Below are 144,179 nucleotides of genomic sequence, written 5' to 3' on the forward strand. Positions count from 1 at the left end.
ACGTACTGCGACGATGTGCAATAAATGTACTAACTTTGATGGGCTTAACCCGAAAGCTCCTTCCAGGCGAGGTTGTCAAGTGTCCTTGCGGTATAATGCTTCTCCCTTTTGAGCTATAGAACCGAAGTTTTTCATGAATATGTATTCTAGTACAGTGACCATTATTCTTGGCGTTAGCATCTTTGCCATCTTTAACAAATTTCTCGCTAAAGCGAATGCAACAGCTCGCAACACAAGCCCTTCTTTTCCCGTGCCTCGCCGTAGCGTTAGATTGGCGACGCGGCCCAGTGCGTGCCTGCATTCGCCCCCCGAGAGACCAGGGGGATTTGTACGTGCCTTATTAGATTAGGGTGTGCACTCGAGTAGCAAAGGGGACGTGCGGGAGGGCGCGGCAGCGAAGACGACGACGACGACAGCGTCGTGAAGGCGACCATCCGCGAAGCCTCGTTGGCGTAGCCTGCTCGACACGCACGCGCACATAAAAAAACAAAAACAAATTATCAAGAGGCAACACACAAGTAACAGAGACCGGTAACATACAGCGTACAGCAACATGCAGATAGAGACGACTCAGCTCTACAAAGAGCGGAATGGGCGAAGGTAGGAGCGGAAGAAATCAGAAAGGGGGGAGGGTAGTGGGAGGACGGTTTTGGAACCGCCGTGCGAGGTTCAAGGTTTCAAACGCCATTTCGCCACGAGAGCCGCCTTTGAGCAGCTGGCAATTAAATCAACCAGTCTGGCCAACTACGATGCGCCAAGCAAAGTGGTGCTCGCTAATACGTGACATCTAAGGAAGTGTGGCCCGAAACGCTGACATGTGCTTGGATCGTCCTCTACAATGGTCGATTTTTCATTACTTTTTGGCTTTCTGTCTCTTTAGCTTTTGCTCTCTCTCTCTCTCTCTCTCTCTCTCTCTCGTTCGCCGAGACAGTGCGAAATGTCATTTCGGACTGCACGGATGCAACGTTGTATGTTAGGAGGCAAACACATATTGGCGTCATCCCCGCCACTCTCCCCTTGCGGACCTCGCGAGTCGCGCTCTCTTGACAGTGCGCGCAAGCCACTTCCGTTCTCATCTCGCTCGCATAGGGAATGAAAACTTATATGAAACTGCGGCCACGAGAGCAGCATGATTCTGAAGGGGGGTTCTGAGCACTTGCTACGTCTTATTTCTCCGCTCACTCTTGAAGGATTAGTAGAGGCGCAAAAAGGAGGCGTGCGGGAGAGAGCCATTGCAAACGACGACCCTCCCTCGAGAGAAGGGGTTGAGGAGGGAGCTCTTTTGGGGAACCAGGACGAGGGAAAGACGGAAAGGCCCAAGAGAAAATAAACGACGTGGGAAGTGCACAAGTAGTAAGGGGATATAGAGGGGAAAAAAAAGTGGGGATCTAAAAGCCGCGTGCTCCAGAGCTGCGACGCTTCCTCCCAGCGGTGCAATTAGAAGTCATCGCTCACGTGCCGGTCGCAGCACCAATTTGTACCCCGTACGCCACTCTTCCAACGACTGTCAGTTCGCTTACTACTTTCCTTTCGCCTCGGCTCCTGCCGCGTCTCACTTTGTTCATTTGGAAATTTAATTTTACCGGATGCAGCCATTTCCTTTTCCCTTTCGGCTTCTTCCTCGGGTATGCAAAACAGTATTGCTGAGTGCTCTATGTACCTGCCCGTGCTTTCTTTGGAGCAAGTTAGCTTTCCGTAAACCCAACGTATACCTTCACTTCTCATTTTGTTTGCGTAAATTTTATTTTATATTTAGTTTTTTTATTCCTTCCGCGCAGTTTCCAGCTACCGAGGTTCTTCTTTGTAAACAATCTTCTGTGGTTGTAACAGTCTTCTTAATGCTACATGATCTTTTTCTCTCTTTTTTTATCTAATTGATCTTGAAATTTCTTGTTAAAGAGCATTCTTTATTTCCGTCTTTTTTTTTTATTGCGAACTTTGTTTTCGTGCGTTCACTACAATCGTAGTCAAACGCGCAATTAAGACAATGGCAAGCGTCCCAATGGGCCCCATTGTTCAAGACCCTCGTTGGCTTCGTCGCAAAACCTTACGTGCGTGTGAAGTAATGGGGCTAACCTTGGCGGTGCTAATTGTTCGCCTAGCTAATGAGGGCCGTGAATAACCTTTCATTCGATTTTCTGAAAGCACGGTTTTTCTCGCTCTTTAACCTTTTGCTTCTTTTTATTTCTCAAATCACTTTTCCCTCTGCATTGCATCAAAATGCAGTTAAGCTCGTTAATTCACACTCTGTGTGATTAAATTTATGCCGCACATATTTTCAGTTAATCTTCCATACTATTTTTTTTTTTATTTCTCCCGCTTTGTTGCCATTTCTACAAAACTATTTACAACTTTATTGGGATTCGCTTGAGACTCTATCTTGATGCCATTAACGCATTGTTAGCTCCACAATGGGCAGTTCTGCTTTCAGTGGATCTCAAAGATATGAAAGCAGCTTCTATTTCCAACGGTTGCGAGGGAAGCAGAGAAAAGCAAAAGGGGGAAGAATCGATTACCACCACGCCTACCATTTTTACAAAAGAAAAGATTTCTTCAGTCGACATTCTGCTTACCATTACTTGGTTAGCTCAGATTTATAGACATTCAGTTGCTTATCACCTTATCACCTTTTTTGCATTCATAAAAGTTTTTGGGACTTTTCAACAAATATGTCTACAGTTTTCATAAAAAGCTGCGCGCTGGTTGGTAAAAAGAACTCCTGAAATGGGGACAATGTAGTACTGCTATTTTTCAGGCGGTGAGAAAAATGGGTCCTCCTGTTATTTATTCCGAGATTCCTTTCGACTGTGAACCATGACGCTCGCAGTATTTAAGCTAACGCTAGCAGCCCTCCCTTTGCCGCCTGTTTTTAGATTGTTCACTTAGTGGTAAGCGTTAGGTTCGGTTATTTCAGGACATTTCAGCCCTCGCGAGTGTTGCTGCCTCCACGATCGCAGGCATTCTGATAAGGGAACAACGGCTTGTTCAGAATCCTTCCTTTTTTATGTTGTTCTTGCTCGTCTATTTTTATTTTTTTTTTTTTTTTAGTGCTGTGATTTCCTCTTGCAGAATTTGGAAGTAGGCTCTGCGCTCAGTACTTTCACATTCCTCGTGGTTACTGCCGCTCTTGCCGTTTCTTTTTTTGCGGTTTCCTTTCACTCCGTATTCCGACAGCCAAAACAGTGCTTTTTAGTGTTGTCTGGTGGCATCCCCTTTAGCAAAGGTGCGCTCCCCCCCCCCCCTCTTTTTTTTCTACCTTCCTCGAAACTCAGTAGAGTGTGAAACAAGCATGGCGCAATTGCACGAGAAGAAAGCGGGGGTGATATTGCGAAGAGCCCAAGGAACTTTCAAATCATCGATTCTCTCCTCTTGAATCCTTCCCCTCTGGCTCTGTCGTCCGTTCTCCCTTATACACCTTTGGTTCGGGACTCCTCCGTCGTAGTTGCCTGTGCGTTTAGCCCAGGCCACCCCACATCTCTCTGTCCAGTCACTTTTGTTCCTCAATGTGACAGCCTAACGTCAGGGCCTTTGAACTTCTTCTCTTGCTTTATGTCCATTTGTTACTTCCACATATTCTCCTCAAGGAATTTTTCCAGCGGCTCTCAAGAGCCCCCATTTCGGTCACTAGTCCATCTAGAGAACTTTTTGCCAATGGTACTCCTTTATGTCGTGCTTCGCAAAAAACATCCCCCCCTCCTCCCCTAGCTTCTTTTCCTCCTCCCAGAAACTCATCTTCTGTTGTCCAGTCGACACGGTTTGCGGGCCCTCCTAGCTGCTGTGCCAGACATTTCCTTTATACGTTGTACATCAAGCCTTACACTGGCTCTGCACCCCCCCCCCCCCCTCCCGCTTTTCGTTTTCATTTTTCATTCTTCTTTAGCACACCCGCCCGTCCACTTCGTCTTCTAGCTTTACAGTCTACACATTGTCTCTGTCTAATTTACTCATCACTCTTTACTTTGGGACAAATTTTTCAAATTCTTCCTCGTAAGATGATTGCTGAAAAGATTTCTGCAAAATATGTGCGCTACATTTAAGGTAAATAAAATAATAACTGGTATGAGTTTATTCCACCGGACCTATGAAGCAATTTGCTGCATAAATATTAATGAAAAAGAATAAAAATTAAATAAGATAGCAAACAACGTTTCTATTTTGTTCAAGAACAAGCTGTATTAGCTCTGCATTTCTAGGACTTCCGAACATTGTCCCTAAGTGAGGCAGCCCTTACAAAGTTTGCTGAAACGCAGCCTTATTTTCTGGCAGACGCGCGTGGCTTAAGCGCATTGAAGCCTGCATTGACGGCGTAATAATCAAACACACTAAATACGTCTTTTTTCGATGCTCTTTGTTGATGGTCTTAAGTTACTGGAAACCGTCGTTCGTTCTGCCGCTTCATTTGCGAGAAACTTTCGAATCTATTCCGATAAATCGTAAGTATTGATATGTAGTAGCTCGAAGACAGTGCTTCAACGTCTACGCACTTACTCGGCGCCGCCCAAAGGTGCTTTTCTTTGTTTAAATTTTATGAGAGCGGGCCCCTGTCCTTCTAGCACTGGCGGCCGTTTCAGGCGATCTATTTCCTGGAAGTCAGCCGCCAGTGCCCCAATAGTAGTTCAGCATTGAGCCTGCTAATGCTTCCGTCATTGTGTAACCATGCGCTTGCTTCGGTCAATACGTGAATGCTGCAATTCAAAATGTAGGGGTTGCCTAAGACAGGCTTTTCCCAAAATTTCTTATTCCTTCCGCGCTGACGTAAAATAGTTAGCATATATTGATGGTCCACGGTTGATAAAAAACATCTACGTTCCTAAGCGACGACTTGACGCTAATTTTTTTTTTTTCGTTAAAGGTCATAAAAAAGACTTCTTCAGGGCTTAACAATAATACCGCATATTATACAGTTCATGAAGGCAACTACCTCTTCATTGTTCAGCATATATCTGGCCCCATTAAGTAGTACGTAGTCTGAACTAGCGGCAGTTTAGGATCTCTATCTGGGAGCGCACTTCGTCATTAATGAGGCATTCCGGTCACGGTTCGAAAGCAAATGAACTAGTGAGCTTATCTCTTTACGGTCAGCTCAAATAAAAACGGAAGTTGAGTGATGAGACAGTACAGGCTAACTTTAACCTTTATTTAGGGCTTTATCTCAGTGTTAAAAAACTTAATGTTAGGGTGTGTAATTAGCGGTATGTACTGTCAGCGTTTCACTTTATTAATTGATGTTTTGCATAAGTTGGACTGGATGTGTGGCGCTTCGTTGAGTGGCTCATTGAATACGTGTCCCTCCATGTTGTCGTCCCCGCAGACCAGGCTAAAGCGCAGATTGCGACTGTCGGTGCAGTGAATAGTAAGTGCAGCGAATTGGATATTTGCGAGTTCGTCAAGAGTTTATGCAAAGCAAAAGAAATTAAGGGCGAAGGACAAGACACTACAGACAAACTAAGCCAAACGCACATTAGTAATGGGTAATGGCCTGGAAGAATATTATGTAAGGCTCACTTGTCATTCGTACCTCTCTTTCTTTTCTTTTCTCTATGTTCCACCTCCCTATATAGGGTAGCAAACAGCATCGCGTAGCCAAGCTCCCTGCGTTTCCGTTTTATTTTTTTTTTTCGCTGCTCTCGCTCTCGTACTCTCTCTCTCTAGAAAGAAATAGGAAATTCAATGAGTTTATACGGGCGCTTGACGAGGACTCCGAAACCTTCACTAATTAACGCCCTTAATTATTAAGATCAAAGCAATGAGAGGCATTACAATTGAGTCAAATTTTGCACGCCATGAGGCGCCAACTAGGCTCACAACAACAAGCTGTCAAATGTCTACACTTCCGTCATGTCGGTCATTTTCGTTAATTTTATTCGCGACTGTGTATTTGTCGTTGTCACCATATCCAACAAAGCGAAATTCATCATATCCACTTTGTCCTTAACCATTCTTCTTCCACGCCACTTGTCACCCATGCCCTGATTGTAAATGTTTAAATGTTTCAGTGTGACATATTCCACCTTGTTGTCACTCATGCGTTTTATTTAACGAGAACAACTCAGTGCTAATAGGATGGTTCATATGCCTTGGCTCACTGATTCTTGTACTGTCCTCACCTCTTTGCTCTCCTGCCAGAAGTCTATCCTCATCGTGCTCACGGTACCGAGCTGAGGCCGCAGTTTTTGCATTTTGGTGGAACGGAAATTCGAAAGGCGCTCAGGCTCTTTGATGAGTGGTCGATGTAATGCAAAACTCACTTGCTGCGACGGAATGTCAAAGCTTAACTACCGCATGTCTACCTAAATTTTCCCCGCTTCTATGCCCCCTCACATTCAGTCGCTTTTTTTTTTTAATTATTTTTCGGCAAGCCCAAATTGATAAACCTGTTAATATGTTTCCTTCCTAGCCGGTCGACTACTATTATAGAATAGTCTTGCAAATATTTCAAAGTAGTCATTAGTGTGATTCTCTCCTTCCTTCATATTCTGGTGGAACAACGCTCGCAGCAAATAAAAGTAGAACAGGGGACATTACAAACACACATTTTCGTTTTTTTTTTCTTGTCTATTGCTTTGCATTACACTTCAGTACATTTCACAAGCAAGCCGTTGTTACTATCTTAACAATGCGCCGTTCTCCCTTTATTTATTTCTCCTGTTCAGAGCGAATGCCGTGACTCGGTGACGCCGTCGCCCCGTCCGGCCATGATGGTGGACGGGCAGACGAGACGACGCACTCCCTCTTCCGAGGGACCCCCGCGCGGGGTCGCGGGCGGCGGCATGGGCTCCCCAGACGGCTCGCCGACGGTCGCTGACCACCGGCATTACCACCATCACCACCACCAACAGCAGCAACACGAGCTGCCCAAGAGGGAGCCCTCCCCGACGCTTTCGTTGCCGCCTCTACCGGGCGGCGGCAGCCCGCAGCCACCGGCGTCGCCGGCACCCACGGACTCCGGCACACCCCCGCCTTCGAGCGTCGCAGCCGCTAGTGCCGGCCGCTCGCGCTGGCTCAAGCTGCGAACCACGGTCCAGCTGTCCGGGGCCATCAGCCACATACAGAAGAAGCCCCCACTCAAGAGGGAGGACTCGTTCCTCAAAAGGTGCGCTCTCCCTTATTCCCTACCTTCCTCTTCACGAGGGGCGTGCTTGCATCCATGCTTGTAGGATCTATTAAAAAAACCGCATCGTCCGACGTAAATCCTTTACGTTTGGTTTGGTTTGGTCAGTGGGGTTTAACGTCCCAAAGTGACTCAGGCTATGAGAGACGCCGTAGTGGAAGACTCCGGAAATTCCGACCACCTGGGGTTCTTTAACGTGCACTGACATCGCACAACACACGGACGCCACTTCGTTGCGCCTCCATCGAAACGCAGCCGCCGAGGCCGGGATTCGATCCCGCTTCCTTGGGCACAGTAGTCGAGCGCCTTCACCGCTACGCCACCCCAACGGGGCGTAAATTCTTTATAAGAACTAAACTGCGTTCAGTAAGGAAAAGGTGAAATGTAACTTAACATAAGAACTTTTCTAAGAGCTCTAATGGGTTATAAGATTCGGTATGAGGAAGAAAATGTTACCGCTAAAGTTAAGATGCAGGGAGATAGCAGAGTTGGTAATGTAAGGAACTTTTGGTAACAGTATCTCTGCTGAAACCTAGAATCGGGGACATTGGAAAGAAATGTAACGTGGAGGGACACAAAATCGGCGGCACTTTAGGCTAATACATTGGATTCTAAGAGGGTACAAACGTAGCGTGAGCTGGCTGATGGTAGGGACATATATGACGTCATGAAATTTGTGGAGCACCGAGGCCTCAACCGGTGCAGCAGAGGGTTAACTGAGGAGCTGGGCTGCAAAACATAAACAATTATGATGATGCCGACGGTGAGGCCGAGTTTCGTCTTTTTTTTTATTTATTTTTTTTTTTAGTTGGCTGCTCTCGTTTCTCTTGGCGTCTCAGTGAACGCTCTATCGGTGGGCGTCGCAGGTTCTCGACGCGCCACATCAACGAACCTCGCACAGCGGGCAGCGACTCGGCGACGTCGCCGGCCGCCGAGTCGCGGCCCCGCTTCTTCTCCAAGCCCAACTGCGAGCGCCTCCTGATGGGCGTGATCAATCCAGACGAGAACGCGCTCTTCGTATGGCTCTGGATCCTCACCTGGTGCGTGCTGTACAACGCCTGGGCGCTCATCCTCCGCCAGACGTTCACCGAGCTGCAGACCTCCTCCGTGCATCTCTGGTCAGTCGCTCTCTCTCTCTCTCTCTCTCTCTCTCTCTCTCTCTCTCTCTCTCTACGCGCATCACCCCTTTGTTTGTCTGCTCCCTTTCTTTGTCTTCCCGCACGTTTCTGGAAACGCTTGTAAAGTATTGGGTTTCTTGCGGCGTTACTCAAAGCTGCTTCCGCAAGACCCTCCGGATTCATTATATAAATTTTACATTAGTTTTCTTCTTGAATAGGAATTTACCTATGGGATCCACCAAAAAACGTTCATAAATACTTTACAAAGGGTCCAGTACTTGGCGACCCGTCATTTTTCTGGAAATTACAGTACATAAGCTAGTATGTCAAATATAAAACAGAAATCAGATTAGAAACGTTTTGAAGTGAGGAGGAAAACATCAAATGTTGAAATTTTCCCCAGTATCCATTACAGCAGAAATGTTATTCCAGGGACGAAAAATATATTTTTCCCCCACACTAAAGATTTGAGCGCGTTGGTCATAATAACAATGTGTGCAAATTCAGGACTCGAGCTAATCTGTTCAAATAATCATTTTTTCCGCACAATGAAATGCCTTATGTTCGCATACCGTTTTTATTGCTGACAACGAAGCGTTAGAAGTTGGCATCGTTGATATGGGTTATTTTTTGCATATTTTATTCAAATTATATAAAGGATTCGCCCCACTCTTCCTCCTCCTTCCCATTGTAATGCCAACCACAAGTGGGGATGTTCGCAGTTTAATAAATCAATGAATAAATAAATAAATAAATAACTTGTTTAGTCGGCAAGTGTGGATGGCTGGACACATCACTGTTGCATAACTGTAAGTTGTAGCGGCAATCATAAGACTCTTAGACAACGCCTTTGGTGCACTTCTTTCCGCTCCCTGTTCGGGACTTCTTCCTATAATAACTCTCCCATCTCTCCCACTCACTTGTTTATATGTGATAAAAGAGATGTTACGAACAAGAACTGAACAAGGGTAAATGGGGTACGCCTCAGTTCTTGTCATTCGTAGCTGGAGCTGCCCAATTCTTTCATTACATTTTGAAAGATCAAAGAAGAGAGCCAACACCCACTGACTGTATGGGAAGGAACGTTACAACGTTCATTCTTTCGCACCAGATACCTTCCGCTGCGAACTAAGTAGGACTGCTTTTTATACTTTTGAGTTGAGGGTGAACCTTCACGGTAGCGCTGGGACACAGATTTAAAACCCACGCCGAACTACAGCGTCTATTGTGGAGCAGAGCCTTCTAGATAGACGAACCAATCACGCGCTCACGGCGCTCGGTGGATTCAATGATCAGCGACTAGTTTCGTGTTTATTGTCGCACAGACAATATAAAAACGCCTTACGCAAGCTCAAAAATTGTACAAATAATAACTATATTTTTTCTACATAACAAGCAAGTACCCTGTGCTATGAATTATATTTCCAAATCTGTCTTAAGTTAAGCATTTTGCACAGCGCTAAAAACTAAGACCTGGGAAGAAACTGTGTCTGTGAGTGTTTCTTCCCCTGTCTTCCTTTTTCGCTCTGTGGAATATGCTTAACTTTTACCAACTCACCCAGCATTTAGTGTTGCTTTAGGTGCTTAATAAACACTTTTACTAATAAAAGTTCCAAGACAGTAATCTCTCTCCAAAAGATTCCGCCTGCGGCAGCTAGCAAGGTTGTGTTCTTCCCGCTGATTGACGCTGAAACCTGTCATAGCCGCCATATCTGTTCTTATACCAAACTTTAGGGAAACGGTAGGAACAGGCAGAAACAGTTGTCAAAGGAGTCTGAAGGACATGTGGACAATACTATGGCCAAAAAAAAAAAAAGAAAAAAACAAATCATCGACCGTTTTGTATCCCTTGAGGCATGCGAGTCCAATCAATGAGTTAGCGATTAAGCTTATAGTAAGTGCTGGTACAGTAACGAAAAACCGCATGAGAAGCCGCAGACGGGAACCATTTGCTGCAGATTCATGAAGGAATCTGCAAGAATGATGAGGAAGACGAGGTTTTGGGACGACGAGAGCGCGCCGTAGAGACTGGGCGCCGTACTGCCACATTGACAACAGTGGGGACAACCAGTGATAAAGATAGTCGGAGGTGGCCTGGAGTTTTTCCTCTTTCTTCTATATCATTAATGCTACTGTGTCCTGTCTTTAAAACTTTAAATGTCCCCCCCTAGTTTTTTTGTTCTTATCTTTTCATTTTGCTTCGTTTTCACCATGTTTTCAGCTTCCCCAACCTTGTTGCCTATATGAAGATCGTTTTCCAGCCCTTAGATAGCATAGCCATCTGGTAGCCACGTCACTTCCATAATGCTGGGACGATCACAGTCCGCAAATTATGACCAGTTCTCACTGAGCTAATCAAAGCTTGGAATTTATTTGCCAAGCGTTAGCACGACATTGAAACTAATGTTTCTTTCTTGTATTTGTTTGTTTGTTTGTTTTCTTTGTTTTTTTTTTTTTTTTTTTTTTTTTTTTTTCTTAAAAACAGCATCCTGTAGCTTGTTTATGATACTTTGCCGCATAATAGGTAATAGTGCAGAGAAGCAGATCTAACGAGGCTTGTTTTCATTGGTTGATGCAAAATCGCGTTTCAAATGCGAAAACCATTTATTGGCCCATGGGTGGCATGGACAGCATATGGGGACAAGGAGCTATGTACATGAAATAACGACGATTACTATCAATAACCAGGCAATTAACACAGGGTCATAAATGATAAAAATCATAACAACATTGTGTACCAATTCACGGTAACGATGAATTCAGAGAGCTGAGATAACGGTAACCTCATCATATTAGATATCGATAGTTAAGGAGGTCATTGGCCAATCACGTGACGAAGTGTGGTATAAACGATGTAGCATGTCATCATACAAACTTGTCTGGACAAGAAGTTGTGGACGCCGAAATAACATAGGACGTGAAAATAGAATGTTAACAACGAACTGGCAACATGTCTAGACAAGAAGCTGTGAACGTCGAAATAACATCGGACGTCGAAATAACTAGGTGCGTAACCTACAGTGCTTTCGCATTTGCACACGTACGGCAACTTAGGTGCACCCCTGTAATTTGTCCAGCTTATCTCGGTTCTTATTTAACTCTCTCTGGGTCGCTATTTTAAACACTGTGACAGATACATCGGTGCGGGGTAAGCAGGTGGATTCTACAGCACGGCGGACATAACGTCCGCCGTGCGGGAGAGATCATTCATGGAAGGATTAATTAACTAAATTTAACTAATAAAAATTTTACTTTTGGCTTCAAGGACCAACATGATATAAATAAATTGAAGGCCGTAAACATAAAACCTGAGTCCTGCTTCTAAAGTTTCTTTATCGGCAATGCGGTTCGAAATCTATAACGTCCAAAATACCCAATTTTAAGCTGGCAAAGTTGGCTCCCCGCAGTGCAGATTTTTTTTTTTTTTTTTTTTTTTTTTTGGTGGCCTCCTTGTGTGTAGTATTGTCGCAGAAACCACCATAGCTACTTTTACGGCATAAAATAGACTAACTACTTACGTGTTTGCTGTATTCGAAATACCAGAAACGTCCTTTCAAAACTGCTAATTGCGGGAAGGCAACCTTACGAGTTAAGAAATGCAATTTTTGACATTAAATATTTCGAACTGTATTGAAGATAAAGAAATATTTTAAGATGGATTTACCTTTTACGTTGACAACCTTCAATTTCTTTTTATAATATTGGCCCCTCAGATCAAAAGTAAAAAAAAAAAAAAAGGTTTATTAGTTCATTCTGTTAATTAATCGTTTAGACACCGGGTCCTATCAATAATGTTTGCTTTAACCTCCCTGCATTTCTATTCTACAATTTCTCTCTCTCTCTCTCTCTCTCTCTCTAGCTGTTCAATCTACCTGCACAGGCCGCACCAGCGTGTCTCTCGCAGGGTTTAAAATTGCGATCTCTAAGCAGTCAAAAAACACTTCGTATAGTGAGACAAAAGTACCCTCCTCATTGATTGATTTATTGATTGGTTGAATGAATAATTGATTGATTGATTGATTGATTGATTGACTGACTGACTGACTGACTGATTGATTGATTGATTGATTGATTGATTGATTGATTGATTGATTGATTGATTGATTGATTGATTGATTGATTGATTTCCTACAAACAGGTTCGTGGCTGACAGCTTCGCCGACTTGGTGTACCTGCTGGATATCGTGGTGCAATTCCGCACCGGCTACCTGGAGCAGGGGCTTATGGTGTGCGAGGCCCGCAAGCTGGCGGGTCACTACGTGCGCTCCAAGCCTTTCCTTATGGACCTGCTCGCGCTCACGCCGCTCGACCTGCTCCAGTTCCAGATCGGCATCGCACCGCTGCTGCGCTTTCCGCGCTTCATCAAGGTATTATAGGCGCTCGGTAATGCGTCGCCGCACGTGTCATTGGCCTATCTAGAGAACGACCGCGGCGGTCCTTCTTCTCCGCGCCCATGACAGGTGTACCGCTGCTACCGGTTCTACTACATGGTGGAGTCGCGGACCATCTACCCGAACCTGTGGCGCGTGGTGAACCTGATCCACATCCTGCTGCTGCTGTCCCACTGGTTCGGCTGCTTCTATTACATGCTGTCCGAGTTCGAGAACTACGACGGCGACTGGACGTACCACAAGCCGGACTCTCCCGAGTGGAAGGCACTGGGCCGGAAGTACCTCGCGTCTCTATATTGGTCCACGCTCACGCTCACCACCATCGGGGATCTGGTCACGCCCAGCTCCAATCTGCAGTGCGTACTTTCTGCCTCTTTTTGTTTACCCCGCCCTGCACATATTACGTGTTCGTTTGGTTCATGCGGCAATCAGACTCCATCCTACTGCCTTCTCCTACGCCATCTGCCCTCATCCTGGGAGAGCTAGGCCGTGGTAGCTGAAGCAGAGCATCACACGCAATGGCCGTTTTAGTAGCCCACGTAACCTGTTCTTGGGGTAACACCAGGCCGGCTGAAATTTTCCATAATACCGACTCATCTTGCGCGTCTAAGAAAACTCCCTCTATCTATCTATCTTTCTCTCCTGCGCACAAAATGGCTCAGTGTAGTTCACAACATGCGGTCCTACTGCGCTTTGTCTAGCTTTGAAAGTAGACTTAAAGGAAGAAAAAAGCACATGTTTTTTTTTTTTTTTTTAATATACTGCAGTTGACATTTTAGTGCTGCCTAGTATGGTTCCAGGGCCTTAAAAGTTCATTGTTAGTGGAAAATACAAGGGGGGGGGGGGGGGGGGCATGAACTTTTTTATTTTCGTCTCTTCGAAGAAAACAAGAGGAACATAATAAAACGCTCAAAGAATGAACTCAAGCTGAACAACGACCATGATGATGAAGCGGTTCTCAATATTATGAAGATAAAAGGGTCTGCAGCCCATCTCATAAGTTCTCTCAGTGGAGTAGAAGTTATGCACGTGATGCGAAAGCTTCCGGACGTGTGCGGTAGACTCGCAAACGCATGAACACTGTACGCTTGTGAAAGCTGCCACCTGGGTTTAGTAGCTCGCACTCCAGTGAAGAGACCTTTCGGGCGTAGTGTCGACGGCCGCAAATAAAATGATAAAGGCAAGCACTCGCCTATGCTCCTTCTCGTATCAGTGATGGTCGCTATGGCATCCTTCCTACATGTGATAATGAACGATTTCGATCGGCAAGAATGTCTCCTAGCATCTCTTCTGCGTGGAGGGCGCAAACCTAATTAAGATAATTATTGTCAAGTGAAATCCTTGCCCTACTGAGAGAAATTACCAAAGTATCTTTCCATGGGGTCATTATTCACTTAGTCACTACCGATGCGCAAAGGCGGAAATAAGGAGGAAAACATTTACGTCCCTTCGCCAGTGACAACCGACAGGGCTTAGCGTTGTTATTATTTGCGAGCTCCTTGTTTTCAGTAAATACGTAGGTTTGAGCTTGACACTGGCGTTTCCCTAAATGGAGGTTACTTTTATTTAAGCTTCTTCGCTGAGAAACATTTCTTTGTAACTCTTTCGCACATCATGAAAAAGTAGACAAACACCAGGCAGGACGCGTGCTTCGTGTGCCTAGTATTTGCGCTGTATAAACGCTAAGAAACAACTCAACAACGTGCCTTTTACGTTGCTTTATTCCGATGCCTTTATTACGGGCCGCTTAAAGAGTTCACCAACTTGACTTTGCTTTTTGGATGCTCAGTTGCGCGTTACCTCAGCATACAGCCACAAGTGGGAACTCTCTAAAGCTACAAATTCATTTCAAAATGCACCGCGTCCAACAGTTGACGCACTCCCTCTCTACATTCTCTCCTACCTACGCTCGCATTTTTTCTTTTTTGTCAATAGTGACAAAGCAAAAAAATTAAACCAATCGACTAATTTACTCTTTTTGCGAGTTGTCACGCACTGTTCGTGTTTTCTTCGCCAGACGTCTAATCTACTGTGTGTGTGCTGTGCGATGTCAGTGCACGTTAAAGAACCCCAGGTGGTCGAAATTTCCGGAGTCCTCCACTACGACGTCTCTCATAGCCTGAATCGCTTTGGACGTTAAACCCCACCCCAAACCAAACCGAACCAAACCATCTAATCTATCCTGTCAAAGATAGAAGAATGTAAACATGCGTCAGAACAATAGCTTCGCGCCAGGAAGCATTGCAGAAAGAAATGCAGCCTCAAGAAGAGCTTCCCGACATGAAAAAATTTATTGAAAAACGAAGTCAATTTTTGGGCGTCAGTGTACATGTCGCAATCTCGCCGTCCGAAGTCCATGCGCCGCCTCTCTGTCTCTTTTGCTCATAATTTATGACACGCGTCACAAAAATTTTTTTCATTCCGACATGACAAATTTCAAAGCAGGAACCAACTAGTAAGCAAATATACAAAAAAAAAGAAATATTTCCACATTAAAGAGAGACCACGCTTATTCGCTAACCTCAAGCCCCGGTTCAGTAGAGCAGGATGACGACACGCAAAGTTCGCTAACAAAAAAAAAAAAATAGAAACAAAAGCACGTAGAAAACAAAGCACCAACGCTGATGTTATGAGTGCGACTGGCGTGGTGGGGAATGTGGACAAAGGAGCCTGCACATGGCATGGTCGTTCATCAAACACGCACTATTTCTGACTCTTGAAAGACGAGGCTTGATAGTTGGCACACACACTCTATACACACGCATGGACGCCAGGCTGGAACGGTATACCTACTACTGGCTCCGTCAAAGCTGTACATGCTTTTGCCGCAGCAACAGCAGTAACAGATACGAGAAACTTTTAAATGTTGTATCAGATTCCGCAGTAAGTCTCATGGTTGCCGGTGGCCCAGTTCCCCCGGCTGTCTAAGCTGGAGCAAGAGCTTGTTTCGTAACCCCTTTAATCGTGGACTGCCTGCAATGGCTTGTCGGGTTACCATCTGACCTGATATTGATGCAACTGCTTCGTATAATCGCGGACAGAACACGTGATCATAGCGTCTATCTTTACTTTTGCCTTTGCTGTTACGTAAGACCTTATAACGAAGCCACCTTAGCAGTGAGAGCGTGTCGGTTAGCTTATGTGACGCGTTTTCAAGGATCCGGGCATTACAACTGCTATATCACCGTCCGGTCACAGCACGCTCGATTCATGTCCTTTTCTTTATTTTTTTGCTATTCATCTCTTTTATTATTGGCCCAGACCATAATGCAGTGTTGCATTATGTGGAGCTAGCGCCGTCTAACCAGGCTGCCTGATTATTAACTCCATCCTGGCACGCAGGTAGTTCGCGTTCAATTATTTCGTAAGCTGTTGCGTTTGGCTCCGTTTCCAGTACTGGCCAGCTGACAACCAATGGTCGGTCACGAACCGTCCGTAAAGGAGGACAGCTTTGCGTTGACCAACGCCGGCCTTGTATCTCAAAAGACTCCACGATTTTCGAAAGGCAGCGAGGCACCGCGTATATTTATTTCTGTAGCGTGCGGCTACGTAGTACTTTGTGCGCGGAGCGCTGCAACGCGCAATATATACTTTGGAGCATCTTTCCCGCGCAAAAGAAGGCAACTGGATAGAAGGAGACAGAATTTATAAAGAGCAAAATCACGTCCTAGAGAAAGAGGGCAACAACGTCACATTTCACGCTACATTACTTAATGCTCAGTGAAACTGCTCCCTCAATCCTCCACACCCGCCCTCGTTCCTCTCTTCTCCTCCTCCGCCTTTTTCTTTACCCCCTGGCGCGCAGCGTGTCCATCTAGCTATGAGTTATGCACCCCCTATCATCGTTCCCATCTCGTTTTCGGGAAATGCCATCGCGTGCGCTCCGCAAGTTCTCTGCGTGCGACACCACCAGACTGCAGCTGCTGGCGACTTGCGAAATATTTCGGAGTCACTACTCTCCCAACAGCTGGGACTCGCCGCTTGCGCGAGTGGAAGCAGCGTTCCTTCGGCGCGTCAACTGGACGACCCCGCACGTCGCAAACGAGAAAGCTAATAACGGTTCCTGCTTTTTGCGAGCAGGATTTTGAACGCGTGGGCTGCCTTGGCGGCTGTGGCTGTCTGCTTGCATTCGTTCACGCTTGTGCGCGTGTGTGCTCCAAACATTTTGATGGAAGAGTGACGTCGCGTGCTTACTAGCAAAAGCGGTAGTGGCAGCACTGCCTATGGGCTTTGGCGTTACGGCAATCCGTCATGGCAACGAGGGAGTGTCATGGCCATTTTACGTACTAGCATTGAAGCTTAAGGCGCATTTTCACCGCTTAAAGGTTACTAGGAGTCACTTTGGCGATGGAAGAATAAGTTTTATCTAGGGAAAAAAAGATATATCTAAAAAAAGCGACGCCATCTTAAAAAGTATGCTACCAATAAATTTCTTTAATGCATTCAAATAAAAAATTCGGGTGCCAGTGCTGCACCCTCACTATAAGACAGATCGCGATAGAGAACTAGAACTCTTTACTTTTCGGCCACTTGTGGTCCTTTAACGAACACCAGTTTATAAATCGGTACACAGTCTTTCTAGATTTCGTATATGGTTTCCAGGTACCCCTGCCGCGACTAAACATCGAAAAGTTCACCTTTGGCCCCAGGATGCGAAAGTTCGAGAGAGAGATAAGCAAAGACGACATGAAACAAAATGGTGCAGTAGAAAGACGAATAAAAAGAGCGGAGAGGATATCACGCAGGGACCTTCCGGTACTTTTCTCTGTGGCAGTCGCAAATTAATGTGGACTCATCTTACTGTAACAATACCAAACTGGAAGAATGCTTTACAGCTGACTTTAAGCATAAGGCTGGGTAACGTTAATGGCTCCGGTATGCGGGTCCTTGTGGGGAACCTTGTTTACGTACGTGAATTTTGTTACTGACGTAATTACTCACTAGTTAATTTTTGAATTTATTATCTCGAACATATCCCTTAGCACTTACTCGTAAGTTACCCACTTGCGTGAAAGACCACCAAACATAGACACCCACAAAGCTCCGCGTTAAACAAGCGGTGTGGACGGGCTTGCGGGTCGTAGGAGTAGCGTGTCTTAGAAAGTAAACGGTATGCTTGCAGGCAACAATGGTTCGGTACGCTGGTCAGTCGGTTTTTAGGAGGAATCATGGTGGCCAGCGTAAGCTTCACAGTGACCGTCAGGGCGTCGCTTCATTATGCATTACGGGGTTGCGATTCGGAGGTTGTTGGGAAGAAACTGAGCAGCATTTGGAGGTGTAGATCGACTGGTGGAATGCCAGCCACGTGACTGTCAAGACATCTTAGTGTGTGTCGGACTGTCGCGTGAGCTGATGTACGCGATAGAGACTGGAGAGGGACAAAGGGAGCCGTGTCGTAGAGGTGCTAGCTGGGCATACGAACGGGGAGTTGTTGAGAGGCTTTATTGCGAGCGTTAACAATAATAATTTATTTCCAATAAAGATATGTAAGAGACTGACGCTAAAGATTACGCTAAGAACGGCAGCTTGACAAGGCCCATAGCCCGTCCTATAAGGCGACAGACAGGATTTTAAAGAAAACTCACATAATACTCTTATTTGCTTTTCAAATTAGATATGCCAACATTTACTTGATGCGAAGCAACCGAAATCCAACAGATCGTGTAATGTAAAGGTGATCGAAAGTCTTCTAGCAAAATCGTAAATGTACTGCGAGACACTTCCTCGGAGTAAATGTACAGTTAACTGAACTGATTCTTTTTCGCCATAAAATCTAAAGAATATTTTTTTATTTTGTAACATCAATGAAAAGCGGGATGAGCACAGGCGAAATTTGTAAACTAATAAATGTCGTCGCTTTGGTGTAGGTTTCACTTGCAAAATACATTAGCGCCCATTGTCACATAAATTTACATACAGAGCTCATACGACACACTACTTACGTTGTTGAAAAGGACTCATTATTGCCTTCACTACAAGTTAGGCTATGGCAAATAAAAAGACTCCCCACTATTCCCAAAACTCCGTTCATGTAAAAATGTTTTGTAGCATGCACGCATAAGAAGAGAGAATTATAATAGGCAAAATTACCGTGGGTCATTTCTCCTGACCGTCAAGATATACGTCGAGAAATCGAGAAAATGATCAGCCTGAAGGAGATTTTGCCTATCTTGCTTGGGTTTTCTGGGCAAAATTACAAGTCTTCAAGAAACAAGCCGGGTGAAATACCTACGAAAACTGAGCAATACGTACCACTACTTTCGATCTCACGAATACTGAACACGTACGTTTTCACATACTTCTTGCCTGTCAGTAGTTGGGCAAGGACTCATACGCCACTCGCATAGCAGCGCTTCACTTTTACATCTGCTGTGCACTTCATTTTATTTCAATTGCATTTTACGCCTCTAAAAAAAATAGTGGGACACTTAGACCTCCTTAAGAATATAACGCGGTTACAGCATGTAGGCATTTCTTATTATGCACATACTCCTTAGCATGCAGTCCTAAATTGAAACTTTAATTGTTTAATTTCTTTTTTTAGCAAAAACAATTTGAATTATTTGAATTAAATGATTTGAGACATGCGGGACATTGTTTTTTTTCTATTTCGGTTTCTTTTTCAATTTCATTTCGAGCGCCGTGTTACATTTGACGTGATAGTGCGTGTTTGAAGTTCCCGCGGGAGCTTATGTTGCTATGACGTCGTGATACTCTCGACCTATCAGTATTTTGCGTCACGATGGCAACACCGACGTCGACTTATATGCAACACAGCGTAATACGTAGGCGATACCCGCAGCTAGGACCAATTTATCTTCAGCTACATCGTATTGATGAATGTTGTGTACTTTGCAGCCTTATAGCTGCGTGTTCAATACTACATCGCTTCTATGTTTACGAATTTGAGCTGCTGTTAATGAGGCAAGCTCTGCTGTACAGAGTTCTGCATAAGCATAGCACGAACCTGCAGAAGATTCCTCTTTTTCGTCTTTAAGGTTCCGCAACGAAATCAGTCTTCCCGTCAAAAAAAATGAAGCTGTAGCGTTCTTCAACGTGTGACAACGGTCCGACCGAAGACAACGAAGCGTTCAAAGATCTGGGTGGCATTGCGCAAACCAAAAGTCGTACGGAGCTTTCTCTCTTTCCACTTTCACTCCCACCTTCCTCCCTTCCCTCACGGCGCGGTTCATGTGTCCGCAGAAGCAAGTGTAACAGATACTGCGCCTTTCCCTTCCTGTGAACCAACCAACCAAGCACACAGGCAAGAAGAAGAAGAAAAATAAAAGGCATACGGCGATATTTGAACAATTCTAAGGGTGTTACAATGGTGATCTTAGGAATATCTGAGGGCTCCGCGGGAATCTCGGGGAATCCATCATCTCTCTTTCACCGTTACGACTGACGGTGGACGTCTGTTTGTCAACCTCTCTCGGTTCCTCGGCATGAATAATATTAAGACATCTTACCACGCAATATCAAATAATTTCAACGAATGTTCTCGCCTTCAACTGAAGGCTTCACTCGTGGCTTTTACTTCTCCTTCAACATGGATTGAGCGCCTTCCTTTCATCATGCTTGGCATCCGAACCGTTCTACGCAGCAATTCTTACTCCAGTGTCGACGAGCTTGCGTTTGGCAACACTCCTCGAGTACCGGGCGAATTCGTCGACCTCTCGCTAACCTCCCCTACTGACGTTTCTAACTAAGTCTCGCTGTCCAAGACAGTCTCCTCGTCGTGTCTACGTCAAACCCAACCTTCAAAGCGCGTCCACCCTTATGGCCTCCTTATTCGACGGGCCATGTAAGGTCCTCAAGTGGGCACCCACGTACCTTTCACTACTAAGCCTATGTTGTCGGCGCTTTACATCAGTCATGACGCCCGACATTCCTCAGGTTGCGCTTCGATAACCGAGCCTACACACCTGGCGAGGCACCTGCACAAAAATTTGCCTCGGCAGAGTCTTTCATACTAAAATATAAAGTAGAGAATGCCGAAGAGAATTCGACCGCCAGGCAGAAACCCTTCGTGGGCGTATTTCGCAAAATCTACACAGACGGTTTCGTTTATACATGTGCAGTTTTATCTTGGTTCGTCTCCGAACATTTCTGTGTCGCTTGTGTGCGTGGCATGTTTGTCCTCTGTCTGTGTCAATATCTTGAGCTCTCTTCTCTTCCCTTTTCCGTCAGAAGTGTGAACCGCCGATGAAGGCCTCGTTGTCACTACCTGCTGACGGTGCGGCGCCGTATAGAAAGGACCGGCGTGCCTCCGGTGTCCTGGATGGGACGTCGATGGGGCGCTGAAAACAATTGTGTCTTGCAATGCACACTGTCTCATTGTAGTTTGCAACATGTCACTATCACTGCGTAGTTTAAAATGGTTGGCTTGATTTTATTAGGTGCTAGATGATAGGCAATCTTTAAACCGCAATAATAAATGAAGCCCCATATCTCTTCAAGGAACCAGATACAAATTAAATCTAATTCAAATGGTCATGACATCAGTTTGCTCAATGACCGTAAGTTACTTAATTGATCAATCGGTCGATGAATGCTCTAGTACTATACAGTATATACACGAGAAAATAAAAAATAATAATTTGATTGAAATAAAGAAAATAAGCAAGGAATGAGAAAACGACTTCAATTCATGTGATATGTCTCGAAGTAAAATGCACGCTTAGGCAAAGTTAACGCCTTCAAAGGACTTTTTTAAATCTCACTTTTAAGCCTTGTGGTCTATGAATACGGGACTGTTAATACATGCTGCGTCGCGGCTCATATTTAACAAAAATTGTCATATAAAGTTATCATCTGAAATTTAGGGAGTCGCAGATACGACGTGAATGCACTTGAATTAAACCTTTAAAATTTATAAGTACTAAAAAGTTCAAATGTCGCCGCATTTTATTTGTTTTGTTGTTGTTGTTTTTGCTAAGTGCGTTGAAGATACAGCAGCAGTTTTGGGTAATATGTTTTTTTTTTTTCTTTTGTGTAAAGCTGACATAAGGCAGAGAAAGGTAGATAGTACGATATGTGTGGATTGATTTCTCAAAAATGCACGAGGGCTGTAAGAGACGTCGTAAGAAAGTAAACGTGAATAATTTCTACTGTTTTACTTTCTTTACCGAGCACACCTACACCACACATACAAAAATGTTTCCGCTTCTTCACAGGCCTAACCAGATTCAGTGCAGCGAAAATTCCTCTACCACATCCCTCAACCTAACCCTGCCAAGCGTCAACAGCAGCCGCTTTCTAACGCCCCCGACCACTCTTGCCTTCTGTTGGAATTCATTCATCTACATTACAGGAACATCGGTTATCTCGCCTTCCATTAGTGTCCTGCCTATGCCCATTTCTTCTTCACTTCGACCGGAACGGCATTAACCATCGCTTGTTCCCTGACCCACTTTGCTCCTCTCTTGTCTCTTAACGTTATATCTGTAAATTTCCTTTGCACAGCCTAGCCGCATTTTCCACAATTTAAGTTCAATTCTTTTAATTCTAGCCTTCACGTTCCTTCCTAATTTCTGATAGATCACCACCATGGTAAGATGCGTCTATTATTTACTTTCCTCTTCCAGGACACAGTTACGCCATCATTTATGATCCCAGGGTTCCTGCCAAATTCACTCCACGACAATTTCTTATGTCAAAATCAGCGGTCACTACCTCTCCTAAGCAGGTGCTTCCTCTAAGCATTTTCATCCCTTCGCTGGCTATCGTAAAGTGCTATTTGTTTCCGAGGCTGGGGGGAGGGGGGGGGGGGGGAGGGGGGGGGAACATTACTTTAGTCTTCGCCTTATTAATTTTTAAGTCCACTGTGGTCAATTAATTACCTGTCTAGATATTCGATCATGTTTCACATTCTCTCATTTACTCAGCATGACAAACGCGGCCGCCACAGCAAGGATTCGAACCCGCAACATAGGGCTCAGGAGCCAAAAACCGTAGCCGCAGAGCCGCCGTGGCCAGGAAACGCAACCTCCATCTGCAAATGTGAAACGCGTCATAAAACCTGAAGGTGAGACTTTGAACCTGCGCACATTTTCCAATGCCTCAAATAAACGACCCGCCACACTCAGCGTTGTGAGATCTAGCGATTCGGTCACAGTACTAGGTTACATGATATAACCGCCGCTGAAAACCGAGCATGAGCTAAAATTATGTATAAGGTCCTTAACGCGATTCTTGAATTGTGGGCTCTATTTCTCCCTTTTTATCCGTCATCAGCGTTAAATAACAAAAGGTCTTAGGCAGCGCCATGTAAGTTGACTGCAGATTAGAGGCAGTCTTCGATACTACATTGTGAATGCGGTCGCACTTCCGCGCCACGTGTAACAGAGTGGGCCCATACTTAGTCGCTCTCAAGAGACGGTCGCACATTGCTGCGTTCGCCGCTATCGAAATGGACGGGCGCCGCCTGAATCGTGCAAACAAAGCGAACACTTCGACACCGGTGGGCAAAGTTTTTTTTTTTTTTCTTTTTCTGCCTATCACGTTCTACCGTTTCGTTTTTCACCCTCCTCGTCTGCTGAAGATCTGCAAGTGGCAACGAACTAAACAACAGACAGGAACAGAACCGCTCAAATTCAACGGTAGACGTGAACAGAGGTAAAGAAACTCCGCTGGCCAGCTTATTGCTATAGACACTTATCCGCAAATCCAAACTTTTGATTTGATTTCGTTTTCAACCTCCCTTTTTCTCCGTCCTTACATATTTATTTGCTTGTCTTTTGTTCACTTTATTTTCCTTTTTCTAAATCGGCTTTCACCCAAGCAAATCTCAACACGGCGAACAAACTCGCAGTTTCGCGAGCGGGATCCGCGGAACGCACATCCCAGTGTCTTGGTTTTTCGAACCCGTTGTCGACAGGCTACGTTGGAGCTTTGGTTCCGTTATCGCTACCTCCTTCTCGCTGTGATTGCCGGTGTCTTTTTTTCGTTAGATACGTTACTATTTCTTGCGTGCTTACTGCTAGGCCATGCGACTAGACTCGCGTTTTTCTCGACAGGGAAGTAGAGAGCAAAAACTGAGACAACCTTCAAGCCGCGGCAGTCCAGAAATACTAAGAAAAGACGGCGTCTGTCGCGACACGCTTCTGCTAAACTGCAAATGTTTCGAAGTTGGAAAACCGCCCCATGAAAATGATTGGAATGCCTCCGGTCTTTTCGAAACATTCTCCTGAATGCATCTGCGAAAGCCAATGTCAACATCCATTTTCTATTGGGCGCTCGGCTTAGCCTGATGTCGGCACGACTTGAATCGTCGTCAAGGTTACGACCAGGGGTTATCTTTAGCGTTTGTGAATGTTTCCTTTCATGTCATCTTGTGTGTGTGTGTGTGTGTGTGTGTGTGTGTGTGTGTGTGTGTGTGTGTGTGTGTGTGTGTGTGTGTGTGTGTGTGTGTGTGTGTGTGTGTGTGTGTGTGTGTGTGCGTGTGCGTGTGCGTGTGCGCGTGCGCGTGCGCGTGCGCGTGCGCGTGTGCGTGTGCGTGTGCGTGTGCGTGTGTGTGTGTGTGTGTGTGTGTGTGTGTGTGTGTGTGTGTGTGTGTGTGTGTGTGTGTGTGTGTGTGTGTGTGTGTGTGTGTGTGTGTGTGTGTGTGTGTGTGTGTGTGTGTGTGTGTGTGTGTGTGTGTGTGTGTGCGTGTGCGTGTGCGTGTGCGTGTGCGCGCGCGAATATAGCCAAGCCATGAGCAGCGTAAGAGCGTGTCTGCAGTTCTCATTAAAGACTATAACGTTTACCTAAAAATACCTATACGTTGTGCAGGTTTCATTGACTTGAAGAGACATTTAGTCTCTAAGTGGCCCGTTAAGTCCTTAAGTGGCAAACAATATTCGCAAGAGCTGCATTAAAATATTTCCAAACGTACATGTACAGCAAGTATGTATGTACAACAAAACAAAGTGCAGTTCTTTAAACAAATTGCACAAAATTTAAAATAATCGGTCGAATTTATACACCCCTTGAGCAATTGAGAAAAGATAGCCGCAAAGAAATTACGGGAACAAAACTAATTATTATCTCAGAGAATGGGAAGATGGAAAAGTAAAAAAATATATGAACAGTAAAATTAATTTTCTTCCGAACACTTTAAAGACTTCCACAGCGTCGGCTACATGTCAAACAAGTAATAACACTAATATCTGCTCCAAATGTGCACTGCACAAGGCTCCGCCTTTATCGTCTTTCGCGGTTGAGTGGATGAGTACCAGATTCAGGAAATTCCTTAAGTGGATGATCCAAGAAAAGCAGGTCGAATAATATGCCTGCCATGTTTCTTAGAGCTATATCCTTTGGAAAAAAGAAAACCGATGTAAAAAAAAAAAAAAAAAAAAACGGTTAAGCACTGCCTTTATCCTTTTGACATTTAAAATCGGCTTATTATTTCGAAGATTTAAAACGCTGCTTTCATAACTTAATGCGGATTTTACTCTGCGCACGTCACGAGACTCGTCTCGTCTCGCTTGGCGGGAAGCTTAGGACGAAGATTGAGACGATATATTGTCAGCGAAGCAGAAAATGAGGGTTGTTTACCCCTACGGATGCGGAAGGATTCCCGCAGGGGCAATTTAGTGGTGTTATCACTTTGTCTGTTCGTGCGCGGACATGGCGGTCTATTGCGAGCAGATCCAGACACGGTCTGCCATCCGCTTAATGCTTCCTTGTTCCGACCGCTTCTTATAGGCTGTTATCTCGATAAGCTGGCCCCGATCGCGTTAGCAGCGTTAAATAACAGCACATAACGACTGACGTCGTTCCGACGATTTATATCAGTTCGCAACAAGCTTAAATGAACGGAAGCAGAGGCCCTTCCTTACATGGGGCCGGCCAACGCTTTAAGAAAATACTAAAAACTGAACAGATAACAATAGGAGTGGCTGAGGTTCTCAACTACTCTTCCTACGTCTATGCTGTTATTAGACGGCACGTTTCTACCGCGCAGCTCTACCATTAAAACTAGTGAAGATGAATTTGTTTTCATATTTACGGCAAGCACGTGCGCTCAATTTGTGCCAATGAGAAGGTATTTAAAAATTTAACGTAGATATAAAGCGACCGAACGCTTCAGCAGGTGAAAACATTGGACTATTATGAGCTCTTTTTTAGTCTAATCAATTTTCAAGAAAGGAGGTTTATTGATAAAGTATATAACACATGTATGCAATAAGGACAAAAAGACCCAAATTTAAAGGGAGGCAGTGATTGTCTCGATTAGTTGAAACTTTTATTTTCCGTAAAATGGGGGATTCGTGGTAGACAGCACTTTATTAGGATCTCACTTGTTTCAGCTCACCAACACAGCCGCTCATGCTCCCAATGGGTTCATGTCACGATTTTTAAAACTTGGAGGTTGCGATATGTTCGCCGACCAAGTTGAATTCGATCGGAGCACGCTAGAGGTCTGAAATAGTGTTCGCGTTTGGCCCTGCGGAACCTTAAGCGTACAGGGCACCACTGCATAACCATTCAATTCATACATATATGCCCGCCCATCGTCGAAAGAAAGCATTTGCCTTTCAGCTATTAAGTGAGGAGCTTCGGGCAGTCATGAAGCTCCTAATAAAATAAACAGAGATGAGAGGCCCCGTCCGAACCTTTGAAAAAGTGGGATGCACTACATAGCTCAGAAGCAAATCACACGGCCTTAAACCTTTGTCTTCGGCTGTGGCTGGTAACATTGCTCCGCGGAGTTCACGGCCATGTGTATGCTCTACTTGGGAGAATGTTTGGGACCCCCATGCAAAAAAAAAGACATAAGGTAATTATAAAAAATACAGAGACGCGCAGTACGTTATATGTTTAATGGGTACGATAGAAGTGATTCCCCGTCTTCGTTAAATTATATCAAACCTCTCCACGTCAGACGTAAGATAGCCCACCTATCCTCCCTTCACCAACTAATCCATGGCAAATAAGGTATCTCTCCAGCCCCTTATGTGCAGTTTTAAGAAACGCCTAAAACTCGTCATCATCATAATCACACTTTAGCACCATACTTCGCGTATAGTAACGCTTTTAAATTTTCTTTTTTTTTTTTTTCCGAGAACGATTGAGGAATGGAATGCCCTGCCTCTACAAGTGCTATCGGCTGTTGACATTGACAGTGCACTTTGTGAGCTATTTTAGATTGTATATTTACAACATTAAACAATTGTATCGTTCTCTTTGTTTTACGATGCAGCTGCTCTTGTAATGAGTGAATGTATTTTTCGGTCCTCCGACCCAAATGAGGGTCTGCAGTATTGGGGGAATAAAATAAATAAATAAATGTGTCGCCCTTTATTAACAACCTTCGCTTAGCCTGCAAATTCACTAAAAACCTGATCTGCAATGCAGTGGAGTGTTTCCGATTTCGTGCCTCAGCACACGAGATTCGGCTTTTAAATAATTCAAATTAAAATTAAAATTTTATTCTGCAAACAAAAGTTTACGTGGTTTACAAAAAGTTTAAAAGTTTACAAAAGTTTAATTACCCCCATCTGCAGCTCCCGTTGTGAATTCTCCTCCAAGTACATTCACTTTTACTCCCTTAATCACTGATTCCTCCATTGTCTCTGTTAATTATATCTATTATCGCACTCACACTCATTAGCACCCGACATGGGTATAATGTTCTGCTTTAACCAAGCCGTACGCTTCACCTTGTCTTGCTCTGGATAAAAGGGTCCCGGGTTCGAGTCTGATCCCACTTTTCGGTCTCAAAGGAGCTGCCTCAGTTGACAAATCCTGTCAACTCGGCTTTGTCACGTGGTCTTAGCAAGCACGCGAAAATAACCTCGCTTTGAACCGTGCCGCACTCCGAGAGACAGAGTTTAACGACGATGCGGTTTCTTCGCCGCGGTTACCATGGCGGAACCACTCACTACACGCACGGACCACTCGGCACGCTCTCTCTGCCATCTCGGCGGAAGTTCGTTAATTAAGGAGCCGCCGCGGCAAAGGTTGACAGTACAGTGAGCTGGCCGCACAGTCAACTTCTTCCTCGCTGCCACCGCCCAAATAGATGATATACCTGGCTGATAAATGAGGCGCACACAATGCTTTTCGCCCGTCAGTGATGGCTTCGCTACCCTGCATACCCTCGCTCTACAGCCCTTCATATCCTCGCATTTTGTCCATTGCATAGTTGTAAAGAGAGAGAGAGAGACAGGAGATGATAAACATCTCAGCGAAATGGAACGGCGCTGTTCTCAGAGTTTAGGATTAAACAAAGCCGCGCTTTGTATATCCCTCGCGAACGACGCAGCCGGCTGCCGCGCATATTGAGTTTTAACGATGTTAATCCGCGATGCCAGAAACTCGCGTTTGCGGACAGCAGTTGGACATTCCTGCGTTGGCTTCCACAATGACTCTCCTTTCCTTACCCCTCCTCTTCCGCACATTGTTCAACGTCGCCAAAAGACATCGGTATTATGTGCCGAGTACGTTTGGAGGTGCTTTTAACTGGCCTTCTCAGGGAAGTCGCAATGGTGTCCAATGTACATAGTTTTTCTCTGTTGGACTCACGCCCAAGCGAACACATAAATTTTTCGACTTGCATCCTATTTTCTCGCAAATAAAAAGACTAGCGCAAATAACACAGTCTGTGTTATTTGCGCTAGTCTTTTTATTTATGATGACACACTAACTAGCCCAGCTTTCTGCTTTGACTATTTTCTCGCATTGCTCTGTTCAGGTATTTATTATTTCTGAACAGTATTTTGTGCACATTGCTCGGAGAAACATTTGTGGGCAAAATAGCTAGGAACAGCGAAGTTTGACGTGTGCTTCATTTTGTATCGTCGAGCGAAGGGGGAATCGATGTTCGAGATCGTGTTTCTCTAACGTAGCACCCAGCGCAAGACGATTAATTACCGTGCGGAAGCGTCAAAGAAGCCTGAGCTAAACTTCTCGATTTTGTTCGTATACTACAACCTATTGTATTCTTCGTCCATAAAACTATTTTATACCAAAAGGCAACAACAGTCTTTGAAACCAAGAAAATATAGGGAGAATAACAGTTTTATGACGTTCTTGGTATTAATAGAGAGATTTAGCTTACCGTGATCCGCCACCGCGCGTTCCACTGTGCATGTCCGGATCCCCTTAATGCCGATAGATGGCGCCACTTACTGGATGTCGGCACATAGACCTGCCGCGTCGGGACCAATCAGATTGTGCGCCCCGCCTACGCGCGGTAGAGGGTCATGGTGGTGGATCGCAGTTCACAGTACGCTAAATCTCTCTATTAAAATATTAGTTCTGTAATTATTTTAGGTAGGCGGTGATCTTACAAGAAGTAGGTGAAACGTCAACCACAAGGCATAGCCTATGGGGGCGCACTGTTGCCTCAGAACTAATAGCTGCTGCGTGTACTACATATTAATTTATTGCTGATGATTCCCGATTTCCCTCTCCCTCACTTCCCCTTATTTTTGTTCTTTGCAGATACATTTTCACTATTTTGTGCTATCTCATCGGCGTCTTCATTTTTGCAACAATTGTAGGTGAGTCCTGTTCTAATACATTTCTTTGCTTTCAGAAGAAAGGATCAGGCATCCGCACTCGTTCTAGCAACTTTACCCAAACTTCTCAATGGCGGGCCTTACCTGCCACTCCTTTTCGATACCTATTGCTCGACTTTGCCCCTTTTTCAGTACTTACTTATGTCACAAGGCTGCAAAAAACAGCCCACGCGGCATCAGAAATGCCAGATCGCTATCTTCTGGGGTGCACCAGATCATGCTTCTAATTGTGTCCGTGCGCCTAATGTGTCCATGCGCGTAATCAAGAACTATTTTTTGCTCTTTATCTGTGGAGAGCAACACCGCTGCGTGAGCATGCTCTTGCAGCACTACAAGAATGGTTCAGAGGTGCTATCTGCCGCTGAGAGTATATTTCACCATATGCGAACAATAATCGGCATTGCCTCTCTCGGTGTAACGAATTTGTCTTTCGGTACTTTCTCCAATTCTTCCAGGTCAAGTAGGCAATGTAATTACAAACAGGAATGCAAGCCGCCTGGAGTTTGAAAGACTGCTGGTAAGTCGCCCGTCAGTTCATATCAAATAGTTACATTTAGCTAGAACAGATCGTCGCTAATGTCATATTGATTGCACGGGTATTGACCTCCGACGTTGATATCTGTGACCGATGATGAGCTTGCGGTAGGCTTTGTTTCCGAGCTGTACACAGTACACAGGCGTTGATAGCATGTCAAATTTACACAAACACCTCATCGCGAACATGTGGAGCACTGACGAGCTGAAAATGTAATTCACTGCCGATTAAAGCCTAATTTGCATCGGTGTGTCAAGCTCGCAAAAGCACTTGCGCGTGCTGCCCGCGCTGCGGTACACGTGTGGAAATTTTGTTCCAAGGATACTTGTCCTCCAGAGAAGCTTCTTGCACAACCTTTTCAGAACCCCGAAAATCATGACACCAGTACACCGATCTACACTGAGCGGCTGGATTCACCGATATTATATATTAAACAACAGTCAGCTCTGATATAAGTCTCTCAAGAATCCTACTTTCGCCGTATCTCGCCTCTAGCTACGTGCATGAGACAAAACAACACATTCAAGCACCTCGTCAGACAAAAAACAGCACTCAGATGTGTGCAAGCAACGCAGAAATTGTTGGCCACAGAAATTTCTTTTAAGAGCAAAACGCTTTTACTACCTCCCTGCGTAGCTTCTTGGCCGTGTGCGCGTGTTTGTCCTTGAACCGAGGAGAAACCACGAGTCACCAATGACGTCACTCAGCCACTTCTGAAACCGAGGTAACCGCGCGCTCGCCTCTACCTAGTCACGTGACAACCATGACGTCACTCAACTATAGCTACGCTGTAGCCGGGGCGCTAGCTGTCTTGACAGCCCCCACTGTCTCTTAGCCGGTGCCAACGAATCGCAACAGCTCTCGACAGTTTAACGGCAGCAGTCCTCGTGGATGATCCAGGCGAGATATCCTCGTGAACTGTCCGCGTCTCAGAGGTTACGAAGACGGCAGGCCGAATATGATCAACAAGCAACACCCAAGTCTAGCCAAGCTTTACCAGGCTTAAAATTCAAGCTTTCGCTTTGGTTACTTAGGCTTAGTAGGGTTGAACTTTTGCCTAAATTCTTTTGTTAAACTTTGGTTAAGTTGCAGCATATCTCCGTTGACAGCGTTCAACAATGTCAGGCTGCCCCTCCACTCGAACGTAAAGGGAGCGGCCACAAAGTGCTCCCCCAAGAGCATTACGTACCATTCCATTTCTATACGAACGCACGAAAAGCCATCGGGACGGCTGGCTTGCTGGCCAGATGAGCCGCGTCGCATCGGGGATACAGCGACAAACCGCATTTCGCGACAAATCGGATAAGCACGGTCCGGGAGTGGAGTGGCGTATGACCCTGGGGCGATTTCACGACGATCGAGCACCAGTTCCGGAACGTAGCTCTTTCGCTTCCATACTTTCCGCAGTCTTTCCTCGCGTGCTTTTGCTTTCTCGTCGTCTGTCAGAGATTAGAGGGGGAGGGGGGTTGGTTATAAGGCACATGAAGAACTGATTCCAGGTGGAAGCTGTCATTACCGCTTGCACGGTGACCCCCCTCTACCCAGCATGCCGGTCAGGACCAATGAGCTGTCGCCGATAGTCAGCGTTTCTGTCCGGCTCCATTCACCATTCAATTGAATAAACGCTGACATCAGGCGTACGGAGCCTTTCAACCGTGGCGCTGCAGTCGCCGCCTTCGCGAGGCGATCCCCGTCGCTGTGTGTATGTTATGGCCGGCCATGGCCGACTCTGTGTCATTGAGACGGGACACGTCTTCACGCGCCACTGATTTCCGCCGTTTTGTCCCGACGGCGTGTTTTTCTCGCTGGGGAAGTAGATAAGGAAGCAAGGAATAGGGTAACACGGGAGATAGAAATGGAGTAGGGAAGCAGGTCAAAGAAAAAAAACGTGACCTTGGTGATCGCTAGATTAGGTTTTTGCCGTGCGACTCTAGTTTGTTCGGGGAAGCGTGGCACTTTGTTAGCGGATATTGTAGAACGAAGGGGAAAAGGGGGGTGGGGGAGAGATCAAAGCACCTCCACGTCCTTGGAGACTCCTTAACAAATTGCTAGTCTCGAGTACAATTTAATTAAGTACATTGCGAAGGTTTGGCTTTTGGTGGAAAACAAGTGCTCAAAAAGCATTTCAAAGCCGATAATGAAATTAGGTTTCACATCTACAAAAAAAGGACCACATATAGAAAGGGAAGGAGCTGTGTGATGACAAAATATAAGCGTATAAGAACTTAGGTGTACTGTCAAACTTGATCAGGCTTTACATATAGAAGCAAACTTAATTGTACTACAGTTCAGAGGGTTTTCGTATTAGAAGCAGGAATACTCTAATTTTAACTGTGCTTGCAAAGACGCAGAAGCATAGCGGCTAAGAAGCAATTGAAGACATTAGTGAAACAAGGAAAATTTCCGCCCGCATGCGAGGACTCATTTTTCTTTGACGGCGCTTAAGTGGATATTAACGACCACTTATTTCCTTCTGCGTTCTAAAGTCAAAATGTAGACTTGCATTAACGAAATTGGCTGGTTGCGACACTCACGCATTAGCTTCTTCTTTAGGGAATGCACCCTGCCTTAGGAACTTCTCTGTAGGCATAGCTCAGCTATAAAATGATCATAAAACTGCGTACAAGCGAATAGTTGGCTTCGTTGGTTTTGCCATCGTTCTGGCTGGCTTCCACCATCCAAAGAAGGGTGCAATCTCCGCGTCATTCACACTGATTTGGGGGTTTCCTTGCCCGGATACTTGTTACACTTGCTTTGTTCTCGTCGCAGGACGGTGCCAAGTTGTACATGAGGCATCACAAAGTCCCTCACCAGATGCAGAGGAGAGTGCAGCGTTGGTACGACTACTCCTGGTCGAGGTGAGTAGTAGGCATTGAGAGCTGTGGGCTCTCACAGTCGTTTCCTCGCACACACCCTTGTTCCAGTGCAAAATTTTTCGAGGAAAAACAAATTTATTTATTTATTTATTTATATGAGATTATATCGGTCTGGCCAGGACCAAGATAGGAGTGGTAATTGTAATACAGACAAAAAAGGGTGAACAACATAAAGAAAGCACGAGCAATGCATGTCAACACACCCACCGTGAAATTTCGCGCCATCATGCATGCTTGTTACATAAACTTCGTTTAAACGCGACGTTCATGCGCAGGCACTTGCATTTAATTGGACAGGCAGACTCCCCGGGATGTTCAACTTGTGGCGTCATACAGACTGTGGACCAAATACTATTGGTGTGCCCAGTGTATGCGCGTGAACAAAAAGTGCTAACCGCCTTTTTTGAAATGTTTGGACAAGAGGCCTCTGTCGAAGAAGTTGGTGCTGGGCGCTTGGCAGGATAATGGGAAGGGTTTACGGGCTGTGCGGGCTCTTGGGCGTTTTTTTTTTTTCTTGCGCTGCACGGGACTATACTCGCGCTTGTAAGTTGACGTGCCTGTATATATTTTCACATGCCTTCTCCCACATCGTCACCAATTATGATCATCTTTCTTATCTCCTTCCCCTGCCGCAGTGCAGATTAGCAAGCCAGGTTTTAATCATTCCGGCCCAACTTCTCTGTGTTTAATACCAAAAATCACATCTATCTATCTATACACCGTCAAGTTTGTGAAAGGTTCAAACACTTCAAAAATATAACTGATCTATTCGCGGTAAACTAACCTGCGCGAAAATCTCGAAGCAACTAAACACAGAACAATATGCGAACAACGTGTTTAACACATGCAATAGCACGTTATATCTGGCACACGAATAACATTTAATTCACGAACACGAGCAGAGAACATAACTACACCTGAAGACAACACTACATGTTCTTTACATAGGCAACCTGTCAAGACGCCTTAGCAGCTGCTGCCATTTCTGCCCGCTACAACCGCGGCAGAAATCTGGGCGCTAAGCTAATCCGCTTATCGGCGCTTGCTTCGACGACCAATGTTGCAGAGATATGCTTAGCCCTCCGCTATTGCGCTTCTGACGTCACTCGCACACAGTCTATTTGCAGCAGGTTAAAAACAAAATAAGTATTGAATGTATTCCAGGGGCAACATTGAATCGTTAGAGCGATTCGGGGTCGCCTTAACCCACCGGGCGGCACATGGGGCCCTAGGCAGACGGTTCTACTTAGGAAGAAAAACTCAATGAAAGTTTTTCCTCCCCCTCCTCCTCTACGCTGACGCAGTTCGACTATACGTCGGCTGCAACTGAGTTGCACAAGCGTCGACTTCTTCCTTTCTCTTTTTTTTTTTTTTTTCCAATGCGCCAGTATCGTTATACAACCGGCCACCGACTTTTTCTGCAAGCGTTATTGGCAGTTCATGGCATCTTTTTTACTATATTAATAGCATTCACGAGCCCTAGCCTTAATTTCGAACCATTACATCACCGTTGCCTAAAAATAACTCAATATCATTGCACGAAAAGCCTTGCGCGTATTCGAGCTCAGCTTCAGCCTAGCGTGAAATAACTCTTTCTTGTAGACGTCATTTTAAGCCGCACCTCGTATCTAGACTAAGTTCAGAGCTGTCCGGGGAAATTTAAATATACAAATATGCACGGTACTCAGCACGTTTCTCGGGTAGGCCATGGCTCTGTAAGTCGGTTAGCAACGATGACGTCAGGAGATTTTTTTTTTTCTCCGTTGTTACGGACGGCTCTTATTTGCGCAACAAACTGTTAACCAACCTTGCTGACGGCGAAGTAGAGGAGTTGGAGAGTGTAATAGCTACACATGCCCCCCCCCCCCCCCTCACCTCCCTCGTGACCTCGTTGTCGGTGAGTGAATTGAGAGAGAAGAAGGGAAAAAGAATAAAGGGGCATTTCTGAAACAGCCGCAGCCGGCAGGCCGATCGCTCTCATGTTGCTAGGAGGACCAAGTGGTAGTATTGCAGTGAACTTCTTTATTTGTTGCTGTCTTTTGCTTACGTCATCTGTTTTCTTTCAATTGCTTCTTTATAGTTTTTATTTTATTCTCACGGTTTATTGTGCAATTCCTGAAAGAGAGATGAAACCCACGCTGACTTAGTTCCACATAGTGCAGAAAGAAAGGTGCGCCATTTCCAGCTTGTCCCTATACTCTAGCCCATATAGAACGGTGCAGCGTGCAGGACGCTTTCGAAGCGTGTTTTGAGGCAGTCAAGACCACGTTCACTGAGCTTCCTCAAGTTTAATAAAGATCTTCACTGCAGTACTTGACTACCGTGATGGCAGGCGTCGTCACTTGGCCGAGCCAGTAAGGGCTCGCTAATTCGCGAAAGGTTCACGCAAACGTTCCTGACCAGCTCGTAGTCAGTCTTAATTGTATACTGAGCGTAATAATCCGGAAAATTACGTTAATGATCTAAAAGCTCCCATAAACACGTAAGGGAATATGATATCGTTGTAATAATGGTGGCCGGTGTGATCGCGACCACTTCGGTCATTTCCATAAAAATTCTTGAAGTTGTATGAGCAGGTTCACGAGCAGGTAACCGTTGCGATTGTGATTCTCGGGGTGAGCGTAATAATCACGCTACTTACATTTGTGACTTTTCGTGCCCAGAATTAATACGTTTACAAACTGTTCGTAATCACGATTACAATCATAACAGCCGTAATGACCCTGATGACCTTGACAGTCGTGTTCGGGACCGTTTGTAAACTCCGGTGAACATGTTCTTGAGCACTTGTCGAGCTGTCCACGATCGCGATCAGTTCATGTTTGGCAGCGTGCCCCGCGGTGAGCTCGTGCAAGCATTGAGCGGTCCCTGTTTGTTTGTTTGTTTGCTTGCTTGCTTTTTTTTTTTTGCATTCTTTTGATAGCGCGCAGCGCCTGATTGCGGACTGCGCGCTTGCCTTCTGGAGGAGAAAAGAAAAGGAAAAGGGCAAGTGTCCGCAGCACCTGAACGCACAGGGGAAAAAATCAAAACAAAAATCAAAGAAGTAAAAAAATAAGCAGCGACATGGAGAATGGAAGAAATCGCGTTCACGCACCATTTCGTTCTTCCTGGGGAAAATAACGCGAACGTAGGCGAAGGAGCCCTGATTGTCATGCCGCAGTGGGCCTCCCTATTTTCTCCTCCGTCGGTTGTTCCTTCAGCGCAGCTATCTGCGGCAATTTTATTCGTTGTTGCCTGTTTTTGTGCAGTTCTTCCCTCCCCCTTTTGTGTCAGCGCACGTCCACGAACACGGTTCGTCCTGACTGTCTTTACTCGGCCGACGCGTTGCCTAGATTGAAATGTCCTTCTCGTCTGTGTCGTCCTGGGGTTTTTCCTTGCCTGCCTATGTAGTCCCAGTGTATCGTGCTTCCCTTCCCCTCTTCTCCTAGTCCCTACGATGGCTCCGCTTCTGCTCTATTTCGTCTGTTTGACCTTTCTTTTCGCCTCTTTCCATGCACGGGCCAGCTTTATTTTCTCGTCACAGCAACTCAGCGTGGCGACATCAAAGAAGTCTCTAGCGTTTTATTTTTATTTTATTCTGTCCTCATTTCTTTAACACTGCTTGCATCTAACTTCTGATCCACTATCTGCTTCGCCAGCGGGCGTGTGGAAACACTGCGAAAGTTGGGAGTTTGCAAAGTGCGCGACGGGATCTGTTCGGGATGAATGAGACTCCGTGCCCTGCTTAGCTAATAAATCCGCATTTTGCACTTTCCCTCTCTTTTTCCTCGCCATTTTGATTGCGCACGTCCTATCCTAAATTTAAGCCCGTCTTCGTTCAGTCGTCTGAGGCAAGACAAATTAAAGTTTCTGAGATCTACAGTGCAGCTTCGTCGCCTCAAACTTCGCATATATTCGTCACTAGACCTCTCTATGGACTCATTGTTTGAAAGTTTCATGGTACGTTCCTGGCTTCGTAATACTTCACTATTAAGGTTCGTGGTGGTGGTGTCGAAGGGACTTTCAACCCGATGTAGTTATCGCTCTCTCGAGGCTTTGTTTACTTGTCAACTGATACTTGGAAAATGAGCAGAGTAATAGTTTTTTTTTTTTTTTTAGGCAATTTTTCTTTCACACTCCCTTACAGCTTCATGGAGTATACACAAAACAAAATGACCAAGGGTTGAGGGAAACGTTAGAGCGCTAGCCAACGTTTCGGCAAAAGGACTTGCCTTCGTCTTCGCCTCTCTTCGCCGATGCCCAGACGAAAAAGTTCTCTTGTCCATACGTTGGCTTGCGCACTGAGTCTCCCCGCACAACCTTTGTTAATTTTTCACCGTGTTCTTCAAAAATTACAATTTCGAGCCCTTTGTTTACCATGAACGTTATAATATAGCTGAGATAAATGCATAACGGCTTGTTTCCAACATTTCTTTGTACCGCTACTGTCGAATATACATGCTGTCCTTGGCATCCTGATAAAGCGAAACGGTGTTTTAAATGAGCGCTCCTAAGCTTGGCTACACCTTTGCTGCACTGCACTCCATTACATTCTTCCGTAAAGTATGACTCGGTGAAACCAATGACTACTGTCTTTTCCTCCCCAGTTCTCCCTTCCTGTTGCCCTCACCTCATTCCAAACAAGAAGAAAAATGACAAATACCTTATGGCTCCAATCGTTCAACGGCCCGGATGTCCGGCGGAATAATACCTCGCGGGCACGTTCGCCGTGCGCCTCCAATCATTTATCTTCGGGACGCCCTGGATGTATTGCGCATCGCCATCGATGATGACTTGCCTCCTTATACGTTCCCTTTTCCCTCCACTCTCCCCACTGCCACCATCATCGCAATACCCTTCATACACGCGCCATCCCCTTCGTTCCCACACCTCGGGCACTGTCGACCAGTGCCGTGATCGCCTGCAGCCTGCTAAACGCGGCGAAACAGGCAGCGCCACACCGCGAGTGGGTAGTACATCTCAGCACATGCCTTTCGACGGCAACGGGCGTTGCAAGCCTATTGTGCCTCCCGGTCAGGCTGATGGAAGCTTCCCTCGACTGTGTGAAGCTTGGTTTTCCTCTCGTCTTCATTCTTTTTTTTTGTTTTGTTTTTTTCCTTCTTTCTTTCTTCCTATATTGTGTGGCGTAAACAAGCTGCTGCTCCTGGCTTCTGTAATATCCTCCGCTTTCCCTCCTTTTTGTTTGCTTATTTTGTTCGTTGTTCTTGTTTCTTCGTCGTAACTAATTGGGCTTCATTTTCCCTTCCTATTTTGTGTCTTCGTCTTAGAGAGCACCGCCGCTCTTCACGTGATCACTGACTGAATGAAAAGAGCGTTTTCGTATAGTCACGTATGCGCCGTCTTTCTTTTTTTTTTTACTTTTTTTGTTTGTTTATTTTGATTTTTTACTCATCGTTCCCCTCACCCTATGGCAGGGACTTGGAGTGACAGAGCTTGCACTGAACAGCAACACACTTTAGGGAGAAAGCCGCGCCCAAATACGACGCAAACAAATCCTCAAGCAGGTAGTAAAACACTCGTAAGGGAAGAATTTCAGTGCGTAAAAAAGTTGTTAAACTTCGGGTAAAATCACGAACACCTTCCTTCTTTTTTCTTTTTTTTTTTTCGCTTTGTGATCAGCTGTGTGCGTGATTCGGACCAGACTACGGCATGTACTACAGCATTATTTGTTTACTTGAGCATGACTGAGTACCATTTCAAGAGAGCACTGTGTACGTCGCCATTCCGCAGCTTTTATGTTAACCAGGGCTCAGCGAACTACCGAAAGTTAAAACAGGCGCAAACTTGGAATTGAAAATAGGTAAAGATGAAAAGAGTCATGCTTCTTGGATACATACTGAGCTGTACTGAGGGCACTCACCAATGATCTGCCAGTTCCATGATCGCGGAGATGTTAGAATCGGCTCATCACTTGCAAGGCGCATCATAAAAATTCTACCGTTTTGGCACTGAAACGCTTGAAAAGGCATTGGGAATAAAGTTACACAGCTTTCCTTCCCAGGCAAAGTCTATCCTCTAGCCCTTTATGTCTGTGTTGATCAGCAAAAGATAGATTTAGTGCGAGTGAAATTGAATTTTATTTTGACATTTTCCCACCACTTGATTTAGACTTCTGACGTAGAGACTAGACTAACTTCAGTGTCAACGTTTAGAACTAAAAAGCCTCGAATACCGAAGGATGGGCCCAGCCAAGCCTCATGAGCTCAAGCCATGGTTTTAAACGCAAGTTTGGGCACAACAAATGTTTTATAATGCACAGTATCATAAAGCAAACGCTCATCTCTGCCTCTTACTTTCTGAAATTAGCCATCGTCCCTGTTGCTATGAGCAACCGTTTTCTGCAGTCGCAGTGATGGAACTTCAAAATCGGACCTATATTCCCTTTCTCCCTCTTTCGATATTTCCCGGTGTGTAGTTCGACCATTGCCTTCACTTTTCCTCGAGGCTAAGGAAGGAAGGCCCCGCAAATCTTTCGACGCCTTAACTTTTTTTTTCTTCTCTCGCCTTCTCACCGCACCGGCTGGATCCGTTTTTCTTTCACCTGTCACTCCCCTTATAGTTATTTGCTCATCCTATTTTTTTTTTCCTTGCTTATTTTACTTTTGGTCTTCGTCCGTCAGCGAGCGGGAAAGCTGGCCCTCAGGGTGTGGAAAGCAAGAAACAAAGTCGCGACGGAAAGCCAGGAGAACAACGAGCGGCGGAGGTCTTTGACGCCAGTGTCCGCTTTAATAGTGGATGATAGCGCAAATCCCGAAATGGACGGCGGCCGCGCTCCACTGGGCAAGAAGGGTCTGTCATTTAGCCTCGGAGGAAGTAGGGAAGATGGGGAAGGGCAAGCCTACGTTGAGCCCACCCTTGCGGCCGACAACGCCCCCCGATTCTCCGGCTGTGCATTGCCTACCCTGGAGGCTTCACGTACCTTCTTTCTCACCCACCCCATCTTTTCACGACCTCCTCTCGTTCCACCCGGACTAGCCCTACTCAGCGACAAAAACCTTCCTTCCTCATCCTCTTCAAAGTTCAATGCACTTCGCATGTCTACCACAGACACCGCGGTCTCTCCTATCACGATGTGTAGCGCGCTGAGGACGGCGATCTACTTCGCGTCTGGACACCGATATTCTTCTTCGGAACTCAGTTCTACTTTATTTTCTCCTTACTTTCATTTTAGACGAGTTAAGCTGCTTTGAAGGCAAATATACTGAGGTGCTTCTCGGAAGTTGGTTAATATTTTTCTTCCACGTATCTTCGTATTCAGTCTTTTAACTCTCTCCGAAGTTAACGCGAGCGAATAGAGGGGAATAAAAGATTGCCATGTTCTAATCGGTTTCCCCTACAAGCCGGTGCTCCCTGCCTTTGTCACGCGAGAACTTTGGAGTTCGTGTAATCCCTCAGGAGCCGGGCTCTGTTCCCACCCTCGGGGTCGTTGACATCTTTCGCAGGTGTTTATAGCGCCAGGATGAGAATGAAGTGCCGCGATTTTATGCGGAAGTGCCTGCCATCCAGGAAACGAGAGGACCCACATGCACGAAGACTAGAAGTTAGAACCCGCCCTGAATCAGTTTCATTCAACTCTCCTGCCATTATCATTGCCTTAGGCTTTACGTCGACCACGACGCAATTGACTAGCATCAATATCTAGGTCATGCTTTACCCTTAATTAGGATTCAATGTTCCCATCCTACCATTCTGATAGTTATACCTCAATAATCACCGCCATAGTTTTATTGTTTGCCATAGATATGTAGCAGAAGCTTTGCCACCTTCGGACATTTAGTTGTCCCAGACATCCTATTCCTCACATCATCCCTCTCCCCGTTCCTCCCCACTCCCAAAAACTTTCAGATTCATTATTTATCTATTCTACTGACTTCATAAATCATTTTGTTAAGTTTTTTTTTTTTTATTCTTGGGTTCCTGACAGGTATAAGTAAGAGCGATCTGTGCTGATGGGTTCCATGATAATGTGGACCATTTGTCGTCCTTCCATATTTACGATGAGAAACGCAGGATAAGAGAAGACTACAGAACGCCGCGCTGACTCACAACTTAAGTCTTTGTCGGTAAGCCAGTCAGTATTAATACCCCATTTGTTGCCAGAATTGGAAATGAGAAGATACACTGGCCAACAGTAGAGTATTTATACCGACCGGTTTGCCAATAATGACTTCAGTTGCAAGTCAGCGCTGTGTTCTGTCATCTTATATCTTGTCCTGTTTTTCGCGCTGTAGCTATTAAGATTGTCACCAACTCGCCCAACAACTTACTTTGTGGAACAATTGTCGGAAAGCGTGAAACAAAATTAAGATTAATTTGGTAGAATTATCTGCCTTAGTCTTACATTCTATGGTTTCAGTGAAATCTCTTCGGCGCTGGGTTTTTGGCGAATCGACAGAAATGCGCGAGCAGGCTTCGTTCTGGTCTGCTTAGCTTTTTATTGACGCACACAGTGTCATTCTGCTCAAATATGTAAGTTTTTGTTTGCTTTTTCACGTAATACGGGTGGTTGTTCTTTCGATGTTCACATCATTCTTTTCGACTGGTAAAGCTGATTTAACATTTTTACCAGCCCAATTCCTTAATGTTTGGTCTCGTAAAAAAAATATTATGCTGGGAAATATAAACCGCCAGCATGAAAAGTGAACCAACGTTTTCTGATTGTTATACCGAGAACATGTTTGAAATTTCAGATAGGGAAACAGGCATTTTTATTATTTTAATTGTCTTTTCCATGCTACGCTATCATCGCGTGGCGTCGCGGCGCATATATCGTCATAAAAGGAAACTGCGTTAACATTCTCTGCCCCTAGTCAATCTCCCCCCCCCCTCCCCCCCCCGCCCACCATAGGAAAGAAACGTCAGCTGCATAACTATTTTCTCTCAAAATTTTGACCGACGGCGTTTGTTTTTTGTATGTGTGTGTGCAACGTGGCAAATCTAATTTAACGACGTTTCAAAACCTAGTGTTTGACTCTACATACCTCAAATGTTGTATAGAAATGGATCGAAAAAGACTGGGACGAAAGCAAAACACGAGGTCGAGCGCTGGCAATTTAATGTATCAGCAACTCGCCCAAGCTTCTGTTTCTGCATATTTCAAACACAGTGCCGATTACGACACTTACAAAATATTTTCCCTGCTTTTGATATTGATGGTTTCAAATTTTGCCATATAATATTGCGCTCTAAAGACGGAAAACATAATGTTGTATCGGTAGCTTTAGTTGAATAATTAGCTTTTATTTTTCTCACCTAAAATGGAAATTATTTCCGCCTTGCTGTCACAGTCCACTTACACGGCAACACATTACTGTATCCTTGGGTACTTTATTTTCAAAGAAACATCTACGTCCAGTGTATAGGGCGATCAGAGCTCTCACCTGCCTCACGATGAAATCTCTCCTTTTCGACTAATTTAAGTCTTCTTTTTCTAGCTAAACTGCTCCTTCGTGCTCTCCCATCAACGGCCTGATTTCAATTAACGTTTTTCATTCTGAAAACTTCTTAAATCCCTGCTTCTTTTAAGCACCCAAAAATATCGCACCAATATGATTGGATATTAAGAACTGCTTGCCGTCAGTAGCACCGCCATCACAACCGACGTAACGTCGAAATGCAGTCTTGTGCACTGAAGCTTACACTAGCGCGTTTACATGGACCCGACAGGAGCGGGTTGAGTTGAGTTATCGGGTCGAAAACCGGTTATTGAGTTCGAGTAAACCCCGTTGGGTCGGGTCAAGTAGGCAACGGGTCGAGTCCAGTCAACCTCCGCGCAGGAAGTGGGTTAAGTGTACTCGAGCCCCTTGCAGGAAGCATGTAAACGCTATTGTATTGAGTCGGGGCGCAGTAGTAGAGGAGAACTGTACGGAAAACGCTAGAGATGCACGTGGGAAAAACCGGAATCGGGTGCCGTCTGCTAGTTCTTCGTCCCGGTGCGTGGTGCCATCGTAATTGCCGCTCGTCCAGAGCCTGTTCTGCGCTCGTCGGGTCGGGTTCATATAATCCCGGTAGGGGCCCTATTTGCATAGACCCTACAACGTAGGGTCGAGTTGGGAAGTTGAGTTGAGTGGACTCTATCCTACCGGGTTTGCATGAACCCGACCCGAAGAGCGCAGAACCGGCTCTGGACTAGGGGCGATTACGGCGGCACCTCGCATAGAGGTAAAGAACTAGAACGGCACCTGATTCCGGTTATTCCACCACGCATCGCTAGCATTGTCCGTACTGCTCTCCTCTTCCACTGTGCCCCGACTCAACCCGACAGCGTTTACATGCTTCTTGCAGCGGGGCCGAGTCCAGTCAACCCACGTCCCCTTTCGCAGGAGTTGACTGGACTCGACCGGTGGTCTTCTCGACCCGACCCAACGAGGTTTACATGAACCCGGTAACCGGTTTTCGACCCCGGGTCTAGTCCGCTCAACTCAACTGCCCAGCTCGACCCTCCGCTGTCGGGTTCATGTAAAAAGGGCTACTGCCTTTATCAAACTCTTTGTTGTCTTATGTGTGAGCGCGCTTACACGTGTGCAGATTGTAGTATTATCGACGTCATCATGAACATCACGAGATTACATCGAGTGGCAGAAAAAAACTGCTCTATATTCAACGCCATTTTTAACAGAATTAAAGGCGTTTTTATCTGCAGGACAGCAGTAAACATGCAGAAAAAAGACAACCAAAGATTTTGCCATGAAAAAGAAATTGCCGTTTAGTTTCACACACCGTTACTCAATGGGTACTGTGTCTTCTGTGCATGATTTGAGTCCCTTGTGTTGCGCATGTTGTGTAGCGTTGCGTGCCCGTGCCCTCGGTACTACTACTCAATCAAATCAAATCCTAGTCTTCTTGTACAACTAGCTCACGCGTTACTTATCATCTGTCTTTGTAGAGGGCGGATGCAGGGTGGGGGCGACATCAACTCTGCCCTCGGCTGCCTGCCAGACAAGCTCAAGACCGAGCTGGCGCTCCACGTCAATCTCAAGACGCTAAAAAAGGTTGGTTTCTCACGTTGTACTTATCCATAGTGGATTCCTGACATGTTTTTTACGCGGCAGCTGCCTGTTTCTACACAATGCGTCGTCAGTGTGATCTTTGTTGACAGGGAAAAATTACGAAAATGCATCTAAAAGGTGGTAGTTGGCACTGGCCGGTATCTTGATCCTGATGGAGTATAGGATTTGCCGATAAAAGGATGCTGCGTGAGGCGAGTGTACTCGGCTTGCTGATGTGCCTCTGCAAATTCTCCGATAGTGTTGTTGAGGGTCAGGCTGAGTCGTCGTTCTGTGGGTGTATTAAGGGGTAGTTTTGAGCGCTACTTCGTACGCCTAACGTATCAGGCACCCAATACATTAGAAACGTGTTTAGATATGTGTAAATGCGTGGTAAGCCATACGGCTGAGGATGAAGGCATAGATGAGAAGACATAGCTCGTGCTCTTTCACATCTCGGTGGTGGTCCGAAACTCTACGGATGAGGCGTGAAACTGCATCTTAAACCTGCTTGACTATTTTCTTAGCGATGATGTTTTGCAATTTCTTTGAATATTAAGCGCGACTATGCGCAGAGTTGCAGCTTCTGCAAGTTAAGCGTCCGTCTAGCAAGGTCACAATGAAGGAGTGAGGGGGCGGTGTTCATGTGTTCGGATTAGGAGCAGTTGGGTGTTCTCTGGTGAGCAATAAAATCCGATCCTCGCTGTATCACGTTAGTTCACGGTGGCCGCAGTTTGAAGAGTGTTATCTATGACGTCGTCACTAACGTTACGAAAATCTACCACTTGTATTCCAAATCATTTGCTTGGTCGAGTACGTTCATGAGTATAACTTATATCAGAATATGAAAGTAAAACCGCCGGCCGTACGGTGCAACGGGCGCTAATGACTTTGCGGAATGCGCATCGCGTTATTATGGGAAGAAAGTAGACAGAGAGCGAAGTCGCCATGTGTGTCGATGGCCTAGATACGGACACCCATCAGACTGCCATACCAAACCATTCTACTAATACAAACCTTTCAGCATAAAAAGGCAGTCAACTCACTCTTACTGATAAGCTAAACCCCAGACTTCGTGTTTGCTGATTTTCATTGGTGTTGATGCGAATAGTAATGACCATGCTGGGAATAATATAGACTACGTGTATTTTACCTATTTGTGCTCGTGGGGTGTTTTTCACCAATAACCATGATGTGCACGGCGCGAGAGGTTCTATATACGCCGTAGTGACGTCAGTGGCAGCGATAAACCTTTTTCGCCCTGATGCCGCCTAGCCTTTTTTTTTTTTTTTTATACGTAAGCAGACTGGCTCATTCACTTACTGCTTTTGATAAACATGGGAGTGAGTGAAACGTGCATTGCATGCCTCTGAAGTTGCGAGCAGCCTTTGTAATCTCTCCTCCTTTCCTTTGCGCTGACATCCGCTCGCAGGTAACAATCTTCCAAGAGTGCCAGCCCGAGTTCCTGCACGACCTAGTGCTCAAGATGCGTGCCTACATCTTCACCCCTGGGGATCTCATCTGCCGCAAGGGAGAGGTTGCCCGAGAGATGTTTATCATCGCCGACGGCATCCTCGAAGTAATCAGGTAAGAACACCGCGCGAGCTGAGCGCCATAAGTTCTCTTCCGCAGAACCTCACCAACGCAGTCAATGCGGGTTCGTCTCGTTGAGTGAACAAGCCAGAGCATGAAGTTCATCACCACCCAAACCTTCGCGGTGGCTTATTTTACCTAATCCATGCCATCTTTCCACAGTGGGATTATTCTAAAGTTGAACAAGCTATCCGCCCCTCAGTGGTTTACCTCAAATCAATCGTCGCACGTACCATTGTTGTGTATAACAGTTCGCGTCGTGTCAAGATATTTTAAGAAGTTGTTAGCGGAAGTTGGAAGCAGGTAATAGCACTGTTGTCGATTGCCTTGTGTTTTGTGGTGGGATTTTTATCCGATTGTCTTGGGCTCTGTTCCGCTGCCTTTTCTTAAATCTGGCTGGTGATATAGCACTTAAAGTGGCGGAAAATGATGTATTGGTGCCTGAGGAAAGAATCGCAAAGTAGGTGTAACTATATTTTTTTTTCTTCGAGAAAAGGGATTCCTTCTCTCATCTTGTGCGTTTGTAGGTTTTATGTAGCAGTAATTTCGATTTGACGGCCTGCAGCAAACAATCTTGTACCAGTATTTTAACGAGGTCGTGTCTTATGCCTCCTTTGTTCTGTAAGTCGCGAAACTATATTTTTCCCCCTAATCCTTCACAGTGACGTCTTCCTCCTGTAACTTTTATTTTTCAGGCTATCCCTCACTGGCTTAAATTTTGAGGTTCGGAATAATCCTCTTGGAACGCCGCATTGGAGACATACAGGTTTTATTAATTAGTTTTCGACGTTGCGTTCTTAGTTACGATGAACGCTATCTTAAAGTCCCGGTTTGGTTAGGTCTGGTCACTGTGGCTTACTACCAATTACTGCTGGCTGGGACAGATAACCGGGGCATGCCACGCACACTTGCGCCTTAGTGCATTCTCGCCGGCATTCCCACTTTCCCCTCCCGCTAACATTCCCACTTTCCCCTTTGCTTTCCCGATACGACAAGAAGGCAAGTGATTTGTTCACTAGCTAACTTTGCAAACAAATATCTGATATTGAGCAAAAACTTAAGCTGTACCGACGGCCACACGGAGTTAATTCTAATGCTGGCGCCTGCAGACTTGCAGAACAATAGACTTCTGACGTTGATACTTTCAAGCGGGATATCGAGCTCGCCATACTTCGCGAAGCGTCTACGCTGCACAGCTGTTGCCGGCAGTGCTCGTGTGACTAGCACCACAAGTAGCTATTAACAAGCTTAACTTCTGAGCGCAGGAGCTACTCGAAGTTTGTCCACCAATTTCCATATTGAAAATAAGGATTTGCTTTGAATAAGCGGCACTTAGGGCACGTAGATTCAAGGAGTTAGAATAAAAGAATGTTATTCAGAGCAAAGCTGCAAAAGGTAATATCTATGCACTGAAGCGTAACCTACGCTTAGGTTGATAACAAGGACATGCAATGTGTTATTCCAGCCATTTTCAGGCCACTTTACATTCTACAGAGGCAGACTTACACTCTAAGATAGGTGACAGTTTTAATTGACACCCATGTGCGTAATTTGTAATGCAAAATTGCACTATTCACCAATTCCTGTAAGATGTAGAATCCAGCCGCAAGTTAATTAAGAACAGAAGAGGCTACGGTGCATTGACTGCTCGGTACAAGTGTAGTCACAGCAAGTAGACGCTAGATGCCATGCCACGGTGACTCATTGATTAAAAATGGGTACACCCTCACTTGGCTCAAAAACGCCAGTTTGCACGTTTCGCACATGATAGCCATGGTTACTACCAACAACGAGGGTACGCCCTAGCCTGGTCCAAGCATTAATCGTTAACCTCGACACTATAGATCACTAGAATATGGACATCATGATCCGAAACGGAGTTAAAAAGGCGCTTGGCCTGCCCTAAAGCAATTCTACAGAGAGAACTTTTGAGTTGTTGGGTGCATAAAATTCAGTTTATTTCCAGTTTTGCTCGAAGGTAAGAATTCCTTCCCGCCCAACGCGCCATCCAGATGATTCGACTAGCAGCAACTCGTACGGACCAGACAGCGCTTATGGAGCTTAACTTAGCTAACCCGCAATGTCTCGCACAAAAACAAGCTATGCCGGCTGGGTTGTCTAACTCGTACATAGCAAATCCTCCACTCAGCAATGTGCATCCTATGGTCCACTAAGAGCGCCGGAAGGTGCGGGCTATATCCAGGAAAATTACGGTCAAGACACTCAGGCCTGCTACGTAGATACAGCGAAGTCAGAGAAAAGGAACACGGCGGTGGTATTCATTCCCCAATAACTTGTTGATGCCCTTGCCATTTGCGATGGCATTATATAAATGGCGGAGAAGGGGGCCATAGCTTTAGACGCCACGCATGCCACCTGCGCCTATATAATCATGGACTCTATTACTGCCTACCGAAACTACTTCAAAGGAATTATTGGTGGCCAGGCCACCAGAATGTTAAAAGGGCATGGCCACCCCGACAGAGATAAGCGCTTCGTCAAGGCACCAGGACATCAAGGTACAGAAGAAAACGAGTGCGCCCATGCCTTGGCCTGAGCCCACCGGGACTCGATCCCACCCTTATCCTTGCCTCCTAGCGATGTCGCGCAGAGGCTACAACACTGCAGATTCTCTCGCAAGAAATATCCGCCCTCTACCAATGGGCTCTCCCAAGCGGGGAAAGTTAGATGGCGACTCCTGCAGACAGGTACATAGATTTCACCAACCCATTTAATCACAATATAGTCGGGTCCTGCGACCTCATATGCAAACTTTACGGCGAGAAGGCAGGCCTGCACCACATGGTATGGACCTGCCCAAACAATCCTCCTGATAGCTCAAATATAACGCCAGCTATTGAGGGGTGGGAGCTGCGTGCCCTATCCAGCTTCGGACTCGAGGTCCAAAGAGCCTTCGTGACATGCGCACGGATAGCAGCGGCAGCTGCTGGAGTCCCGGACTAGGGACCCCATCCACACATCCTCCTCCCTTATCTCTCAATAAAGTTTATCAGTCAGTGAGCTCATGGTTACGGCTTCAATGCAAATCATCACGGCTACATTTTAATCTAGCCTAAATGCAAAAAACTTCATGTTCTGAAATATTATTGCACGTTATAGACTCTCCCCCTCTTCCTCCACTAATTTCTACCCCGAGTGGCCAACTTGAATCCGGAAGCTTTCACAAGGCGTTGGTCCTCTATGAAAGAAAAATTGCAGGGTTGGATTGAAGTTTCCTTAGGCGCAGTAAGGCGGAAGCATTTCTTTTGATGGTGCAGTGTGTATGCTGCGTTTGCCATTACTTTGTTTAGAAACAACTCTTGTGATCGAGTGAGCCCTTCCATATTATCAAACACCGGCGTTGGTGTGGCTTTAGATAACCTAAGCCTGGTGTCACGTTTTATTTTGGTGCGTTCTGCCAGGGGAGCCTTCAGTGAGCATTTTTGGTAGGTTATTTCAGTCTATCGGGTTAGACAGGGAGTTGGTGTGTGGGGCATTGCACATTGTCAGCAAGCCCACCCGCTTGAGAGGCTGCGTTTCCTCCGTTCATGATTTGAAACGTGGTTTGGCAGGCACGAAACACTCAAGCAGAATATATGCACCCATTGCCAGGAACAGTGTACAGCAGACCTAGGGCATCTTATAAAGCAATGCACATCTTTTTCACGAGGAAAAAACAAAATTACGCGTATTCTACATGACGGCATGGTCACCCTAGCACATCAGACAATATCGAGCATGGAAATACAACATGCCATTGCGACCTATGGCAGTGAGAGCGGCCTGTTTCGAGTAGTGTAAGAAAGGTCAACTTACAATGCGCAGACCGGCAGCATGGAAAGCACCGAGAAGAGATAATTACAGAGAACCGAGAAGCGAGAAGCTACACGCCCATCCCTACTAACTCCCTAATTACACAAACAGCGGCAGTGAGGCATCCCTTTCAATCAAATAACGGCTTCGTTCATTCCTTCATTCCTTTATTCATTCATTTATTCATGCTTACTGGTGCAAATTCTCCTGCTGCATGTCCATTCCTTAATGCATTTGCCGTTTCTAATTCGTGCTTTTGCTCTAACTTCGGTTATACCAATACAAAGAGCGTTGATTAAAACACCAAGGTTGTGTTTTTGTAAACAGCTTTAAAGAATCATCTAAGGTTGCTTGAATTCTACATTTTAAATTAAAAAAATAAAAAATGTGCTGGCGTTTTCGAGCCATGGTCATTGGCGCCGGGAATTTGATCTCAGGTGCGCCTCGAGGGGCCGACTCCACTCTTCTTCGCACGTGGCGGAGCCGGAGCCGCTCGCTTCTTCCTCAATTTCACACACACCTGCTGCTTGTTATTGACACGCCTGGCAAACTGTGTTCGTGCCGGTTCGTGTCTCCACAAGTATACAACATTACCTGACACAATGCCACACAGCCTTCCAGTCCCCTGCATACCCTTTCCCTCCACCGCTACCGCTACCCATCTTGCTCGCCTCTTGGTACCTCCGCTAGTGCATCGGCTGCTTTTCTTTGACATTCTCAAACAGCCATGAAGGAATTTAACCACAGCAGAACGTGTCTCGTGACGCTTGGTCGAGCTTCCGCTCTGTAAACTATGTTATTTATTTGTGTCTGCTCTCACTTCCTTGCGTGTGCTCCCCCTTTTGGTGGGTTTTTATTTCATCCCCGTACGCGAGCGGGAAGTTCGCTCGCTACGGCGATTGTATTTAAGCGAAGTTGATTTGCCGTATATATTTTCTCAAGCAAATTAAAACTCCCATCGAGTATGCACCTCGCGTTTCTCCCCTCTGGCCCGAACCCGCCGCAGTGGCGACTTCTCGCACCGCGTGTTGAGGACCACAGCTCTGTCAGGGCTGGCACGCCGGCGCTAGAAGGCGACTGTAGCGGGGGGGCATTATTTCAAGAGTAACCCGATAATCTGGCTTAGCAACGCAGCATAGCCAAGCATAACAAACCTTTCGCTTGCATAACCGATACTTTTTGTTTTGTTATGCACGAAACCTGCTGGATTCGACCGAGACTACGCTCGCAGACTTCGCCCAAAGTCGTCCAGATAGCATATGTGTATGGTATCTTCACCTTGGTTAAATAAAAGATCGGCAAAGATTGAAGCTCATGGATACGACGATGTCTAATGTAGAGCGCAAGAGTGTATTGCAGTTTTAAACGAGCCGTGATTGGCTGCGGCGATAGTATAGTGCCACGGCCATCGAATGGCCATGATAGTGCTATCGCTCGTGGGCCAGGGAAGCTGGTCGGTTCTTTCTGACGCAGGTTGGGAACCCAGTCACGGCAGTATACTTCTTTTTGACACGCTCTGCCTGCTAACTCTGATGACAGGCACTGTAACTCTGGTGATGCCAATTATGAGACAAGAAGGTTATCAATCACTTTTGAAGACTATGTCATAACAGTCATGACACTGTTTTTATTCGGGTCTTAAAAACGCCTAGAAATTAAAAAAAAAATATTGTGTACTTATTTCGTTGCAGTGAAACTGGAAAAGTGCTCACCCAAATGAAGGCCGGTGACTTCTTCGGGGAAATCGGAATTTTAAATCTGGACGGATTTAATAGGTAAGATTTAACGCTACCACAGCCTGTCTTGGTATGATGCGGTGCCGGAGAGATATCCGCTTTTTCAAGGACAATTCTTTCAGACATCTCACGGGGCAACCACTAGAATGATGAAAGCGTCATGCCTGATTTATTTCGTGCCTTCTCTCGCGGTAAGAAAATTATTCCTAACATAAGTGCTATTGAGCAGATGTGACGGCTGAGATGGACCTGACACATCCAGACACGAGACGTAATGTGTAACTGAGTATTGGCCTTATATTTAACTTGCTCTGTATCTTTATATATTTTAGCACTTGAGTTTGGGAAAAATTGCGCTCCTCGGGGCAAACTATCAGCTTGACCAGCAGCGCTTAAGGCATCAAAACACGGAATTTCGGTGCTTAAGCTACAGGAGACCGTTTTCATAACAGTCCTGTGAGTTACAGTCCTATGGTTTAATTTGTTCCTTGAACCGCATTAGCACATTGTATTCTTTTCCTTAGAGCCATACCGACTTTCTTCTCTGTCTCAAGCTGAAAATTCTGAACCCCCTCCTTCATTCTTGTTTTCTTCCTCTTTTTCTTCTTTTCCTTCCTTCTGTCTGCCTCTCTCACTGTAACAGACGAACGGCTGACGTCCGTTCCGTAGGCTACTCGGAATTGTTCAGCCTCTCAAGGGAAGACGTTCTCTCTGCCATGAAGGACTATCCCGAAGCGGAGGTAACTGCTTCCATTTCCACTTTTCTCACCTCTTCTACAGCGCTTCAAGCTGTTCGTTTCATCCTGCATAATTTTATTTTTTTCCTATTTACCTAACACCGACAGACACTTTCCGACCTTCGTGCTCACGGAGACTTATTACTCGTGGCGGCGTGAAACTCCTAGCAAGTTTTGAATATACATGGAGGGCTCTGGAAGACTTCTATCTAAATGTGACTTCGAAATTTCTTCCATATTATGTTATTACGCCCCTTACAATTAAGTGCTTCAAAATTTCACGGCAGAATTTCTTCATTAGCGTCGCTGCGCCAAGCCTAACGCTTCCGGGCTGTCTATAAACGTTGACTATAGAAGAAACTGTTCTCATTGTGCGCTACGCTAAGAAGGCCGCTTTATGAAGAAAAATATAGTAGAGGGCACGAGGGAAAAAAAGAAATTTGGAGAGGCGGATAACTAACCAAAACCTCAACTAAGAAAAGATGTTTTACTTATGAACAGAGGATTTGTTTCCTAGGCACACGTCGCAAAACTTTCGTTTGCTGATCGATCCCAGTTGCACTTGGAAATGAATAATTAGTAGCTGGAGCTCGAAGCCTTATCATAAGGAGGTCCGGGTTCTTGGACTACTGCGGCAGGCATAACACTACATGCTGTGCGGTGCAAACATAAAGTAACATATACTGCGTTTGCTTGGTGTTTCCGAAAACAGCAACACCAGACGGCCTCTACGTATTTGTCCTAGCCGCACTGTGCCGGCCACAACAGTTCGGAGGTTTGGAGTTTTTCTTTTTTTTTTTTTTAGGCATCTTTACGCTAGGGGCATCACAAAGTCTCATAGTCGACAAGCGTAGTTCAATGGAAGACTAAAGAAGAGGGGAATGGTAGGGGGCAAGAACTGCATCCACTGTGTGTTGCCCTCGTCTATGCATTGGACTATGATATGGGGTTCTTATGCATTCCAGTCTAGTATGCTTGGAGTGTACGCGAAGCTCGCAGAAGCAGCAACTGTTCACTTTGTCAAAAAAAGTCGAAAACGTGCATACGGGTAGCAATCAATTACGATCTTTGAACTCGTCACCCTTGTCATTAGGGGCACGCTTTTGTCAATATCTCTGCGTAATTTATATATGCATCAGCTGCTTTACCTTTTTTTAAATTCATCCAGTAAACCCTAACCCGTATATGTTCTAGACCAGAAAGAAGTGACATTATTTGCCACTGAGGTTAGTCCACTAGGGATTGCTTTCCCACAAGCACTGATCACTCAGACATCAGCTATTACTTTCTTAACTGCAGACGGATGTCAACCATAGTCTCTCCACTCCGCAACTCTTCCTCGCTATGAACTGTCATTAGATCTATTTCTATCCCCCTGTGGCTTATAGGGTAGCCTGGTTGGTGGTATAATGAAGGAGTTATGACCTTAGTGAAATAGATGGTATATCATTTCGTTGAGTCGCACACCACAGTGCCGAATGCCTTGTTTTCATAAGGGTTCCGACATTCGATTTTACTTATAGCACTTTTGAATAGACCGTACGCCTGCGGGGAGAGAAAAGCAAAACGACTAAACAGATTATGCAGGCCGGAAAGCAGCAACGAACGTATTACCGCGGAGCTGAGAATCTTCGCCGAGAACCAAAAGAATGGGGTCAATGCACAAGCAATCCACGGGTAACAGGAATCCGGGAAGGGTGTTGAGGATAAGCCCCACACTCAGAGAACTTTTGTTACAACAAGTCTTTTGTCACTTCGTGCACGAGACAAGGAATATTAATATGATGCTTCTGTTTTGAAGGTAAAGGCAGGAAAGGCGTAGCAGAATTACCTGGAGCGATTCGCCGGTAGACTTCGGGCAAGGAATTACCAAACAGGATATATATATATATATATATATATATATATATATATATATATCGCAAGTAAACTGTAAGTGGAGCATGGCTCGAAAAAAATAAAAGCAAAGGCAAAAGGTAGAAGTTTGTAGTTCTACCCTAAAGACAAGTCTACAAAGATAGGCGGAGGAGGAGGAAGATGAGGAAGAAAAAAGACAGGGAGGTTAACCGGTAAAAGAAACCGGTTTGCTACCCTGCACTAGGGTAATGGGATGAGTGGATATAAAAGCGATGGGTAAGAGAGGAATGGGTGAAGTCAGTATAGTCACATTAAAGCCATATTACTTCACATAACAGCAAATTCACAGCCTATCGATCAGGCCCGTGATTTTCACGAAGCGGAGCAGTGCCTGGGAGGCCTTCACCGCCGACGATCGCCGCGGCCAGTGACCTAGAATCTTGATTTCAGTCATTGGGCGTCTATCTAGACGCTCCAGCGCAAGGCAGAGACACTGTCTTTCCGCAACGTATATGGGACACTCACAAAGAATGTGGCCTATAGTCTAGTTGCACCCGCAGGTTGCACATGCAGGGCTATTCGCCATACCTATCACAAACGAGTGAGCGTTTGTTAACGCTACACCAACCCTCAGACAGACTTATACTAAAGGTCACGATATGATCTGTGAAGAGCTTTCTAGCAAGACTGACAGTACTTCCGATAATTCACCACTTACATGTGTACGGCCTTCGTCAAAAGTTCTCGAGCTGGTAAGGTTGCTGGTATGACGACTGAATATAGCGAGTTCTTGTCCTTGTGGAGCGTAGGAGCTTAACAGCCCTATAGCTCAGAGACTTGGACATAAAGTTCTGCGGGAACTCTATTACACGTTTCACTACCAAACGCCTGAGACTCCAGAAGGAAGTTTTAAAGTGTGTCCTTTTCCAAACTAGAGTTATTCCTCCTTCTCATCTGTCTTTTTTCCTCCTTTTGCATTCTCTCGGACCTATGTGGCAGCCTCACGCGTTAACTTAAGCACACTAGCTAATTTCAGGTCAAAAATACAGAGCTACACTAAAGCTATACTCGAGAATAAACATAATCCGACAAAAACCCTACACGTATGGTTTTTCTGCTAACATTATTATCAAACAAAATTTCCATTTCCATCTTCTTTTCCTACCTCTCGTCTCTTTCAAGGTATTTCACCGGTCACATTCAAAGGCTGTTACTGCACCTTTCCTCCTATCGGAACCTCCTCCTCCTCCTCTTCGCGCGGTCTGTGAATTCAACAGTGGTCGAAAAAACCGTGCTCGGGAGGGTGTGTGACTCCCTCTGTTCTGGACGCAGGAAATCCTGCAGGCGATGGGTCGGAAGCGGCTCATGGAGGCGCGCCTGGCGGCGTCCGTGAAGAAAGCGGACGACATCATCTCGCGAAGCACGGTTGGCGCTGGCGGCACCATGGCTGCCGCCACGGCGACGGTGGCGGCCGGAGACGGCTCGGCCTCGCCCCAGGGCTCCGTGCACTCGAGAGGCCCGCGCTCCATGGACGCCATGCGAAGACTCCGCAAGGATGTCAAGAACCTCAGGCAGCTTCTCAGGAGCCGTACCAACACCACGTGAGCGCCAGTGTTGCCTACGTGCCGTTTCATCACTTCAGGTTTGGCACCCCGCTGCGACGGTTCAAGGGTTAGGGCGCTCGACTGCCGATCCTTAAGACGGCTGTCCGCTCCCGGCCGCGTTTCGACAGTGGGGAAAAACAAGGCCATGGACAAGTTAACAAGATGTAGATCATTCGTGAAAAAAGCTTTATTTCTGTCTTGTCGAGCAAACCAGGCTAATGAAAAGTACTGAGTCATAAGGAAATATTTCCGCTATATATAAAATTAAACAAATTTTTTTTGGGGACAATATAGGCTCCGTCTTAAAGGATATCACGTGACAGCATTAATGGCTCCCTTTTACCTGCCATTCTTGCGGATCCTTGTTTGCGTACATTGATTTTCTTGCTCACCTAATTACGAATTTCTTAATTTCTTCTTCTATCATCACACGTACGCTTTAGAATACAAATGTATATGAATGTGGCTTTCTCTTGGCAGCCTGCCTGTGGTAAATTATCCTTTTTCTTTCGCCTTCCTTTGCACCAACTTAGCACCCAGAAACCACCGGACATCCAGCTAGAGATGGACCCCGTGCTGTCTTCAATGGATGACCACCAAGAGGACAGCGAAGCGGCGACTCCGTCCACACCGGTCACAAAGTCTCTGCAGAAGTTGCTAAGGCGAGTTGTCGACACTCGCTACGTTTCTGATCATGCTTCATTCAGCAGTCTCTTCTCGGTGGTTTTAGCCTGTAGTCATGTCTAAGGTGGCCGCGTCCGAAAGACATACCTATCTGATAAAGACTGTTCGAGCTGGCAAAGTACCGAAAGACTAGATGCTGTTGTGGATCAAGAAATTTCAAAAAGCCATTTTATTTGATGTGGAGCGGTAATTGCGAGAACTTTTTAAACCTGAAAATCAACTACAGAGTAAAGAAACATTTGTATACTACTGGATTACCGCAAAAGATATTGCATGTCCTTAGGACATGTGCTAGAGGTACCTTCATTATAGGGAAACTGCTACTGTACTACAGTCTACAACATAAAACTGATCATGCAGATAACAAAAATTTAACAAAATCTGAGAAAAAAAATTGAAGTCAAGCCAGTCAAGTTCAATCAAAGGACGTCAATTTTTTTACCTCTTTTTCAGGCGGTTTCATAGCCGCCAGGATTCGCAAGGCGGCCAAGCCCTAAAAGGTATGAACGCTCCGACGCTTTGGGACGTTAAGACCCATATACCTAAAGTGACTATTTCGAAACCCATTGCACATGTTAACCAAAACCGAGACAATGCACTCCTCGGCATATCAGTGTTCACTGAAATCCTTTACGACAGACCGAAGGGATGAATGTTAGGCGATAAACACTGGCTTTTTTTTTTTCATTGCTGTCTCCCTTGTGTGCTTTCGCTATTGGTCACAAAATGCAGCTTTCCAACCGATGGAAGCTTTCACCTTTTGATCCTCCTGTTTATGGTGATACCAACAGGGTGATGTTACGTCATAGGAAACCCATAGGAATCGCAAATTCGGTAGGGCCATCAAAAGCACGATTTGGGCAAAAGATTCGACTAACACGCGTTTAAAGAAACACCCTTTCTAAATCTTTACAGCGTGTATAACTTATGTTTTGCGAAAGCAGAGATAAAGACCGAAGAGACACGAAAAATATGGTGGTAGTTAAACCGAGACGAAGCGTGAAAGCATGTGTTTATCTTTTTGTGCTCATGGTGTTGCTTTGTGTTTATAACTTAATGAAAACGACAGCATGAAGCGCTGACCGTGTGAGAGTGGCGGTAAAACGCGCGGGACGATCGCTTATGGCAGCAGCTGTGAAGCAAAGCACCATTAATCGTCGATGCTCGCTCAGCGAGGGAGTATTTCAATGAAAGTGGGACTCACCTGAAAGCAAGCTACAATACCAAAAGTGAGAAATCTGAATGGATGTCAATTTTGATCTAGCTGGCTAACCTAAGGCGTTTTTGAAATACAATGCAGCCTTACTTTTCACTGGTGGTTTCTGTGGTATTTTACTTCCATCGATATTTTCACCTTCCCGTATTTTTCATAGTCATCAAGAAATAAAGAAAAAAAAATGAGGCGATAGCTACGAGGTTCCACGCTTGCTTCCTATAAAAAAAAAATACGTTCATTGAAAATCACTCCACGCCAGCGTCACATTTATATTTTCGATTGAATACCGCTATGCTGTCGCTATGTTAGCCAAGCAAGGTAACTTCACGCAAAAAGAACACACAAGTATGATTTCAGGTTTCGCACCTCCCAGAGCAGTCCTTTTGCGCTAACATTAAATTAAGAAAGCAAACCATCTTAGCCATAAAAGCGACCTTATTTCACTATCCCCCTCAAGACAGTAGTTTTCTCAACCGTTCACCATATTTTCTTTCCGTTTCCGTTTCTTTTTCATAATTCAGTCCTTAAAAACACGACATAATGGTGTTGGATACAGTGTGTCCCATCGCATACACTCCACTTAACACCTCGCAGGTCTCGTCACCAGTATATCGTGCATCAAAGGCGAAGAAGAACTGGTAGACATCGCCAAGAGATCACAAGCCCTGAAAAATACGGGTCCATCTCTGACGCCAACCGCCAATCAGGAGACGTGCAGCTCCCCGGCGCAACCTATCGGCGCCGGGCTTCCTCTTTTGACGCGTATCAAAATGCTCCGGGAAGCCGAGAAGGCCGCCAAAGCTTCGGCCCCCGCCGAAGCTCCCTCCAAACCCTTTCAGGCGACCAGCGGCGGAGGTACAGTGCTCTCACGCCGCGAGCTATCCTCGCAACAAGACCGCGCCCCTTCGCGTCTCGAGCCGACGGCCCAGTCCAGCTTACTCGAGCGAAGGAGACTCTCGCGGCTACAAGGAAACGCGTCCTCGGACGTGGCCGGCAGGTCGACGGACAAGGCTGCGGCGCCGCCTCGCAAAAGCCTAGCAGACGCCCTGCTTCGACTCAAACCTGGCGACCAGCAGGCCAAGCAGACACCTACCGTCACGCTTCAGGTGCATCCACCACCCAGCGACTCGGCCGCCGACGCCGTCTCCAACCAGAACATCCCGCTCCTCAAGAGGGTCCTCTTGTTGAAAGCCATGGAGGAAAAGAAAGAAAAAGAAACGAAACTCCAGACCACCGCGCCGCCCACCGCCTCCCTTTCAGTGGCCACGGTGGACAAACCAAGTGCCTCAAGTAGTAGTGTTGTGTCCACAAAGCTCTCGCCATCACGACCAGACACGCTCTCCCTGAGCCCGTCGGAATCAACATCACCTGCGGTTGCGGCGGTGGCACCGACTCAGGCGCCGTCCGCAACGCGAACTCAATCGGCGCCTTCTGCGGCAGCCGAAGCGGGGACCAAGGGAGCGCCACGTACTCTGTCTCCCAAATTCGAGCTGGAGGACGACGTTTTTCGTAGCCCCAGCCCCAAGTCGGAGCCGTGTGATAGTAAACCGAGGCTAACCCACGACGGGGGTGGTGATGGCGGCACCACGGCGAATCGAAGGGGCAGCCCGTACGCAACGGCCGCAGCGGCCAAGGCCGCTGTACTAGCACCCCAAGTAAGCGTGGTCAGCATGTCGCAGCAAAGAACGGGAGGCGGCCTGGACACGCTAGAAGAGGCGCAGCACAGTTCCGCCGAGTCAGGAAGCTTGGACATCCAAAGAGAGACGCAGCAACAGCAGCAGCCGGATGTCGTGGCGAGACTAGGGCCCCCGCCCGGGCCGACGGCGTTTCCTCAGCAGTCATTCAGGAGCAGGCTGTGGAGCAGAAACACGCTAGAAGGGCACGCGGCCAGACGCAGTTTGCTGCAGAGGATGGAAGCTGTCGAGCTCGAATCTACAGACGCCGGCTCGTATCAGGCACCACAGCGGAGGCTACCGCCGCAGTCGGTTCGAGTACAGCCCAACGGCGGCCCGGCCAGGGGTCGGATTCGTAAAGTGATCATTGAAGGGCCGTCTCCCGAGAACGGTCTGGAGCAGTGCCTTGTGTCGGAGCTGCTCACGCAGGAGGACGGCATCGAGCAGTACGTGGCAGCTGCCATGAAGCACATTAAGAGCGCCTTCAAGACATACTTGGTGAGAGGTGCCGGGCATGGTGTAGTTTTCTGTATATATATATATATATATATTATATATATATATACCGGGTGTCCCAGCTAACTTGAACCAAGGGTTACAAAATAATATATTTCAGGTAGGTCAGTGAAACCAATTGCATACAACTGCCAGCCTGTTTGCGCACTACAGGCAATTTTTTGTTTGGCAATTACTTAATTAGCTAATTATGTTAATTTCTCTACTTTATTAAATATCGACTTTAGACCAGAAATGTGAATTGGAAAGTTGTAGAGCACCTTCAGAAACCCCCATTCCATTGATTGCTATAAAGAAAGTCTCACGTGTATCTTTTTTTCCGGACTCAGAAGAAAGCCCGCGAAATACGAATAATACCACGTGACTAGCGCATTTGTGCGCCGCGATTGTGGTGCTCTCAGTCGTGGTTTGAGCGAACGAAATCAGCTGCAGCCGTGACCCGATGGTCCCGTTGCAGCGTCAGGCAGAAATGTTGGCGATGGTTCGAGCGAGCTCGAGCTCGCCCGTCGCCACTGCGATTTTGGCCAGGCCTGCTCACCGCAGCAGCCTACATCACGACAGGCGGATGGCGATAAAGAACAGGCAAATGAAGGTGCAGCGCTAATTTTAGTCGAGTCACATGATGTCATCTCGCCCCTTTACTCAAGCCTGCATGCTCATTCGTTTCTCGTGACGTTCGCTGATGGGAGAGAAGGAGGCCTTGTTAGAATGTCGGTGGTGTCGGCTCGCCGCTCTCGCTGCTACTGCACCGTCACGTGGGCCGGCTGTCTGACGCGGGCGAAGAAGCCATCGCAGGCATATCGGCCTGCCGCTTTAATGGGCCAAGAAGACACGGCCGCAGCTGATTTCGTTCGCTCAAACCACGACTGAGAGCACCACAATCGCGGCGCGCAAATGCACTAGTCACGTGGTATTATTTGTATTTCGCGGGCTTTCTTCTGAGCCCGGAAAAAAAAGATACACGTGAGACTTTCTTTATAGCAATCAATGGAATGGGGGTTTCTGAAGGTGCTCTACAACTTTCCAATTCACATTTCTGGTCTAAAGTCGATATTTAATAAAGTAGAGAAATTAACATAATTAGCTAATTAAGTAATTGCCAAACAAAAACAACTTTCCAATTCACATTTCTGGTCTAAGATGAATATTTCATAAATTAGAAAAATTAACATAATTAGCTAATTAAGTAATTGCAAAACAAAAAATTTCCTGTAGTGCGCAAGGCGACTGCCAGTTGTATGCAACTAGTTTTATTGACCTACCTAAAATATATTATTTTGTAACCCTTGGTTCAAGTTAGCTGGGACACCCGGTATATATATATACTTTTATTCTGCACAGGCTACTTATATTGACTCACAGTTAGGAATAAAAATGGTGCCTAGAAATACTTGCTTCACGTCATCCATATCGTGCCCTGATTATTTTCTACGCTCGTGATAATCATGATGGGATGCTGGTACCGGCAAATCATGCCTTATTGCGCCATAAAAAAAATAACTACTTTGATCTCAATATTTTGTGTCAAACAGTCAGCTGAGACTCCATCTTCAGCTATTCAATTTGTAACTAGTCGCTAAATTTATAATAACTGAAGACGTCACAGTCTGTGTTGGTGTGGTGTCTCATTGTTAAGATACAAGTTATTTCCCATACATGTTACGACTGCCACCTTCCAATGTCATGCGGGTTTTAAGCCTGATACTATTTGGTCCGAACACTGCATTCGATAGATAGTAAGGTTTAGCTCTTCAGGTGTAATCGACTTTAGATACAGCCTCTTATAAATAAGCTGAACGGATCGAAAGCCCCAGAGTTTACGAGGCGACGTTAAGAGCTCCTCTTGGTGGCATAAAGAATCGCACACATGAGCCAATCAGATATGAGGGGGAGTTTTATCCTTATCTACATATTCTCTTCTCAAGACCATGTCATTCTAGCGTATAGAGACTAGCTGCCGCAACCCATCATTTTAGACCTCCGCACGTATTGAGTTCATTAAAAGCTCCACTTGTCTTGAGCAGTCGCTTTCTCATCGTCGTAGAAATGCTTCCAGTGCAGTGTGTTCTTCATGGGAGAAAATAGGAAGAGCTAGGATGATGGGCGAATATGGAGGAATAGAGCAACATTTAATAGCCCAGCAATACATCGTGTTTCATCGTCACCATCTTTCATCAGGAAGATGGTGACGGTGACACACGAGGTATTGCTGAGCCGGAGTCGAAGCAAGTGAGCAGGAGCATCGTGATGGAGCATACGGAGGCTTTTCACGCGAGTAAAGCAAAATCTGTCACTTGCAGATTGCTGTGAAGAGTGGTGTGCACAAAGCTTGTACTGGCGCTAACCTGTTCCACTTTTTTTTCAACAGTCATCCACCAGATTGCGAGCACTGCAGCCTTCATTTTTGCAGACTTGTGTAGCTCGGAGTATAGAGATGGTCGGCTACTCTGTATTTGGCTGTCCAGGCTGGTTTTACTTGTTTAAAATCGTCTGCGCCATTTAACGACATTCTGATAAGCTGGACCATTTTCACAGCACACTTCCATAAGCTCGCCGTGTGTCTTCTTTGAATGGCGGCCCTTTAAACACTGAAAGCGAACCATTGGCAGTGTATCCCTATGGAAGTTGCTATTTTAGGTTTGGGTTCCTGGGGTTGTTGCGCGGTATAGTACAGAACAAACACTTTATATTTCGCTAAATGTAGAAAGACGCACGCTCATTTCGGTGCCTCTCGTGCCCTCGTATTATAGATCAATACCATAAAAAAATACTAACTCTATGTACGCCCCTCGTATGTTAAATCTGAATTGTATAACTGCCTACAACTCAAGTTTATTTCAGCGTAAGTTTGGCCCTAAATATCCCGTCCCATCTACGAAAACCACCCGGCAACAATGAGCTCATTAACTGAGGTTCAGCTTTGACATTTGAGTGTGAATCACTGAATGAGTAAAAGTTGCAATTGCTTCCTTGTTGTGTGCGCATTCGGAACGGCTTCATCGTTCGCAGCAAAGCAGCGTTTAGATTGCTTCGTCTAAGGCTTGCAGGTAACAGTTACATCTGTCATTGCACCTTCAAAAACTATCGATGTTTTAATAAAATCATAGAGATAAAAAGGTAAATCTATTTTTCTTTCTTTTTATACAGCAACAATCACTTTTTTTTTTTTTCTGGTCATTCAAGTAGCACGAGTAATAACGTTCGTGCGAACCGCTTACTCCTACAGAGACCCCAACCCACTGCTGTGCGCTCTTATCTTAGTGTGTTTTAACGAACATATCCTGCATTAGATAACTAGACGCTTATGTTCTGTCTTTCTCTCTCTCTCTCAGCACGAAACCCAAGATGAACTACGTAATAAAATAGCCCTTTTAGAAGACAACCTGAAGAGGAAAGATGCTGTGATATGTGACCTTCAAAGGAAATTGCTCATCAGGGTAAGTATCACAGTGAGCCGCGATGCTAATTAAAATGTGACTCTGGCGAATACAGCTCTAGTTTGAGGAACAACGTTTTAGCTAAATTTTAAAGCTGAAACTCGGGCACGTTCTGTGAGGTTCAATTAAATATTCGGCCTTTCAATATTAACTGACAGGTGACTGATATATGTTCTTGCTGTTTCTCGTACGGCGTTCACCGCCAGGAACAAGAACTCAGTCGCTTGGAGCGGGAAGTCAGCTACCTTGAAGAAGTTAGCAGCCTAAGTGACACCAGTTTGTCATGGTCAGACGAAGACGACCTCATGCTGACGGTAAGCTCAGTCCGTCATGTCCGATACGTGATCAATTTGTTTAGACCTGAAATATGTATGCGCAAAGCGTTTTGAGCACAGAGGATAGCGTTTTCCTGTTTCGAAGATCTCTTATTCTTATTAAACCTTAAGAATTGTTCAGCTAAAGTTATTACTGAATGAAGCAGGGTAGTATATTTTCGGAACATTCCGTAACGTCTGCGCAGGAATAAATTTCAAATTACCCGAGAGTTATTTAAATAAGCTAGGTTAACGATAGCAGTTTCACTGTTACTATATTAAATGCTTTCATTGATATTTATTTATTTGGTATAGTTTGATTTCAAGTAACGCTAAATTTGCGAAAGAATTTACTTTAATCACCCCTTTGCATTCAATTGAAAGCAGCTATACATATATATACAGCTCAAGTTTGTGAGTGCGAATTGCGCAATTGTCAATAGATTTCGTGCAGTGCACGTAGGTGTAAAGAAATTGAACTTTTCCCATGGTTCAATTACGCAATCATTTTCATTGGGAATTCACATTAGCTATCTACCACTTTTATTCATTTTGATATAGTTTTTTGTGGCTAAGAAATGTCGCAGATAGTGCGAAAAATTTATAACATGCTCTTAAACCGTCTCTAATTAGTCTAGCATAAAAACATTACATTGGACTTTCGGGAACAACACGTCATCCAACACGTCGCCAAGGTTCCAGTGCTAAAGGCAAGAATAAATTCTGAACGCGAACCTCAGACTAAATTTTTGTGCATGAATAAATATTACAGTGCATGATTTAAACAAAATGCCCACCACCTCTACCATAGATAGGAATTCACCATGTTACTTTCACCCTCCTGAATGACAACACACCTTCACAGAAAACGCCAAGTGAGCTTTCTTGGTTGCACATTGCTATAAGTGGTGCCCTCAGAAGCTTGAGGCCTAACGAACCAGCTACCGATTTCATAACTAAAAAGAAATTTTAAACGCCACAAGATTCAACGTAGGTGAGGAAACGAAGCACTAAGTGGCTGGTCACAAAGTTGACCGCCGCGTGTACATTTGCTGCCTCAACGCAGCTCTGCATTACACCTCACAGCACAACGTGATAAGGAATACGTTGTCAGCTTCTAGTTTAGTTTATCATGCACGCGGCAGTGTTTTGTTGTGCCTTGGGCCTCATGATTACAAGTAAACTCGAAGTCCAGATTCACACAACGTCCGCCAACCAAGAATGCTCACGGCAGATATGCATGTATCTAGGAGAGTTACATAGAAAACACTCATACTGCACGGAGTATTTCGCTTTTGCACCGACAACTGCATCGTCACACCACAGTCTAGTCTCGCATTTTGACATCCTTCTTATCCCACGTAAAGCTACACGCATGTAGGTGCCGAGTGGTAAATCTGGTGCATCAGGCTTTCCGTGATGGCAGCAATCAGACGAAGAGTCTGCCTGAAAACAAATGCCCATAATCCACTTCATTGCGCGTAGCGCTTACTGAACGTTATCAAGGCGTGATGGCTGTAGCCACTCAAGATGAGATGGTGGCGCCCTATGCAGATAGAAGGCAGATTTTTTGCTTACCGGGAAGTTCTACAAAAGGCTTTAAACAGTCAGCCTTTCTTATTTATGGAATTTCGTTGCTATATTGAGATGCTGTAGATGTTTTTCCTTGCTGGGTATATGACGCTTCAGCTAAAGACAGAGCTAAAAATGAAAACTAAAAGACAGAAGCGTAAAAACAGCGAGACTTTGTTCTTAAGCTCCTGACATTCTAGAGCTTTTAGACAGTACTCTTCCCCTCTGCTTCTGGTTTCTGGTAATCTAGACATTGACAAATCTCCTGGGAATCTAGAGACCTTAGATAGGAGGTTCTGATCACTATCCTAAACATCTACGTCACCAAAAAACAAACATCTATCCGGGAACAAGACTGGGCTAGCACTCTGTTCCAAATCATGGAATAGCCTTGGAATATTATAAAAACTCTGTACTACACTAAAGGTCAAAAATGAACCATGCAAATTTTATTGGCGGGTGAAATAAATCAGCGTATCTATTAAGTAATGGCACGGACAACAAAACAGTTCTCTATTGCCCAGTGACAGGGACATTTATGAATTCATTTAGTTGGGACTTGGGGGGCTGCGAATAACATGGGGTACCGTAACTATTTAAGGAAGACAAAGAAACCAGTACACGTTGTGTGTGTTTATATGCCACCTTTAAATAGTCACGATTAACAGCTACCATCTCTTAAAACTTCCATATAAGTAAACAGATGCCTTACCGTACAAACCCGCATAATCAGCCGTCATCATTGGCTTCCGCAAGAGCGAAACACAAGGAAGGGCATGAGGGGCAGCCCATCCTTTAAGCAGCTTACACCGCAGTACCAAGAGCGCTACAGTTGGCTGGCATTGGAGACGAGGCACCCATTAGCGTTGGCATTTAAAAAAAAAAAGAAACCAATGTGCATCTGCATAGAAAGAATGCAGAATAATGAAGGAGCACAAGTCGATGAAATCCCAACAGGCATGGGCGTCATTAATAATTATTAACGCTAGATGTACACCGCACAACCAATGTTATGTTTAGTGTGACGTACTGGATACGAACTTTCTCCAACAGTGTCTAACACACTCCTTCTTCTGCTTCTGCTGCTCCTGTTAATGATGGCGTGGATATTAATAGTTTCTTTCTGACATGTAGGAACAGAAGTAAGAGTTGAGGAAACCAAAACATCCTTAAAAGTGTGTGAGTCCTGAATCGGCAGCCTGCTGGTACGCTGTGCACTACCCCAAACTTCCCCTCCCCCCACCTCCCCCCATGACAGAACGAGTCCGTGGATAGTGCACGAGCCGATCCCCTCCTCGAAGAGGAGGAGGAAGAAGAGGAAGATGAAGACGGTGGGGGACGGGGCGGCGGTCCAGCCGGACGCCTGGCGGCCGCCCCCGGCGACAGCGCGCCCAGCGCCGCCGAGCACGTGTCAGCACGCGGAGGCCGGCCCTTCCTGTACTCGTGGCCCCGACCCAGCCTACCCAACGCGCGCTCGCACCACCGTCACCGCACGCCACACAGCTCGTCGTGGCATGAGCCTTCACTCTCGGCACTGGCCTCGGCCTCCGACTCCGCACTGTGTGGGGTACGTGGTTGGGGCGCCGATCACCCGCGCCGCCCCGCCGCACACCTTCGTGGTCTCGGCGCACTCCTGGAGGAGGAAGGCTGTCCGTTGGTTAATCGCTGTGCACGAGGCTTCGAAGCGACACTTCAAGGGTGTAGCTTGTTTTGCTTGCTAAGCCCTTGATATTCTCTAATGAACTCTAAATAACCATCTAATAAGAAGCAATTATAAAACTTAAACCACGGTCTTCACAGGCAACAAAAATAACGCAAAATAACTGCTTCTCCACTTCGCATGGGCATTATATAGGCATTATAAACATAAAACTTAAATGTGGTGGGGTCATCTATAAACCACTACAGGCTAAATGACTAGTTAGTCAAGGACCTCCAGCCTAAAAACGAAAGTGACCGCCCTGGTGTATGCTAGTTTAACGTGGTGATAAGCTCGAGCATATACGATAGAATCACTTACGCAACTTTCGTTCTCTTGGAGTGCGCCAATTTTCCACAGTGAAAAAAAAAACAAAAAAAAAAAACGCCCTGCCCTTGTTGTGCCCTGCTCTCACCTACCCACATGTATGTCCTTGGAGCCTTTCAGTTTGCACATAGCGGTATAGACAACTAGATGTTTCTGTTAAAGTCAACGTGTGTTTGTGCCTCAGGTCTCGAGTTTCTTCAGCTTCCCAAGCTCATAATCATAGGGTATGGCAGCCAATCCGCGACCTCGTCTAAGGCACGAATTCGGGCCTCATTCTGGTAACGAAGCCTTAAGGTGCTGCCTTCTAACAGCAGCCTTCTACACTATAGTAGGCACCGTTTGTGAACTGGCCCGTGCTTTTACAATTTATGTTCTGTAGCAGACGTGATTTGCGTAAGCTGTTCAGGAACGCGTCAAACGATCTTGCAATTGCTTTTACCATCTGACTGCTCTCTTTTAGTCGCGTACTCCTCTGCGCTAAAAGACGATATACTGTGCGAAGGGGACGATTGACCAATTTCCTGCGCTGTTCTGCGCAGACGCCCTAGATGTGTTTACGGCTTGCGCATCGGTGCAGTACCGTTACCGTTATGCGCCATCCCTGATCTCAGTATTTTCAATGTGTGGCAATGTACCAGGCACTATTCCCTTTCTGAACTAAGCTAAGCCAAACAGGGCCTGCGTGCCTATGCCCTTAAACAAATGATCTCTTGGAAAACAGCAAGCCAGAAAGCGAAAAAACAAGACCAATTTTCCTTCTACCAGTGCGTAATAGAGGGGAAAAATTCATAGGAGCGCTGAATTTTGTTATTTTTGTCAGTGCGATAGTGCTAGAAGTTGTTGGTGACTTTACATTGTATTTTATGTAATCTTTTCCGGATTGTTTGAGGGCTCTTACGCGTCCGTATGCGCGAAACCAAATATCCCTTTGGGTCATCTAACTGAATGTTAAGTATTTGTGCAAATGTGTCTAGATATGACAACGTAGGTGCGATACAAAGTCGCCGAAACTTATGCAGTTGTCCCCTGCGGTCTGGTCCTTCATATAGCCTATGTCCGAAATATTTGAGCGACGCCGCATTTTTTTTTTTTTTTTTCGATGAGGCTTCTGGTGTCCTCGCATTGAAAATGATGGCTAGTACGATCTACCCACTGGCTCTTGGACTCGAGATCAAACCAGGCCACGGTCAAAGCCCACGCAATCTTAATCTCGTGATCATAGACACCGTAGCCTCCTCTAAGCTTAGGATGATAATTCTGTCTTATCACTTACACCTAAAAATAAGCACTCATTTGCACGCCGAAGGTTTTTTTTTTTTTGTTTGTTTTTGTTTTTGTTTTCTGTCAGCAAGAAAGAGGTCCGTGCCAATCAGATGTTCTTCAGTCCTGCAACTCATTGGGAAAAGAAAAGCAGCAAACGTATAGCCCTGGCTAGTGGGCGCAGTTAAGCTGGTAGTGATGATGATGAGTTTCCAAAAGCGGAAGCGCACTGCAGCTTTAGGAGCTTAGTTTTAAGAACGATGTGCATTGGTAAATACAGCTTTCAAGACTTCCCAATACAGCGTAAAAACTGTTAATTATTTGTTTTTAATAGCCTTGTCGCGTGACCACTTTGGATCTTCATTCATGACTTCAATGCTCAGTCAGCTCAGTGAAGATCTGAGGCTGTCACACGGCCACTTTTTAAGCGCAACAGAGCCTAACATACTGCTTCACTTAATCACGATCCTCCAAGCAGGCTTAACGTTTTCAAGCACAATCAAATGGAGGCTCAGAAACTCTTACCCTAACTGCTCCCCGCGATGGTGCAGTGTTTAATGACGCCCGAATGCTGCACCCAAGCATACAGGATCGAATCCCAGCTGCGGTGGCCGCTTTTCGACGGAGGTTAAAAGCAAGGCGCCCCTATGCTGTGCGATGTCAGCGCTCCTTAAAGAAGATCAGGTGGTCTAAACTTCCAGAACCCACCACCTCTCATAGCCTAAGTCGTTATTTGGCGTTAAACCTCATAAAACAAGCCGAAAAACTCCTGACCTAACTGGACTATATAAAATCAAGAGAGTTAAGGAAACAAAAGTACAAATGTTAACGTAAAATCCTCAAAGAGCGTAATAAGCTTTTCTAGCGCATTATGCCCGCTTATACGCAGCCATATTATTTATAAATAACATTAGCACAACGCTCCAAAGTCGTCGCCATCCTTCGACGCGGACGCTGCGGCAACTTCCTTTGCATTTACTCGCGCTGTTAAGGAAGCAACGCCGCGAACAAAAGGAGCCTTTTATGAACTGTAACTGTCACAGTGTCCTAAACTGTAAAGCAGGAACGAATCTTTTGTTCTTATTGACTGCTCACAGAACCGGTTCGATGACTTGCAATGCCGGAACCCGGAAATTGCAGAAGAATTGCGCACACTGGCTTTGACCGCATGACCGCATAGTGTTGCTTGACGTTAACATGGTACCGATCATCGTGGTATCAATATTTGCGCAACACTTGGCGACGCACAATGCGCATGAGATCAAATCCTCAATGAGCATTGAAAACGCCCTCATTGCACGCGATGTTTCGACCGTGCTAAAATAGCCGGATGCAGGTCGAGTTTAGTTAGCATCGAAAGTGGCCGTGTGACAGGGGTATGAACGGTTGCTGTCGACGACGCATTCTTTATCAACACCCGTGGTATATACATAGTACTGAGCCGACTGTAACGATCACGTGATTCACAGGCGCCATTAGAATGGTCTGCTAGCCCCCTTCGTCCTCCTTAGCTGCATGCTGTCAAGAAACGTGTACATAGCCCGGTGATCGGAGGCGCATTCTCAAAACTGGGCCAATGTAGCGCTCGCCTTTCCCAATCGACCTCGTAGTGTAGATGTAGAGCCAATACTCCTGCATAGGTAGCACAGATCGCCAAGCCATACCTAAAGCAATCTTGCGTAAGCTGCTTTTTGACCGGACGCAAAGCTGGTAAGTAACCGACTTTGGAAAATATTTCACCCAGGTATCGTGTGACCTATCATTTTATCATTTACTGTCTAATTTGACCTGAAGTTACTTATCATGTAGTTCATGAATAACTACACGAATGCAGGCCCTCACAGTCATTAGAGGCGGTGTATTTGCTTTCATTATACAAAAGCATGTAAATGGCTTGACCACAGGAATATCTTGCTCGTTGCAAGAGTGAAAAGCTTTGTGCGTCGAGTTCAGGCATTTCTCGCCTTGCCGAGATAAAGGAGAAGGGTTTGCTTGCCAAGTGTGCTTGTGTCCTGAACTTACCCGAAACCAATGACAAGGAGGAGCCTTCACGAGAAATTAGAGCTACCTCCTGCATTTCCTATACGCCCATAAAAATTGATGCATAACATTTCTCGTCTCACGAAGTAAACAGCTGGAATAAGGCTTGCGTAATCTTCTAGAGACCTGTGAAGAAGCACTTCTAATATATGGCAGCTAGAACTATCGTAAAATACGCAAAAGTTTGACGTCAGTTTTAGCGAATGCTACCTCCTCTATATTAGCCTTTCCTTGCATACCGTTTTCACAGAACTTTTTCGTCGTAATAACGGTGCCTATTCTCCATGCATGTTAAAATGTTTGGTATATCCCGCTTCGTACACCAAACGATAGCTCTCAGAGTACCGAACGCTTTCACTCCTCAGCAGACGCCTCTGCACAGATGGGGTAAGCTATAATGCCTTAGTGGCATGCTGTTATAACAGCATGTCACTAAGTCATCATGGCTTCCTTAATGCTAGCAGCAGCAAAGTGCAGAGATTGAAATTGTCGCGTATTTGTTTTTTATTTCGCGTGAGCTTTGTTCCTAACTTAACAGTTCCGCTTCAAAGCGCAGCGGGTCGCCTTTATTGATTCGCTGCCTTGCGTCCGTGGGCAGGTGGCGGCTGCCAGGCTAAAGCCCGAAGACCTGTGGAAGCTCGAGTTTCCTGCCAGCCAGGACCATTCCAAGACGGCCAGCGTCGACCTGAGCCTCAGCATGAGCAAGATGAGCAGCGGAGGCAGCTGCACCACGCTTCCCGATCTCGCGGTGCCATTCAGCCCACCCGTGAGGTCAGGCAGCGCCACATCGCCGCTGCTCACCTACCCGCGGCCCCCGACGTCGACCAACTCGGACGACTGGGAGGTTCAGATGCTGGTCGAAGAGTTCGAGAAAAAAGTCCAGGAGGAGCAACAGGGTGGTGGTAGCCGCCGCCACTCGAGCTATGATCCTCTGTCCTGGAATCGAGCACTATCCATGAACCTGCCGCACAGCACTGAACCACACGCCCGCCACACGACCTCCACTTCATCGCCCTTCAGCTCTCAGGATGACGGGCGCAGGCGGCGCCTGCGACGGAAGCACAGCCTCCGAGATGACCGCCTTCTGCGCAGCCTGGCTGCCGGGCGGCAGGCCGGCACCGCGGCGGCAACGGACGCCAGACCCAAGCTGACCCGGTTCGCCTCCCTGGATATGCCTCGGTACCACCGGCAGCAGAAACTCCTGTTGCAGAACCACTACGGGGACGAATCCGGTGACGGCGGGGGATTTCCTGAGAGCAGCTCCAGCGACCACCTCAGGTCTAGCACGTCCCGAGCCGCTCTCAAGCGGCGCGCCTTCTGGCAGTCCAGGCAGCGCCATAACACCTTCTTCGCTGGACAGCCGCTGGGAAACGACAAGCAGAAGTTGCTGGGCGCCTGGAGAAGCCTCGATGAAGAATGCGAGCCGGAGGACGACCACCTTCGACTCGAAGAGACGTCCTTCTCCAACGAGTGCCTCTGGCAACCCCCTCCCCCTGCCGCTCAGCGCGCGCAAACGACCACCACCAGCAGCGGCGGCGGCAGCGCAGTGCTCAAAAAGCAGGCGTCCACCTCTTCGGTGTCGTCCTACTCGCATATTGCGGGCTGGCCGTCCACTCCGTGCCTGCCCACTATCAAGGAAGACATCGGGCCGGGCGCTTCCGGTGGCGTCGGCTTGGCGCACACCGACGCTGCCAGGGCACCCCTCAAGCTCTCTTCCAGTGGCTCGAGGAGCTACAGCGAAAACTGCCTCGCCGACGCAGACGTGACCTCCTCGACACCACACCTGTCCCTAACGAGACGAAGCTCATCGAGCGGCGCCGGAGGCACATCGTCTTCGGGGTCCTCTACCGAAACGACGATACAGGAGTCGGCGTCTACCCTACAACAAAAGCAACAGCAGCAGCAGCAGCAACAGCAATGCATTACTTCTCCGCGGACGACAGTGGCAATGACCGAGACGATCGCGAGATCGACGGGAGGACTGACGACCGTTTCGGCGGTGCAGGGCAAGGCAGACAGCGTAGCGATATCTATACCTGACACGGAACCCATCTGGAGTTTGCCCTAGTGCTATGAGAAAACACACACACTCAGTCTCACTATAGAGAGAGTATGTAGTGCCTTCCTCGGTTCGGCAATCACTCCTAGAGAACGCTAGTGGGAACCAGCAGACAAGTGCATGCACGGCCTTTGATTGAGTGTGCTTCGTCGTTCAGGGCTTAGTGGTCATGCGCATTGTTGTGTTGCTTAGACCTGGTCGATGTTCGGGTCTACTTACGGGCGAGCTGAGTTACTTGTTAAAGCTGTTGTCATCATTATTATTTTACTAGAAATGCGTCTCTTTGGGCATTGCAGCGCTTTCGCCAGGCTCCAGTGATCATTTCGCTTGTTCGAACTCTTTTCACTACCTGTGCATTTATAAGGGGAAACGTTGAAGCGTGTACTTGATAGGGAGATTAACTGGAACGGACCATCTAGGCAATCTTCATAATCTAAGCAACGAAAGCTCAAGAGATGATATTGTAAGTGTGGAAGATTGCGCTGTGTGCTAGCTGCCGAGCTTCGCAAACGTGTGCTGAATCTTTAGCTCTGTATTGTATGATGTTGCGCTGCGTATTTTCAGAAAGCACAGGTTTGCGCCCCATGGCGCAGCTTGCATTGTATGTACAGTATACAGCTATTTGCGAAGGCGATTTTATGCTGCGTTCACCGTGCAGTTCCAGTCTACCGCAAATTGCAAAGCGGACACAGTGCGTTCCGCTAGCGCATGCCGAAGGTATTTGTTTTTAGATTATAACTCTGCCCTTTCTTTATCTCTCTCTTACACTTTACTTCGTCGGCCCTCTAGCACATCTCATTGGCGCTTGCGTTATACAGGTGGTGCTTGTCAGTAAAAACGACCTTAGTTGTCAACTTTGCATAAATGCGTAAACTGTAGCCAACATAACGTGCGCATTTGTATATCAGCAAGTTCTCTTAAGAACAGCGTGTACCATTGAAGGGCATACACATGGTAGGGTAGCGGTAATGTAACACCATTCAGCACACCGCCAGCTTTTAATGGGCTACAGCTAGTAAGCACACGTGTACTATAAAGAGATACTTCTGTGCTCCACATTAGACGGTAGACGTCCGTTTGAAGTTAAACTTTCCACAAAAAGCTTAAGTCGCTTTGTTCCATACAACCATTACTGGTGTGGTCGGTTTTAGTACCCGCTGAACATACGGTGTTCGGGGTTGAGCAGAAATTAGAATACAGTAAATAGTTCTTGGCGTTGTGACGATGTTCGAGCAACGTTGCCTCTTATGATCCGTTCCGCAAATTGTTCCCACCATTACGGGCGGTAAGGGCGATTTGAGCCAATAACAATGGCGTAAACTGGATGGCTACGCTCCCGCGCTCCTGTCGTCGACGGCGGCATAAGTGGATAGGTGCACAGGCCTGCTATGCGCATCATACTGTCGATCTGCACCGCCCTTATCTGTCGTGTAGGGCTGGAAAAAGTTATGAAACGGAGTATAGCAAAATCTTGGCTCTATAGGCTGGAACCTGACCTACGATCTTTCTGTTAAAACTTTGAAGATGTTCATGATCTATGCTGCTCAGTACCACAAGAGTTTCTCAAAGCATCTTCCTGCGTTTTATCACGCCGAGGCGCACAACTTTTGACAATCTCGTCCACTTAACCGTGAAAGAACGTAACGTCCGCAGCTCGTATGCAAGTGGTCGACTGTGTATTAGGATCTAGCTTGCGTTAATGCCCCTGTACCCCAGCTGACGGTAAGAAAGATGGTCGTGACGCAGTAAAACTGGCATATTGTTTGAGACCGTGAGAGTACCTCTCTCTTTCTTCCTCTCTCAATCTTTCTGCATTTACTGATGAGCTCGTGAATTCTCCAGAGATAACGGACAGCATCCTAACCTTCCTGCGGCATTGTGTAACCAAAGCGCGACGCCGCAACGTTTCGTCGGTTTAGGGATTAGTCACTGAACAGCTCTTGAGGCTGTTTCTCTAAGAAAACGCATACATCAGTATTTTAACGCACAGCAATAACGTTGTCAGGCTGCGCGCGCCCCTATCAAGTATATTTGACAGATTCGCTCAACTTCATATATTGAAATTGACAGTAAGATTGTCTACCAGCTCTTAATTCCGGAGTCGGTTTCTCTTTCTCGTTCGCATAAAATCAGGCCGTTCGTTTGACTTTATGCTATCTGGAGACAGACGGTAATAGAGTTAGTGCCGAATGACTTTGACCGCCACAGTGCGGGCTGATAATTCATTCCCGTGAAACGTCAGATTCAAGCCTAATATTTGATGAAAAACAAAGGGCATTCAACTATATTATTAAGCAAGTTGCGTATTTAGTTCGGGCTGCTTGTCTGTGAGATACACAAGGGCCGCTTCATTATGATCATGTATACCTCCAGCCTGAGCATTTAAAAGGGAACACGGTGAATTTAAAGATTCGGCGTCTTTACGCAGTCATGAGCAGTCTTTGTCGTCAAAGATTTTTACAGTGCCAAATTTTCTTTTTTGTCATTCAGTGTGGCTTATTTTACATCGTCAGGGATAAAAAAAACTCCCAGGGATGCGATTAACTGTTGTTTTTATCCTCACGAGAGTTTGGATTTCCAAATGGGCTAGGCATTCCCACTGCACGCTTTAAAAATAAACTCTTGAGGCTACGTCATTTGAAAAATACTGTACCGCCAACTGAGTAATCCGATCTTAACAGGCAAGATACCTGTGTATCTCACCTTCCTTCCTCTAATTGGTTTGCACGAACATGACAGCTTTCTGGAAGCCGCATCCCAAACCATACAAGCTGCTTCATAAGAAAAACACAATGGCGAAACGTTAGACGTCGCACTTTGGTAGTTCGTGTATGTGTGCGTAGCTGAATAGCGAGTGTAACCATAACCTCCGTCATAACGTGTATTAGCCGCCGCCGAGTGCTCCCGTATAACGCTTAGGATCACTTTAGAGTCACCACAAGTACAAAACGTGCATGTGAAGTTCGGTTCACCTGTCTCTTGCATGCAGACACTCCCGTTCCCTGTCTTATTCTAGGACGTTTCCTTTCCTTGCTTTAGCGAGTCGTTATCAGCCTTGCTTTTGCTGCGTTGTGCAGTCTATGCGTATGCTAGTGACGATGATTAAATTTTTTCTATTTTTGCAGCTTTCAATTGTAGGCACATAAATGCTTGTTGCCTTATCAGTTCTTTTTGTAGCAGTGGAAATATAGACGTCAGCTGGAGTGAGACTTAAAACGAAAAGCTCATAAATATTAAATTGTTATAGTGTGTGTCGCTCTCCCTGAAAAGCGGAAGTCAAAGTCAGTGCGCACTGTAAACAAAATCGCACCCTTAAAGGTTCATTTCGGGGTCTATAAATGACGAACTTCAGAAAGGGTGTATCAGCACATCAAAGCACCCTTTCTGGAGGGTGTGAGTTGCAGACATGGAAATGCACATTTCAGCGTGCCATTTTGTTTACGGTGCTGCAGCTGTTCAGTTTGTTGTGCAAAAGTGTTACTATTTCTTCTGTTTCTTTTTAACTAAGCAGCCAATTATTGCGAAGTTTGAAAAGTATAAGTAACGGCAGCTATACGACGGGAAATACGATACAGCACAGTTAGAATGGCCCACCATCGGTTATAGGCATTTGGTTCACGCAAATTCATGTCGCTTTTCAAGCGGCTAAGAAGCAGAGGTAAAACATGTTCTGCCTTGCAGACTGGAGCACAAATTTAAACTCAGCGAAAAGTGTAGATAGTAGCATGCAATGAAATCTCTAGAAAGATAATATTAAGGAATTCGCAATGTAATGCAACCCTGTTCACTCATTTCATTGAATATTAACGCATAATCAAAAGGGGGAAGAAATGCAATATTTTTCCGCTTTAATATTTCGCCCTCTTACGTGTTTGACACCAGCAGAAAAGTGAATCAATGGCATTTCTTGAACCGTTATTGGCCGATACTTATATCCTTGTAAAAGAGCAGAAGTCCGTATTTCGCCGATCTAACTTGCTCCATTTTAGCTCAAATCAACAAAACTGAAAAGGAAAACTATCTGACATCCATCGTACTTGTTACAATCTAAACTTTTAACCCAATTCCTACCACAAAAAAATGATTTGGGAAAACATTGTGTAGTGAAGGTAAGCTGCACAAGAGTAAACGCTACACTGAACAGAACCATGGCACGAGCATTTGTTCCAACTCTGCCGCTATACTATTGCTGCTTGATTTCTTGCTTTCTTAGATTGTGATGTTCCTTCGGTTGTATGAAACGCAAGGTAACGAAATCTAGCCAATATTCCGTACGAAAGAACCTAACGCTGTTCTGAAGTGATGGAACACGTAAATATCATACAAGGAAGAGTCGATCATGGCTTTAATTATTAAGCAATGTTCCTTTCATAGAGAGCGACGTCACGTTAGACTGTTTAAAGGAAACAACAGTGCATAGACCATCACCCGTACATAGCTGATTGTGCGTGTCAAGGCGCCCTCTCGTGGCTCATCCGTGAACGCATGCGTATAGATGTGTGACGTAGAAAAAGTGCGTGTACGCGACGTGGGAAGTAGAGCACGGTCTTTCGTGAGCGTCGGTATGTTACGTCGCGTTGTGCCATCAAGAAGCAGTCGTTGTCCTTGCCTGTACTGTCGTGTATGTGTGACTCCGCGTTTAGTAACCGGCCGTGGATGCTACTGTGCATTCAAGGTCTCAGGAGTCTGTACAAAAATAGAGAAAGTGTTCCCCACCAATGCAGGCCTAGTTCACACGTACATACGCTTATGACAAAGGTTCGACCAACACGAAAAGACTTGCATATCGGCCGAGTCTTGCGTTGTTTGTTCGCTTCCTGACTCATTCGGTTTATAACGTGATGTCTCAGTTGCACAGTCACGGAACTATGTCCAAATGACCCCAGTGGCTTCAGGCAGTTACGAAAAAATAAACCGGTAAATATATAAACTATGGCCCAAGAACACCTATAATAGCAAAACAGGTGGTAAACGAACCGAGTGTCAAGTCTTTGCTGTAGCTTGTTGCATCTATAATCCCCAGATAGCCTTCCTGGGGATCCAGAAGAGGGCTGTTTTACTCGATTCCTGGGGACATATCTAGGGACTTTAGTTGTATTCTGCTGTCCATTACTGAACAATTCGTGCTACGAATATTGTTAAATGTATTTTTCTTTTGTCAGTTAACTCCCTAAATGAGTCTTCACAAGCGTTGTGCACAAAAGTTTATTTCAATTTAATTGAGACGAATGCAGTGATTTCGTGCCACTGCTTGTCTCCGTGTTGTTTTGTGTGATTGGTGTTTCGTGAAGTGGAAGATTTTGGTCATCGTACCTTCGTTTCTATGAATTACTGTACCATAGGCTAAAGTTAGGCACTGCATCTGAGTCCACTTCTGTAGTTGGAACTCCAGGGCGCGGCGAGCAGAAAAGTAACTTTGACTTTGTGCCTAGCGTGTCGATTCCTGATTCACTGCAGTTTTGACCTGCGAAACTTGCACGCAGCTTTTGATCAAGAATTACATCTGCTGTTGGAATAATATCGCGAAGGATAGAAACACACCCTCGCTCAGTCATGGTACATTGCCATGGGACCACTATCTATCGGGACGTTCTTATGGATTAGCTCTTTTGTATTCCAAGAAAATTGCGAGGAATAGGTAAATATAAGACAGAGTTAAAATTCAGCTCTGTACGTGTGAATTTTGACTGCATACGGTTCTGATGCGTCCGTCGTCCCTGGATAATCTAGTTAGTTTCACCTGCAATGTTGATGGTTTCTAATTCGAAAATATCAGTGTACAGGAGATAAAATCAGCTGTCGAACTATAGACAGCGCACGAAGTGTCTATTAAAACTTTAACAGCAGTGTGCACGAGAGAGAGAGAGAGAGAGAGAGAGAGTGCAAGAGAGAGAGAGGGCAGGGAGGGAGGGAGGGAGGGAGGGAGGGAGGGAGGGAGGGAGGGAGGGAGGGAGGGAGGGAGGGAGGGAGGGAGGGAGGGAGGGAAAAGCTAACACTCTTGGCCTTGAGGTGAAAGAGCGAATCAACACGATGCAGCCCCACGCTGATCGCAAAGTCATCGCACTGTAACAAGCGTTGTGTATAAACCCCCGCCTCCTCCTCTCCACCCCCTTTTGACTCACAAGAGGGCAGACAAGCACATATATGCAACTCTTGTCCCCTCACAGGGGTTCTTAGCATGTAAAACTAGCGAAATCGGCTTTCAACTGTCTTAACTCAATTTATAAGCAGGTGGCGTATGCAAATTAAGCTATATTGCAGCAATGCTTTATTAACATGCAAATCTACGGCGCGTGATCACAGAATGCATGTGACGCGGTAATACATGTTCTCGTCTAAACCGAAGTTTTCTCCTTTACTTTTTCGGGTAAAACATATTGTAGATTCGAGTGCGCAAGATATAATTACGCCTCGTCAATAAGTCCTTTGTTATAATTCTCATATTTGGCTTAAATTATGCCCCTGTTGTTATCCGGAGAGAGAATGGAATATAGAACTCATAGTCGCGCAGGGAACTTATTGCTGCCAGCATAGTTCAAACAGTGGCATTATAAGCTGCGATAGGTAATTGCTGCAAAATGCGATGAAAACCACATCAGGAATTAACAAGACCCTCAGCCGCCTTATGTCCTTATGCTTGTGCGTTTGGGAAACGGTGAAACTTACTTCGGTTTCGTAGGTTTTGCAAATAGTGGAGTTCGTTTCGCTTTTGCGGCGGTGATACTTGATCGTTTCGTTCCCCCTAACGAAATAGATAGGACATGTTTATCCTCACCAAAATAAATTGGAGGACAACGTCGACTTCACAATGCCCGAGCTCATATAGGTAGATAATGATGCGCCTCGATTAAAAAGCGATGATTACATGCCACATTGGTGTGCAATATATATTTTTTTTCTGTAATCGTAATTGGTAGCCTCTTGACACAGTTAGCCCTACAGAGCATCTTTGCAAGCCTTCTTTCTCAGCACATTAGGTTCTGACAAGTAAAACATGTGAGCCTACGATGCAGGTACTTCCATGCTGTTCGGCAAGCCCTTGTCGGAGCGAAGCTGGTGAATGACGATGTCAAGCGAATAGGTGTGCAGTTAAGGCAATAACCACCACCACCGCGACAGAGCAGTTTCAAGCATTGCTTCTCATACTGTCCATTGTGTAAAAGATGTTCACTCGTCTCCGAACAATCAAATGAGTGTATGTTGTAACGTCGAGACATTAAATGCCGCTTGCTATTCGGCGCCCATTTACATCAGGCGTCATTCAAAAGTCTTCTGGCAAAAAGAATAACCCCCGTTTCATCAATTTGTCTTACGTACTGATAAATAGCTGTTGTTCCCGCCTGTCGTGCATACGAAGCCTTCGCCTACAGATTTATTATTTCGGGTGAAGTCCTACACTCATTGTACAGCAATGGATTTTGCTATAGTGATTACGGCGATCGTGACACATTAAGAATAAAAACTGGTTCTGAGGGTTATTCGCATTTTTTGCAGGGGATATAACGATGATCCATACTGTATGTCTGGCACTGATAGCGATCAGTAAACTGGTGTGCGATTCGCAAAATAAGCGCACGTCTATTTCAAATGCAGTAGCTACGCACTACACAGTAAACATGCGCCAGTGTGAAATGAATAAAACTGATCTCAAGCGTTCTCAAGGCAATACCCTAAATATTGTTATATGTCCTGCATCACGGAACGATCACACTAAATGTTCTAGCTTCAAAAAAAAAAGAAAAAGAAATGCTTGCTCGAATGTGAACCACATTCAACGACTTCTACATTTGGAGACGGCAGCTTAACCGCACCTACTCTCGCATTCATGCGATCATGCTTGTTCATATTTTTTTGTAAGTTTACACCAATTTATTTCGGATAAATATTACGTATTACAAATTTTAACAGAGTGGTCATTCGCTTAGCATTATGTTAAGCGAATGCTGGCGATACTTGTAGTAGAGGTCGTCGAGCAGCTCCAACGACAGCTCGCCAAGAAACAGCCGCTGCAGGCAGGCTGAAAGGGCTGAAATATATACATGTATATCCTGTACAGTAGAGGCATATATTTCGCACCATCTGTTAGCTTGGCATAGTGTTTATTTTTCTAGAAGAGCTTTAGAAACTCGTTGAAGCGTTTATTTAATGCTGGTGCACTAGTTGCGCATTACGCTCGCAATTTGCTTTCTTTCTCTGCAGTTTATTCTTTCCGCTAGAATACAATACAAGCGCACGTCATCAACACTCACATCCAGTGCCTTCATTCAATTACACGCGCATCACATGAACACACACACATAAAAAACACGAGATAAAAGGAGAAAATAATAGTTTGGTGTTTTGGGCCGAACGGTTCTGAACAGCGTTCATCGCAAAGTGTGTTACTGAGAAAAAAAAAACTATGTGGACAGCTGAGTGACTGCGAACCGAGGAAGGCAGTAAATAATACTTTTTCGTTTCACTTTACAATTTGCTTTCAATTTCTTTCTTCTCCTGCTCTCTACCACGTGCACTTGGCGCGGCTCTCTATAGCATCTTCTCTCGTTTCAGTTGAAATGGGAAAAGGAGGAAAGAAGAAGACATGCTAAAGTTACACGCGACGCTATTTCATTTCTTTTGCCAAGACAGCGCTGCAATAGAAGGCGTGATAGAATGTATGTATTTTCAAAAGTCTTTAACAAATCAATTTTTCTCACACAAAATATTGAGAGAAAAAAAATCATCAGTGTCTGAGTCTCTTTCTTGCGATCTTCTGTGCTCAGAACAAAGAGCGGCTCTTTGATTTCGACACAGCATCTACCGATTGTGCCTATTTTGAACGCTGAAGAGCTGGTGAGTTGTGCTACACTGCCTGTGTCATGCGCATGTGTTTCTGTGAGCCTTTGGAGGTCTGACCAAGGGGAAGCTCCTTTCTAGCGGGAAATAAGTTGCTATTAATAGCCCGCAGAATAGAGGGACGCGGCTTCGAGACAAATTACCCACCAGCTCTGTCAAATCTGGGTATCGGGTTAAAAACTTGACAACTTTTCGTGGTTTGAGCCCGCACGCACGACTTACGCGAACGTCACCAGAGTTGAGTTGACAGGGGAGGCCAACAGATGGCAGTGCGAAATTAAACCACTCAGCTAGAAGTGCAATCTGATTGTTGAAAGGATTTCCTGAACGAAATTTGTAATTAGGCTAAAGGTGTAGTTGTATACAACGTCACTTTGCTATACGGCTGCCGAGGCAAACTTAGAATTGTTTTAAAATGATCAGAGTTCAAACAAAACTTGTCCCGCTAAAGAGGCTGAACGCAAGTCAACTTCAACAGTATATCTTTTTTTTAGTTGTCTCCGCCAGATATTATGCGGCTTTTCCCTGGACTTGCATGGCTATCAATCATCGGAAACGCTCTGATCTACCCTCCACAATATCTATTGCTTCTGAAAACTAATGACCTTCACGGCCGGAGACACAAGGCTTGGTGACCGTTCATATATACATTTAGGCAGTGTACAGGTAGCCTTGGCGTGCTTCACACAAAGGGACCCCAAGGGATGGATACGTTAGCCCTTCATTACGGCGTTCCTTACAGCCCATGGCAGTCTGGAAAGTAAACATTCAAAACAATACCAAGACCTGTTATAAGAAAGCAGACTGTTTTCTAACATTGAATCGGCGATAGGACATTGCAGCATAGGCGCTGACATAGCGATGAAGAGGTGAAAAATTAGTTCAAGTAAGCGTTGCCTGGCGTACAAGTAAAACAAATTGCTGGGCTATAGTTGGAGCATTTGAACAACACAGGAAAGGTTCCACAGCGCTAACAAAGACGAATTCACTGATAGACATTGAGCGGACAGCGCCTGTCCAGTTCGTGTCTGTCTGTGAATTCATCTTTGTTAGCGTTGTGGAACCTTTCCTTTTCCCTAGTATCCTGTATAGTAGCACACAACGCTACAGAGGTTTTACAATTTGCGCGCGAAGCTATTTGCGAAGAAATTTTAACAAGCCAAGAACCCCAATTGTTTTTCTTTTTTGAAGCTCGAAATGAAGGGGGGGTCTCTCTTTTCTACAAATCTTCAACTATCGGTAAGAATATTTGAAGTTCCTTTCTAGTGAGATGTCTAGCAAAATTTAAAAAAAGCACCAACTCACCCGTGCTAGGCAATAAATAAGCTTTCAAAAATAATCATTAAAGCTAAATTCACTTTAATTATTGCTACTATAGTGTGTAGATCCTTAAATACAGGTCAAATTGGCATAACGCAGCGTTCCCCAGCAGCAAGGCACATACGCTAAATTAATAACAGCTTCGAAGAGTTTATAAGGCAGACTCAACTGTCAGGAATTATATTTCAGATTCACCAGCTGCCAGCTGCAAACTGATTACAAGAAAGAATAGCTCAAACATCATTAGTACTAAGCTCTTGGTTAAACTCAGCATAGTCATACTCATAAGGAAACCATACACGTCAAATGATAGCCACCACTAAAGGGTTTTAAATCACGTCTTTTAAGAACAGATGCATTAGTCACTGTGACTTGATGAAGAGCTTCCACACGGTCAAAATTTCTGCTCCATAGGCACATGAAGAAATTTTCGAGTTATTCTAAGCTCACTTCACATACGCGGTAACTGCATGCCTCGTGGGTAGTCGCAGGCTTTGGACTGGCATGGACACAAATTTCTCCAACACTAATGCTTCCAAGATTTTTCCACATTTACGCGCATAATAGCTGCTCACGTCACTGTGTAGTACCAGAGGCGTGCATTGAAGAAAGTGATTAATACACAGTGGCGATTACTGAACAGACCCTTGAAGAGTAAGAACCTAAAAGCAATTGATGACTGCGCCTTCCCAACTGCTACCTTTAAGACATTTCGAACTCCAATTCCTTGTATAAATCAACACAAGACCACTGAAGGCATTTTTTTTCCTGTCCTGCCTGCCAAAGTTTGCGTTTTGCTTTCCTTGCAATTTTGCCTTCCTTAATAGTGCGCTTTTTCGCGTAAGTCATTCCGTTCTTTACATTTTAGTGTAATTATTGTCCTTGTAGTCTCCTAGATTTGCGCAACACCAATTCAGGTCAGCATGTAGTTAATATTTCCTGTCATGGCAATACTGACAAGCGCATTTCCCCATGTATCTGCATAATGAGCTTCAGCCATGCCTATCATATATTTGGGGGACAGTGCGGAAACCGAAAGCTGTATAAGTGACTGAGGAGCTAAAGGCGGAGAACTTTCCTTCATTAAAAACACTCCGTGGTTGGCATCGATGCAATAATGCCTACCATATATGGTACCAAAGAGGATAGGCGCTACCAGTAGTAGCAGTAGAAGTAGATTTGAAGTATTTGCTGACTTATTTGCCAAGTGTTAATAATTGAAGAATGCGAATCACCTACTACTACGTTGACATTTGTAAAAACAAGCTCGAAAGAGTGCTCGCAAATGATTAACTTACCTGCGCTTGTCCAAGAGCGCATGATTTGCAAGTAGCGTGAAACGAGGCAATACTTTCCTTTAGTGATTGGTATGTATCAGGCGCTGAAGAGCTCATTGCTGCCTGCTCGCTGAAATACAGATTACGAGTAACAACAAAGACCATTCTCAAACATGAAGCGAACTCTTTAATGGCACACATGAGGTTTGGTCACAAAAAAAAGCGTAACTTGCAGAGGGTTGTCATCAGTCCACGAAACCACTGCCGTCACCAAGGCACACACAGCCGGGCAGCTGAAGACAGCAGCTTGCGGACGTGAAGTACAAGAGCACCGACCTTCAGTCCCATCTGTGGGAGTAGTCCGAGGCACCCAAGGCACCGTCCCACACTCATTTCTGCAGCAGCGATGAAACCAGAGTCAAGCCACGGAGATTCCCAGCCTTCAGCCAGAAAGACCGTAGCACAGCTTCAAGGTCGCAGTACATATCCTGGCAGATCCACAACCCGCGTCGTTGTCAGGAACAGGGTACTCTCATCCATATCAGGCTTTGGGTTCGACGTTACGAACGGCACAGTCGGCGAGGAGAAAGAGCATCTGGTGGTGCGGTACCTTTCAGGCGTCTCGCAGCTGCCGTGCCTGGAGTCTTCGGTGTGCTGGAGTATGTGCCTCGGTGACGACGCTGCCTTCGTGGTGGAGCAGCACGCGACGGCGGGTCAGTAGACGAGCCGCCGCTGGACCAGAATGAAGCCGATGACAATTACCAGGCCGATGCCGACGATGATGCCGACGCCGACGCATATGTACATGCTCTGTATGGAGAGCAGTGGCTTGTTGCGGTTCTGCGGCTGGCCGCCGCCCTCGGCCCTCATCAGCGACGCCTGGGATCCCTCGAACATGGCTGCTTCGGATGATGACGCGGTGCGGGTTCGGTAGTTTGCTCGCTGATGGAGGATCTCGTGGGCTCGCCTCCTGAGTGCGCGTGTCAGAGGTACTTCGTCGTCTTTCAGTAGTCGGCTGCTGGCACAGAAGGACGGTGGCGATAACTGCATGAGCTAATGCAGATGTAAGCAAATGAAAAAGAAACAAATATGTTACAAAAATGATAGAATCCTACATACCTCGCAACTGGAACCTGTAAATATCTGCGGTGAACCGATACACATGGGCTCAATGCTTGTTCCTTCTTTTATTCGCAATTTCACTATAGGCCCTCGCAGGCGCGCCTTACACAAAAGGGCGGGAGGTGAACAACGAAGCAAGTAGGTTATCGTATCGTAGGCGCTGATTAGGAGCAATGCTAGTTTCTTATCGTAACAACCATAGAACAGCCTGCGCTGTCCAGCAGCGCTCAATGCACAGAAAACACGACATCAAGGCCGAAATGCTAATATATACAAACCTAGTGTGAGTCAAACAGCCATGTTGAAGCCAAGACAATCTGTATCTCATATATGCAACATTTCTTCCACCAACTAATTTAAAAAACGCATCACAGGTCCAAACAAAATGGCGGTCGTATCTGCCGAGTGCTTCTTCGTACTATGATCGCTGGGTCAGTTGATGCCGTCACTGGTGGTTGTGATGCAGCATCTTCAGAAGTGTGACTTGACGTAGGTGTAGTACTCGCTATATCAAATTCATGTGGAATGTTCACTGACACTGTTAGGGTGGCTGTGTTGGATCAATGCTTGACGTTCCCATGTGGTCCACATGCACAAATCGCACTCCTTGCAATTGCCAACAAGTACCAAGTATGTTGAGAGCGATTTCACTTTCATAACCTTCCCCGTCCATTTATTAATGGCATTATTCCGCAATGAACGTACGAGAACGCGATCACCAGCTCTAAACGTAGACTATTTTACATTATTTTTATCGGAGATATTTTTGCCAGGAGATATTTTTTAGCTTTGCAAGGCGAAACCTCGTTTTCGGTCACTGACTTAACAATGGCGTATCTGCACTGGAACTGAATGAGAGCGCCCAAGAATTGCTCCCCATTAATACGCATCTTGCCTTGTAGAGATTTCGATGCTTACCTTATGGCGTTGCGTGTTCGCCCGCTGTTTTTCATGCCATCATGGACCACATCCTGCATGACTACATTGTGTTGCATATAGATAGATGCAACACAGGCGAACTGTAAAATACAGAAACTCGGGACTAAAAGTGTCAGTCAAAGTGTCAGAAGTAGTTACTCATGTTACATCGCAGTAAGATGCTACCACCATGAGATGAACAACGCTATGAAATTAAACAGCACCATCAAATAGCGGCTGCAGTAAACCTCCATTATAAAATGAAAGAAAAACCAGAGCGTTTTATTATAACCAATTCCGAAACTTACCATATGACCCAGGTATCAAAAAACGCCGGTTTTGATTGGTTGAAATTGGGGTGCTTATGAATAGGGGCGGCGCCCTCGGCAACTAAAGAAAACTGTGTATAAGTTGCAAACTTCCAGACTGTTGATAAATGCACCACCACCTAGAAAATAAAGTACATTTAAGAGTTGCAATAGTAAAAGACACAACAGCCAAAGATTTAATTAAGATGGATAAGGAGAACTAAAAAAAAGCAAAGGCTTCCGAAAGAGAATGAAAGCAATAGTAGAACGCTTTTATGGACCAATTTTAAATGGCGCGACAATTCACAGGAACCCGAAAAGTGTGTATTAAAACTAGTCACATTTTGAAGCGTAGTTTCCCACCTGGTATGCTCCAAAACCTCTGAGAGAACAACAAGGAATGAAAAACAAACAACACGAGCAAAATAACATGCTGATCATACGAGTTTATGTTAATTCTTTGGTAAATTTGTCCACGCCTAGTGTATATTTTTCTGCACTGGTGTCTTCCATACCGCATCTACCGATGTGGGACCACTTGGGGCACGCATCGCACCCTTGAGATCAAGTGGTATGTGGAGAATAACGCCTTAGTCACCCAGGTGCTACGATATAAGCAATAATGAAGAGTTCTCGATTAATTTAGACTGCTTCTCTAGGGACATTGCACAGAACCAGCGTTTTTATCATTTCGACCTCCATTGAAATGCAGCCTTCGCACCAAGGATTCGATCCCACGTCCTTTGGGCCCATGCGCAAGTCGTTATACTAGTGCGCAAAAGTGGAAGCTATCTTCCGCTTCATATTACTATATACATGTCAGACGAATGTATGAAATATTGTAGCGAACATTGCACGGCAGGCACTCGGGGAGCTACTGCAGCGGGCTGAGCGAGCGTAACAGGAACGGCCCTTCACTCCTGCTTCATCGTTTCCTAAGGCATGTATCACTGATTCCTCCTCTGCAGCACCGCCTGATTGTTTTCTGTTTGTTTCCGCCAGATTGAATAGTTGAGAGAGAGGGCGTACGAGACCTATACATGAGTCCCACAACACAAAGCCGGGCGGTATCCAGTCTCAAGCTCAATCACTATAGTCGGTCGTGGAAAGGGTTCATCCGAACAGGCGCACAACGTATGTGCGCTTTGTGCTGTGCGATGAGTGGGATGGTGTGACTGGTAAAGCTTCGTAACCCACACCGCGAAGGCCAGTGAAGAACAACGTAAGCTCCGAAGTATCATCGCAATAGTTTTTCGGACAGTCCGCGTCAATGAACGTGTATCCAAACCCGAATATAGTCACCTGGGCAGTAGGTAGGGAATCTTTGTTCCAACGTCGATCGGACGTTGAGGGTATTTTTCCTTCCTTACCATTTTCTGCGCTTCTTCCGCACACTGAACAAATGGGGTGACATCGAGGTCAGGTTCAGTTGCATCGTCAGGGTCAACGGGAAGCATAGAGTTCAATGGAGCAGAATTTGTCGACCGAAGACAATCCGGAAGTGATCAGTGAGCTGTGTCGTGAGCTGCCGAGCAGCTGACTACAGCCCCTCGGCAGCAAAACCGTGCTTCGCAAGTCACCACCTCTGGAAACATCGATTGTGGCGCTCCAGTGGCACAACGAGAAAACGTCGGTAAAAGAAAACAAGCAAAACAGCCTCAAACTCTCGATGACAGGCCGACTGCCTCAGCTGGACCTTTTCCCACATGCTCCCTTGTTGACATTTAATTTGACGCCGATAGTACCTCTAGGATTGGTGCATGAGAGTATGCATCAAAGTTCATTACGTTCTTCGCTTTTTACCCTTGTAACACAGGAGTGGATATTCGGACTTTGGCAGATGCTGATAGATGTTGGCGACCCGCGAAACAGTGCGCATAATCACTGTCAATTCCTGTCATACGAACAGTCATGTTACTTCAGAACTCAGAGCTTCGACTCACAATACTCTCTGAGCGCAAACGACGAAAGTCATAGAGTACACAGCGTGCCAAGTGATGTAGTTGGGTTTATTCATTTATTATTCTTTACAAAAAAAAAAAAACGCTTCAAACGTGCAAGACACTAAAACATATCCTGCAGCATGTTTTCAGCAAGACGTTTGGAAGCACACGTAATATCTTGAGTTTAATACCAGGATGGATAAGTCACAAGGATGGAATGTTGAGAGACAATAATAATTTACATCGTTTCACCAGCTGTGTAAGTTCTCGTCTAACACGAAGGAAATGAATGCGCATAGACATCGCACAAAAGCACGCTAAACAAGAGAAAGAGCTCATTACTTTCCCGTATCTAAATCAACGCATAAATTTTAATAATCTCGAAACATGAGTGCCATAAATCACATACAGGAAGCGTCAACTTCAATGTGTTATATTTGAGGCATAAGCCTAGGACATTTCTGGAACCTTCAATTGGTTGAACTTTTGTTGCTATTTTATGATGGGTATGACTTGGTGATACCAGAAAACAATCGCTAATAAAAATACTGAGCTGCGTTTTACACCTTAGAGTCTTTTTATGGTGGATAATTTATTGATCATAAAAAATATTCCTTTAAAGAATTTCGAAAACTTGAACAAATACTGTTTTTTCAAGAGATCCTCGGGGCAAGCGATAAATCTCTATTACATTTATGCAGGCGCAAAAAAAATCGATCAGCCTCGAAACTGTGCAGCAGCGCAGTATATCAAACGTCACGCTTGACAGTAGTAGAAACCTCGATGTCAAATTTGATTAGACTAGCATAGTGCTTAATTATGTAGCAGATGGCACTAACTTTCAGAAAAGATTTATGCGCGAGCCACTACCTCATTAATTATAAAAATAGGGTTCATTTAATCTGTCTGAAAACCTGAATGATGTGATGTGGAGGTGAATAAAATCAGGAAAGAGAAGTAGCTATGGTTGTGAAAATAGCCCCTGAAATTAACTTGAAGGCCATTTCTGGTTTATCAAGTGTAAATCAGCGTCTGTACATGTATGACATGTCATTCTGCAGGTCAGCGTTAGTATAATAAATATCGTGATATGTGCCTTCGCACTACCCAGCAGACACCACATAAAGCCTTTTCAGGTCTACTGGCATAGTTTTATGCATGGTCAAAAGTAAGACAGTTTTCTTGTTCGCACCTTTTTCTACCAACTTTCAGCTGTACGTCAAGTAACATTGCACTTAGAAACAGAGCATAACAGCCGTAAAATGAGGAACTGTTCATGAAGTCATTGATACAACCAGTCTCGTATTCAAAATCACAAACATCGACTTCGGACAAGACAACATGAAAAGTTGAAATAATCTAATGACGCGAACAGACCACACGCAAAACACATCCACTCAATGGGGGCCATTTTTTTACCATACATCAGCTACACTAGTGTACCTAAAAACCATTGGAGGTATAGGAGATTTTGTACACTGGTGTAGCTGGTATATGTTAAAAAAATGGCCCGAATGATTCATTTTCTTTGAGTATGAAGTATCAAATCCACGCAAAGCACCTTGCTTTCAGAGTAAAGCTACGTATCTAACGGAACCATGTGCCTTGCCGGCATAAGTTTGTTGTGATGAGCGTCAATTTCATTGATTCTGATAATAACGTCCCTGTGAAAACTCGAAAGCAACTCTAGATATATGATCGCAAAACTTCACGCCAGGGAAATTTCACAAAGATCTGAAGCCTGCTTAGGCGTACACTCGGAGCCTTGCTCGGACGTGCTTTTTTTTTTTTTTTCGCTCACAATACGCTCCTGAGCAACGCGTTGGCGCTACCTCTTTTGTGGAAATTTTCTATGAATAAATATTGTATTTCTATATTGTGTAAAGTGTAAACCTACATTGTGTAAACCGACGAGGAACAAAAAAAAAATGGGTAAACGGCAGCCGTTAATTTATGATCACCAGGACTGTTATAAAGCGCTCAACGTATTGTAATAGTCGGCTTTAACACATGTAAACGCACTAAAATTGCTACTCTTTGAACTGATGCTCAGCAGTCAATATGCGTGCCTCACTAAAAAGCATACACCGAAAGACCTCCGTTGAGGAATACTGAATTTGCACAAGTCAAGCCCCATAAGATAACGTTAGCGATGTGAACAGACTATACTGTAAGAAGGTGTTGATACCTGCTGCAAACTGTTACAATACCTTTGTGTCGATCAGTACCCGCAGCCATAGAGTTGGACATCGCCTAACTTGGAATGAGACGCTTTGAATGATTTAGTTTCCCAAAGCTATCCACTGATGTTATTGAGTACATCAACTAACTCAGACACTGCAATAGCAATAGAACCGTTTTTCGGTCCATCCCATGCCCCAAATAATTAGCCTCCAGTTACACGCAGCTGCCCGTTAAGGGTACGTAAATCACTGCAGTATACAGCTAAAGCCGGGCAGATCAATCCCTTTCAATTCTCGATCTCAAAAACGTACTACTCCGCGTACATTAGTTCAACAAACAAACAAACAGTCTTAAGCTGAAACGAGACCGCTCACTGACGCGAAGCACTTCACCCTTCTATGGTATGTCCACCACGCAAGGTGCAGCGCCATGCGATCCTTGTACGTCCATAAACAAAACAAACTTCCCGTAAACTCTTTGGTTCGCATGATTCCCACTCTTCATCAGAAAGAGTTCGGACGCTGTGGTAACAAGCCACTCATTCCCCGTGCATGGACCTTCTGTCCAAACAGCGATGTTTCAACTGACAGCGTCCGCCGTGGTTGAAGATGAAACTTGAAGCAAATGAGGTATGGCTTACAGCAGATTCTTGGCTGTATTGACAGTAAAAGAAGAAGTAGCCCATCAATTTACCCTTGGCAGTTGTCATGACATCACAACAAAGTGATATCTATTTTTAGTGCGGATAACAACGTAGGTAAACCATTTCTGTGGCGTCGAGATCCGGAATTCTGACGTCTTGTCACAGGCACGTGTTTTGCACGAGTACAAGATCATGCATAATGCTGTAAGCAATAGGTCAAACTTTTCAGCATGCCCACCGATTGTAATGTTCAGCAAGCGGTCTTCAGCGAGGCACAGCACCAGATAAAACACACAAAAAAATTAAGACACGCCGAAGCAACGAGATAAGGTCCGCACCGTCGCTCCAGCCGCTTGAGCGTCCTATCACAGACACAAAGAGTTCGTGAAAGCGCACGTTCCACTCAGTGCCACAGCTGGCATATTTAAGATAAAAAAAGCCAAGTCCAGCGTTCACACGACCCGTCCAGGATGAATTCTTCAAGTCATGGGGCGATCTTAACCATTCCTCTCTACCCATCAGCACTCGACAAGTGTCCGTCGTTCCAGAGTCCTCCGGTTCTTCGCAGCCAGCTGCACGCATTCAGGGAATCCTGAAGGTCATCTTCACGCTGCGTCGACATCGAATCGACAAGAAGAGATCAGGAACTGGCTCGTATTGTGACAGGAGTGCGCTCTTCAGGCGTAGAATCCCCAAACGAACGCGCAGATCATCATGAGCAAGACTGCGTTTAATGTACACACGGGGCCCCACACACGATGCTCGTCCAGGGCCTTGACAGCCTCTTGGGCCTCCTGCTCGGGACTCATGGCGGGAGTCTGGTTGGCCGCCATCGCCTCCTCTTCAAAATGAGTTGATGTAACGCCGCATATGCAGAACAGCGCCTTCTTGAAGCCCCGCAGTTCTGCGTGCAGAGAGGGGTAAAGAGAGAAAGAGTGGCCTGTCAGTGATACGTATGGTTTAAACTTCTCAATATTACAAGAGATTTCATTTTGTTTGTTTGCTGCGTTTTATTTGTGCTCTAGCTCCTTATTTTTAGGTTACATTTCATACAGTGATTTGTCTCAAAAGACATTCGGTTAAAGAATAAAGCTGAAGGTGAGCTGAATATGTTTAGCGCGGAAAAAGTTTCCTGGCAGAAGTCTTACACAGGTGCAGTCCAGCGGAGTTTCACGATCGTAAGACCTAGCACCGAGGAAGTTGTGCAAACATCTCTACTTTGAGGGCTCTGAGAATGGTTACGGTGCCCGCAGCGAAATGTTTATGCGAATTTCCCCATTCGCGTACGTGGTGAAACGCCCACATACGCATTACGTTTGTTGTCTGAGTAGTCTGTTATTCTAGTCTAGGTTAGCCTACAAGAAACTGGACGCATTACGCCTGTTTTATTTAATATTTTTCAGGCTGATAATAAATGTTGCCTGTGACGCGGCACCCTGTTGCTATCCCTGCCTTGATAAATAAACCATGAATAGAATTCCATTCTGCCCTTGTACTAGGTAAAACTAATTTTATATCTCTATTTTTCTATGCCCGTTGACACTTTCCCGGTAACAGAAGACCAATTTACCGCACATGAAATCAGATTTAGAAATTTTCCTATCCGTCGATTCAAACTTTGACGTCTTCATCGAAAAAGAGAGGTCACCCTTACTTTCAAGTCGATGGCTGCTAAGAACAGCCTCTGGTATCCGCTCCAAAAGATCAGTGTCGATGCCCGCATTCCGCTTGTGAAATCGGCCGGTGAAGGTGGTACCCGTGATTAGTTTTTTTTATTATTATTATTATTCATTCTTAGCTCGTAATATCTCTGTTTTTAGCTATAGTAGTATCTTTGTTATAAGAAAACGGTATCCACAAATAACACAAATATATCAGGTTATAAGAGCCTTCCGCCGCCTTCCGACCGCTTCCCTGCCTTTGTTTCTTGTTTACAGCACAAATATTGCTACAATCGTCGCCAAAAACCACAATAAAGCCATGAAGCGTATGAACGTCGAGCAATATATATTGCATCAGAACACAAAATCCTGAAACTCCGGCGCCAGCGGCTGTAATTCCAGCCAAGTTGTCTGAAGTATTGCCAAAACATTTCGCCTTGCATCTGCCAAGAGGCCAGTGCTGATGGGGCATTTTGTGAATAGGATGCGGAGTGATCATTTATTTCTCGTTTCTCCTGAGTATTCGTTTAAAATGTACTCAAACTGCGGTCGTCAAGAATCGCATTGTATAAGGCTACTTGTATAAAAGAAAGGTGCACAATGACACACCTTTTCTAGGGGCAGCTTGAATGGCTTCATGTGGAGACGTGTGGCCCCTGACTGTCATGGCGAGGTCGTTGGAAGCCAGGTTGTCCATGCTCCTGTTGTAGGCCATGTTGTCCGCTCCGTCGCCAATGGACTTGATCGACGGAGGCACAACCTTGTGTGGCCTGTCCAGGTCTTCGCGGACCTCGGTGCTGAACCTCGATGCGAACGTCAACCGGTAGAGCTGCATAATTGTAAGTAAAGAATGTTGCAATAACAGCAGATTCAGTGTCAGTTGAATCGTCTTCGAGCATAATTAAGACTACTGCAAGACGAAAATTCCTACGCGCCTAAATGTCGTTACAATCATTTCCCATTGAACTTCCTAGGGTCACTCCAATAACCTCACTCTTGGCCACATTGTAATATATTTCCCTAACACTACCGTCCATTGCAAATCTAACAGACCATCGATGAGTCATTCTCAATGCGGAGCTAGATGCTTGCGAAAAACACTTGCATCTGCACGGAGCATTGGCAGTGCTAAGATGTTAATTTATTCATTCGTCAGTTTACGTACATTTATACAAAGAAGCCAAGAAAAACATTTTTTTTAAATACACGTGTACAAGATCTGTGTAAGAGAGAGGCAATAAAGCGAGTTTAACAAGTAACAATTATTCCAACGACGTGGGTTCACGGTAAAGAAAGAAATGCACCAACTTGCAGTGGACTTTCCAGCTTAGCAAATTTGAAATAAAAAGCAAGCTGAGATGTCGTGTAGGTCAACCGCTTTTTAATACGAATGGCCAGCACGCTGCACTTGGCCACTGCGGCGGCGCATTAAAGAACTCATCGCACGAGTGCGCCGCTAAGAAGGTGTGTCGTTCTGAGGAGCCGGAGAGAGAATATGCCAGACGTAAACACGCTCTGTTAAAGTTTGGAACACACCCTCAACATCCGTGCTGTCGCCAATGTCGCACGTTAAACATATTGGGATGCGCAGAAAGCTTGGCGTCGTTACCTATCATACGCAAACAGATAGTGTCGCTGCCTTCCCGAGTATCTTGCACACACTGCGGCAACATCAATTTTACACGTTTCCGCTCAGTATTGTGGCACTTCCGCGAACAAAAAGGCGGCTCGGTTATAAGCTACAGTTCGCGAACATGACTCGTCATGTAGCGGAACGTCTGGGAGCGGTTTTCAAAGAAGGAAACGACATAAACGCCAATGAATAAGGTACACTCTGCTATAAGTCATTTAGTAGTAAAAGGAGAGCAATACCAGTTCCAACTACATCGCTTTTACGCGCGCTTCCACTGGCGAATCGCAGAAGTGGCGCTCCATAACTGGGCTGACTCCTCGCGGAGGGGAAGCCCGAAACAGTCGCCAACGACTGGTTTGAGGGCGTCGCTTGCTAACCAATTTCAGGCGACGCGAATTCAATTCGCAAAACTCCTCAGCCAATATGCGGCGCCACAGGATGGGACGTTTATTTACTTCCACCTTCTTTCTTTGGCGGTAAAAGTCAAGAGTACACGTTCGCCTTTGTAAGACGTGCTGTGCACGCAGTTGTTTGACACACGTGTCAAATAGTAAGACAGTCGAGGGGGTATTTTTCGCCATGCACTCGCCACTCGTGCATATTAGTTTATTTGCGGGGCATACTCAACGCGATAACGCAAATAACAGAGCAGCCGCTACCGTTGATTCCGTCTTCGTCACTAGAGCGCTCTGGGCTCTCAGAACAGTGTTGCACATGAGCATAGTCATAATGTCTTCTTCACAGAGGTAATCATACGTTTCCAAACCTGAATGGTCTCCGAAATAATCGGCAAGCGCCAAAGCAGACGTACGAAAGGGGAGATAAATGCACGAAACCGGATTTTCGTCAAATCTCGTCCAAAAGCGAAAACAACGCCGGTGCGAACATAATGTCGCTTAGAGCATGTCGCGGGTCGACGAAACGATTGCGCGACCTCCGCGACTTCCTGGTGTGAACACGCCATTTGAAATTCCTATAGACACTTATATCAAACTTACCTGTCTATCGTCGATGGGTGGCGTGAGCAAACTGATGACTGCCGTGGCGATACAGGATATGATGAAAAGGAGCACGCCGAAGTGCAGGTAGTGCATGTGCGCGATGACGTCCGGTCGGGGATCCTGAAGGGTGCTGCCGCAGCTCGGTACGGCGTAGGAAAACTCCCAGCCGAAGCGAATCAGGCCAACGGCCAGACCAATCATCAGGCCCCAGAAGGCGCCCTGTGGACAGAGGTCGGGTGATGAGAATGGGCTCGACTCAGTTCACTTTTCTTTACACTTCATAAAGGACGAAGCATTAAAATTCCACCTCTAACGTATAACGTATATATATGATATGCAACTGGCTTCCCTGACCTATCTCAAGTGTATCATTTTTTTTCAACCCTTGGCACAATTTAGCTGGCACACCCGGTATAGTCGCTTCAGTCTATGCGAAAAGTTTATAGTATACCTTCATTTCACCGGAAACAAAGAAATAACACCGAAAAGTTTACACGCATATTATTTTGGTCTGTCTTCATGCCACTTTTCGGTCAGAAGCACTAAAGGTTAAATACTTAGCATCGATTTCTTTGTTTAATTTATTACACCGCCCCTTTTCATTGCATTGGCATTTCCTGAAGGCATGAAACTTAAGACGCACAACTTCTTGAACTTTGCTCAGCAGTTGCTGAGCACAGTACAGAAATCAGGCGCAGTGTGCAAAAATATCAAGCAGGAATAGCGCTGCTTTTCTAGTTACTGCAGATGTTGGGAACTAGGCGTTGAGGAAGCGTGTGGACGTGCCATTAGGGACACTTAAAGAAAACACTTTCAAGATGAAACCTCAAGCGACATATCAGACCAAAAAAAAAAAAAAAAAGAGACAAGACTTCATCAAGTAGATAACTGCTCTAGGCATCCATCTAAACTCGAGCTGGTGACCTGGCGCCAGCTCCAGGCCCGTACCTTCCTATATCCAGCACACCTTGCCCATATCGACCCCGGCCTTTTCTCTCCTGTATGCCCCCTCTGCGGGGCACCCAAAGCAGACTTTCATCACATCCTCTACATGTGCTCTGAGCTCCAGCCACCCCGCAATTTGCAACTAACAGACATAGAGCGATGGGAGATCGCGGTGTCCAGCTCGGACCCAGCTGCACAAAAGGAGCTGGTGGGCTGGGCTCTTAGAGTCGCTGAGAGCCACAAGCTCCCGGCCACCCTACGTGATATCGAGCCGACCCATCAAAACAATCAATAAAGCTCAAGATTCAATAAACGTTTTCGCCACCACCAGGCATTGTATTCCCGTATCTGAAGCTAACACAAGATGCATTTTTCTGCAGTGCTCCCCTATTTACTGTAGTAGATATAGCAAAACGAAAAGAAACTCACGGGTTCATTGACACGCTTCCAGGAGACGGCTAGGACGTAGACGGCGCACACGGGTGGAGCCAGGTAGCTGGTGACGCTCTGGATGTAGTGGAAGAGCTGGCTGCTCGGGAAGTGCTCGATGATGGGGATCCACACGATGCTCAGCCCGACCAGCACGACGACGAACGAACGGCCGACGATGAGTAGCTCGACGTCCGAGGCGTTCTTGCGGAACTTCTTCCAGATGTCGATGGTGAAGATGGTGGACGAGCTGTTGAAGATGGACGTCAGCGACGACATCAGCGCTGCCAGCATCACAGAGAGCATCATGCCGCGGGCACCTGGGTTGGAAAGAGGGGGTGCGCAGTGTTGAAATAATTTTCGGTGGTGGGCTTCAATTTGTGGCTGGTTTGTAGATAAACAACTGCGTGTAAACGCGCTAATGGATGAGGACGACTTCCTTCCCACTCCTTAACTAGCAAAGCCATTCACACGGTGTAACCGTAACAGTTGTAAAAAGAGGAGATACCTAATGCTTTCAAGGAGGGTAAGGTCAAGAAAATGATAAAGGCAATATTGCAAAGCAAAAACACCCGAACGACGGGCTCATTTAACGTAGGCTTGGCAACATAAAAGCTTCAAAAAAAAAAAAAAAGCAAGAAAAGAAGCAGGAGTAAAAAATGCAAGTTTCGGACTTTGCGATGGATCCGATTGCTACAGTTGCTATATTTATCTCCTCAAAAGGCATCAGTTGTTGTCCTTTCGTGTCCCAGTCAATTCAGAAATTCGAAACAACGAACGAAAGAGCACAAAGTAAGGCAGGTAGAATTAAAGGAAAACTCCAAGAATAAATGGCTTGTATGAAAAAGGCGGAACGAGAAAATAGCAGAATGAGAAATTAGAGGATCGATTCATGAAAAAGAAAAAATCTACAGGCGAGAAACGATGTGGAGTAACAAATATGAAAGGCCCGCCTAGTTAATAGCCCCCTTTCGCCACTGTATAGTGCAACACTCCTGAGGTTTGCTTACCGATGGGCATGAGCTTGACGACCAGAAGAGGGTAGGCGATGTTTGTGCAACCGTTCTCGCTACCGCAGACTTCACGGCACCGGTCGGGGTCAGAGCAGGCCACGAGATCTGTTTGCAGAGAGAAAAAGGATTGCAAATCTAGTAAAAAAAATGAACTCAGGCACGCTATTATTCTTACGCAAGTTAAAGAGGCCTTCTAAGTTTTTTTGTTTTTTTTCTGTTGCAATTTTTGTTACACTTTATTTTCTACCACTCGGTAGCACCTATAGAAGCAGTTCAAATGCGGCTTCACCTTAACCAAAAGATTATTTTTGAGATTGGAGTTGAACGAATAGTCATTTCCCCTTAATTTAATAAAGGTCATCATTACGGCTTTTTCAATGTACCACCTATTAAACCCGTAGCTTTTTTCTTGCCTTGTCCGCCAGTGCGTACGATGCAAGGCAGAATGAAGCAACTTCTTTTTAACGAACATTGGCTCTCTCTTTCATCTTTTAAAGGCAGCCAACCAACAAATCTCCATTTCTCCATGAGCCTCCATGTATATGTGCCCGCCCGATGTCTATTAGAGAACTTAAGACTTATATTCAGATCAGCAATAAAGCCAGTAGGTGGCTATACCCACCTGGGTAGAGCACGCGAGCTGCCATTCCGGGCAGAACAAGCAGGTACAGGGGCAGCAGCTTCAGGTACCCGGCCAAGACGCAACCAGCTTTGGCGTGCACCATGTTCTTGGCGGAGAGGGCTCGCTGGACGATCACCTGGGAAAGTAGACATCGCATCATCAGAAAACAAGAAATTTCTTTCAATCTTTGGCCCATCATTTGCAGATACCTTTGCCGGGGAGCTCGTTAATATGTGTGAATTGCAACGGGAAACAGTAATTAAAAAGTACGAGCAAAGGCACTTTTTTTTTTAATGGACTTATTTTGTCGCACATTCATGCGCGTGTTCGCATTGAAAGATACCAATTATCGTAAACCAGCTGCACAGCAAGTAAACGCTGTCTGGCTTCAGTGCCCATCGTCTGAAGTAAAGAGTATTTGAGCGAAAATGACTGATTAGGAAATGTCGCCAAAGTAAATTCGTAAAATCCTTTTAGTGATATTTTGTTGCTTGTCATAAGGGACCACAATCAGCATGACCAACTGACAAACAATATCTTTTTTTTTTGCTACCTGCTAATAAAAGCAGCATAGATATCAGCCACAACGCTACCATTTCTTTTTCATTCCTCCTTTTCTAATGTTATTCAAAAATTTTCAGCAATATTATTATTAGTATGTACTGAAAAAAAAAATGGTCATATAAACTGCATCTGAAACACGTTGCTAAGTCTCACTTGAAAACCGTCGACACGCTACACAATGGCTTTCATTTGACGGCTATATTGATGAGGCAACGCTATATTTCGAAAAACCTCCAACAGTCTCCATTTGTGCAACTTCAAATAGCCTTGCTTGATAGCATAGGAACTGCAGTGGCGAAAACATTGTGAAAGACGTTGGTCGGGCCTATTTGTAACCATCCGTGTGTTTCATGGGCGATATCACGGGGCCCTGAATTTGCACAGAAGTCGAAAGAAGAAACGCGGATGGAGGTGTGAAGAAAAACAGGCATAAATCTTCGCCCCAACATAAAGCCAACTGTCACCCCACCTTGCGCCATAAACCGATAGCGTGCGCCGCATTGGAAGTTTTCCTTTTTCGCCCCTTCAGATTAAGCTTCGTACTTCGGCTGCGAGATGGCGCAACATCCTTGCTTGTTGGTTCGCTAGTCGGTTTTGACAAAAACGGGCCAAAAAAGGCTGCATGGTTCTTCCTCTCTGTGTGCGTAAGCAGCCGTTCCCGGATGATTTCGCTTCTGCCATGAAATGTTTGTAGCTGAATTTTTCTTTCCTTTTTTTTTTTTTATGGCGCTGAACTTCACCTCAGAATTGGCGCGGTTTCGCTTAACAGAGAGTGGTACAGCGTTCTAGCCAGCCAGTATTTATTCCATATTCCCTGCATAAATACCAGAATTTCTAGCTTTACACAGAAAAGGAGTAATGACTGCCCTTTTTCTTGTTGCGATGGAAAATTAGGTGCTGCTAGAACATGAGTATAGTCAATGCCATTGGTTCGCACACTTTGTTTGAAGGGTATCTACGGCTTCTTCAATGGCACGTGACTGTACAAAGAGCCATCTTTTTATGCTAGCTCCACAATAGTCGCCAAAAGTAACCAGCTAACGAAGTATACTTCTGAGCTGTGTGGTGGAACGATTGCGGCGTCCGTGAGGGCAGAAAGTTCTCCGAATTGTCTCAAGGGCTTTCCTTACCTTAAATGTAGTGAGAGATTAAGACGGCGCATGTCATAAAATGTCTACTACACGGCTGAAAATCACACCCTGCCGGGAGGCTACTCTTGGGAAAACAGCAGGTCGGCGTATACTTAATAATGACTCACAATCGACACCCGCCTGTCCGCTATCGTGACTAGTCTTCGAGCGTGTGTTTAGTTAAGGAGGGGGGGGGGGGGGGGGGGGGTAGCGAATATTTTCAGACCGATAGTGTAGTCTAATGTCGTTGTAGGCTGATCTCTGGCGCTGCCTAGGTATGTTCAGATGCCCAGAGTTTCAACCACCGGCCGAATGCGGCCTTAGTCTTCGAGCGACTATAGAAAGCTATTAGGTTAGCATGATGGCTTTCAAAAGCAGAGATCGACCTGCGACCTGCTCTTCGGGAACGTGGCACTCAAAAACAGTGGTGCGCAAATATTAAGCGACGACTTCATTATTTGTCTTTACCTGCATGTAGTCAGAGTCTAGACGGCATAGAGACAAACGAGGGACAGAACGCATCTGCTCACCTGGTCGGAACACCAGTACCAGACGGCTGAGATGGTTATGCCGAAGACTATTCCGGTCCAGGGAAGTTGCGGGTCACTGGCTGTGCGCAGCAGGTGGTTGTAGTTGTCGGGAACCTTGGAGCAGGACACGTTGTCCGCAGAGAACCGGACGTAGCTGATGTTGGTTGGCTCGGCGAACGCGAAGTCGTGCATCAGTTTCTCATAGCCACCCACACGGATCAGACCTGCATAGCCGCACAGAACACGGTAAGCGCACAGCTTGCCAGCATTGTGGGATACATAACTGCCACAGGTTTTAGCCGGTTTCATAACGAATTGTATATTTTTTCTCACGAAAACAAGTACGAAAAACACGAAATTTGCCAGGGTATCACTCTGCTCAATCATATTAAGACTCGCGAAAGCGCTGTTTGGCGGGGTTTTGAATGCAATGCGACCCGCTTCAGAGACGCTAAATATTCTAAACTATAGAATAGAAAGTAGAAGAAAGAAAAAAGCAGCAGTTGGTACGTGCGGTGATATTACTCCGTTGAACAGCAAAATAATTAGTAATTTCTTTATATCTGAACATACCAAAGAAGCCAGAGACATCAAAATTCTTGAGCTTATAATATGGTCTTATGGTTAGCTTTAGGCAACAAGGAAAGCTATAATACAGGTCTACTTTCTGTCAGGGAGGAATTCGATCGATGCATGATTAATGCAGATTTGAGTTGTATCCCACCTAAAAAAGTGCACCTCAAAAGAAAAAGGCGAGATGGGGGGATTTGTACATAGTACAGCTGGAAGAATTAGCTCGCTTCACAAAGAAAGTATACAATTAAGGTATTTGCGCAGAGTTTAGAAAAGTGTGCCCTTCCCGAAATAAAAATTGGGTGATTTTCAGGTGCCCCGCCGGGGTGGTGCAGTGGTAAGACGCCCGACTACTGTCCGGAATACCCGGGTTCGAATCCGACCTCGGCGGCTGCGTTTCGATGGAGGCGAAACGAAAAGGCGTCCATGTGCTGTGCGATGTCAGCGCACGTTAAAGATCCCCAGGTGGTCGAAATTACTCCGTAGCCCTCCACTACGGCTCCTCTTTCTCTCTTTCCACTTTAACTTCCCCCCTTCCTCCCTTCCCTTACGGCGCGGTTCAGGTGTCCACAGACACAAGTGTGACAGATACTGCGCCTTTCCCTTCCTGTGAACCAATCATCATTAATCATTTTCAGGAAAAGAAAGGCGCATTGTTTGCCTTACTTTTAGGTGGGCACCTCTTACAATTAACGGCGTACAATGAGAGATACATATGCCGTCGGTTCGAATCTCTACGCATACTAGACTCCAACTTCATTAGGATAAGCATGCTAAATGGGATGCCAAATGTTATGACGTCACCCTGAACGCTCCACAAAGAACGGCTCAGTCACAGTTTTGAGAAGAAATCACGTAATATTATTGGTATCACTTCCTGCTCACGCCACTCCTGAACGGCTTTCCCGCTAATAAATGCCTACGTTCGGTGGCACAGTGGTTAAGGTGCCAGAGTACTGTGCACGCGGGTTCCAACCCGACTGCCGGCGGCTGCGTTTCGACGGAGGTGAAACAGAAGCGTCCGTGTGCTGTGCAATGTCAGTACACGTTAAGGATCCCCGGGGGGTCAAAATTACTCCGAAGCCCTCCACTACAGCGTATCTTTCTCTTTGCTTTCACTCCCACCATCCTCCCTTCACTTAGACGCGGTTCAAGTGTCCACAGAACACCTTCCTCTCTTCCCTTAGGCATGGTCCAGGTTTGCACGGAAGCACGTTAGCACGGAAGCTGCGCACGTTAAAGATCCCCAGGTGGTCGAAATTACCCCGTAGCCCTCCACTACGGCTCCTCTTTCTCTCTTTCCACTTTCACTCCCACCTTCCTCCCTTCCCTTACGGCGTGGTTGCGGTGTCCACAGAAAAGAGACAGTTACCGCGCCTTTCCCTTCCTATAAATAAATCAGTTTTTTTTTTTTTTTTTTTTTTGCACGGAAGCAAGTGTGACAGACACTGCGCCTTTCTTTTCCTGCGAACCAATTATTATTACCATTGTTACATCACAAATCGCCCTATGGCAAGCCAAAAACGATTTTCCAAAGGTAAGAAAAATCTTTTATGCCTCAAATAAGTCATATGCTTGTTTGAGTGCGAACATAAAATAATTCATGATGAAGGCAACAAACATAATATTTACGATGTTTTGTGGAATAGTTTGATGTACCCGACTCGGAAGCTTACATCTATAACGATTATTTCAACACTCCTTGTATAAAGCTAAAAAAACAAAGCAGGTACTCGAGGCGCGTAACGCAGTCATCAGCCTAAACCTGAAATTGGAATATAGACGCTAATACAGCTGAGCACAGCGTGCTGCTGAGTAAAAATGAAGAAGCCCAAAACCAATCAAAGGTACAAAACGAAAATAGTGGTTTGAAAAGCCTGCGTGTCCTGCCCTTCATATGTACAGCACACCAGAAAAGAAATCAAGTTCTGAACTAAAAAATATTTCTTTCGAAAAGCAATATGTCGAGATAATTACGTTTTTTTTTCTTTTCTTTTTTTTTTTGCGACGGTCTTCCATCGCGTTTTACATTTTTTTTCATTTTTCGTTCTGGCTGTTTTCCTGTCACAATCGCGCACTCATTTCTTTTACTTTCTTACTATAACTTTCTTTCATTTCGTAAGAACATAAATTGATTAGAGCGTCAAAACCACCAAATATGCTCCTAAAAGCAAAGTGAATTTATTATTTGTGAGGAACGTTCACCAAACAGTGTGAATAATCATGCTATCCTGAAACCTATTTTGCAAAATGTAGACTAGTCTCGCCTCTTAGCCCTTGGCAATAGCATCGACGATGTTCGCAGTGGCTACATCGAGCCCCATGAATAATAGAGCACTTCTCGGCACGAGACTAACCGTCATCTCCGCAGCCCTTTCCTTTCGCCTGATGCGCTCTCATTCCATGGCCGCATTCGAAGTGCGTCATAACTTGTAGTCACCACATATATGCGCAGACTATTCTCTCAACGTAAACACGCTCTATAAATGCGCAAAATGCAGACAAGAATGTGATTTCGTCACCTCGTGTGCATGCATTATTCAGAGTTACTCGCAGGAGCGGGATACTAAAGCGCGATACTATTTCGTCGGCAACAAAAGGTAGCCTCAGTATAAGAGCATGAGGCAGGAGAGACGGCAGGAAAGAGTCGCTGAATACTTACTCAGCACCATGAGGACAAAGGCTCCAATCACAATGAGGATCGTCTGGACAAAGTCGGTCCATATCACAGCGCTAAGGCCACCTGCGAACGGGAAGAAAATCAAGATCCAGTAGTGTTCCAGGGTCTTTTTCTTTCTTTCTGAAGCGAGCGGCGTGGAATAGCAAAGCTGAGCATATACGCGGTGCATGCCTAGCTGGCATCAAATGCCGCCCTTTGACGGAGTGGGTGAATAGAGTAGAACCAAAGAATACGCAAGACTGAAAAGGAGGAAGTGAACATTGCGCTCACCCGCGACTGTGAAAATGCAGGCGATGGCCAGAAGTACGACGACAGAGAGGTAAAGGTTCCAGTCCAGCGCCTGCTTGATGAACACTGCGCCAGCGAAGAGGTCCGCCTGTGGAAATAGTTTAGATGTGTAGAAAATTTGCACTCTAATATCTCCGTCCTCTAAATTAGCAACCGCTTATGAAAAGATAGATATTTGCAAGTTTGCAAGACCTGTGAAGCAGTGGGCATCGTAGTACTGACTGATCGAACAATTGATTGGCTTAATAACGATCGATCGATTGTCTAACGTATTGCCTGCCTGATATGTACTAGTTCTGGTTGTAGTACGAGATTATAGATAAGTGCTGAAACTATCGACTAACTGAATAATTGATATATATACACGTGGTCGATAGATCGACAAGCTGAGTGATAGATCAGTACACAAATCGATCATGTCGATCAATTATTTTATTTTATCAGTGAGTAATTTGTTTCTGAATATATGGTCGAATAATAATATAAACAATATATTGATTTCTTTACCGACGTATCAATAAAATTATCGCTTCATTTCCTCATTGATCAAGTGATCGATACGGCAATAAGAGTGGCATAAGGTATGCAATAGTAATAAAAATATGGCAAAATTTATTATGTGACACTGATATTGCATAGTTGGCCAGACAACGCAATGAGAGGATCGAAGCTTTAACAAGCAGGCCCGGTCCCTTCTGGCGCCAACACGGAAGTTAACACGTACCGATATCTTTGTGAAGATTGACAAGAGGAGGGCGAGCACGGACAGGTACACCCGTATCCGCTGTCCGCCGAATCTCTTCCGGAGGTACTCTGGCATCGTGTATACCTACGGTGGAAAAACAGGCACGGTCAGGACAATTATGTTCTGCAAAGAAATTACTTATGTACAGCCAATATAAATATGAAGTTTATCCCTCTTGGGCCGACCGACCAAAATCAATCGCTTTCTTTCCTCCTCATCTCATCAATTCCTCATTCACTGAAAAGCGTGGTAGTGTAAGGTATAGGTATCACCAAGCTAGTCAATCTCGTGTATTTTGTTCTGTATTCGCTCACAAATAAACTACTGTCGAGTCCATTACCTGATTAGTCTAGTCCTAAAATCATCTCTCTAATATCGATTCTGAAGGTGAGGTACGTCCTCCTTCAAAGTTCAAGTCTGTCCCCTGCATACAAGTCAGCAACATAATGAGTGAAGTGCTGCCAGAACTTGATTCAATTATGATTCGCATCTACATGATCCAGAATTATACGACTGAGACCACATGTTTCGTCCAACAAACACTTGCTCATGGAAATTCGAAACGTAATTATTATTATTTCTTGAACGTTAAAATGTGCTGCAGGAACAGGTAGGATGCCTCTTGCCAATTAGATATCGAGAATTGTTAGTTCTAAGGCGGCATATACATTGTAGTGACGCACAACAAAGCAGATATTGCCAAACAGCATATTCTTGCACTTAACGCATCAAGAGGACAGAAGGCATGAATTTTACGATTTGCCGTAGCTAATAGCAAAACAGTAAACGATGTCACTTCTGTTCGTTTTGTTGCGGCAGTATGTTAGGCAGAAAACTCGTCAGGAACATAGCCATTCAAAACACATATATCTGATAGAAGGTGTACTGCCTAAAGAACAAAGTAACAGCCAAGAAACTTGTTTGCTTTCTACCGAGTTCATGTTGAGCTCAAGCAAGCGCATAATTATGACTTCCTTATTATTTTCTTCTATTTTTTTCTGCATTTTGCGTTCATAAAGAACGAATTATCTTAACTTGTTTGTGCTTTATATAGCAAAAGGCCTTCAGCAACGTTACGCACGTCGTTGTGTCAACAGAACATGCTCGTTCGAACAGATCACCACAGTATTTGCGCTGGAGAATAAATGCAGAAAGGAAGAAGATACAGAAGGCACCAAGATTGGATTGGATTTGATTTGATCGGTTGCGAGGTTTTCCCCTTTATAACGGCAGACCATGAAAAGTCCTGACTGTAGCGAAGTTTGTCCCGTCCTTGCAACAGTGCCACCAACATCATCTAGCCTGATAGTCTTTTCCACTCCTAGAGGAGACGTTTTGTTGTCTCTATACCCCTTTCATCCCGCAGACATTTCACCGTCGATCACGTCGCCTCCTTACGGTTGTTGCAGCAAGACGCACGCTGTCGTTGGCAGTTACTCGGAATCGGGTACGCGGAGTGCTCAAGTAAAAGTAGCACTCAGGCTCCGAGGGCGGCGACTCACTTTCGGTAAGAGCGAGCCGCAGATATGCATGTATGCGCTACGCTGCCACAGGAGGTGCGAAATAAGACGCTCAGAAATGCGGTCGCTTCCCCACTGCAAATGCAACCGCGGTACGAATATAAGCGGGCCTTGGAAGCAAATATGCAAGGGACCGCATTTGAAACCCGGCGCGTTCCGACACCTCGCCGTTTTCAGCTCACGCCACCAAGGAGGGACTTTGTCATCGCCGCACTATATTTTCTCGTGCGCTTCTCTAGGAAAATGGTCTGCAGGAAGACTACCGTGTTTCCTTTGGGTATGTTCTGGTGCGTGCAGGAAGAGTGGGTACTGTGAAACGCGTACACTAGAGACCATACACAGTGAATTAATACTGGAACAAATTATTTTCTGATATGTTTTTACTTAACCGAACTTCAGTTGTGAAATAAAAGAACATGTCAGAAAGCATTCTCGCTCTCCTGTAAATCTTGCTTTCTTAAATCAATTTTTTTAACTTAGTAGAGGCGCCATTAATTACAAAAGGAAAAATCCCGTAGCCCTTCTAGCTCTAAAAATGTAATAATATCACTGAACATACGCATTTTGCAACGGATTGTATTCATGTGCTTTGAATCATATGTTTACTAAATTTTTTTTTTAAATTAGCATATTTATGTGGCAAAACAAATACAGGCAGACAACTCATGAAAATGAGCGGCATGAGCCACTTGAGTAAAAAATTACTGGCGTATCCTCAGCCTCTTCGATAATTATGAACAACCTTTATTCCCATCCAACAAAATTGGAGCGCTGACGCCCCCAGAGCGAGTCCGCGAACTCGGGGTCTACGGTAGAAGAACTTGGCGATTGTTTCCAAAGATATGTACCCTAAATGTAGTTTCTAACAAAAACAGATCCTGTGTCCCTATCGAACCCTAATATAATATTAGGCAATAACCACCGATTTAAGCGTGGTGCTCCATCGTGGAGCTCCCACGCAAACATGCTTAAAGCTGAAAGATAACACTCACCCCTGATGCCACATAGACAGGAACGAAGAACCAGCCGAGGATCATGAGGATGAAAATAGCCTGTGAAAAGAAAAACGAAGGAAATACGGGTCACAGAAAATTCGGATGTTTGCCGAGTGCGCACATGATTTGCGAGTTTCGAAAGTCCGACATATTGAATGCATTGTAGTTTCTGCTAAGAATATGTTGTACACTTGAGCTCCGAGAGTATATTATACGTATATCACCATCACTAGCATCACGGGATCTCCCTCCCCCACTTTCTTTCGCCTTACTTTTTACTTCCAAGCTGCACTTTTCAACTTTTATTGTGTGTGGTGTTTCCTGCTATGGTTTATTTCATTTAAGTACTCATTTACATTTCGTCCGTGTTATTCTTTGTACGGACCTGGCAGCAATTTAATCGAAAGAGGCTACAATTCCGTGTTGATTACGCGGGAAGGCTATAAAAGAGCAAGCCCAGCAGGTTTAAAGGCAGGAAGTGGTTTAGAAATTGCCTTCCAGCTTATCGGTATAATAGCTGCTCTCAAGAAACCAAACAGTCTAGCTCTCACGTGCGTGTAATCTCTAGATAACGCACCATTCTTTTATCTACCATTAGTCTGAAATGGATGCAATAGCAGCTTATCGACTGCAAAAGTGGTCGTTTTCTAGGCACGCGTCTCGAAAGAGCTTCGTATCATGCGAGATAATTCATGGGGGACCTCGTGTCTGAAATGAGCATGTTTTTGTTTGTTTATTTGATTTTTACGCTCCCGCGCATAGTATGGTGTGAACATCGAATTTCCTGCTGGCGTTCCGTCAGGAGATGTCGCAAGCGGCTTCACCGTCTGAACCTATAAATGTTCTTGTTCGGGAGGAGTATCGATCATTGAATATATCGTGCACATCGAGTTTAGAAAAGCGTCAGGGTACCAGAATCCAACGCTATTCAAATGTACATGCGACCAGACTTCCTCAAAATCCTAGTTAAACTTTCCGTAATAAGTAAATCGATGTCTCCTGCTGACGTGTGCCTGGTTTAAAGGGAGGAGAGCGAAAACCAACCAGTTGCTATTTCGTGCCTGAAGCTTTCATGGTGCAGTGCGATGCGCCCGTGTGCTGTGCGATGTCAGTGCATGTTAAAGAACCCCAGGTGATCGAAATTTCCGGAGTCCTCCACTACGGCGTCTCATTACTTTAGTTGCTTTGGGACGTTAACCCCCACAAAGGAAACCAAACCAAGCCTTCTCTTTTTACTCTACTTGCGATTCCGCACGAAACATCGTCGTGTAAGAAGTAAATTTGAACACGAAAAATTCAAACAATAAGCAAAGTAAAGGGAAAAAAAATCAGATATCTGAAGATTTGCGGAAGCTTTTAGGTTTATTGTATAAAGAAAGCCTGAGCGTAATTTTCTCCTTCTTTTATCTTTGCTCCTGTTTACAGCCGTGTACCAAGTCGTCTTCCGAGGAATAAAATATCTGGCGCCTGGTTCTGCTGAACCTTTTGCAGTCGCACTATTTCTGGTATAACTGCGCAAGTATTAAAATAGGCGTTGCTTGTCGACATTTACAAAGAAGAGGTTGAAACGCAGTGTTGATGTAAACCGTTGTCAGGAACAACGGCTACTCATGAAGGTGGGCCTGCGGTGGAACCGCGATTGTGATTATGAGAAGTGGACAATGGACAACCACTACACCGCCAACCTCTGCGACTACCTTATAGAAACTGGACTTCGCTCCTTCTTTTAACTTTGTATCTCCTGCATTCCGTTCCTCCTTTCTCAACTTATGCCTTGCGGCAAACTTCTCAAATTAAAAAAAAAGAATACGTACATTGAGTTCAAATCCGGCGATGCCGATACCCGTAGCCGCGCCGGAACCTGCCAAGCCGACAAAGTGGCCACTCCCGATGTTGCTGGCAAAAAGCGAAGCGCCGACCTAGAGTGAAGAGGGCAAAATGAAACGCACTATTATTCGAAGCCTTCGTTCGTACGACCACAAATTGACACACAATCCCTGGTAGTTACTATGAGAGGCAATAAAAGTGGTTATCACAATCTATACCCCCCCCTCGAATTCACCTTCAGCTTTAATCTGTCTGGTCTGTATAGAATGCCTGTTTTCCTGGTCCTCGAACGCAAGGTAAATTGAAGCAGTGTGCTGGTCACGTTGATATCGCTTAAAAAGAAAATTTCTCGATGGTTCAGGCATCGGTATTCACAGACGCAATGACTTCGTTTTTATATATACACTCTGCGCTAGAGGAATTATTTCGTGCCCCAGTGAAGAAAAAGCATGAACAGAATGAGACAAAAAAGGAGCTGAAGATTTAGACAGGAAAGCATTATTTTCCGGTATCATGCATTGACATTTCGGTGGCACAGTTTAAGCTCGAAACAGCAATATGGTAACATTCAGTAACGAAGAATTCCGAATGGATCAGAGAACAAATACGAGTATTACAGTTTGGGCAAGCAATACGGCAGAATAACAGCTTGTGGGGCGAGTTAGTCCAAAATACGCAGAGCTGCGTCGCAACGGAGACAAACACGAAGAATCAAAGACAACACTGGCGCCCATTACTAACTGTGGCATAAAACGGAACCCGAACTTCCTCTTTCACACCCAGGCACAACACGTCACTCTCACACCTCTTCTTCCTCAAGCAGACTGAAAAAACGAGATGTGAGAGTGTGATGCACTTACGAGTAGAGGAAGAGGTTGTGTCTGGGTGTGAAAGAGGAAGTTTGCGTTCCATCTTGTATTACAGTTGGTAGTGGGCGCCAGTGTCGTCTTTCTCTATTCGTGTTTGTCTTCGTTGCGTACCATAAAGTGTCGAGTAGGTTAGGGAAGAAACGCGACTAACCGGCATTCTAATCGGAATCAAGAGGAAGAATTAGTGGGCCTGTCTATCCTATATACAGGAACGACTCGCTTATGTCTGGTTCCAAATAGCGAAAGGCTGTCGTAAGTGATCAGAAGGTACACTCACCGGTATCCAGTGCATGCTTCGGCTGGCCAGGAAGTAGCCACTCATGGATCCACGACTGCTTTTCCATGACGACTGCGCAGGAAAGTAGGGAAAAACGTTCGTGACTCTCATGTATCATAGTTAAGGATTTATGATTTTTAACGTCCTAAAGCTACTCAGGTTATGAGATACGTCATAGTGGAGGGCTCCGGAAATTTCAACCATCCAGAGTTCATTAACGTGCACTTACATCGTTAAGTGCCGCAGTTGTCGCGGTCCGAATTTGATGTCGTATCCTTGTGTTCGGCAGTTGAGCGACGTAACCACTGAGCCACCGCGGGGTAGCGACTCGCTTTTATTAGAGAGATTTAGCATACCGTGATTCGTGATCCGCCACCGCGACCCTCTACAGCTCGTGGGCGGGGCGCACAAGCTGATTGGTTCCGATGCGGCAGGTCAATGCGCCGACATCAAGTATGTGGCGCCATCTATTGGCATCAAAGTGATCTGGGCATGCGCAGTGGAACGCGCGGTGGCGGATCACGGTAGCGGATTGCGGATCACGGTGTGCTAAATCTCTCTATTGTGTTTGTGCCCGAGATAAAATTTCAAGTGGCTATTTAAAAATAGATATTTATTTAGAATAGCACTATTACTCTACTCAAAAATTGAATAACAAAAAAGATATTTGCAGATACCATTACTCGGAATATTCGCTTGTACTTTTCTTTTGTTTATTTATTATTTTTCTAGTTTCATCTATTTCTCTTTTCTCACGCCCTTAAATAGGCTGAAGAAGCCAGATAGAGAAATGAAGAGAAAGCTTTTGTATGATGGTAGTTTCAGGTAACCACATAAAGAAGCTTCACTTCTCTCGCCTACGCGTTACCCCATTGTAAAAAAATAATAATAATAAAAGCAATATCGCTGAAGCGCTTCTGAAAACAACGTAATGAGCTATGCATATTAATACGACTCAAGCTAGACTTTATGCAACACGACAGCCGCGACACCACGAGCAGCGACAGGAATTTTAATAGAACAGCTCAGCTGCCAGAACTGGCCCTTTAAGGAAAACGCTACACTCCCCCTCGCATTTACTTCGTTTTTTTTTTTGTTTTTTTTTTTTCCTGGGGACCCCTTGTTGGCTGTTTTGCAAGAGCGACTGACCGTCCAGACCAAGGCCGGCGTGAAACAGTGCCGGACTGTCAGCTCTCGCAACGAACGTCGTCTCATGATTAACCTGTTAGCTGCTTGTCACTTAGCTGGCAATAAAAGGGTTTCGCTTAAGGTTCACGTAATTGCACGTGACGAGAAATAATTGGGCAGCGAGACGAGATGCTGTCAGGACGCCACAAGATCGCTAGTGTGAAATGTCACGCTTTATTACGTTAAAGAAAAACATTTACATCAGGCTCACAAAGATTCGCCATCAGCATAGCCTTGGCCTCGTACCTTTGAAGGTTTTTCCCCGTTTCGTCTTCTTTGATCTCCCTCTAAAATGTCTCGAGCATGACGTATACAGCCACCTCGAAGGCTTTATCATGCATGCTGTAATGCATTACGTGACCATTGTGCATAGTTTGCGCAGAAAACTGCGACTTGCGTATCTGTGCACCTCATTAATTTTCATTATTTTTTCATTTTGCCTGCTCCACAAACCTGTAGGTTAATGACACGCGTTCTGCAATCTTTATTCCGCAACTGTTATTGCAGGCTTCATTACTTTAAACGTGCACTTCTGATATTTTTGTTTTGTTTTGTTAAATCATTTTGTTTTAAATTGCAGGCTAAGAATTATCTCCAAATTGCGCTTTTTGTTCGTTACTCGGTCGATATGTTTTAGCTGATATTAGAAGAGATATTAGTGATGTTCTTGCCTTCATGACTACTCGATCACACATATATCTGTATTGTGGTTTTAAAATGCATTCTTTCCTAAATACTGGAGTAAATTATGCAAATATTCCGACGCCTTTACACACCTCTTCCGAACAAAAACCTCGAGCGCTGACACGCGGTGACAAACTGTAAAGGACATGCGACGTGCCAGGAAAACGCAACGTCATACACGATGACACACAGGCTCCTCACAATTTCACGGGCATTCATCTTCGTCGGGCTTCTATAAACGTATGTTGCAGCAAGATAGAGAACCAAACCGCGCCGCTTATGTCAGGCCTGCTATTTATCCCCTTTGCTCACATTCACTCTCTGGTGTTTCAGTGCTAGCCTTCACCTCGTAATTGTGCTGCAGGGCTGCTTGAAGCAGCTGAGGCGCACCCGGCCGGCAGCGTTGCTCCGTAATTAGGCGGACGACCGTGATGTATGGCTGGTTCGCGCAAGAAAAAAAGAAACTTCCTCGTTCCTCTCCTCTCCCCTTCTCCTTCAACTCGACACTGCGAGGTGGCCCTAAAATGTGTACACTTCTATTGAAGAGTTAGAAAACTATCGGCAAGGAGTACGAAAGCAGCAAATACGTTCCTCGCGTCATTTTGCTGAATGCGCGCGGTTGCTATCGAGACGATAGAGTGAACTTAGGTTTGCGCTCTTCCACACCTACCTGCCTCTCTTTTTTGAGGATGCTGTTATTGCCAAAGAAGTCCTTAACCCCGGACACGTGCGATGGAAATATACGAATGGGCATCAGTGATGGGCGATGCTGTTGCCCCGCCAATCTTGTCAGTGTTTCCCCGACGTTTCGTGCCAAGCTCGTGACAAACAATACTTCGATATAGAGAGCAAGAAAAGAATTGAAGGTGATTGGGAAAAACCCGGCAAGAACATCCAACACTCGGCGTGGTCTGGGGGAGAGTCACATGGAATTCCAGTGACTCGTCGATAGCCATTGCGGCATTTGCCCTAGACCGAAGTGCCGTCATTGGTTATCTTTGCTGTTTGTGACCAGTACAATCGACATTGTTGTCACCTTTATGCAGCCGCTGCCTGATTAAGTCAGTCGTAACAGACTATATCAGCGGCTCTGAATTTGTGCTCTGAAGGATAAGCTCCCCTTCCGATGCAGCCTACATTATGTCGATTTTAACCAGGTAAATATCAGGTGCAGAGAAAAATGCTAGCAACAAAGAGATCAACCTCATTGCTGAATGATTGATAAAAATACAAGAAAGCAGCTTACGAACAAATTGCCGCAACAAGTATCTGAAAGACAAAATTGCAGAAAAAAAGAAAAAATTATCGCGAGAGCTATCCCACACATCTAACCCTTAGAAATGCAGCGTGGACTAGTAGGTATGTGCCAAGACTCGGTGCAGTTCTTGAACATCTAGTGCTCCGCAGATTTTTGGAGCGCACCGAAATTCTAAAATCCACGAGTTGAGCCCATGAGTACTCAGAGAAATGTGATGTCATAGTCAGGCATCAAACACAGCCGTAACCTTGCCGTTAGTCGATATAAAACATCACCGTGCAGCAGCTCCGGATTTTGATGAAACAATACAAAAGGAACAATGCTCGAACCAGGTTTTTGTTTTCTTCCCTGTTCCACCTTTCCGCTACGTCATGTGTTAAATACCGATCGCCTTGAGACAATGCCGGAGGTGGATATGCCAGCACAAAAATAGAAGCACCCGACGAAATCACGATCTACGATCGTAGCATTCATTCAACGGCGGTTTCCTTGGCCATTACGCTATGGAGCAACGCGTGAACACATAACAAGGAGCGCCAGACGATGACTACGTCCATCCTCAATCGGAAAGCGAGTGGCAATACGGCGATGTAGGACGGAGCTGGTGCAGGTTAGTATGCATCATTCCGAACGCGCCTCCAGGAGGAGGGTAACTCCGAGTATTTCCCCACGCCAAGCACGGCCTTTTCTTTTTTCTTGTCGCCCATTCGCGGCAATATTGCAAACTCAACCTTCCTTCTGGAGCGGCCGTGCACTCTGTTTTCCCCTCCGAGCGATTCTCTTTCATGCGGTTGCGCAATGTTGTTGGGTTGCACGTGGTGGCTCCAAAATACACATCCGAGGAGGGTTTTTTTTTGTTGTTGTTTTTTTTGTACCTCTCTCTTTCTCTTTTTTACACCGCGGTTTAGCGAAGAGGAAGCCCGGCATAGAAAGACGACGGTTCGAGGCGAACGAGGTCGCCATGAACGACTGAAGCTTCCCGCGTGTCTATTGCCGCTGGATCTCGCAATGGGTGTCACCGGCTTTCCGCCGCATTAATTGGGCCATCCGCATAGGTAACCGAACACCCGGTGTATTCGACGCAGTTTGTGCAGCAGTAAACATTAGTTCCGATGATAGCACTATGATCAATCAGCCTTCTTTGATTCAGTGCTCCTCAGTAATAAGGTTCATTGACTGCAAAGAAACAAATCGAAGGCAACGGAACCCATCAAAGTCAAATAAACCCATACAATATAACGGAACCCACCGAAGGCGAAGGAGCCCATCGAAAGCAACGGAAGCCACTGAAGCCGACGGAACCCATCCAAGCAGCCGAACCCATCGACGGCATTGTCACCCTCTATGACAATGAGACGATGGCACTGGGCCTGATCTTCGGCACTGGAACCCTTGCACAGCAAATACATTGGGAATTTAAAAACACGCCCATGGGGCGCTGAAGTTAACAGGAATATTTAAAACAGTATATGAGCCTGTCTCAAGAAGGGTGGCACCTGCAGTATTTCTCCCATCGCGTTCGAGAGTGAACAGTAGACCCTTGCTTTTCCCGATTTTAGTGTGGATGGGATGTTCCTGTATTGCTTACATATTCTTTTTCCCGTGCTTCATCTGTGCTTTGAAACATGCATTAGCCCAGCGTTCTAGATTCGCTCATTCATTCGCTTTTTACTTTCCTTCCTTCACTCATTTATTCGTCCAATAATTATTTTCCTTTTTCATTCTTTTGCTTAACGTCTCTCATAGCCTGAGTCGCTTTGGGACGTTAAACCTCACAAACCAAACCAAACCAATCTTCTGCTTACTAGTTGTTCCACTAAGCTCATTAAGTAAGGTCACTAGTGTTCGTAATATGCCGAAAGATGCGTAGTCGCGCTTACTGTAAACACGAAAAAGTGAGAAGCACCCTGTTCAATGTTCGCGAATAATTTGCCGTTCGAGCAAGCAGCTTGTTGTTTGTTGTACAGGACTGGGATCTTTTGCTTCCCAATACCTGTTGCAGTGATGTAATTTAGTGACGCGCTGACAGATACCCATATATACAATAGGACGAAGTTGCTGCAGGTACGAGCAGTAGTGGTCGACAGAAAAATGAATGGAATAAAGCGAGTTCAAGTTGAAATGGACCAAAAACAGATTCCCATGTGCATAGAAGCATTTATAGGAGCCCGACTTCCCAGAATATCTGCATGTGCTAGAGACAGGAACGAGTTGCCAGTTCAAATAAAATTGAAACTCAGTTAATCGACTTACAATATCTTCAGTCATTAAATTTCATATTTTGCCAGCTGTCATAGTGACTCCTTATAAGCCGCCAGCGTTAAAGAAACGCTCTGCTCAAGATAGCCCGGGTCAAATATGTCACGCCGATGAACTTCGCTCCAGTTAGTCGTATGTGAAAACAAAAAACAAAAAAATCCCCTTCAAAGCACCGTTAGACCGTTAAGCACTCAGCAAGCGTCACCAAAACCAAGCCAATGTCGCTCGCTTCGTTTAAATGCGTGCGAACTAGCTTCGAGAACCGCGGCCTTAGGGGATACCGATCCATACCTCCTTCTTCGAGACAGCTTTGCAATATTCCGCGCATGTACAAGCGTTCGACCGTGCTCGCCGACAACCAGCCAACCTCGCCGACGTGGCCCCGAGCGAAAACGGTGCCGAAACCATGCTCTCCCAAAACAACCCTTTAAAGACCTCGCCACGTGCGTTCTCACGAATACGACGAAAGAAGGGGTGGGTAGAGCTCACGCAACACTCTCAGAACCGGATTTGCGCTAAGTGGCCCTTCTTTTTTCTCTCTTTAGTTCCTTTTTCTGCCGTTGTTCGCCGACCAGCAATTCACAAGAACAGCTGACACTCCTCCGCCGCCGCATCCAGTTCTAGCTCTATTGTGGCAGTCCTCTTTCTTTCTTGTCGGCAATTCTGATCCTTTTATTCCTCGCGTCGCGTCCGCCGTGTTGTTTACATTTTTACCCGCATCGTTTCATAGAGGCGACGATCCCTGTTTTGTTTCCTGCGCGTCCAGCCTTTCCCGTCGTTGCGGTCACCGCCGTAAAGCCCATTAATGACGCGACGACCTTGAGCTCAGTGAGCCGTATACCAGGAGCGCTTCTGAGCTGCGAGGAGAATGTTTTTGGCAGCCGATTAGCCTGCTGTTTAGACCGCTCTTGGCGCTTAGATTCCTTTCCCCGGGAAAGAGCAGACATGAAAAAAAAAAATATGTACCTTTGTACACTCGAGACAGATTCGAAGTAGAGGAAGCCTATGGTAGAAATCTAATACCGAATGAAAAAATGTTGCAGGCGAACAAAATCGCCACTGAAATATTGTATTTCGCATTTCGAGACGGCAGCTATTTCCTGGCTGCCTTTTACGTTTGGTTCGATCGCGCCAGATTGTTTTGTGGGATTTTCTAGCGCGGCCTGCTGAAAGCGCAAGGTATGCCCCCTCCGCTAAATCCCAGTAGGTGCCATGCAGGACCCGCCAGAAATTGTAGCTTTACGTTTAGATGAGAGGATTCAGTTATATTGACTACTCACGTTAACGCTTCTTCAAACAACAAGAATTCGAAAACCTATCTTTAAAATTCAATTTAAAACGTAAGTGCAGGTGCGGACTTAAGTAAACGGAGCACGCTTTTTCGTTCAATTTAAAATCACGTCTTCTGCACTGGAGATAAGAAATCATTATTTCTCCAAGTGACAGTGCACTGGCGTCTACTACCGGTTCGCACATACAACGACTGCCAGTTTTAAATATGCAGCGCGTGAAAACTTTTAGAAGGAAATTTCGTGGTCCGTTTAGTTTTGTACGTGCCGACACGTATGCCCTATGACATAATTCTTAATATGATAAAAACATTAATGAGAATTTCGTTTACAGTTTTCAATTTTTTTTAGCACACATGTTCGAGAGAAGATACAAAAGCACAAAGACGCGATGTCTTTTTCGTGGTCTCCTAAACGAAGTGATTATTTCTCTTACATGGTTTTGATGAATTTGAATACCAATAAACTTCACCAAATTGGTTCTTCCTTTCTTTGTCATGCAAATGGTAGCGATAACTTGATTTTTTTTTTCTGGTGCCTTAATATCACTCACAGCACGCGGTTAACGTCTAACTTCATACCTAGACGCAAAAGCTTTCAAAGCAGCATCTTTAATTCAAATGCGCCAGCCCATTCTTGATAACTTTGTGGCTGTATGGTCGAGCTATGAAGAACTTTTCCTGCACAGGGATCACCCGTTGAATCCCCTATGAACCAACAGTATTTCCCTCAACAGAAAACTTCAATTATTCAGTTTTTCTTTTTTTTTTATGTCAACGGTATTGCCGAGAAAATGCATAAACCACTCGACAACTTTCTAAGGTCATGACTTGAACATCACACTGATTATTTTGATGGTGGTATTAGGATAATGGCCGAATGAAAGCTTGATCAATGAGTGCCACGGGAAAACAATCATCACTGTCGCACTCTGTATATGCTTTCACTGTACTGTTCAAAACTTGGGCGTCACGCCGGCAGCATCAGCTCCCAAAAATGCGTTTACTTGTCTGTATGACAGGTGGCCATCTTTGCTATTGTGAGCGGCAGTGAGAGGCTGGCTGCAACACATCCGGTGGCCGGATAGAACTTTTAACCCCTTGAGTTGGAAGCACGCGGGTTTCGAGTGGGGAAGGCGACAAAAGTAGAACACGTCATTTTTCCGTTCGCTCCTGTTTCCGGCATCGATCATCGTGACAGCGCCTTCTTTTTCAACGCTTGAGCGATGTCTTCACAAGCCACCGTGGGACCGGGGGAATGCATCTGGTGTACTTGGTAGGTGCACGGGCCGAATCAGTTCGCCAGATCAGGCCAACGCAGACAACCGTCGCACGTGCGGTCTTTTTCGAGATTCGCGGCCGTCGTTCTGGAGGCCGGACACGAACGCTTTTCCGCGGAATTCCCGATGAGCCAAGCGACGGAGGTTGTAGTAGAGGCGTAGATGTATGCTACCAAAGGGCGCTCGTCGGCAAAGGGGAGGAGAAGGAAATTGCCGGCCATTAGCTGGGCGACGCGCCGTCTGTCGGGTACAGTTCTCCAGCGCGCGGCGCGCCAGCAAATGGTTGCGCGTGTAATGCTTCGTAATCAGGACCAATTTTTTTGCGTACCACAGCAGCCCTTCGACAGGGGTGTGCGCGGCGTCATTGACATTGCCCCGGGTGTAGCCCCCAGCTCCCGTGCTCTGTCTGGCTGGTTCTGCTTATTGTAGTAGTTTATAGACCTCAGTTCGTTTCGCCGATAGGAAGGAACTCCTCGGGCTGTAGGCTTTGACGGCAGTGTCTCATGTACTGTCTCGTAGGGTGGGACACAGAGGTTGTATTTAATGTAATTTACGGCCAGTTAAGCACGCTGAGTGGCACGACGTGTTCACATTAGTGTGCACTGTTCAGAAAGCACACAGTTGTGAAATGAAACTCTGCTGCATAAGTTACACAGCTCTATAAAATAAGTAAACATAACCTGTACAAACACTCCTTAAAAACACAGAGCAGCTTAGGAAAGTTTTTAAGCAGTCGTGGAAGCAGTCTTGGGAACTGGCTGAGAAATAACTCACGCAGCTTTTCATTAATTCACGAGCATTAATGTCCTCAACTAACAGTACTTAGAAAAAGTGTATCGCGCTTGTATTGTTCGAACCAGTTCCGCGAGGGCCGCTCATAAAGTGTAACAATTCAGGCAGTGGCCCCGGGTCCATGCGGAGGACCTAGATTGATTTTCTTCAGTCAGTAATTCTTTAAAAATCATGGATATTTCCTCCCTAACTGTATTCATTAGTGTGCTTGGTGAATACTGACTAGTCCTCGTAACTGCAATTGTAATACCACAAGCTAGGCCAGAAGAGTTATTAAGCACAGTATATTAAAATCTGTTTCCGGTGACTTTTGCTTATTTGGCATGGGTACGAGCATACCGAATTGCTCGCGGCAATGCGGGCGTCTTTGCTGTGGCCTTTCCAAGACAGTGAGGGAAGTGACCGTCCTTGTGTACGGCCGTGGAAGGCGGCAACTCGCGGTGGACAAGGTTCAGCCGTTTGACCTCTCGCTTTCATCAGGCGACTGTCAACCGTTGTTTCGAAGGGCACGTGTTGAAAGTGTATTTGCGCGTTCACGGAGAAACACTTGCACGAAGCGAGAACGCACTGAATGACTATGCTATAGTTTGCAAACAAAACAAAATTTGACGTGAAAACCTACGTGCATGGATCCTGTGCTTGAGAATTCAGAAAACTTTCAAAGCAACAAAACAAGAGTACAACCTGAACCTGTGCGGGCTGAACGCTTTTTTTTTTTTTCAAAAGGCATGATTCTTGTAAGCAAGCTGCTGCCAGTGTTCTATGTTAACAGCTACCAGATGGCGAAAAAGCAAACTAGGAGCGCTTAACTGCACTAGTCAAGTAGAATTCTTGTTTGGGCTAATTGGTACACTATGATTCACAAATAATACAGCGCGATGGACGAGGACAGAGAAGTCACACAAACGCCAGTCCTCTCGTTTACGTTGTTGTTGTTCTCCTCTAATTTGATGGCACATACCCACACAGAGGGATCAGCCAAGAATTGTGGTGCAGAGATATTAGATTTTGAGATGTATAACTACATCGCAAAAATAAATGGAAATAAATGCTAGGGAATAGAGAAGGAAATGTAAATATGAAAAACCAAAATAAAAACGAGTAAATACTAACGCACGCAGTAGAAGAATACTAAGATTTATATGTGCAGATTAAAAATTCAAAGCATATCAGCAAGGCAGACGTTTTGTTTCTATTAAGAAGTTTTGAATGGCGTTAAAAACAGACCTGTGGCTGTACCCAAGCTTGGTGTACGTGCTTGGTGCTAGTCCTGTCGTTTGTGTGCCTTCTTCGTCTTCGTCCGTCGTGCCGTATTATTTGCGACTCAAAATGCACTGGTTAACCTGCCACAGTTTGATTCGTGCTATTTCTAATAAAGAAAGTGTCCAGCAACTTTGTAGTAGTTCATTAGTTCCCATAATGCTTTTTTTTTTTTTTTCGAAAATAGTAGAATCTACAGTCATGTTATGGCCACTGATATACCTCACATATTATGTGTTTTGCTACAGGCAAATAAATTTTCGCTACTTTTTCGACTTGAACAAACGCTGCTCATCGAAGTGAGGTGAGTTTCTCGTGGGCTGGTAAAGCTCTTGGTGTCAAAAAAAAAAAAAACTTTTTTTTTTCGTGTAATCAGCCCACTGTGAGGCGCTCGCTGCACACACGGAGACGGGAGAGAAGAATCGTGCCTCAGAATATCATATTGAGTGAAGCCTATGGCAATTCAACGCAGACAAAGGTTGCAGAAACTACCCCCTCTCTCTCATTTGGCAGGATGCCGCTTAACCATGTGGGAAACGCGAGTGACGCCTTTCATCGCTCATTCTGTGAAGGGTCTGTAATCAATGACATGCCCCCTCCCCCCCCCCCCCCCCCCCCTCGGCGGCTCCAGTTTCGATATCACGCTTTTCCTGCCTTTTTCTGTCAACACCAGATAAACTGGCCACCCCCGATCACTGAAGTGCTCGAAGCCAAAGGAGCCTACTTCCAGCTACCCGAGTGCTCTGTTATCTCCCTTTGTCCGTCACATACCTCTCTCGACAGGCGGCCGATCACTTTCACTCGGGCTGCGCTGTTGCTTGTGTCCACAATGCTGCAGTTTGTTGCCAGTTTTCGATTCTGTCACTCACTTAGGCTCCGTTGCAGTTACCGCTTCCTATTTGCGACACCAGAGAGCAACCTTGAATGAAGGATAAGTTCCTGTCGGGGCCCGTGGCATTGGTGCACATGGGCTGCAGCCTCCGTGTTCGACATTGTGTAGTCGTTCGCCAACGAACGGAGCCAAATCTGCCTGATAGCGACATGCCTTTCTTGAGTTGTGTGCTTTTTGCTTCTATTCGCTTGCTCGCATCAAGGAATTCCGCCGAACAGTAGCCAATTATACACTCGGTGCAAAGTAATTTTGCCGGTTTTTCAGATGAACACGCTTCCCGATAAAATTTAAGCGCTACACATAGCTAAAGGTCACATAGAACGACGAAATCAGGGAATAAGTAGCTTAATCATGTCCTGTTGTCTGTTCAGAGATCAAGGTCTGGGCAAAAGCAATTTGCTATGATTTCGGTTGAGCCGTTGTAATCCTTAAATGTGCATGGTTCCCTATTAAGGCGCACGGACCTATGTACCCACACTTACCCAGAGCGTTGAAACTAGGCTAGACAGCTCATGTTCGCGAAGTTCACTGGTTCCCACTGGCTCATTTACCCTTTTGATTTTTAGCCGCAATCACTGTACGAAAGTGAATGCTCGATTTGCTCGATGGGGTGATTTATAGAGCTCTAGGCCTCTCGAAAATCATGCCGACGAGCTTCTCACCACATCGTTTTCGCATTCAGGACAAATGCGTTTTTTTTTTTTTTTTCACTTGCAATACTGCAGAGGACATGTGCATAAAAATAAAGTGTCGTCGACGTATGGCTCGAGTTAAGTGACGATCCCTCTCTCGGAAAGGTGAAAACGTGTGCCAACGCTCGGTGCGCGCGGAAGTGCTCAATTTGCCTATAGTCGTTGTTCTGAGATGTATATACAACGGGGATTTTATGTAGCCTTTTGCCGCCATTTAATCAAACTATAAAGCAGCGACTATCACGTAGGAAAAAAGGCTGTAACTGTGTAACCGCAACTGCGTAAGATAAACGAGAGTAGCGGAAGGCAGTGCCATAACCTGCATATTCCTCTTTTTTTTATTATTATTATTATTATATACGACTGAACTGTGAATCTTTTTTGTCGGTAGTGCATTATATACCTTCAGAAATATTGAAAGCTTGGCAACGGTGCTGGCTGATACATCCTTCACCACATTCTTTCTTTCTTTCCTTCTTTCTGCAATTCTTGCTGTTTTTCTGTCTTTTTCCTCTTCCTTTCTTTCTTATTTTCCTGCAGGGCACGCCCTCCCGCTTTCCGGAAGCCGCCATCAGACACCAACCACACAAACGTCATGAGGAGTGCTTATCTGTACCTGGAAAGGAACGCACAGCCTCTTCCGTCCATTGATTGGGCTAGTAGGCGCGGCTTGAGGAACCGACAACAAGAATCCTCTCGGACGTCAGCGACAAGTAAGCGGTGAAAGAGAAACCTTGCACCTGTATCAGGACATATAGATACAGGTTGCACAGAAGCACGGGATCCCATGTCGCCGTTAGTATTCCCGGAAGGCAAACAAAAGAATACTCTATTGTTGAGCCTTCTAGTGCACAGTGAAAACGAAATAGAGATTTAAAAAATACTCATGTGAAACAATGCACCTCATCATAAGCAGCAGCATCATCATCATTAAGGGGTTTTATTGAAAATAAAATAATGAAGGAAAGATTGGGGCCAGCCGCTGTATCTGGCCTCGCGCTCGGAGGCGCCTGAGCTGCTGTGGCGGAAACGAAGGGACAGTAAGAGAAAATAAACTAGGGCTGCGACACGGAGACAGGACAGGGTAGAGGAACGCATCTTGGAGCGAACTTGCAATCCGTACCCAATAAAACACGTGGATTCTGTGCCAGGTGTGCGCCCGCGGAATCAATTTGTCGCCAGTATTTACGGTTTCTTCAGTCTTCTTTCAGGAAAGCAGTCAGTGAGATGTTCTGACCCAACGTTAATTTTGTCGCATGTACATGTGTGTTGATTAAAGGCGCAGTTTTAAGCCTGGAATTTCTGGGAGGAAGGAGTAGTGGGGCTGAGAGGGTAAAACACCAGCATGGTGTGTGAGAGTAAGCTGCGCAATATTTAAATCATCAGAGTAGTAGCAGGCAACTACTATATTCACTGAATGATTGTGAAAACAAACAAAAGATAATTAAGCAATACATATAGCTAGCCATGCCACCTCTTGCAACAGGCATTGGGAAAGCACCATATATTCTTATTCTTTAGGTGGGTCGTGGGTTCTAGCGTAACAAATTCAGTGCAGTTACGACTGCTGTCGCATCTGTAACCATGGTTACAGACCGTTGCTAGGCCACAGCAATTTACGCAGGTTGGAACACTCGCTCACATTACTGCGCCTTTTCACAGCAATCGGTTTCTCGAGGCACGAGGAATAGTCACCAAAGATTGGGCGCTTTATAATGCGACGAGGGGGAAGGCGAAGGAAAGGAACACGTGCGTGTCACAGCTGTCCTGTTCGCTATGCTTCCTCGCCTCTAGAATTGGCAGAACGTCCTAGAGATTTTTCGAGTGTTCTTTTTTGCAAAACGCCGGCAGAATCGGTAAAGTTATTTCACAATCAGCAAACTGCGCAGAAACAACACCAGAGACAAGACTGTGCAAGGTTGTGCAAAGCGAAGGTAAATAAGGTTCACGTTTGCGAAACTCGAGATCATGGGTGTTCAGAATTCTAAGAAAGTAGATGTAAGAAGAAAATAAACATCAGGAGTGAAAATAAAAATTTAGTTAGAGAGAAGAGCAAGGTAAGCATCCGCGCGAATCTTGTTTGGCGATGCAAAAAAAAAAAAAAAAAAGAGAAAGAAAAGGTACGCGAGTCTTGCTCATTGGCAGTAAGACTGGGGAGAAATATGCCCGCGCATCAGCAGCAATAACGCAAGTGAAAGGAAAACATCCCGCGCAGCCTGGAAATGTTCCAAACGAAAGGTCACTTTAAATTTTCCATAGATAGCACTAAATTTGAAAAACAAAATTGGAGAAGCCTAACGCGCCAAAACTTGCCCAATAACATGGTATCCTTATACTCCTGATTCCTTGGACAATCACTCCGCATTCGTTTGCGTAACATTTTTATGAGGTCGTAAAAACAAGAGCAATGAATACTAATCTCGGGTGATGTCACGTTGCGCTCACATGCAAAAAACGAACGGAACACGTGCAACCTGACAGGCAGATGGCGATCTGCATGCAGATGGTGAGTGTCAGATCAGAACTAAAGACAAACCTAATAAACGCGGTTAGAAGAAAGCATCACCAATTGTTCGAAATGATTTGCCCTCAACGTAGCTTCACTGACATACCGAGTTCATTTGGTTCGCGAAGTCGTTCTTTCAGGCTCCACGACGTCTAATAATCGAAAAGAAAATTCTTAGTGGCATGTTGGTCATACGAGCGAGCCACGAAATCGCATGAAGTAATCTGATCATCGAGCACTAGAAGCGAGGTGTACATCCCCCGAATAAGTGGCTGGGAAATGGAGAAGTGAATATTTGACCACTACTATATTATTGGGCAATATTCGACTGACTTTCTCCTCTCCAACAAATTGATTCCAGTGCAAGTTGTTGAAACAGGCCAAATATTTCGATGATCGCCGTGTCATATGTTGTAGAAATACACGTGGTAGGAATGCGCATAGGTTGATCCGACCAGCACAACTGTTCGTATCCCCGCATTAAGCTTTTAAAACTAATATTAATAGGCCTCCCATGGGCTATAGTTAACTGGATTCTTTCATACCTGAAACAGAGAATAATTCTAATTTATGGAGCTTGATGGCTGCTGCTATTCGCCCCTCCCAGTCTCCTCCAGTGCACCCCAAGGCAGTGTCATCTGACCCCTTCTGTTTTTTTTTTTTTTCCTGGTCTATATAAATGGTCCTGTTGTCACTGTTTACCCATTTGTTAAAATTTGCCTGTTTACTGAAGATTAAATGCATTACAAACCTATATCTTCGCCTTATAGCTATTCTGCACTTAATAATTCGTTCAGTAATGTTCTAAACTAGTATAACCAAAAACAAATTGAAATCAACACTGAAAAAACAGTTCTGCAACCTATAACGCGAGAGAAAACCCCTTTCCAGTTAACTTATTACATAAATTACCATCCTATAAGGAAGTTTTCAAGATGCAAGTACCTTGGAGAGATCATAGACGGATACCTAACTTGGACCGATCATGTAAGGACGCATAACATCATCAACATTTCGAAAACTCGGCTTTCACTATCATAAATTTAAAGCAACTCCTAGCGAAGTAAAATTATTAGCTCATATCTCGTTAATAAGGACCAAGTTGAAATGCGCATTGATACTTTGGGACCTATACGCATAAAAAAAGACATAACTGAGGTTGAAGAAGTGCACCGGCGCACTGTCCACATTATGTATAATAAACATTGCCACACTGATTCACAGACTAATTTAATGATCACAAATAGCAATTCTCCGGTTCATATTAGGCGGAAAGTGTCATATCTGGCATTTATGCACTTGTTTCTATTCGCAAGTAATTTGGCGTTTCACCTACTATCTATCTAAAACCTCCAACATTTTAACTTCAAAATTTCCCAATACTTTGCTCGCAATAACACATTAAAATTTCCTTACTTGCCCTAAACCATTTCAGACTGGAATATGTTAATTACAAGAGAGTGTTCCATAAAGTGACAAACTATGAAAAGGCAGTGATTGAATACTTAAAATCACTTTTGGAGCTCCTTTTGCTGTTAGAGTTTGTGTTTATTTGCATTCGTTTTGTGCAAACCATCAACATTTCTGTCATAATTTGACCTTGTCATGTGAAACACAGCCTTAATTTCGCGAAGATTGAATTTATGTGATGAGACTTATATGCATTATTTACTTTGTCACCTGTATGAACCGAACATATAGGTGTGCAGTATCGTATAAACAAAAAAATTAATAAATGCTGTGTGCCTTAGAACAAAACCTAAATGGTGCTTTAGAAAGCCTGTCGGCAAAATGTTACTTCGATTAACTTCATTACACAGTTATCTAAAACAGTTTTTTGCAAGAAAAAGAAGCAAATAACAGTCAGCCATTTTTTTTTTTTAGCATAAGATTTTAACAGTCAGCCGATATGGCTAAAGCAAACGTTGATTCTGGGGTTAGCCCACGTCAAAGAGGGCGTGACACTCTTCGAGAGGTGTAGTGTCGCGTTTTCCGAAGAACGCCATCCAAAGCCTAACAGACTTGCGATCTACTTTATCACGGCCACTTACGTAAACATATCGGTACTGCGGGGACACGAGGAATATGAAATGGGCGACGGGGAGATTCTAAGGCCGGATAACTAGAGATAACATGCGCTGCGTCCCGGAGTGTTTGGATTTTTTCCTTTGCTACTTTCTCGGAAAGCAGCTTCCCAGAATTTATGTAGCCGCTAGGTGAGAACTCCTATGGAGTCGCTCATAGAAGCTGTAAATCTGGCAAAACTGGACAAAATCACGCGAGAATCAGCACTTAAAATTCTAATATTCCACCTCTCTTTTACTGCCACCACAAAAATTCTCGAAAACCTGAAACCTAATGTTCCACTTGACCATCCGGTCTGCCAACCATGTCCCGCATTCATTACAGCATGGTGTACATATGAAATATGGCCATCTTTAAAACTGGAAAAGCTCTAAAGAAATGCTGCAGCTCCCCACCAAAGCGAAGCTTGTTATGATGCTCCAATTCAACAAGTTGGTAATGACAAGAAAGTCGGCAAGCACAAAAGAGCCCAAAACAAAGAATGCAAATTCCACCGCTGAGGCCTTGCGGCTTAACGGATTAGAAAACCGGATTCTCTTTTTGTGCTTTACTGCATTTTACTGAGTAAATAAACTCGTTTTCAATCGTGTCACAATGCAGAGCCTGTCTCCCGGCACGGAAGTAAGCTTGCTCATGCAGCAGATTCCTTGAACATAAGGTAGGCTATGAACAGTCCTCGATAAGCGCTTACGTAACTCGAGAACACAGTTTTGTGATGCTGCTGCGTTGTCAATACTCTGCAGCGTAGTGGTGCACCGACAGTAGCTTTCCCGCCAAAAACTAATCGCTGCTACGTGGGACTAAGAAAAATAATTAGAGGAAGAGGCAGGGAAACAGTTTCATCATCATGGGCTAAACATATGTGAAAGCAGTGGCTGTTATGTGTGGTCAATACTTACGGCGGGCTGACATAAAGACACCTGCGCCCTTTCCGATAAACCCAAATTGAATGCAATAAATTTTTGTCCTTCGTGAAATATTTGTGTTCCTTATTTTATTTATTTCCTCTAAAACATCAGTGTCGCCGAGAGTCATTCTACAATTTCAGTGTGTGCGCCTTCAAAAAAATACTTGGCGAACTTTTAAACATTAGAATATGGCGAGATAGCCTTAAAGACCGATTAAGGCTGCTTGGAGGACCCTTGGTGGATCTTTGACACATATCAAGCCACTTGGGGTACAATCAACTTTGTAATTACCACGCATAATTACCACGTGATGCGCCGCTCTCACACAAGATATCCGTTAACTACGTCGAAAAAAAGCCCCTCGGTGGCCTAGGTGTAGCATACCTGACTCGTGGGCTCAGGTATCGATTCCAGTACCTAATTAGCAAATTTCATTAAAAGCATAATTATTCCATTGGCATGTGTTACAAGGGCACTTAGGCATATTACAGCCTCATGACTGCAATTTATCCGATGTTTTAATTAACAACTTACAATACTGCAACTTCAGGAGTGACGTCATGCCCTCTCTACATATCCGGATTTATCTGAGATTGCAACGACGCTGGCATCACATTTACCGCCAATATGGACATTTAACGGTATAGCCTTAAAAACTGGCGGATACATATATCACAATAAAACTTTAATATGAAAGCACTCAACAGCTGCACTCCCTCAGTAACAAGATTCACCAGATAACTGCTTCCAGCTTAAATGCACTTTGTTCAACTATTGTGTCTATAGAGAAGTTTGACAGTTCTTCCTGGTTGATAATCCCGAAAGCGAAAGCAGCTTATCGGGGGATAGAATTTCTATTCCAACTCCGTTATCCTTCTCTCGCCGACTGGAAAAACATCGTCGGCAAATTCATTAAGGTTTGACCATCACCAAATAAAAAAAAAAAAAAAAACGAACATTGCAAAGGGCGCATGGGCGTGGCGCTAATGGGAAACCAGAATAACCCTGAGTGCAAGCGACGTAGGGGGGCAAAACATTGACTTAAACCGTTTATTCTGAAGAAACACTATTAGTGGCTACGACGCACTTCATGATTGATGCCTACCAACTGATCCAGACCAAAACGGGTGCTTGAACATCACAGCCAAGATCAGATTGTGAACAACAGGGGTTTCACTGAGGCCAAGATTTCTCCTCAGGATATATTCCCTCATCTCATATTCTTTCACGATTTCGCTGAAAACTCATATCTAAGCATTTCTAAAGAACGAACATGGCTCGTATCACGGCAAGGACTGCCAACCAGTAACTCGACATAAGGATACCGGGACTACTCCAAGCATCGGACTAAGTCGCACGTTAGACCATTGCCTTCATCTTGCGAGAGTGCCTTCACCGCTATAGCAGTGCGGTTGGACGAGACCTTGACCTTAGTCCCCAGGGCCAGGCAGAAAACTTATCCCCTCATCGCAATGAAATGAGCCCGAGACGGAAGCTTTTTAAACCAGAGGCGAATCGTAAAAGCGCCAGTATGCCGAGATAGGAACTAGCCCAAACCAGCCGTCTTTGGCACGCTACAGTCGACTAAACACTTTCATTCGGAGTTTGAATAGTGTGGCATCAACAATGCCCGCACGTTATATGAAGGCTGTCTGAAGCCTATGCAGGCATTCCGAAGGTCGCGACAGGCACCTTGCTCCGAGGATCGAGCTTACTTTATATTTCCGTCCCTTTCCCACTTGATTTCTGTCCAAGCCTTATCGGCGGTCAGACGCGAAGCACGCGGTCGACCTCGCTTTCTCAACGCGGCTCCTACGAAGGCTGTAAAGATTGCACTGCTCCGCACAGCGTGGCAGTATGCTCGGATCGTTAATGCGCCGCCTCTGTAGCACGCTTGTCTCGCTCGCTCCCACGGCACCGGTAGAAGTGAATTTGGGAGACTCATTCGAAGCAGCTACAACGCAAATCCTTTTCACCTCCGTATGAAGACACGTGCGCATGAGGTCGACGTTCACTGCAGGTGCACTTACGCAACGTAAATAGGCCACAGGTGTCGCATCCATGTGGTGATACCTGCTTTCTATCGATCCATTTGCCCCAGTCATAGCAACAGAATGACAACCTGTTCGTCCAAAAAGCTGTTGTATCAGTGCAAGCAAGTACAGATTACTGAGCGTATACGGAATATTAAAACTAAAGTTTTCAGTCGATGTACTTAAGGAAAACGAACGTGATCAACGTGAACACACAGCAAGATTGAAGGCGCAACGTTAGAACCAGCGTTGGTTGAAAGCACTTCTGCCTCTCGTAAACTATCGCACTAGGTGCTCGATTTTCTGGAACATTACAACAATAAATATCACAAAACCTGAGCAACGGATTGAAAATCAGGCGCAAGAGCGAAAAATTATGGACCTTCAACTTCCGTCATCATTTCGGCAAGCCGCGTTTAGTTGTGATTTAGAACGTAAACTTAATTTAAGTGATCTATCCATCTTCATGCTTAATGTCCGCTAGTACGGTGACTTCGCGATGCGGGCGCGGGTTGTTGCCAAATTTTAAAAAGTCGAGAAAAGTTTTGTGCTTGAAGATTCCCTATTACGTGGGTAACCAAATACCGTAAGCCGATAATTCAACGCACAAGTAGTAGCAGTATAAAATTCAACAGTCCGTATGTGCCCCAAATGTTCTGTATATTAAAACATTCGACGAATGACTGCTTGCAGGGCCCTTCCAATAATTCGAAAATGTGTCAAAATTGAATCTGTGTGATCCGTGGCTAATGGTGCCCTAGAGTAAATAAAAAAGAAAGTATCGAAGGCTCGCTAGTGCTGCCTGGCGCTTAATTTGCACCTGTCTGTCACGGACCACACTGTTAAGGTATAGACATCGTAATGCGGAGCTAGTTAAAGTGGAAACCCGCTGAAGACATCTCGAACAGCCGTTTAAATTGTCCGAATTATTTCTATCTCGAGTTTATTTTTGTTTTATTGCTTTAGGATGAAAAAAGAAACAGCGACGCAGGCTACTCACCCAGATACCGACGCCGATCACCGCGACGAAGTATGCAACGATGACAACAATGTCCCACACTTCCAAGTTGATGCTCTCGAACGCTTTGCCTTCTCCGGCCTCCGTCATGGCTTCTCAGTGATCTTGCGTTCCGCGTAACCTAAACAACCCGCAGTTCAATTTATGCCGACCGGTCGATCACAGCGCACTCACTCAACAGTCTAGACTCGTGCTTCCTTCTGTCTGCACATATTTCATAGCATGAGCGGAAAAAAAAATTAAAGACAATTCCTTTTCTTTTCAGCCCAGTAGCTCTTCTGATGCTTCAGTGTTCACAAAAAGGAACGTTTGCGACGCTTCCAACGACGAACTCGGAAGAACGAAGTATCTTGCACTGTCACAGTCACTTTCGCACTGAAATTCGGCGGAGTAGAGTTCCTACGACTGGTATTGCAATCAAGTACATGTAGGTTAGGAGCAGGTGGAGCAACAAGGGGTTGAAGATGAGGAGGAAGCGGCCCGAGCTTCAAAGCCGGTGTGCGCTGTTTCGTACAGCCTTTTGGTTTCTAAGCTGACCGGAGCGACGTCGGCGCGCTTATAACGAAGCGCGCTGGCTCGCGCACGTGTCTTGGGCAAAGGGAGAGAGAGAGCGTGGCTGGCTCTCGCTCTCTCGAAGCACCGGGGCGTACAAAGTTGCCGCTCGTCGGCGTTGTTGGCGCGTCAGGTGTGCAGCCGCGAACACGTTCCCTCCCTCCTTGCCTCTCACACCTCTGTGCGTCGATCGCGGTAACCGCCCCTCGCCCGCAGCTCCGAAGCGCTGTGTCGTCTACGTGCGTGCCTTTGCGAGCGTCAGAGGAACAGTTCCGCTTTTGCCACGCTCTTGCAACTTCCGTTGCGAGGATCGGCGGTTTTTACGGAGGTGTGGCTACTGGTGGTAAGGCACCACCTTTTCGAGTTGCGTTCTGCTGGGAACACTGCCGGCGATCCTTGGCGAGGGAGTCATAATACTCATTTTCTCTCATTTCTTGGAACTGCCACTTGCATAACTGCTGTGTACAACTACCACTACCACTACAACTTTCCTCATCAGTACGTAGCCAGAAATATTTTTCGGGGGTGTTATACACCATCCATCAAAAATAATAATAAAAGCCGGCATCCAAATATTATCTTATTTATTCTCTTTCAGTTACCGCCTCTTTGTTTCCATATATTCACGCAATAAGTTTCAAGCCACCTGACCGGAACCTGAAGGACGCTAGGGAGAACAAAAAATTTCTGGGGGTGTTCTCACATCAAACATCCACGCCTTGTCTATACACCTGTTCTTCATCTCGATTGATACAACTCCTTTGACCTTTTGAGGGGTGACAGCGGTCGGCACAAGCAACAGGCAAATTTTGCACTGCTACCAAACCTCAAAGATCAATATTTCTTCAACAGGGCTTAGTAATTAATTAATTAATTAGTTCCTTCCATCGTGGTTCCTTCTTCATTAATTCAATAATTAATTCATTGCCCGGGTCGCCAGCGGTTATAGGGACCTAAGTTTCCTGAACATCGAATCGAGATAGTCCCGAAGCTAGAGAAACTGCTTTCTTATGTGTTGTTTGCCGTTTGCGGGTGATGCGTTGTCGCTTTTGTTTTACTTCTGTACCACTACGCTTACACGGCGCGCTGAGGCAGACTTGTTTCAGCTATTTACACAGAAGCAGGCCTCTCGCTCTTCCGGCATGGTGCTAGCGCACAAGAAGGACAAGAGCTCAACAACAAGAGCCCTCGCTCTTAGCTTATTCTTTAATTATTTCCCACCTATCTCTCTCTCTCTCTTTATCCTCGCCTTCCCTCTGACGGCAAGGCTGCAGGAAAGCATCTTCGAAACTCTCCCTTTTGTTTCCTATTCACGCGTTCCAAAGAAAGACAAATTTAGCTTGCTGCGGCCATTCACGGAGAGGCGTGGCTTTCAGTGCGCGTCATTCAGCGTACCGACGCACCCGTCGGCAGTGATCCCGGAGCAATGCGGACACCAATCGTTCCATATAAGGAGAGAGAGTGTGTTCGCGATGCCACGTCCTTTCTCACAAGAGCAAGTGTTTAACAACATTGCGCTAGTGTTAAAGTAAGGGAGCGGTGGAGTCCCTCCACCCTATGAGACAAGATATATTATGCTCAAAAATAGAAGTCGACTCTATTAAAGCAAGAGGCAGATTATACCAAAGGAAACATAGCTGGGCATCGAGCGAAGTTTCTCGCTGTAATGAGCCTGCCATTGTAAAAAAAATTGCATGAAAAGGTAGAAATGTGGAGTCAGTAACAAATGAGTTTGGACATCATGACTATATATATCTCTTGCGCCGTAAACTGCAAGTAGCTGTGGTTTCGTGCTTGAATAGCATGCGGTCTCCGACCAGTCAAGTGGCTGGTATATGCGATCTTCATGAAGTTTTTGAAAAATGCTATAAAAACTTGCGTAGAAAAGTTGAAGGACTGCTGGTCAGTGTTACAGGAAATAAACTGCGACAAAAGCGAAAAAGAATGAGCATAAGCATGAAAAGGCAGCGCGACTTCGGAGGACAAGATTTGTAGTTTGATTTGGTTTATGGGGTTTAATGTCCCAGAGCGATTCAGGCTATGAGAGACGCCATTTGATGGGTTCCAGAAATTTTGATCTCTTGGGGTTGTTAAACGTGCACTGACATCGCACAGTACACGGGCGCATTGCTTTTCACCTCCACCTACAAACGGCCGCCGCATCGGAATTCGATCCCACATCCTTAATTGGGTACAACAGTTGAGTAAGCTAATCACTGCTCCATAGCAGCGGGGCGTACAAGTTTTGTGGAAACAGAGCTGAAGAGGCTGTAGCATAACCTGGTGTGACAACGTTTAAGACGAATACTATGGCTCAACATACATGTTCTCACCTGTCGCCGCGGTATGGTTGTACGTACAAGCCCTCATTCCCCTCGTTGGTGATTAGTTCCAGAAAATATTCAAACATGGTGACTTTTTTTTTTTTTTCGTAATGCGCAAGTTAAAGCTCTGTTGAAGGGCACGGATATAATCAGCTGTGATTATTGCTACATGCCTAACCTGCCCGGCTGACTGTGAGTGTAGATGTGCCTGCCTGTGCCTGTCTAAGTAAACTTAGGGACGTTCGCCACCACCTCGTTGCCGGAGATATGTCAGTGCCATTCATCCATCCGTTCAGTGCGCCCGGAAAGGATTTGTTCGCATGCAGAGCATCCGTTTACTGGAAACCTAAACCATAGCTCATTGCCTTCAGGGTACCAGCTCCAATTACCCTGGCAAGTATATGCAGTACGATTCTGCAGTAAAGATAATATATATTTTAACGCTGAAGTAACAGTTATAGGAACGAGGTTATAAAAGCAGGGGCTTCATCCTTCCAACAACACCCTGGTTTGTTTTCTGTAGTCGCTTCTTTATGCTCGCACTTCTGCTTTGACTTCACTGAAACTTAAATAACCGTTGCTATAGGCTCACCATGAACCTTCTTTCTAGATATCCCCATCATCAACTTTCCTGCTATATTCTGCCATTTCCAAACATAAAGCTGAAGAGATTCATCTGCCTTCGACTCAAGATCGGCTTGAGTGAAGCGGAGAAATTGTTACCTCCAGCAAAACACACTTTCGTTAGGTCTTTCATTCTCGGTGTTCCGTGGATGACGTTTCACTTAGAATGTGTAGATGTGTAGTATTCTATAAGTAATTTCTTGTTCTGTATTTTTCAACTATTCTGACAATTATGGAGAGAATTTCAGGGAAGCTGTTAAGAACTCGTTTAGCGAAGGGCACAGCGACATAGGTCGTTTAGATCAACCGATAATTTACGAGCTTCTTAAACCTCCGCAATGTGTCAAGCATACAAAAAATGCTCATCTGAGAAAAAACGCTCATTTCTTTTCGAATGCTTTTAGCCAACAGCACATGGTGCTGTGTACTTTTGCTTCAATTCAGGAGGACTGAGTTCCTGATCACTTTGCAATCAACGAACCGATCATTCATTACATTTATCGCTTGCACTTGTTTTAGCACGACCACATTGAGAACGTAGGAGTCACTTTCTGGAGCTCTTTTCGGTGAGAACAACCTCTGAAACGTTGCCCCTCTCACGACCGCCTGTTGCTCTTGCTAGACAGCTGGACGTCGGCCGTACTCCCAAATCAGCGATCGGAGCTAGGAGACATAGACCACTCAAGATTTTTCCCATTAACTACAAAAAGAGTCCTCGGCTTAAGCTCTTGAATTCGTGCATTTTTCGCAGTCTGTGTTAGAAATTTCGGGCTTCATTTGGAAACTTTTGTACGCCAATAGGGTGCCTTTGATTAACAGTGCTAATCTCTAAGACTTTTGCTTAAGCTTCGCATTTTCCTGCTGAACGTATTAGCTAAAAATGGCTTCATCACTCTAGTTTATTTCATAAAACCGACTCTAAATACGAAAAGCTCAATGTCTGAATGAGTCAACTAGTTTATTGATAGATAATATATTCATCCATGTTTGTATCCAAGTAAATCAAAATTTGTTCGCGTTATTGAGGGATGGAGTCTCGCTAACACTATTTGTAAAACATTTGTTGTGTCGTAGCTGTGCTGTATCTATAATCAAGAAGAAAAATATCTTATCTTTAACTCATAAGGGTTAGAGTGGCATAAAGTGGCACGCTTATTTTCGATTTTCGTGTTAGGTTCAACTTAGCACGCAGGTTTCTTTTCTAGTTTTTTTTTTTTTTTTACGCAACATTCACTCATTTTAACATTTGCTCATTTCATTATTTTCTTATTTGTTTACTACGCGTCCTTCTTTTAACGCGATAGCGTTAAGGACCTCGTTCTCGAGAAAACCCGGCGTCGGAGTTGTCAGCGTCACTGTTGCAGATGGTAGTCGCTGTATGGAACGGCCGGGCACTGATAGGTCGTACAGTTCTCTGACGACACGTGGCCACGTGACGTCATCGATTTGGCAGGAGGTGACCATTCGGGTGCCTCATTTCAAATGAGAAGATGAAATCTGAAATCAGGCTTCCAGGACGCACGGTGATGAATCAACGCAAGGAACAGGACACAAGAGCGAAGCTGTGGAGGACTCACGCGGGCGCTCATTGTGTCTAGTCTCTTGCGCTGCTCTATCCCCGTTAAAAAGTACCTAGTCCGCCAACTCGCTCTTCCAGGTGCTTTGTATCCTTAGTTCTTAGTGCAGGCACGTTCTAACGGCTTGGTTAAGCGGGGCCTCATACCTATGTCGAGTGGCCTTTCACACGCGACTGTATACTAAAATGCATGTGTGATATATTAAAGGAACAAATTAAGGGATTAGTTATTAGGCGACTAGCAAAGTCCATGTAAGCGAACAAAGATCCGAAAGCAGAGCTGCGAAACGGAGGCCAATAAGGTTTGTCACGTCATACACTTAAAGGCCCAGAATATACGCATATCCAAATATTTATTTTCCGCCCCAGCATGTACCGATACACGATCCCTGCTCGTGTTTGTTATTTGAAACAAACCTGCCACCGTGTCCTCACTTCCCGCTTTATATAAGAACGATGCGCTCGAATTGCATCTTAGGCGTGCGCAGCGAAGAGTGACACCATGCAAGGCAATAGCGATCCAGAAGCGAATATTGAGAAGGTGATACTAGCTAGACGCGGACGCTTGTGGAACGCCAGCAATTTTGGACCTCAACGAGGACATATAAAAGGAGATATTTAAAAAGAAAAAAAAAAGGAGTGATTGTATTACTCGGTTTAGAACAAAGGAATGCTTGCTCGCCTTCTCGGAAGAGACGACGCGGCCTGCAAATAAGCAATGACAACGAGTTACGTTCGTGACTTAAGCAATGACAACGAGTTACGTTCGTGACTTTGGATAAATTTATGCCTGAAATAGTGACAAAATAATTATGCCGCCACAGTTCTGGCTCTGGTGGATATAACGACGTTTGTTTAACTTCTTATTGCTGTTAAATGGCCTGTAAACTTTTTCTCGGGTTTTGAAGGCGAAAGAAGTATTCATTCACATATTAGCCCCTCGTTAAAATTTTGGATCGAATTTGTGGCGAACGAGAGTTATATCGGCGGTTAAAAACTATGGGGAGTATGATTTAGCGGCTGCACGGAAAGCTTGGGGAAGCTTAATACCTGAACTCTTTTCTGTTCTAGAAGAATACATCCGTGGCTGCTCGTACAGTCCCCAGTCCATTATGGCGGCACCCTGCGGTGTTTTTAAGCGATAGCTTATACAGCTCGTTCAGTCGAAAAGCCGTCGGCGCCACTCGGTGTTGGAATTAGTCGGGGGTGCACAAAAAAAAATTTATCACGGTAATTCGTGGTTCTAGTGATTGATATTTGATTGGTGCGTGATAGGCGACGAGCAGCTAATGAAATCATTGAAATTATTTAATTGCGGATGAACGAAAGAAATAAAAATTTGGAAGAAAAGCTTCAATAATGTCAAGATGCTCAGAGTCAAAAGCCAATATTTGATGACACTAATTAAAAAAATTGAAAGTGTGTAATTGATCAATTAAATACTTGAAAATTGAAAAACAAAGAAAAATTCGCTTAAAATGTCAAACGGCTCAGAATGGAAAGCCAATGTTTGCTGATGCTAAACATCGGTATTTAAAAGAACGTTTTTTTATTAAAGAAAGGGAAAAAAATTAAAAAATTAAAAAGTCAAATGAAAAACATCGTTTGCGTGTTTGAAACGCTATCGCGTATACCATTAGCGGCGGAACATTAGTGTGCCTTCAATATTTTCATCATCATCATTATCATCAGCCTGACTATACCCACTGCAGGGCGAAGGCCTCTCCCATATTTCTCCACTTAACCCGGTTCTGCGCTAGCTGCATCCACTTGACCCCTGCGAACTTCTTAATCTCATCCGCCCACCTAATTTTCTTTTTTTTAATTTTAAGAGTCTGTAAAAACACTCGCATAGACCACTTCACCTTTGTTACTGCTATTACAGCCGTATTTAAGGATAGCTGGCTGAGAGCACACCTGACATCAAGGCCAGAAATTTACTTCTACATAAATACTCAGGAAAAACAAGTTTGGCCGCTTGATTTCTGAGTGAGTGAGTGAGTGAGTGAGTGAGTGAGTGAGTGAGTGAGTGAGTGAGTGAGTGAGTGAGTGAGTGAGTGAGTGAGTGAGTGAGTGAGTGAGTGAGTGAGTGAGTGAGTGAGTGAGTGAGTGAGTGAGTGAGTGAGTGAGTGAGTGAGTGAGTGAGTGAGTGAGTGAGTGAGTGAGTGAGTGAGTGAGTGAGTGAGTGAGTGAGTGAGTGAGTGAGTGAGTGAGTGAGTGAGTGAGTGAGTGAGTGAGTGAGTGAGTGAGTGAGTGAGTGAGTGAGTGAGTGAGTGAGTGAGTGAGTGAGTTGTTCAGTCATTGACAGCCAAAAGGAGTTGCATGTTTCAGTTTTTTTTTTGCAGTAAAATAAATGTAACCTAATTGAAGTAAACTGTCGCTTGCATTACGAGTAAGAAATCTTCATATTTTCGCACTAAAGATAATCATAGGTTTCATATTATTTTGGCGCAAAACCTCTGAGCAACTCACAGGACACACGATTAGTTGTGAACATATTCTTAACGACAGTTGTAAAATATTACATAGCATCCTTACAAATCACTCGTTCGACTCCTTTTCATTTTTTCATGTAGGATGGAGATTAAGAAATAACAATTCTGAAGGGCATATGAGGCTAAAACAAACAGTGGTATAATAAACAGCTTGAAATCTTCCAGTGGAAATTGCCGTCCGTACTCATAGGTCTCCATCACACGTACATAAAGGAGCGGAGAAAGCGTGCACAAAGATCCCGATAAGTTTGTTTGGTCGTTTTGTTTTTACTTCTTTTGAGTGCCTAATTGGCACCAAGGGCAGACATGTTGACCTTATGCCTCAAGTGAGACATGAATTATATAACGAGGTCAATAAGCGAAACAGACTCAGGAAGCATACATTAAGAAACCACAAAACTAGACGCCAACGTGCACGTAAGGTACCTTTAGCGTCGTCTTAAAATGAAGCAACAAGTGTGAAAGCAACGATAAAACAAAAGTTACTCTCAAATGCAAGAAATCTTCCACCATTCCCTCCCCCTCCCTTCCGCCCCTCCCCAGAAAAAAAAAAAAAAAAACAAGAAGCCGCGGACTGCATCCCAAAGAATAGTGGCAGAACTGCCAAAGGGTAGTGAATTTAAGATCGAACCACGCAACAAAAATTAAAACAGCACTCAAAACTGGATGGGCGCCAACGCCAAGCATAATGTTCGCACTGGATTGCGTTTACTCACGCTTTTGACACTGGAAATCGGTTATATTTATTAAGCGCGTCCTCCTTATTATCATAAGTCATTTTAACTACTCGGTTAAAAAACGTACGCAACACGGCATATCGGGCTTAAATAACAAACCATATTTAACAAGGAGAAAAAAAGATTAATCCTTAGCAAAGGTAGATGTGCATCGTAACGTATCACAAATTTCCAGGAAATATTAATACATCATATATTGTTAACTAAAGTTATTACTACGAAGATGACGAAGCGGGCAGTGGCGCGGGGGGGAGCGCTCGCGCCAGGTCAATAAAAAGCATATTAAAGCCATTAAAGCATATTTCATCGTCATGCAATCACGTCGTTCTGTTTCTGTTGTGTCGCGGTGTTCCATGACTTGTCATGCCACCACGTAACATTTGGTTGGAGGTGCGGTTCATCCCCATCCTCGCCGTGCCTCTTCGAAGCCAACCGTACGCCGGGTCCATCGGCCGAGAGCCCGTGGAGTTCGCTGCCCAGCTTTACCCCAGCCCTTTGTGCTTAGACCCGACCAGCCGCTCTCCCTAGCCCCGTCCCCAGCCTTCACCACAACACAGGACGACCAGGAAGAGCCCAAAGTCGACCCGACTGACCCTACGACGAAGCGACCACACGACCACTCGAGCGAAGACAGCACCCCCGCACAAGCCAGTTGGCGTGTCCATAAGCGTTGGCCTTCGGCAAACGGTGAAGATTGGACCTGATGCTCCGGGGCAAGCATTCATCCCATCTTCGCATTCATTGTGATGCCCAGCGTTTCATGTCCTAATCCTATGTCCGTGTTCATCGTCACTTCATGCAATGGATTTCTAGCAATCGATCGGGACGATCGCTCGGTGGCCCCGGGTAGTGTGCTACGAAGGTGACTGGCCATTAAACCATATTTCATCGTCATGTCATCACGTCGTTCTGTTTCTGTTGTATCGCCGTGTTGCGTCGCTTGCCATGCCACCACGTAAAAAATATTTTAAAGTTGATAAGTGCCAATATTTCAATCAATAAAATCGGGCCATCCCAATAGTTTATTTTGACCGAATATGGTTACGCCAGAGCAAGTAAGTTGACATAAAGAAATAATACATTCTACTGTTCTCCCGGCCAAGTAGCTCAAGCAGCAAACGTATCTTCAGTACACTGCACGATAAAACCTTTTTTTTTTTTTTTTTACGCGAACTTCTTGCGCTAGTCAGCCACGTAAGAACGACAATACATCATTAAGAAAATCTGGCAGCATCCGGTGCTACTGCGCTACTTTCGGAGAATTCATTAATGCTGCTAAGAACGCAATCGATCGATTAAATGAGAGCAAATGGCCCAACAGTTCATCGGTAGGCTCAGCCGATGGCTTTTCCAGTTAAAACCAACCTACTGTTAAGCCGCAGGGCATGCACGTGTGCTTACCGCACACTATCGACTTAACGCCCTTAGCAAGCGTTTCTCTCGAATTGCACTTAAAAAGCCTCCAGTCTGTTGGCCGAGCCGGAATCAAGCCCGCATCGCTCCCATTGTGTTAAATACTGCGCTGTGCCTTAATCCGCCGTTGCATGTGTAAATTTGGTCACCGAAAACATTAATTTCCTAGCCTCTGTTGTGGTGCCACGTGTTTTGTTGTGCGGAGGAATAGACTTTCGAAATACGCTACCGACTCTGCGACAGCCGCCGCCTGCAACTTGTTTACACAGTCAGCTCGCAGTCATGACTGTGGAAAGCTTAAACCAGCACACTTCTCATCTTAAAACCATAGCGGGGAGAAAAAGCGCACCATGAAGAGGGCAAAGTTACACACACACACACACGCGCGCGCGCACACACACACACACACACACACACATACATACACACGCACGCACGCACGCACGCACACACACACACACACACGCACGCACGCACATAGACACTCAAACACAGACACACGCACATACACACACGCACGCACGCACACACGCATACACACACACACAAACGCACGTACGCGCACACACACATGCACAGAGACACACGCGCATACACGCACGCACACACACACACACAAACACACAAACACACACGCACACACGCACACACACAGACACTCATACACAGACACACGCACGCACGCACGCACATAGACACTCAAACACAGACACACGCACATACACACACGCACGCACACACGCATACACACACAAACGCACGTACGCACACACACACACACACGCAAACGCACGTACGCACACAACACACACACACACAAACACACGCACGCTCACACACACGCACACGCATACACCACGCACGCACGGTGTCTTTGCGTTGTTTTGAGATCGGCATAGATCTAAGCCAACCTGCTCAGTTTTCCACATTGTGAGACCGGTATAAATTACAAGCGCGGGAAACTTGGTGTAGGTAAGGAAAATACGCCCACGCATGTTTAGAATTCTTCCATTCTTTGCAAGGCGGAGGAAGAAAGAACGTTCCGTGGCAACTGACGCATCTTCCAAGCACAACGCAGGAGGAATGTTTGCCAGCAAATCACGTACGCGTGGAACTCGATATTATTTGGCTGTTTTCGCTGGGCTTGGCCAGAAGGCATAAACAAAACGCAACAAAACATAATATCTGCTACCGTTGCGTTCTGGACTGTCCATCAAAATATCTAGCGTGGTCACGTCGCATCGACGGAATTTAATTTCCACTTAAATCTTCAAACTGTGTACGCTGCTAGTACGAAGGGCTCAGCTAAAAATGGGCGTTTCTTTATTATTTAATTTCAACCACTAACTATATGCACTCTATCTTTTCCCTCGAATATGGAAAAGAGTGCGCTATTTATTGTGAGGGTTCATGAGATCGTAAAGCTGCCGTAGTTACTAGAATATAACTACAGTTCATTTACGGATAATAAAAATTAAACGTTGTCTATCTCATAATCTAAATTTATACCACCGAATAATCGAACTTTACCTCCAGTGCGAAACCCACAAAAGCGAGTTTCGCATGCTACAATTGTGGTCACATTATATATCAGGTTAAATGCGACGTTACACTCCGTGAGCGCACAGAACCTCCGCGACGCTGAGTGATTCAGCCACGGCGTGTGTGGACTTCTCGTCCGAAATGTCAGTTTACGGGCTACTTTCAGTATGAAACAATTATAGGACAACAATGCTTGACACTTTCCTCATTTGCTAAGCCGCCTCAAAATAGTCATGCCTGGATGAATATAAGGAGGAGGTAAAGGAGGAGAGAACGGTTGCTCGATAGACTGTGCCCGCCTATATTTGGGAGGTCCCCTACACTACAAATATGCACGTACGCCACTATTTCGAAACATTTTCCTTTATACGTCAGTTCTCGGCCTTCTATAGGCGCGGCCCGCGGATACCCCAAGAACGTTAAACATTCAAAGAGTCTTTGTAACATGCAGCACAAGCAGAATGTTTTGCTGGTTTGTTTGTTTGTTTGTTTGTTTGTTTGTTTGTTTGTTTGTTTGTTTGTTTGTTTGTTTGTTTGTTTGTTTGTTTGTTTGTTTGTTTGCATCGTTATAGATTTCTTGTGACTTTTAATTACAACATATATTTTGTTTATTTGCTTGCTTACTTGTTTGTTTGTTTGTTTGTTTGTTTGTTTGTTTGTTTGTTTGTTTGTTTGTTGGTTTGTTTGTTTGTTTGTTTGTTTGTTTGTTTGTTTGTTTGTTTGTTTGTTTGTTTGTTTGTTTGTTTGTTTGTTTGTCGTTATAGATTTCTTATGACTTTGAATTACCACATATAGTCGCTGTACTCCACACACAGCGATAGAGCATCGAGCTCAAAGCTTTGTCGCTGTTTTTTCCTCACTTTGCTCTTACCTTGTGGAAAAACTTGAACGCATCCAAAACCGCGCTGCCAGGTTTGTTTCCGGCAACTATAACTTCCGTAGTAGCATCACATTAATTAAAGAAAACCTTAGATGGAAAACATTGGCTCACCGGAGACTAACCGCAAAATTAGAACTTTTTTACCAAATATACTCTGATCTTACGGGAATAAACAAGAGCTTGTACATTCTACCTCCACATTTTATCTCTGAACGCCGCGACCATAAGCTGAAAGTTCTTGTAACGCGATGTCGAACTGATGTGTTCTGTAATTCCTTTTTTCCTCACACTTCTTCACTTTGGAATAGTCTTCCTAAGAGCATAGAACAATGTAAAACAGGTAAACATTTTCAGTCTTTCCTGGCGTCCAATTTGTCGTAGTTGCTTTCCACCCTTTTAAACCTGTTTCTCGCACTCACATTTTCAGTGTTGTTCTTTTTATTGTTAAACAAATGTGCTTTACTGTATACTTTCAGTATTGTAACATGCTCATTTTAGGTATTTTTTTACCGTTATTGCCCCCCCTGCTATAATGCCCCTGGGCGCTGCAGGTACTTGTATAAATATAAATAAATTCAGCGCACATGCACTACCCACTTCGGGCTGCAATTGAGCGTTGCTCCAGGCCCCGAATGGCTTTTGTTCGGGAAAACATTCGTCCTGATCCCAAGATACGGAAAAGTCTAAAATGTACAAGTCGGGGGGATTTTAAGCACCGAAGCTGGGCATATGCGCAATGAGTAAAGCCGTCGGGGAGAGCTCCGAGCTAATTTGGCCCAGTGAAGTTCAATACTTAATGACGTTGCTCACCACCGCGCCAATTGCGTTTTGCATAGCTATTTAGCTACTGAAGCCGCGACTTGATCCCGTGATCGTGGCCTCCGTGACTGAACATTCAAACTAATGAGTCAGCGCGGGACGCAAAAAGAAAAGATGCAAAAGATAGTCCACGAACAACGAACTGCTAATGTGTAGCTCCGTTAACTCCTTTCGAGCCAGTCACCCTTTCAACGTGTGTATACGCATGGCTTTCCAATATCGAATGATTATGCGCTTTTGCTCGGCAGCCAGGATATTCGAAGAGAGAGGAAAAAGTCAGAACGCTGAAAGGGAGAGCAGTTGCAATGCGGAATAGGCGTACGAACACGCACGAGCAGAGCGCATTGCAGGTATGCCCGTCCCGATGATCGGTCCCCAAATGTCAACAGAACTGGCAGGCGGCGCGCTACGGGCCAGGATTCTTCGGCGGAAACGGCGCAAAGCTGTAATCAATTCCCCGAATGCCAAAAAAGCATCAAGGAAAAAAACACGCCCATTTCGTCTTATGCACTAGTCAGCCAACTCAGAAAGAGCACAAATACTCTGCAGTAGGGGTGTGCAAATATTACAAATTTTCAAATATCGAATTGAATGTTTTTGTCTTTATTTCTTTATCCGACTCGCTGAATGAATTCTTAAGTTCAAAGTTATCCTGGGCAAGTAGACTAGGCATTCAAGTTTCAAATAGTTCTTGAATGATTACCAAGATGTTCCAATTTAACGCTGTGGTGTCATACTTGGTTTTCTTTTTTTCATGTAGGTTACCTACGTGTAGAATAAAAAATAACTGGCTAATAATCATGGTGCTCGGTACTTAGCTTAGCATTCCTCTGCAAAAGAAACTGTTGCTCATCTCCTGACGTCTTTCAATCTTTTCGTGCACCGTCTAATTGTTACAGAAGATTTCTGAGCCCGTATATAAATTCGACCTTTCAAGACACTGCGTCCAATGCCACCACACAACACATCGTGAAACAACGTTACTATGCCACTACTTGTGAACGATGTGGCATTGACGAAACGATTGAGCACCTTCTTTGTGAGTGCCCTGTTTTGCAACTGAAAGACATACGCTGCGCACTTCATTGGATCGTCTGGACGCTCACCTCTTAACGGAAGGGAAGATCTTGGGACCATGGCCAAAAAAGTCATCTGCGCTCAAAGCCTACAAGGCACTTCTTCGCTTTTTAAGAGAGACTAGCCTGATTGGCAGACTGGGACTTTCTCACCTCCTCTCCTCTTCTACCCTCCCCCTTTATTCCCCCATTCACCTTCCCCAGTGCAGGGTAGGGTAGCCAACCGGAATTCATTCTTTCTGGTTAACATCCCTGCCTTCCGCCCTCCTTTTCTCCTCCTCCTCCTCAAGACACTGGAACCGCTGCCCTATCGGCGTTCACTTAAAACAAAGAATATTAAAGAGTTTTAGCTTACCGTAATCCGCGATCCGCTACCGTGATCCGCCGCCGCGCGTTCCACTGCGCATGCCCAGACCCCCTTGACGCCGATAGATGGCGTCACATACTGGATTTCGGCACACAGACCTGCCGCGTCGGGACCT

The 144,179-nt window shown here is 45.2% G+C and overlaps 2 protein-coding genes across 2 annotated transcripts; one reads left to right on the plus strand and one right to left on the minus strand.

Moving 5' to 3' along the window:
* Positions 1-6,695: 6,695 nt before the first annotated feature.
* Positions 6,696-74,987, plus strand: LOC146196695 (uncharacterized). Its single transcript, XM_084598465.1, has 19 exons — positions 6,696-7,093; positions 7,978-8,229; positions 12,368-12,596; positions 12,690-12,976; positions 29,055-29,113; positions 29,587-29,648; positions 32,436-32,524; positions 43,428-43,533; positions 44,960-45,114; positions 50,625-50,708; positions 51,313-51,409; positions 54,596-54,864; positions 55,401-55,529; positions 56,005-56,051; positions 57,362-58,938; positions 62,289-62,393; positions 62,600-62,707; positions 65,538-65,846; positions 70,204-74,987. Exons 1-19 carry the CDS (start codon positions 6,696-6,698, stop codon positions 71,671-71,673), a joined length of 5,832 nt encoding a protein of 1,943 aa, XP_084454591.1. The 3' UTR covers positions 71,674-74,987.
* Positions 74,988-87,434: 12,447 nt separating this feature from the next.
* On the minus strand, positions 87,435-130,249 carry LOC146196696 (sodium/mannose cotransporter SLC5A10-like). Its single transcript, XM_084598466.1, has 14 exons — positions 129,642-130,249; positions 109,517-109,588; positions 108,358-108,462; positions 106,541-106,600; positions 104,008-104,112; positions 103,266-103,371; positions 102,978-103,058; positions 99,743-99,966; positions 97,519-97,654; positions 96,894-97,001; positions 95,884-96,203; positions 94,507-94,728; positions 92,485-92,704; positions 87,435-91,118 (listed from the first exon to the last, which is right to left on the minus strand). The coding sequence occupies exons 1-14, from the start codon at positions 129,747-129,749 to the stop codon at positions 90,892-90,894; spliced, it is 2,094 nt and encodes a 697-aa protein (XP_084454592.1). The 5' UTR covers positions 129,750-130,249; the 3' UTR covers positions 87,435-90,891.
* Between the last annotated feature and the right edge of the window lie 13,930 nt (positions 130,250-144,179).

This window comes from Amblyomma maculatum, chromosome 3 (genome assembly GCF_055883805.1).
Source record: "Amblyomma maculatum isolate TAMU_Amacu chromosome 3, ASM5588380v1, whole genome shotgun sequence".
Lineage (NCBI taxonomy): Eukaryota > Metazoa > Arthropoda > Arachnida > Ixodida > Ixodidae > Amblyomma > Amblyomma maculatum.

Excerpts from the sequence above, each read along its gene's own strand:
- LOC146196695 (XM_084598465.1), top strand. The coding sequence starts at position 6,696 with ATGATGGTGGACGGGCAGACGAGACGACGCACTCCCTCTTCCGAGGGA. Across the intron at positions 55,530-56,004 it reads TCTCTGCAGAAGTTGCTAAG|GCGGTTTCATAGCCGCCAGG; the intron begins GCGAGTTGTCGA and ends CCTCTTTTTCAG. Across the intron at positions 62,708-65,537 it reads AAGACGACCTCATGCTGACG|AACGAGTCCGTGGATAGTGC; the intron begins GTAAGCTCAGTC and ends CCCCCATGACAG.
- LOC146196696 (XM_084598466.1), bottom strand. The coding sequence starts at position 129,749 with ATGACGGAGGCCGGAGAAGGCAAAGCGTTCGAGAGCATCAACTTGGAA. Across the intron at positions 108,463-109,516 it reads GAAGCATGCACTGGATACCG|GTCGGCGCTTCGCTTTTTGC; the intron begins GTGAGTGTACCT and ends TCTTCACTCTAG. Across the intron at positions 91,119-92,484 it reads TCAAGCTGCCCCTAGAAAAG|AACTGCGGGGCTTCAAGAAG; the intron begins GTGTGTCATTGT and ends CTCTGCACGCAG.